The sequence below is a fragment of the Nelumbo lutea genome, chromosome 2, assembly GCF_056320005.1.
Source record: "Nelumbo lutea isolate HS-2025 chromosome 2, American lotus-T2T, whole genome shotgun sequence".
Lineage (NCBI taxonomy): Eukaryota > Viridiplantae > Streptophyta > Magnoliopsida > Proteales > Nelumbonaceae > Nelumbo > Nelumbo lutea.
The window spans coordinates 39,311,162-39,433,999 of NC_142685.1; the positions used below are offsets into that span (position 1 = coordinate 39,311,162).

General features: G+C 38.3%; 2 protein-coding genes across 6 annotated transcripts; both read left to right on the forward strand.

Moving 5' to 3' along the window:
- The first annotated feature begins 1,217 nt into the window (after positions 1-1,217).
- Positions 1,218-86,262, forward strand: LOC148870003 (SET domain-containing protein). 4 transcript variants are annotated; one of them, XR_016107284.1, is made up of 13 exons: positions 1,257-1,470; positions 2,858-2,950; positions 6,193-6,321; positions 6,496-6,787; positions 6,977-7,095; positions 22,016-22,211; positions 34,479-34,555; positions 34,806-35,003; positions 35,176-35,253; positions 35,892-36,001; positions 84,795-84,961; positions 85,656-85,750; positions 85,834-86,262. XR_016107284.1 is itself a non-coding variant. In XM_088970139.1 (12 exons), the coding sequence occupies exons 2-12, from the start codon at positions 2,879-2,881 to the stop codon at positions 85,991-85,993; spliced, it is 1,632 nt and encodes a 543-aa protein (XP_088826265.1). In that variant the 5' UTR covers positions 1,218-1,470; positions 2,858-2,878; the 3' UTR covers positions 85,994-86,262. The 4 variants fall into 4 exon arrangements, 2 of the variants coding, with proteins under 2 accessions (XP_088826265.1, XP_088826264.1); XR_016107285.1 differs by having other exon boundaries at positions 22,079-22,211; XM_088970139.1 differs by lacking the exon at positions 35,176-35,253 and having other exon boundaries at positions 1,218-1,470; positions 22,079-22,211; positions 35,812-36,001.
- A 17,742-nt stretch (positions 86,263-104,004) lies between these two features.
- Positions 104,005-110,571, forward strand: LOC148870004 (Syntaxin/t-SNARE family protein). 2 transcript variants are annotated; one of them, XR_016107286.1, is made up of 7 exons: positions 104,019-104,463; positions 104,668-104,782; positions 104,959-105,654; positions 105,805-105,910; positions 109,808-109,871; positions 109,961-110,004; positions 110,187-110,571. XR_016107286.1 is itself a non-coding variant. In XM_088970140.1 (6 exons), exons 1-5 carry the CDS (start codon positions 104,381-104,383, stop codon positions 109,831-109,833), a joined length of 1,026 nt encoding a protein of 341 aa, XP_088826266.1. In that variant the 5' UTR covers positions 104,005-104,380; the 3' UTR covers positions 109,834-109,871; positions 110,187-110,571. The 2 variants fall into 2 exon arrangements, 1 of the variants encoding a protein (XP_088826266.1); XM_088970140.1 differs by lacking the exon at positions 109,961-110,004 and having other exon boundaries at positions 104,005-104,463.
- The last annotated feature ends 12,267 nt before the right edge of the window (positions 110,572-122,838 follow it).

Here is a 122,838-nt window from a genome sequence, read left to right on the forward strand (position 1 = left end):
ATTCCCCCGCATAACTAGTGAGGTATTCAACTTAGAGTCCAAAAAACTGGATCCACATGTCCACCTTATCGAAACAATAAAGTTTCAGAGCCTTATTTTCTTGGGAAAATGACTATTCGACCCACCTCAGTTAGCCCTATCATACAAGTGAGATGAATCTTGATTGTGGATTGATGCTAAATCCACAAGTAGGGTTTGATTTATATGGGGGCGGGGGCTATTAATAGACTATGGGGGTTGTAATTTCAAAATTCTGTAATGGGATGCAGTGTAATTCTAAGAAGCTCGTACTAGAAAGCACGATAGGGAAATCCTATAGATGATGTATACTTTATACTTACAAGATCCTGAAGTTTTTCCTTGAATTTTCACTTTGCGACAAATACCCCTTGGCTATTAAGTCAAATGATAGAAAGCGTTAAATTACAAAAATACCAATATGAAATTTTCTTATTTTCTTTTCTTCACCCATTTTCTCTTAACCCTAATTAACACAAAAAATACCTCCATTTTTATGCCTCGATCGTTTCTCGCCAAAAAACACTTTTGTTGCCACGTCGACAAAAAACTCTGTTGCACTATTGTAGGAGAAGGAAAATTTTTTGGTAAGAGTTAGTTAATCATGAATTGATTATCTATATTGCCAAATGTTTTTTGAAATCTATGGAGCACAATCATCACTCTTTCTTTAGATAAACTAATTGTACTAAATGGTCGAGCATGTACTTGGTATGTATAACTTAATATTATATTTAAAAAATTAATTGAATCATAAACCATTCAAATAAATAAGAAAGGTAGTTTGGGGATTTGGAAAACTTAAAACATCCGAATGAAAATTTTCGAAATTAACCAATGGAGTCCAAACAAAAGGGGTATCCATGGCAAAGTGAAATTCCAAGAGATCTTTTATCCCAAATGAAAAGTTTTTTTTTGGTAGAAAACCCAAAGCCCCATTTACTTTTTGGGAAGTTACTTAAGTGTTTCCTAAGAAATACATACTTATTCATGCATAAATCCATATTCTTTTATTTTTAATATAAATAAGAAAATGACCATTTTATCCATAAAAACCTATTGTTTAAAAAGACAATTTTATTCCATTTAATTTTCACTAGTGAGAGTTGCTCATATAGGAAATGGGTGCCCTCGATAAAATTAATCTAAAAAAAGAGGAGAGTCAATGAAATAAAAAATCCCGGACAAGCTTTTCCGCTCTCAAAATAATAAAAAAAGAGAACGGCCCAAGTGACAGCGTCAACTCTGGGAACTGACTGCTATCAGCAAAAAGTGGATTCCTCTACTTCTGCTTTCGCTTCCCACTCACACCAGCACTCGCAGTCCCACTTTGTCATTTTTGTTGTGCAGTGCTAAATGTCATTTGGTTTAACTTAAGGCTTTACTTCTGGTTTTCTTTCATCCTTCACGCTTTAGCTCTGGTTTGAGTTCGATCTCCAATGCCCTACTGAGGTAAAACCTTCTTTCTTCTGCATGTTAATCTTTGCAAATTCGTCTAACTCGAAGCAATTCTGTTATTCTCCATTTGTTAACTCTTTAGGAGATTGGTTCGTGAAGCTGCATATCAATTTTCAATGCCAAACATGTCTAATTCTCAAATCAGAAAATGAAAACCAATCAAAGATAGAAAGAACATTTTGATCAACTTGTATATTGTACTCTTTGTCTGGTCTTTTTTTCTTCCTTTGGTTTGTTATTAGCAGTTATTTTTTCAGTATTAGTGCATAAAAACTTTGTCATTCTCAATCTATTTTGCAATATCTTTGTCCCTTTTCCCTGTTGCGTTGTATTTTGACTCTGTTTTTGTTTACTGGGTCCATTATGACGTGGTTTGTTCCTGGAAACACGCATACAAACACACAAGTGTGGATTTTCTGTTTATGCAATTGCCAAATATCTCAGATTCAGACTTGCTTTTTGACCAGTGTTTCTTACTCCTAAATAGATGAAGTATGGACTCTCCTAAATGGATGAAGTCTCAGTGTCGAACATGCATAATTCCGAAATTCCAAGGATTCTTGAGGGGCAATACTATGTACCATTTTGTTTTTTATCCATCTTTATTTGACATAAATGAGCAACAAACGTGCATGGAAAAATAAAACTTTCTTTTTATAGAAGAAACTTAGACTTCTATAAGCATTTTAGAATTCCAGCGTTAAGAGCTACTTTAATGCTCTTCACTTTTATCTAGATGTGTACTCCATGCTTCTTTTGTCTTGTAGAGTCGGCTCAATTTAAGAAACTTATAAGATATTGTAGTCTCAAATCAAGGAGGAGGGAAATGAAATAAAGAAAGAAGAAGATAGTCTCCTTTAGTTTGTACCTCATACTATTCTCTTCTCCTTTTCTTTTATTGCTTCCTTTTAGGCTGTTAATACCTATGATATAATTTTAACAATCTGATCTTTCGGGGCTCTAGTACATGAGCTTATTCTTGTATTATCAGCTTTATTTTTCTATCAACTTTTTTAACTGTTGTCTCAACAAAAGTAAGTTTTTCATGGAAAATGAGACACAATTTGTTCAAATGTCTCACTGAGGTGAAATATGTGTATCAATCCCTAATTGTGTTGTATTTTGTTTTTCTTTAACTTTTCCCTTTCAGGTAGGGACCATTGTTTTTTAGGCTTGTTTTCTTGGTATCCTTCTGTTTTGATCTTTAATGAATTCTTCATTTTTAAAATGAAATGGAACAATTGATTTCATCATATTACATCATTTCAAGCTGTTTGGGTGGGGTTTATGTACCAATTATGTTGATTTTATTTATTAATTTATTAGTTTTCATACATATGACTTTTAGAATCTGTAGTACTGATTGAACTTCATTTTGCAGCTACTCTTAAATTGCTGGAATATGGAGATTAATGATAGACATTCCTTAGTCCTCAAAATCTCTAAGGATGATCCATTACTTGAAAAAAAGAAGGTGAGCATTTCCTAATGTCAAAAGTTATCTTATTTGTTTTTTTGCATCCAAATTTACTTCACCAAATTGATACATTCTTATGGATATGGCAGTTGAAATCAGACTCATTAGACACTTGGAGTCTAAAGATCACATATTTTGAAGATAATGAAGGAGTCTACATTTTTTCCTTTTTTTTGTCTTTTTCATTCACTTTTACAAGGTCAACTGAGTCATGCTGCAAGTAGTTATTTAGTATAACTTACCATGATCTTTCAACCAGGAAATAATTGGATGTATGATGTGGGACTATGTAGCTTGGTAATTGACAAACTTTCTATCAGTAGTGTAATGACTTAGTGCATGGAAAAAGACTGTTTACATTCACATTCAAAATGTACTCAACAAAAATGAAATTGGCATCACAACAATGTTTAAATGAAGAAAATGAGCATCAAGAAGCTTGCAGGAAATATTGTTTTCTTTTCACTTTTTGATACTTGTTGTTCGGCATATTGAAATGTAACATATCTGGGTCAAGTGCAAGAGGTCAATCAAAAGTTTTCCATGCAGGTGGAGGACATGACAAAAGAAAACGAAACAGTAAAACTAGTTAAGTTAGGCTTGGTTTGGAGATAGATTAATGGTTGGATTTACAAAATACTCATTAAAATCAATTCCAAACTCAGTTATAAGGCCTTTAGCTTTCTATAAAAGAGGATTCACAATTATTAAGGTTGAGTGCAACTCATCATTGGCAGATTTAGTGAAAAACTCAAACTTTAGTATTCCTTACTAGACTCAAGCACGACTTTTTCCGGCTTTATTGCTTAAGATCATATTTAGACATTTATTCAGGAGAGCTGATGAGACTGCTACTTGGATAGACTTACAGCCATTATAGATGGAGATGTAGTATGACCCGAGTTTCTTAGTATGAATTTCAGAAGTACTGCTTTAGATGGGAGCTATATCTAGTTTATATTCAATAAAAACCTTATATTTGGTCGATGAGAATTCTTTTGAAGGTCACTTTTACTATTTGTGTCATGTGGAGAAATGACATTATTCAATCCTTGAGCCCCATTTATTGGAATTTTCACCAAGTGAGAAGTGAGATTGGATCCAAACTTCAGTTTTGTTCATGAAAAGGGGCTTATTTTGGTGCCCCACGAATAGAGGGTAGGGGGGGGGGGGACATGTGGGGACTACTATTCTCTCTCTTTCTCATGTTCTGGATTACTGAGTTGTTTAAGATTTATTTTCTAGATGCATGGTTGATAAAATTCTAAGCAGTAATCTGCAGAGTGCGGCAGATTCGATGGAGCCCATGTCCTATGAGAAATAAAGCCTCATACTTTGGTTTCTTTGGAAAAATAGAAAAAAAAATTTAACAATGGTGTCTTCCCCCGTCAAGTATTATTGTGAGAGCTTTGAACTCTTATAAGGAATCGTTTTTGTGCGTAGCAAATATTAGCAATCCAAATAATTTAAAATCGTAAAGGTCCATTGTCTGGAAGACGCCAAGAGATGGTACTGTCAAAATAAACTTTGATGCATCAAGAAAGGATGATGGGGCTTGTTTGATTGCTTGCATTGCTAGGAACCTTGGTGATGAGCTAGATGCTAAAGCTTATTCAATTGGCATGGCCACTATTAATGTTGCTGAAGCTTGGGCGTCTTGGGAAGCCCATAATGTTGCTTTGAATTTCAGGGACTACCCCATTTGTATTGAAGGTGATTCTCTCCTTGTTATTTCCTGCCTTAAGAAGCTGATTGATGTTCCTTGGAGGCTGAAGACTGTCATTGGTGAATGTTTGAAGCTGGCCGATAGTCTGGAGTGCGGTATCTCCTATGTCCACTAGTTTAGGGAAGTGAACCAAGCTGTGGATTGGATGATGCATCAAGCTATCTCTTCCTCCACCAATCCTCTAAACTTTTGTATTTTTGCTCTTTCCTAGTGCCTTAATGTATATTTATAGAGGTGATGCTTGGGGCAGTGCTATCCCTCATCTTGTGTAGCTCCTAATCTTACCAAAAAAAGAAAAGTTATAAGGTGTCACCTAGGCAACTAGGTGATCTTCAATGCCAAGAAAAGATAGTTTTAGGTGACTAGGCAGGTGCCTAGAAATAAATATATAATATATAATACTTATTAAATAAAAACAAATATAAATATATAATATTTTATTGGTTGGTTTTAGTATTTTATAATAGAGCCTGTTGCATGTTATCATGTTTTTGTTGTGAGGAAAGTAAAAACAAAATTTATCTTTGAGGGTTTCACTTTGACAAAAGAATTGAACAGAGGAAGAGGAGAGGACAAGGGCCCTCCATCGTTCCCCACACAAACTTTATCTTCTTCTTCATTTTGTGCTTTGTTTCCTTCCCTTTTGTTGGTTTAAACAGTGGTTATGCCCCATTTTTTCCCTCTTTCTTTTTGTATCTTTTCCCCAAGCTTTTTGAATCATTTTATTGGACTGAAACAGGGGCTTTGCCCCCTTCTTTTGTTCTTAAATTTCTTGCATTCTTTCAGTCTTTTTTTTTTCTCATCATTGGTGTTTGAAACAGGGGCTCCACCTCTTCTTTTCTTCTTCATATTCTTCTTCTATTTTAGTATATGTTCACCAGCTTTTCTTGGTCTAGAACAGGGGCTCCGTGGCCTCCGCCCCCTACCTTTCTTATTCGTTTTCTTCTTTTATTTTAGTATTTGTTCCCTAGGTTTTCTTGATCTAAAATAGGGGCTCCGCCCCTTCTTCTTATGTTCTTTTCTTTTGTTGGTCTAAAACAGGGGCTACACCCCCTTCAGTTCTTCTTTTAAGTTCTAACTTGTAAGTTGTAACTCTAATATTCTGTTTTGCCTACTTGAAGCAAGACTGCAAGAAACACTAGCACAGAAGTGAGTTCAGAGGTTTGTAGGTTGATACATAAACCGAAAAAAAACCTAGTTCAGAAGGGGAAGAAATCCATCAGCTTCTTATTTTTAAATTCCATCGCCTAGGTGAGGGCTAGACACCTAGGCACCTAGGCGCCCTGTGGTTGCCTAGCCTTGCCTTGGTGCCATGAAAACTATGACTACACTTTGGTGTCTCATGTTGGCATATTATTTTTGTCTTTCTCTTTTTCTGATTCTTGTGAATGTCCAAATATGTAGCTCATTTCTACTTTCCTTTTGTTCATCTTTTAATCCCATAAATCTTTGTGATAGGATGCCATTTAGTTAAATACAGTTAAGTGTTTAATGATGCCTCTTCTTTCAACAGATTTTGATGCATATTAATGGTTCAGAATCTGAAGTTCGGATATACTTCTCAAGTGCCACATGTCCTGGATGGACAAAGATTACACTGCAAGCAGCTCTCCGTTACGCAAGAGTAATACACCTGAATGAGGTAAACTGTGGCTGCTCTGCTCTCTATAGTAGGTCTAGAGGCACAACTAGGTTTCCGTCTTGAGCACTGTTTTTCATGCCAAAGACCAAAATTTGGGTAAATATGCCATCTGATGACTATATAAATGCATTGTATTGTCATCATAATAATGAATGGTGTTCATTGCTGTTTCAGGCAGAACTTTACTTTGGTAGAGGCGATGTACCATTGGACTTCTACAGCACCAGGAATGAGCTGGAGTCTCTTAATTCAATTCTCTCAGTCATTGATACTTTACTCTCAGGTGCTACAAGTAAGAGCAAGGAAGATCTGCAAGACCTAAAGGATGCAACTATAGATCTGATCAGTTCCTTAGGGGACAAGAATGACGAGGAAATAAGAATTGAAAAGTGTAGCTGCAGCACCGTGGAGCTTCTATTACAGTGGGGGAAAAACAATGGAGTTAAAACAAAACTGCAGATTACTTGTATGTTTTCATTTTGTGTTACTTTTTTTTTTTTTTTTTTTCTTGTGACTGAATTCAAGAATCACAGTTTAAATTGGATTTTCAGTTAAGAATAGGCACAATATCCAGTAAAACGAAAGAACAAAGAAGTCTTAGTTGTATGTATGTATTTATTTATTTTATTTATTTCCATGCTCTATTGATATATAGATATTGAAGGAACTGGAAGAGGAGCTGTGGCAATGGAAGATCTGAATATTGGAGACACTGCTTTGGAAATACCCGAATCAATCATCATTTGTGAAGAACTAGTTTATGAAACGGAGATGGTACATTTCAATCTCCAAGCAATGGAATTGCCTACATTTTCTAGATTACCTTTATCTGATCATACTTTAGACCCTTCAATTATGGTTCTTTTATCATAAATTATCCAACTCTGATCCAAGTGTAAGTAATGTAGTCATGAAATGAAAAAGAAAGGTATATGGAATCATAGAAGAAAGCAAATTCAAGCCCTTCATCCAAAGAATAGACCACATGGATGAGAAAGTTTCTATTCGAACCATTAAGAATTGTTATTAAAAGTCTTACAAAGGATTAACATTTGACAATATTTCAATACCAAGATAATTATATGTGTTGGATTGAAGTCTCTTTATGTATGAGTGTTAGGCTGATAAGAGTTCTTATTAGCCTATACTTAAGTTTAAGTTATCCTGTACTGGGCCTGTGTTAATGGGCCTAAGCCTGTTTAGTGTTTTAAGTTGTCTGGGTGTCCTATCACTAATCAGGGGTATTCTAGTAATTCCTTGTATCATTGTACTGCATTCTAATATAAATAACAGTATTGTCGATTGAGCTATTCAGTTCGACATTCACAGTATTTCAAAGGTCTTATTCTCTTCTCTACTACTTCGAATACAGCTCCTAAGCTCACATGGTATCAGAGCATTAACTTCTCCCTGGTTTCAGCCGGCACACTCTCTCTTCTCTTGCTGTCTTTTCATCTTCTTTCTTCTTTTTTGGGTTGCTGCAGTGAAAACTTAGGGTTGTAAGAGAACAAAGCAAGTCCGAACCTAGGGTTTTCCTTGGTTGTAGGGCTCAAGGGAAGTAAGACCCAGAAACAGATGCCCTACTAGGTTATTTCCAGCAAATAGTAGCTATTTGGCTACTAAGAGAGGTCTGTATAGGACAAACCTAGTTGAGGACTGATTTCAACAGTCCTAGCACTAGCCGAAAGGGGGAGAGCTTCTTCTACAGTTGTAGCTTCGAAGCACTAGCAAGACTTGCACAGCACAGTGGTAAAGAGCCCTAATTTCAGGTCGGTTATCAGCCCAGAACCTCTCACTTCATATTGTACCCGAACTGCTTCAGCTCAAGTGAAGTCTACCTAGCGAGCTACCAACACCTGATTGTCCAGCATTGTGAATACTTCGGCCAGCTCTAAACAGAGCCATCTACTCTAATACTGAAGTCAGGATGTCCTCATTATCCGGAGAAGTTTCCTCTAGAGATAACAGACCTGCCGCAAGGTTCTCAAACCTGGAAAACCCTAATCGGCACAACTTGCAGATTACAAGTGTGCTGCTGGATGAGTATAACTTCAGAGAGTGGTCTGTCTCAACAAGACTTTTCATTACATCTCGTGATCTCACAGGCTATTTAGATGGGGACAAGAAGGAACCTGAAGTCGGTAGTCCTGAGCATGCCGTGTGGCGCAAGGAAAATGCCACAATCATGTCTTGGTTGCTGGCCTCCATGACTCCTTGGGTTGCTTGAACTATTCATCATTTCCCTACAACTGCTAAGATTTGGGAAAGGGTATCTAAGACCTACGGCCAGAAGAAGAACAATGCTAGAATCTACAGATTGAACCAAGACATTGCAGCTCTAAGGCAAGGAGATATGACAGTTGCAACATACTTTGCAACTCTGGAAGGCCTTTGGGAAGAGCTTGATCATCACTTGATATTGGATTGGGAAAATGCCAGGGACAAGGAGAGACATGATAAGCAAATTGAAGAGAGCAGAGCCTTCAAGTTTCTAGCTGGCCTAGACCCAGTGTATGAGGGTATAAGGTCACAAATTCTAGGGAGAGATGAATTACTGGAGCTACACCATGTCTATTACTTGGTGAGAAATGAAGAAGTCAGGAGAAAGGAGATGCAAGTTGATTCTCAGACACAGTCAACTGAACTATCTGGAGAACATTCAGCCCTAGTCTCCACTAAGGGAAACAGATATCCAGACAAGAAGTCCCTCAAGTGCACCCACTGTGGTGGCGAGAAACATACAAAAGAAAAATGTTGGGTCCTGTATCCTCATCTGAAGCCAGCTGCATTGAGAAAGGACAAGAGACAACATAAGGGTCATACGACAAGTAGGAATCTTGCCACCAACAACAACAGTGGTGACAACTCACAAAGTACTCCAACAATGTCTTCTTCCTCCATAGGGTAGGTTGCTGACTCCTTTGGAGCTGGTACTTTGGGCTTCACGGCTAGTGAGGTAGGGGTTCTCAGCCGGGCATTAGCCCGTCTAAAAAACAATTCTTTTGCTTCCACCTCTCTCTCTAGATCAGGTATAGTCTCTACCTTTAGTGCAACTAGCTCCATTGATTCCACTTCTTGGGTGATTGATTCCGGAGCAACTGACCATATGACACATATGTCCTCCTTATTCTCTTCATATCATTTGTTGTTTGGTTAGGATAAGATGAGAGTGGCTGATGGGTCTTTCTCCACCATCTCTAGAAAGGGGGTGGTTAACCTAAGCAAGAACCTCTCTCTTAAATCAGTCCTACATGTTCCTAGTCTTACCTTTAATCTTTTGCCTGTTTCAAAGCTTACAAAAAATTTGAACTGCAGTATAACTTTTTTCCCTATTCATTGTGTCTTTCAGGACAGAGTGGTCATGAGTATGGAGGCCTCTACTATTTTGATGCAGACATCGGCTCAGCCCTACAAGCTTCTGCTGCTACTACTCCAGAAAGTGTGGAGTCAATAGCTAAGCTGCACCTGTGGCATGCTCGGCTAGGTCATGTGTCTTTCTCTTCATTAGTAATGTTGTTTCTCAAATTGTTTAAGAGCATTCCAAGTCAGAGTTTAATTTGTGATGTGTGTCAAATGTCAAAACAATGTAGAACAGTGTATCCAACTTCCAGTAATGAAATTCGAGCTCCTTTTGATTTGGTTCATTTTGATGTTTGGGGACCTTCACCCATTGTTTCCATTGATGGCTTCCGTTACTTTATCAGTTTTATTGACCATTATTCTCGGTGCACATGGATTTATCTGTTAAAAGGACGAGATGAAGTACCACAGATAACTATGGCTTTTTGCAAGATGATTGAAACACAATTTGATAAGAAGATTAAGCAACTTCGGTCAGACAATGCTGCTGAATACTTTGAAAAATCCCTGAACTCATTCATGGAAGATGCTGGCATGTTACACCGATCATCCTGTGCTAATACCCCTTAGCAAAATGGAGTTGTTGAGCGCAAGAACAGACATCTATAGGAGACAGCTCGAGCCATACTATTCTAGCACAAAGTGCCCAAGCAATACTGGTCTCAAGCTGTACTCACTGCATCATACCTGATAAATCGGATGCCATCTAAGGTATTGGGTATGAAGACCCCTTTCTCTGTTTTGTGTCCCACTCTTCCAGAATTTCCTCTTCCTCCACGGGTTTTTGGTTGTATATGTTTCATACATGTGAAGGATCCAAAGAAAACCAAGCTGGATCCCAAGGCTACAAAGGGAATATTTTTGGGGTACTCTCCTACACAAAAGGGGTACAAGTGTTATGATTCTGTCTCCAAGAAAAAGTATGTCACCAGAGATGTAGTCTTTTTTGAGTCTCAACCCTATTTTCAGTCTTCTCAGAATCCTTTTCAGGGGGAGACTTGTGGATTGGAAGAGGATTCTCATTCTCCCTCCTTTTTTGTTCCCCTATCTGACTCAGGTCTTCCATCATCTTCCACTACTCCTGGCTGTGACATTCCGGGTCAACCTAGTAAGGCTCCAAATGTGTTAGTAACTCCTCCTGATGCAGCAACTGCTCCTGAAGATTCCAATAGGCAACAAAAGGAGATGCTTACCTACAATAGAAGGAAAAAGGGCTCTCAACCTCATGATTGCAACCAGTTGGACTCAGATCAATCTGTTTCTGCAATTCAAGGTAATTCTGACTCACATACTTCAGATTTGGATCTTCCTATTGCTCTTTGTAAGCCTGTCCATTCTCGTACCACCCGACATCCAATAGCTGATTTTGTTTCTTACTCACAATTATCTCCTGCCTATCACTCCTTTGTGTTTACTCTTTCCTTTGTACGTGTTCCTTCTAGGTACTCAGAGGCAGCATCTGATCCAAGGTGGAAAGAAGCTATGAATGAAGAGATGAAAGCCCTAATGAAAGCAAGAACTTGGGAATTAGTGGACCTGCCAGAGGGGAAGGGCACTGTTAGGTGCAAGTGGGTATTTACAGTAAAGCACAAGGAGGATGGGTCAATCGAGAGGTACAAGGCCAGACTTGTGGCAAAGGGATTTATTCAAAAGGAAGGAATTGACTATAAAGAGTTTACAATAAAACACATGGAGGATGGGTCAATCGAGAGGTACAAGGCCAGACTTGTGGCAAAGGGATTTACTCAAAATGAAGGAATTGACTATAAAGAAACCTTTGCCCCAGTAGCAAAGCTCAACACAATCCGGGTTCTATTGTCACTAGCAGCAAATTTCTCATGGGAACTTCATCAGCTGGATGTGAAGAATGCCTTCCTAAATGGTGATTTTCATGAAGAGGTATTCATGGAACCTCCACTAGGCTATGATGTTGGTAAGTGTAAACTAAGGAAAGCATTATATGGTTTGAAGCAGTCTCCCCGGGCATGGTTCGAGAGACTTTGTATGGCCATGAGGAAAGTGGGGTACACTCAGAGTGGTGCAGATCATACCTTGTTTACAAGGAGATAGGATAGCAAGCTTACGACACTCATTGTTTCTGTGGATGATATGGTGATTACTGGGAATGACTTGGAAGAGATAAAGAGACTGAAGGAGTTCCTAGCTTCAGAATTTGAGATCAAAGACTTGGGAAACCTGAGATATTTTCTTGGGATTGAAGTTGCTAGATCAAGAGAAGGAATCTACATATGTCAGCGGAAATATGTGCTAGATCTCCTAGAGGAAACAAGCATGATGGGATGCAGGCTAGTAGACACTCCAATAGAACAAAACCATGGCCTACAAGAATCAATGGGTGAGGACTACTGTGATAGAGAGAGATACCAAAAATTGGTAGGAAAGCTGATATACTTATCCCTTACTCAGCCAAATATTGCCTATGCAGTGCATGTTGTCAGTCAATTCATGCACTCACCAAAGATCCCTCACATGAGAGCAGCTGAAAGAATTCTCAGGTACTTGAAAACTTGCCCAAGGAAGGGAATTCTATTCAGGAAAAACTGTAAACTTGAAATTAAAGCCTACACTGATGCAAATTGGGCTGGGTTTGTTGGAGACAAAAAATCAACCTCAGGTTACTGTACATTTGTGGGAGGAAACCTGGTCACATGGCACAATAAGAAGCAGAATGTGGTGGCTAGATCAAGTGCAGAAGCAGAATATCGAGCTATGGTCCATGGGATTGCTGAACTCTTATGGCTCAGAACTCTTTTAATGAGCTTGGCATTAAGGCTGAGGGTCCTCTCAGGCTGTATTGTGACAATAAAGCTGCCATCAACATTGCCAACAATCCCGTGCTGCATGACAGGACAAAACATATTGAGATTGATCGACACTTTGTTAGAGAGAGAATTGTCTCTGGAGAACTCTGTGTGCCTTATACTCCATCTGAGATGCAAATTGCGGATGTATTGACTAAAGGGCTGGTAGTAGCAAAGTTTAGGGACATACTTGGCAAGCTAAACATGATTGATATCCATGCTTAGCTTGAGGGGGAGTGTTGGATTGAAGTCTCTTTATGTATGAGTGTTCGGATGATAAGAGTTCTTATTAGCCTATACTTAAGTTTAAGTTATCCTGTACTGGGCCTGTGTTAATGGGCCTAAGCCTGTTTAATGTTTTAAGTTGTCTGGGTATCCCATCACTAATAAGGGGTATTCTAGTAATTCCTTGTATCATTGTACTACATTCTAATATAAATAACAGTATTGTCGACTGAGCTATTCAGTTCGACATTCATAGTATTTTAGAGGTCTTCTTCTCTTCTCTACTACTTCGAATACAACTCCTAAGCTCACAATATGCATGAGTTTACTAATGCTTATTATAAGCATAAAGATTATGGAAAAAAGCTAGGAATTGGGATCTGCTCCTCCTACTGACCTCCCAGCCACATCCCACCGTGTATTGGGAACATCTTCCGTGAACAGTAGGGAATTACGGCTCTACTAGGTATTGGGAATTTTTTTTGATGAATATTGGGAATTTGACCAAGTGAATTACGGCTCTACTAGGGAAGTGGCTTTGGAGATTCCCCTTAGAAGGAGATAGGCTGTGGCACAAGGTCATTTAAAGCATGCATGGCTTAGAGGAGAACGGTTGGGTTGCAAAGCTGGACTCTCACACCTCTTCAAGATCTCCTTGGAAAGCAATAATTGCAGTACTCCCTTCTTTTCTTAGTTCCATCCAATTTGACGTGGGTTGTGGGAATAATTCTTTTTTGGGAGGATCTTTGGGTTGGTGATATGCCCCTTTGCCAACAATTTTCAATTCCTTACTCCCTTTCAAACTATAAGTTCAAACCTATTTCCAATTTTGGTGCAACCTCCCAAAATGAGATTAACTGGGATTTTGGGTCCAGGAAAGGCTTAAGGGACTCTGAATGTGATTCATTCATCTCTTTGTTTGCTTGTATGGAGACTGTGTTCTTGGACCAAAATTCACCTGATGTCAGGGTCTGGGCCCCGTCCCCTGACGGCTTGTTCTCTTGTGTTTCCTTCTTTAACCTATTAATTAACTCCACCTCCGGGGAGATGACCGTCCCAGTGAAAGAAATTTGGTGTAAACCCATCCCACCTAAAGTTCAAGCTCTGCGTTGGGAAGTATTCCTTGGTAAGGTTAACACTCGTGACATGCTACAGAAAAGGAGCCCAATTCTTGCCTATCTCCTCATATGTGTGTTCTTTGTAAGGGTTGTGGAGAATCCATTTCTTATTAATCTCCTGTCCTCTTGTGTTTTATATTTGGGGATATTTTTGTTCTCTATTTGGTTGCAGATGGGTCCCTCCACAAGAATGGTAAGCTTATTCAACTGCAACCTCTTAAGGCTCAAGGAAAAGAGTGGGAAGATCATCTGGAGGACAGTAAGAGCTGCCGTGGTGTGGACAATATGGGAAAAAAGAAATAATAGAATCTTCAATGAAAAGAGTAGATCAAAGGAGGAATTGTTGGAAGCTATCCTAGTCGGATCTGCACACTGGGTAAAAACTTTGGAGACTTTCAGAATCTTTTCTGTCAACAATATTTTCAGATCTTGGCCTGTAGTTACACAAACTGGAAGCCACCCTGAAGAGGTAAGACAGGATTGGAAGGCACCGGCTGAAATTAAATAAAAACGGAACTTTGACGGTAGATCCATGTGTAACCCAGGAAGAGCTGGTATTGGGGGAGTGATTGGAAACTGTCAAGGTTTGGTGGTTGTGATGTATTTGGGCACAGCAGGTTTAGGGGATTCAGTCAAGGCCGAAAACTTGGCACTTCTACAAGGATTGAGATTAGCACAACAGCATGGTCTCAGAAATTTGGAAGTTGAAGGTGATTCACAGTTAGTAATTCATTGGGCAAAGCACCTCAATGAAGCACCATGGAAATACAGACATACACTTGGGGAGATTGATGTGATTGCAAAGAAATTAAATACAAGCTTCAGCTGGGTGAGAACTGCAAATGGGTAGCAGATGCATTCGCTAAACAGGGTGTAAATAGGCAAAGTATTTTCTGGGCATACTAATATGGAATATGATTCAGCAATACCTTGTTGACCTAGTAAGCTTAGAAGCTAGGGATGAAGGGCCAAGTGGTAGGTGAAGATACATGATAGGCTATAGGATTGCCTGACTTATCAAAGGCTGTAGATGGGCCATTGGGTCCGGGAGAACTCGTATTGCAGCTGCTCTCTGAATGAGACAGAAGACAATTAAGCTTGTCTATATCAGCCCCGATAATGCTAAGGCCTTCCCATGACTAGAATTCATGCAAGTAGAAGTAATAGATGAAGCTATCTCTAAACCAGCATCAACAATAGTATTAATCCTCTTCGTTCCTCTAAATTTAGTTGGCATAAAGTATGTATATTATTTCCAGAACTTTTCTTTAGAGTGTTTTTTCTTTTTGTAATAAGTCACATACAATCTCTTCTCCATCAGTCATTTGACCTCCTCTTGATGCACCACTCTACATAGGTTTAGTTGACACCAAAGCAGAGTGATCAGACCCAAAAGTAGGCACCATTGCTGCCTTACCACTCAATCTTCAACAAGAAAGTAAACTATGAAAAAGAGCAAAATCTAAGTATTCAATATGTACTTTTTTTGAAGAATAAAGATAAAATTTATTCTCAATAAAAGAGATACATCAGAGAGGTGATAAGGTATCATCGAGAGAAGAAAAGCAATCTCAAAGACCCTATGAGAGCCCACTACTGACACAACTTACTTACAAAAATGGACACTCAATCAATTCCAAGCTAAGTTCAAGGAAAAACCCCACACAAATCCCCATTAATACATAGACCATCAGCCCAGTAAGAGTAAACAGAGCTACTGATTTTCCCTGGAAACAAGTTGTTATCAGTTAAGAACACTTTCATTCTTTGTCATGTAAAAATTTTCCAATTAGGAGGAAAAAGAAGAATATATATGACCAGTGAGAAGATGGAGGAAGGAGGTTTCTCACCAGCGAGAAGACGGAGGATGACGTTAAGATTGAAGCGAAGAGTTTTGTTTTGGATGAAGTCTGAAAGTAGTGGAGGAAGGTGTCTTTGATTCTTTTATTTTTTTTGAAGAGAAAATAAAAATTTCATTAAACAAAGAGAACTACTACAATATGAGAGGTGACAATATGACGCCTCATAAAAGAAACATATCAGAAATCTAATCTACTACAAACTGATCAACACTACAAGCTTGAATTTCAAGTGCAATCCAATGGCTGTGGAGATTACCTGTGGAGAGAGACAAACTTTGGGCTAAAATGGTGAAAAACATTAATGGGCTTGAGGATAATGGTTGGGATGCTGGTGTACCAACTAGGGCTACTAGAGCTTTCCTTTTTTTTCTTTTTTTCTTTTTTCAGTTTGTCAGAAGGGATCTTTGTTCTGGGAACCATATAAAATTCTAGGAACAATTATGGATGGGGGATCTGTGATGTTTCGGATTTGATCCTTGCCTTTGATGTAATTTTTCTAGACCCTTCCAAATCTGACAGCGGCATCTGGACCTTCTCCCCTTCTGGTGTTTTTTCCTCTGCTTCCTTCTTCAAGGCCTTGATTCAACCTGTTGATAGTTTGGGCTCTCCTTTTCCTATTAAGAGGGTTTGGTGGAAACCTATCCCTCCATATATTTGGATGCTTTTGTTGGAAGGTCATCCTAATTGGTGCTTATCCCCTCATTGGTGTGTTATATGTAAGGGTAATGGAGAAACTTGCTTTCACTTATTAATCTCTGCCCATTTGCTACTTTTATTTGGGAATTGTTTTTTCTCGTTGTTTGGTGTAGGTGGATTCCCCCCTAAGAAAAGGGGAAATGTGTGAGGGCTGTGGTAAGCTGGACCATCTGGGAGAAAAAGGAACTCTAGAGTCTTTTCAGATAATGAAAGAAGCAAAGAGGCAATTATTGAGATCATTATGGTTAGAGTGGTTCATTGGGTGAAGTCTTTGGAGCTTTTTTCTGAATTTTCTTGTAACAACTTGTTGAAAAAATGAAAGGAAGTGGCTAGCTCAGAGTGTCACAAAGGCTATTGCAAGTTCACTTTGGTTTCCTCCAGCCAATGACTATATTCACCTAAATTTTGATGGGAGTAGTGCAGGAAATTTGTCCCTTCTAGTATTGGAGATGTGTTTAGAAATGGTGAAGGAAAGGCAATTGGCCTGTACTTGTGTCCAATTGGGGTGGGCGGCTCACTAAGGGCTGAGATTTTGGCTGTTATGGAGGGAGTGCAGAAGGCAAAAGAATTAAATTTGATAAACTGGTGATAGAAGGTGATTCAAAGTTGGTAGTGGATTGGTTGCAAAAGGAGGTGTAGAGAGAATGGGCCGAATGGCCCATATGATGCTTTTATTTGTTTATGTTTCTGTTTCTTTTGTTAATGGGCCTTTAATGCTTCTTTATGTTATGCTTAATTATGTTAATCGCCCAATTAAGGGCTTCTCTGTAAATACCAAAATTTTGTAAATTATGTTTTAATGAAAAGGATTAGGGGACAGAGAAACATTCAATTGACAATTCTCCCAAAACCCTATGCCGCCAACTTCTTCTCTCCTCTTCTGTTCTCTTTGTTACTGATATTTAATACTTTTTCACAACTTTTAAATCAGTCCTCTCGTTCCTTTGGATTGTTTTTCTTCTTGTTATCAGAGTGGGCTCTCTTTCTCCTTTTTTTTTTTTTTCTTCTTTTTTCTCATACACAGTGTGTATGGAGAGTTGAATCAAATGAGTCATTTTAGAAACTTTTCAATCCAGTTGTTAGTGGATTTTTGGAGAAAAGGATGCTGTCTTGGTCATCATTCTGACAGTCCCTAGAGTTTTTTGCCCAAAACCCTAATCAACTGGAGAGTTCTGTTTGTGGGCCCCACATTGAGCTTCACCTTGGCACTCAGTGATTGAGGGGGTTCTTTCTCTTTTTCTTCAAGATCGATCCAAGTCTTGTGGTGCTTTGTGAAGCCTACAGGGAGCGGCTGCTGTTTTCTGATTTCTCCCGGGTTCCGGGTGAGACGTAGTCGGCAGATTCGACTTCATAGAGGTTGGTACTTGGTGTCTGCTTTTTTTTTCCTGTCTTTCTTGCTTATCATTTGAAGCTGTTTGAAGTTCTTTTGGAGTTGTTTGAGGAAGATGGATACCTCGGGAGTTGAAAATAAGTGTGGGGCTGAATCCGGACAAGTTCCGGGAGCTCCTGTAGACTCACTGTTGGCTGTGACCACAATCAAGCTCGATTGAACCAACTATCTAGCATGGTCACATTCAGTAAAAATTCATATTTGTAGTAGAGGCAAGTGGGGGTATTTCTCCGGGAGCAAGAAAGCACCTCCGAAAGATGACCCATCTTATGAAAAATGGATGCAAGAGAATTATACCGTCATTGGATGGTTAGTGAACTCAACGCAACCACAAATCAGTCAACATTATTTATGGATGAATTCAGCCAAGGAAATATGGGATAGTGTGGCTGAAACTTACTCACAAAAACTGAATGTGGCCAGGGCATATAAGTTAAAGAGTGACGTAAATAATTTAAGATAGGGGTGAGACCTTTAGTCGTTTACTTCTCAATGCTGAAATCTCTGTGGCAAGAGATAGACCTAATGGAAATTGTTGTCTGGGAAAGCACTAATGATGCTGAGACATACAAGAAATTAGTTGAGAGAAATAGGGTATTTGAATTCTTGACAGGGCTGAATCCCGAGTTCGACATTACCAGACAAAATATCTTAGCCAAGGATAATGTATTTTTGTCTCAGGCCTATGCCATGGTGAGTAGTAAAGAGAGAAGGAGGCTGGTCCAGGTTCAAGGGACCATCCTGAGTGACCATTTTGCTAATATGGGGCTGAAATCGAAGGTGACTACAGGTAGTTCTGGTGGTTTAGGAAAAAGGGAAGTTGTATGTGAGCACTACAAGAAACCCATATATACAAAAGATAAATGTTGGAAACTGCATTCGGAACTCCTTCCACCTCGTTTTCAAAAGAAGGCTGATAATGGGAAGTCAGGAAGTGTCAACACAACCACAGTTTCAGATAATGACAGGTGCTTAACAGAAGGATTTCTAATGAGCAGTTAGCAGTTACGAAAGTAGAATACGAGAAGTATGGGAGGATGATCAGTCACCTTGAGAGTGCAACCTCCTCCTCCAACCCTCTGCGCAATCCAACTACTTCTGCATTTGCACATTCAGGTATGCGTGTTACTACCAATCATGCAACTATCTCAGGTAATCGTAGGATCCCTTGGATTATTGATTCTGGTGCTTCTAATCATATGACCAGCCTTTCCACTTCGTTTATTTCTTATTGTTGAGTTGGTCCGAGTTGTTTTTTATTTAGTTAGGAAGTTGTTGGGCTTTAGGCCCATTAGTTTATGTTTTTTTAAGTTGTGACTGTTCAGCTATATTAGTAGCCGCCCTACTAAGGGCATCCTTGTAATATCTCATCCTTTAAGCTAAGTATAAATATAATGAGAGGTAGGCGGCTAGGGTTAATTTTACAATCTTGGTTGACTTCCTATTCTTTTCTTCTTCTCCTTTCTTCTCTACTACTGAAATCTTCATCTTCCCCCTCTTTCCTTTCACAAGAAACTCGACTAAATCTGCAATTAGTGATTTCTACTTGGTATCAAAGCGAATCGAAGGTTCCTTGAAGTTGTTCTCTCATGCAGCCCTAGATCAGCCGATTGCATGGTGATTTAAGAGGCTGATCCAAGCTCTCAGGTAAGCCCTGTTTTTGGAATTTTTTGGTGGATCTGTGTGCCCTATAGCTGGTCTAGGGTTTCTCATCAAAATCAGGAAAAACTGGAGAAAGGGGAAGAGTCCTGTTTCTGTTGGACTCTTTAATTTTGACGTAGGAAGTGGCGCCCTAATTTTTTAAGGTTCCTTGGAGTTTTTTGTAAGGGGCGATTCAAGTCCTGCCTGATTTGGAGGCTTCTAGAGAGAGTGGTTGCCTCCTCTCTCTTCTCCCGTCCCACTTAAAAGGAATCTTTTGTGGGAAGAAAGTCTAGGACACCGGAAAAGTGTTGGTTCTAAAAAGTGTTTTGTTTGATCTTGTTGCAAATTTCAGTTATTTTCTTTACATTTTTTGAGAAGCATGGAGGGCCACGGAGTTGAAAATAAGCTCGAGAGTGAAATAGGACCAGTGGGAGGAGGTGCTGGAGACCCTTTCGGGGTTGGGACCATTACTACAGTTAGGTTGGATGGTGCAAATTACTTAGTATGGTCATAATCTGCAAAGATTGCCATTGGTGCTCGTGGGAAATTAGGGTATATCACTGGTGAAGAGGTGAAACCCGAAACTAGCAACTCTCGGTGGGTACAGGAGAATTATATGGTGATGACTTGGTTGTGTAATTCCATGTTGCCCCATTAAGTAAAAATTTTTTTTATGGGCAAATACAACTAAGGAAATATGGGATGGGGTTGCGAAAACCTATTCATAGAGGGAGAATGTTGCTAGGGCTTATCAGTTGAGAAATCAGATTATTTCTACAAGGCAGGGAGATAGACTTGTTGCAGCCTATTTTTCAGCCCTTAAAACCCTATAGCAGGAGATTGACCATTTAGAGACATTTGCTTGGGAAACCACTAAGGATGCAGCTACCTATCAGAAACATCTAGAGAAGTATAGGGTGTTTGAATTTCTTGCTGGCCTTAATCCTGATTATGATATTGCACGACAACACCTTCTTTCCAGGGATAGTGTTACTCTCTCTCAGGCATATGCCTTTGTGTCAGGGGAGGGGTGCAGGAGAGATGTGATGATGAAAAACCTTATTCCTGATCAGTTTGCCATGGTAAGTGCTGTGAAACCTAAACAAAGTGGAGATCGGGGTGGTAGTGAAATCAAGAAGATAAAAGAGATTTGATCTGTGACTACTGTAAGAAGCCTAAACACACAAGAGATACTTGTTGGAAGTTTCACCCACATCTTGAGAGGTAAGGGCCGAACTTGAGAGGTATGGGCTACTTCTGTACCAGCGGGATACAGCCAATTCCAGTTCAGTCGCAAGCGGACAGCTAGGTACAGGTGGCACTGGTGGAGTCCACTGTACTTCCTTTGCTCACACAGGTAGTTCACACATCACTACAAATTATGTTTCTACTTCAGGTAAGGAGGGACCTCCTTGGATTATAGATTCTGGAGCCTTAGAGCACATGACCCAGAGCTCTACTATTTTTTCAACTTACCAACTCTGTTATGGCAGAAATAGGGTCTCCACAGCTGATGGATCCCATGTTCCTATTGCTGCGAAGGGATCTGTCAAGATTAGTGATTCTATTTCTCTACCCTTTGTGTTTCATGTTCCCAGATTGAGCACTAATTTGTTATCTGTTAGTACTTTGACTAAGAACCTGAACTGCTTAGTAATTTTTTTTCCTGGTCATTGTATTTTGCAGGATCTGGATGCAAAGAGGACGATTGGGAGTGGTTGTGAAGTGAATGGAATCTACCTCCTAGATGTACTTCCTCCTCATCAGAGTCATCATGTCAGCAGTGATACCACCATCCCAGTGATGAGGATGGTGCCTCTTTGCTATTGCTTGGTGCCTGTGGTAACATGGTTCTCGTTTTGGTGACTCCCAAGAGGAAGATATTGAGGCTTCTTCATACTCCTCCATGTCAAGTCAACAAGGTGAGTGAGAAAGGGATGGAAGGAGAGACAGATGAGCACTTCTGGAAGCTCTCTTGCCTCACTGAAAGCACCCAATTTGTAAGTTCTTGGACTTGAGTAGAAATCTGGCCAATTTGTCTATCTGTGTTGGATATGCCTTCCTCCAAGTCTTGCATCGAGGGAGCTTTCCTTTGCAAGCTTTGAATGGAGCTTCCTTTGGTAGTGTGCCCTCCACATCTAGAAGCCATTATAGCTCTAATACCAGATGGTGCGGCCATAGTCCCTAAACGAAGGAAGACTCACAAAAGACAACCAACGGCAATGTAAACACTGCAACAACTGTAGGGTTCATTACTGGTATGTCCAGATCATGCAATCTTGGTTGGATAGATAACTGAACTATGATAGCTGGATACCCATACAAAGGTATCTATATTGTGTTGGACACTTTGGTTTTTAGTGAAAATTCTATATCAAACACATGGTGTAGCTATGTCCTTAATATATCTGGGTAAATAACTAAATAACCTAATTCAATGGTTCCAAAATCAAGTAAAATGGGCAGGTTTTGATCCTTTAAATTTAGGCCACAAATAGTGTAATGGATCTAATATTTCTCTCTGATTTTAAGTTGGGGCCAACATTACTTTGAAATCATCTCATTTGTATCCTACTTCAGGAGATTCACTCTGGATGCCAAAGATCTAGTAACATGGTGAACCACCATATCTTCTCTTTGCAGTTTCATGTATTAAAAGAAATTGATGGCATATCTGCTGAGACTATGTTGCTGTTGTGGAGCATGAATGAGAGGTACAACCCTGATTCAAAATTCAAGATCTACTTTGAGACATTGCCAGAATCATTTAATACAGGTATTCCATATCTATGTTGTATGCTCTCTTTGCAACATTTGGTTGCCTCTCAGAATGCTTTTGTAACTAATAAGTGTACATGAACTAATTCACTCCTTTTCTTCTTGGCAAGGATTTAACATTTGTTACTTTCATAAAATCAGTGTAATATTTTTTTTCTTTGCAAATTCTCCATGGCTTACAAATGGCATGTTTTCTCAATAAGCTGGAAATCCTCATCCTCATCCTCATCATCAAACCATTAGTTGTCTTGGCAAATCGTAACAAAAAAAATCCTCTTGTTGCCATTCCACTCTACATAGGAAACAAAACTCTGTTAAAGGGAGTTTCCTGTTATTTTTGAACTATTTCAACAGATGTCCTTTTGGCCTAATGCTTGTCCTTTAGAAGCCTTCAATTTACACTAAAGTTATCATTCTCATGCAATTATTTGTCTTATTTTAGCCCTCTTAATATTTTCTAGTGCATATCTTTTTGACTTTTATCCAAGATCAATATTTCAAATCAAACTTTTTTCCCCCTCCCTGCTTTTACTAGACATCCTTGACAAGGATTTAGGACAGATTTGTAGTGGATCTCTAGTATTAAAGTTGAACAGATCCCACAGAGGTCATGGTTTTAGGGTTTGTAAGGTTCAGTACTTCAACAGTAGCACATTAGGACCATGTTTCACATTTTAGCTATATTTGATGACATTCACTGAAGTCTTGCCATTTTGTTAGATGGCATGAAGCATACATAATTGCTTTTTTCCTTGTATAATCTATATACAATGGATATATAGACATCCTTGACAAGGATTTAGAACACATTTGTAGTGGATCTCTAGTATTAAAGTTGAACAAATCCCAAGGTTTTGTAAGGTTCAGTACTTCAACTGGAGCACGTTAGGACCATGTTTCACATTTCAGCAATATTTGATGACATTCACTGAAATCTTGCCATTTTGCCAGATGTCATGAAACATACATAATTGCTTTTTTCCTTGTATAATCTATACATAATGGATATTTCAAATGGCAATGATCAACTAAATTCTAAATATTCATGGTTTAAGTTTTCAAACATTGCCAATATATCACAGATATTTAGCTAAAATAAGTTGAAGTTCTTGGAAATTATTTTTTAAAAGAAAATGGATTACTATTGTCAATTTGATTTATTATTCACTATAACTCATAAAAGAAAAGGACGTTTAATTAGAAAAGGGGTTCTTATTCTAGTAAACACATGTAATAGCAAAAAAGGCAGAAACCAAAATATTGCAACTTGGCAAGTGAATGAAATATGTTGAGAAGAGAAAATGACATTATCAAAATAAAAAAAAAAAAAGACAAAAGAGACAGATAAACAGATAGGCAGACAGACAGAGAGATTGGTGACTTATTGAATTTTATTAGAAACTGACATGGTTGGGCAAAATATTTTAATTGTGTTGATGTGCAATACCATGGCCATAATACTCATGATAGATATGATTTTGAGTTACTTAAGAACTTTGTGGTATTGAAATCTACTATCAAGGAAGAAGATCAAAATAGAAGAGCTGTACTTGATTATTCATGTTTTATATGCATATTTTGTATAATTTCCAATTCTGAAGACATGTTTTTTCCCTGATGGTAATGAATAAATGCATCAATTGATTGGTATATCTATTTAAGTCACCTAATCTTCTCTTATTTAATATACAAAGTTGTTTCTCATGGTTTTGTTGAGTATTAAATATACAATTATACTTCTTTTAACAATCCCTAAACTTTCATTAACAAACTCCATGTTTATAGTAATCTTTTGTAAGTTTTCTACATTTTCCATTGTAAGATGTCCATCAATATTGAAACTGTGAACCATGGTTGGGATAAGATTTGATTATTTGGAATGGAACTTATGACTTTAGTTGCTAGCATTGTTTACACAGAGGATAAAGTAAGAAAACTATCTGGCAATATGAGAAACTTTAGAAAGGAAATGCAAAATCAGTGAAACCAAGGAACTGAAGGGAATTAGAGTGAATGGCCCAAAAGGATTTTTAGGGGAAAGGTTTTTAAAGTGGGTGTCTAGCTGAATTTTGATTTATCTCAAGAGAATTAATGTTGTGTTTGGATTAGGGTTAATATGGAATTTGTGGCAGAACTAGAATTGCCAATTCCTATCTCCCACACAGTATGGTTTCATTTGGCTAAGGGGGATTTTAAGTGTTTGGATTCCACATCCTTTTTTCAGAGCTCAGCATAGAGGGGGCGGTAGTCATTTTAACACTTGGTGGTCTGATGCCATCAAACCCTTTTTTTTTTATTAGAAATTGATTGTTTTATTAATTTAGAAAAGAATGGTATATAAACATGAGTATACTGTGCATCCCATAGAAGCACTACCAAAGCTACCCCTAAGCACTTTCCTATATGCTGTTACAAGTTACTCTCTTGGGAGCTCATGCAACAACATAGAGCCTTTGTTGCTCCTTATCTTGCCAATTTGTTTGCCAAATGCCAACCTGGTCATTGACCTATATGTCAATGTGAAAGATATATTAGTCTCCTTTGCCAGCCTTATACCTTCCTTGCTGCTTTCCTATATATGCAGTGCAAGAACCTACGTTGCTCTCCTTACACTATCCCGCTACTATTTGGGAGTCCCCTTCTGCCAATACATTAGTATATGTAAAGACTTTGCCAACCTTAGATCTTGCATGATAGCCATTGAGTCTATCTTTATGGAGTTACTCACTTTAATAGGACATAAAAATAGTGCTAAAATATTGCTTTTGAAGCCCTTGAACAGGCCACCTATGCTACATATCCCTAGATTGCCCAAACTGTAGCCATCAAAGTTCATCTTGATTGAGTTTGCAGTTGGAGGGGTCTAAGTTTAAAGTGATCCTTCTAACAAATGAAATTTTAGCCACGGATAGAAAGTATCAGTAGAGTCATCACCATAGTTTTGAGTAATCCCTTTTTCTACAAATCTAGCCTTAAGTGTCTCAATAGAACCATTTGGTTGTACTTTGTAGTGTATGCCTATCTACAACCAACGAGTTTCTTACTAGGGGGAAGAGGAACTGACTCCCAACTATCATTCAAATGCAGGGCTGGAATTTCCTCTTCCATAGATGCCTTCCACCTAGAGTCAGTCATGGCCTCCTATAAGGAATAGAAATGTCTGATAAGTCTGAAATAAAGGAACTAAAAGAGATAAAGAGGTGTATGAAACAGAATTATTGATAGGATGAGCAGTGCAAGAACACTTACCCTTTTGATGAGCGATGGAATATGAAGATTAGAGGAAACAGATCCATCAGATGCTTCAGCAGATGATGTTGGAGCTTGAGTAGGACAGTGCTGTGTGTAAACCTGTACAGATGGCTTTGGAGGTAACTTAGGGGAGGAAGGAGGCTCAACAAAAATAGGAATAAGAAGAGGTGAATTAGAGGTAGGTCCAATGGTGCACAAGTAGAAGGTAAAAAATAGGTACTTGTGGAGATTTTGTGACCTCATGTACTTTCTTTTTGCATTCTGGTAATTGTACATATGAAAATAAAAGAGGTTCTCTGAGGTGGGGGCCCATTCATTCTTGACACTCCTAATTTCTATTTTTAGCTTTTTCATTGTTACAGCTAGGAAAGTTTTCTTTTTGATAGGTAAAGAAACTTATTAACAGCAAGGATCAACATTACAAGCACCCAGGGAGAGGTGTGAGATTCCCCTCATCCTACAGCAATAAAGAAAAAACAGAAAATCAAATTACAATTGAGCCCAGAATAAGTGATCCCGAATAACCTCTAGCTTGGCTAACAAGTCTGCCATTCCATTGGCTGATCTCCTTTGCCATTGATACACCACTGAACAACCAGTGACAAGCCATTTAACCTTCTTAAGCTCATTCCTAAATTTCCAAGTGACAATCTCTGGATTTTGTAGCCAGCCCATTACTATCTTGGAGTCTCCTTCCACAATTAATCTGTTGAAATTCAACTCCCTTGCTAACTGTAAACCTTGGACAACTGCTAACAAAATTAAGCTTTAAAAACTCATTCACAGGAGGCGTCCAAGACACTACAGTCATCCTCCTTCTAGACGAGCTAGCAGCCACTTCACCCCAATTCCTCCACAAGTCATCAAAAGAAAATTGACAAAAAGAGTCCAAGCCTCCAAGATTTTCACTCAATGTATCACAATTGCCAAAATGCACTCCTTCACAACTTCTACACTCCTCTCCTTCACAAGGAAAATCCTTGCATTCTGTTCTTCCTACATAGTCCACAACACTGCTGCCCTTGTGACCTCCAAAGGATTCTTCACCTCTTCTTAGGCCACTGAAAAATGTGTGGCTCAAACAAACCTCTGACTTCTGTTGGTATAGTCCACCTGCTTCCAAAGAAAGAAAAGAAACAATCCCAAATTTCCCTAGCAAAGGGACAAGACACAAAAAGATGGTAATAATTCTCTCTGTTATCCTTGCACAAGATGCACCAATTAGGGGACAAACAAAGATATCGTCTCCTTTTCTTCAAAATATCCATAGTATTAATTTTCCCATGGAAGACTTCCCAACAAAAGGCGCAAATGTTAGGGGGGATGAGATTGCACCAAAACTCCTTGAAGGGAATAGGAAGAGCCTGGGCTGGAATACAAAGAGAGTTGAAAAGCGGGGCACAAGTGAAGAAACCTCTTGGGTGTGGAATCCAAACGCGTTTATCAGGCACAAAGCATAGTTTTCAAGGTGCCAAGGCAAGGCTAGGCGACAGGGGGCACCTTGTCGCCTAGTCGCCTAGGTGATGGATTTTTTTAAGTAAAAACATGTATCCTAGGGTAGTTTCCTAGGTTCCATAATCATATTTCCTTAATAAATATCCATAATTTTCATAAGAAAGTATAAACTTCATGTTAAAGTATAGAAAATCAACATATTCCAACATATTCATGAGAAGAAAAAGAAGAAATAAAAGAAAATTAAAAAAATATAGGGACTGAACCCCTATTTCTGTTATAGGAAAGAAAAAGAAGAAGAAAAATCAGTATATACACACACACAATTAGTAAAGAAAAAGGAGAAAATGTGTTGATTGGACAACATTTTATGTTCTTCCTTGTTGGTTTAGGTTTTGAAGTCTTTTGAGGGTTCAATACAGCATTTAGCAATGTTTGTGTTGATTAAACCCTAACAAATAAGAAAATAATAAAAAGAAATTAGTATATAAACACACAAAATGAATATTTTAGTTTAAAAATGTCTTTTATAATTATAACCTAAAAAATTAAGAATATAAAGGTTTTTTATAACACACTATAGAAAACTTCTTCGCGATTAGACGAGGGGAGCATCCAAGGGCGCCTTGCTGCCTAGTCGTTGCCTTGACGACTATGGCACAGAGAAGTCAAAAGAAACTTTCCCCAGGATCTCAAGCAGCTGAACCAACTCCCCAACCTCACTCTCTCTGAAACCCCTTCTGAAGCCGAAATCCCAATTAGGAGACACGGGAATCAAAGGCTAAGAAAGGAATCTAGAGATAGGTTCCTTTTAAACAAAGAAACAAAGTATAACAAAGGAAATAAATCTTTCAGTGCGGAGTTACCAATCCAAACATTTTCCCAAATAAGATAGAGCTCCCAGAGCAGACATCATACCTGACATGATTTAATTACAGCTAGGAAAGTTAACATGGTATTAGAGCTGGTTGCTCTCTTATCTATTTTCTCATCTCTTGATCCACACTGAAAGTAGTAATCCTATCATCCTATTAAGATTTGCTGCCCTAACTGTTCGGTAAAAGGGATTAGGTTAGTTTTGATCGACCCTAATTGCTGTCCTGTCTGTTTTGCACAACCAGCAGGAGAGATTTTATTAGATCTATCTTGGGAGACCTTGGATCTAGGCCAAACTTCAGATCTACTGTTTCCTAGACCTGATCTATTCACCCTACAAACAACATCTAGTTGGGTGAAGTTTTTGAAGGAGTTCAGATCTTCTTTCTGGGGCGGCAACAGTGTACAGTTTCCTTTTTTTGGACTACAACATCTTTGGACTTCAGGGCTTCTATATAAACCTTAATCTACGCCTTTCTCTCCATATTGAAGGGTTATCTCAAGGACTTTAAGATCTGTGTTTGAATATTCTTTTGGAGTTCTTTTGAAGGCTATTTTAATCAGAACAAAACATTTTGACAATATGAGTGCGATCAAGATAGCATCCAATCCATTTTTTCATGAATGTAGCAAGCATATAGAAGTGGATTGTCATTTCGTCCGAGATCTCCTTTACGACCATATTTTTCTTTTCCACATTTCTTTCATATTGCAACTTGCCAATCTATTCATCAAAGCAATGACTCGGGCCAAACACATGTTTCTTATAGACAAACTGATGTTTTTTCTCCAGTATCAGTTTTAGGGGGAGTATATGCAGAGAAGAGATGTAGTTCTGTCTTCTTGTATTCGATTGTATGTGTTAGAGCTAGCCGAATAAGGGTAGATTAGTCATTTTATTTCTATTAAGTTATGTGCTTATGTGGCAGTCTTAATAGAGACTTCCTGTCCCATACTTAAGTGGGGGCAGTTTAGTCTTTGTACTAATAATTAGAGGCTAATCCATATTAAGGGTCGACTGATAGGGTTTAATCTATCAAGTTCGACTGTTCTCTTCATCTTCTTCTTCTTCTCTTCTCCTGGTTCGAACTACTGTAGCTATAGAACAAACATGGTATCAGAGCAGGACGTTGCTCTCTAAATCTCCATGGCCCTCCTTCTACATGGGCCAATCATGCAGTAGCTGGTGGGGTTGATGTCAGTGATAACCAATAGACAAATCTAACTCCTTCCACATCTATATCTGTTTTCGGGAAGGAGATGGTGAGTATACCGCGTGATGAGTATGAGCGGTTCCTCCAGACTACTTCACAGCATACTACTGCCACCCTTGCCCACTCAGGTATATAGCTTGTCTGTCATCCAAACCCTCTCCCTGGATTATTGACTCTGGAGCCTCTGATCACATGACCGGGACTCCAGGTGTGTTCTCTTCCCTTTCTGAAACTTCCACATCTCAAACTGTTACCCTTGCCAACGGTTCCCCTTCTCCCATCTGTGGTGTTGGTAATGTTGACACGACTTCTCTTTCTTTATCATTTGTTCTATATGTCCCTAAGTTTCCGTTCAATCTTATGTTTGTTAGTAAATTAACCAAGACTCTTAATTGCTCTATTACATTTTTCCCTTCCTTTTGTGTTTTTCAAGATTTCAAGACGGCGAAGAAGATTGGTGGGGGGCATGAGGCTGGTGGATTGTATTACCTTGATGGTGGTGGATCGTCAGTTGCACTTCAGACTTCACTCACTCCTCTATAGTGGCATTGTCGATTAGGACATCCATCTCTCAAGGCACTCAAGATACTGGTTCCGTCTTTGAGTCATTTGTTGTCTTTACAGTGTGAGTCGTGTCAGTATGGGAAACATCGTCGTGTTCCCTTCAGTCATAGAGTTGAAAGTCGTATGTTGAGTCCTTTTGCTTTGGTTCATTCAGATGTTTGGGGCCCGATTAAAATAGAGTCTTATAATGGTTACAAGTATTTTGTCACTTTTATTGATGAGTGTTCAAGGATGACATAGATTTATTTAATGAAAGAAAGGAGTGAATTATTTTCCATTTTTCAAAAATTTCATACTGAAATACGTACACAATTTGGTGTTCCAATCAAAGTTCTTCGTTTAGATAACGATCGTGAATACTTTCTTACTTCCTTTCAACAGTATTTAGAACAGTATGGCATCATTCATCAAACTTCATGTGCATCCACTCCTCAACAAAATGGGGTGGTTGAACGAAAGAACCGTCATCTCCTTGAAATTGCTCGGTCTATTCTTCATCATATGAGTGTTCCTAAATGATTTTGGAGTGATGTTGTACTTATTGCGTGTTTCCTTATTAATCGGATGCCCTCCTTCATTTTTCATGGTCGGTTTCCCTTCTCTATCTTGTTCCCCACCTTGTCTCCCTTTTCTTTAACACCTCGTATCTTTGGCTGTGTGTGCTTTGTTCACAATCTAAGTCTTGGAATAGACAAGCTGGATGCACGCTCTATTAAGTGTGTCTTTCTTGGCTACTCTCGGACTCAAAAAGGGTACAAGTGTTACAATTCCATTACTCGGAAGTGCTATGTCTGTCCTGATGTCACCTTTTTTGAGTCTCTCCCGTTCTTCTCGGGACCTGAAGTATCCGTGTCTCCACCTTTGCTTCCTCTTCCTCTTCCAGTCAGTGATCTCGTTCCGTGTGTTCCAGTTGGGGTTGACCCTTCACCTCCTCCAGTGCAGATCCCTACTGAACGACCACCGATCCGGCACATGTATGCTCATCGACAGACACCAGCTCCTCCTCCAGCTTCTACCTTGTCTGTGGATCCCGTTGTTGCTCTTGTCCCTGAACCTTCAGGACTTGATCTTCCCATTGCTTTACGAAATGGTAAACCTAGTTGTACCCTCCATCCCATTTCCAATTTTGTTTCAGTATTTCGCCTTTCCGCTTCACATCGCCATTCTGTTTCACTATTGTCATCTATTTCTATACCTAAGAATGTTCGAGAGGCTCTTAACTCACTTGGGTGGCAGTAGGCAATGGAGGAGGAACTCTCTACCCTTCAGCATACTCACACTTGGGAGCTCACTACTCTTCCACCTGGTAAGCATGTTGTGGGTTGTAAATGGGTGTATACTGTTAAATACTTGCCAGATGGTAGTGTGGAGCGTCTGAAGGCCAGACTTGTTGCTAATGGTTATTCACAGTTGTATGGAGTGGACTATATGGAGACCTTCCCTCCAGTGGCTAAGATTGGCTCTATTCGTGTCTTAATTTCCCTGGCAGTTATGTATGATTGGCCCTTGTTTCAACTTGACATTAAAAATTCTTTCCTTCATGGTGACCTTATGGAGGAGGTATATATGGAGCAACCACTTGGGTTTGTTGCTCAGGGGGAGGATGGTAAGGTGTGCAGACTGAAAAAAGGCAATTTATGGGTTGAAACAATCGCCTCGTGCTTGGTTTGGGAAGTTTAGTGAAGTGGTGAAGAATTATGGAATGAAACAATGCCAGGTTGACCACTCGGTGTTCAACTATAATTCAAAAGTCGGAAAGATTTTATTAGTGATCTATGTGGATGATATTGTCATAACTGGTAGTGGCAAATTGGGGATCGATAAACTAAAGGTCTTTCTACAAAATCATTTTCAAACAAAAGACCTTGGGACATTGAAGTATTTATTGGGTATAGAAGTTGGTAGATCAAGACAAGGTGTAAACCTGTGCCAAAGAAAATATGTTATTTTTCTGCTGGATGAAACAAGACTGTTAGGTGCAAAACCGGATGAAACTCCCATGGAACCAAATGCTAAGTTGAGCAGTGATACAGGGGAAATATTTGATGATCTTGGAAGGTATAGACGACTAGTGGGGAAGTTGAACTATTTGACTATCACGAGACCAGACATCTCCCTTGCAGTTAGTGTGGTGAGCCAATTTATGTAGAACCCTCGGATATCTCACAGGGATGCAGTTCTTAGAATTGTAAGGTACCTGAAGGGAGCTCCAGGTCGTGGGTTATTGTACAAACCAGGAGGAAAACTTGAAGTAATTGGGTATACAGATGCAGATTGGGCAGGCTCTGTGTTTGATAGAAAATCTACTAAAGGTAACTGCACATTTCTTGGAGGAAATCTTGTGACATGGAAGAGTAAGAAGCAGACGGTTGTGGCAAGGAGCAGTGCTGAAGCCGAATATAGAGCCATGGCACACACTACATGTGAACTAGTATGGCTGAGGAATCTCCTATATGAAATTGGGTTCTCCATGGATAGACCTATGAAATTGTACTGTGACAATCAAGCTGCACTCCACATCTCATCCAACCCTGTTTTTCATGAGAGAACAAAGCACATAGAGATTGATTGCCACTTTGTAAGGGAGAAGGTCTTTACTGGAGAGATAAGCACAGAACATGTGGGCTCAGGTGATCAGTGGGCAGATTTGTTTACAAAAGGCTTAAGCTTAGGGAGAGTGAACTATATATGTAACAAGCTGGGATTATACGACATATATTCTCCAGCTATCGGGGGATGTTAGAGCTAGCCGAATAAGGGTAGATTAGTCATTTTATTTTTGTTAAGTTATGTGCTTATGTGGCAGTCTTAATAGAGACTTCCTGTCCCATACTTAAGTGGGGGCTGTTTAGTCTTTGTACTACTAATTAGATGCTAATCCATATTACGGGTCGACTGGTAGAGTTTAATCTATCAAGTTTGACTGCTCTTCATCTTCTTCTTCTTCTTCACTTCTCCTGGTTCGAACTACTGTAGCTACAGAACAAACAATATGCTATTTCTGTAGTGTGTACACTATACAACATTGTATCTCATTGTATTTTTTCTTCTCTTGTAAGGATTTTGTCCTTTTATTCTTTTAATATAAAATACAGTTTCTGGGTTGGATTGACTGATTGAGACCAACCGAGCAGTCTTTGGCTCTTCCTGGTTTCTCTCTTGTCTCTCATTCTTTCTAGGTTAACAAAAGAAACATTACAGCAGGGATTTTTTGAGAAAAACAGATTTGGCAAGTGGGAGTTGGTGGTAACAAAGTTTGTTTCCAGTTTTTGTGAGCTAGAGATATCTGAATTGATGTCAGATAAAGGAGATGAGGCTATTAAAAGTCAGAAAAATAGAAAAAGATGTTGGGGAAAAAGAATTAAGCATGGAAACAGATAAGACACTTGTTACTATAGATTCATGAGGAGCTGCAGAAGTTGAAGAAGGGAATAGCATAAGAACAGTAAGTAATTGGAGGCAGTTTTTCAAAACTGATGATGTAGGTGAGAAGGAGTTTTGTGGAAATTGTGAGGAGGTAAATGACCTCTGGAAGTAGAGGATGAGGGAATGGTGAGAGGTAATAGAACTGAAATCAGAATCCCACTAAATCCCCCCCCCAAAAAAAAAAAAAAAATGAAGGTATCTAATAATGGTCAGTTGATTCATGTAACAAAGGTCTTTTCCAAATTGAAAGATGGCCTCATTGGCGGAGGCCCAAGTAGTAAATTCAAGAGGATGTTCAAAAGAAAGAGAATGGAAGTCATGACCAGCTTGAACAGAAAGGAGGTTGGAAGAGCTCCTTCAAACCAAGTTCCAGATTGTTTGAAGAAGGGTTCAACTTCAGTTCCTCGTGAAGAAGATGTCTCGTTAAGAGAGGAGGGTCTGCCAGGGGCATTGGATGAAATAGAGAAAGAGAATGCAGAATGGGAAAGAGGAAGAAGAGGAGGTGATTGTTGATCAAGTGAGAAAAATAGAGAAGTGTGGATTTGGAAAAGATTGTGGAAATTGAAGTCCAAGTAAGCAAACTCTTGTTGGAGGTATTTACCTTAGAAGCAGTAAGAAACAATCATTTCTAGCCAGATCTAGTACTCAGGCCAAGTATAGAGCCATGACACATGGTGCATTGGAGCTTTTATAGGTTGGATCTTTGCTTGGAGAACTGGGGATATGGACAGAGCAATCACTGATGCTGTATTGTGATAATCAGGCTGCCATAAATATTATAATACTTTCTAACATGAAAGAGCCAAACTTATTGAGATCGATTGACATTTTATTAGAGAGAGTTACTCTACCAGGTGGTTGAACTTTCTTACCATCCTACAATGTCTCATCTGAACACATTCTGACATGACCTCTTGATGTAGCAGAATGTACTTAGTTAGATATAAACTCTCTCTATCTCGACGCCACGAAAGGATTACTTTTAATCTTTTATTACATGGCAGAGTGCAGTAAAAGTTATATTGCAGTCTAATTGTTGGCATAGAGTGGTTCCAGGAGGTCATAACGGCTACAGCTGATCTTTCATAGATCCATCTTCAATTGTTGTTTATTTAGAACTATTATTTTGTTAAATGCACTTCTTGTTAGTTTTTCAAGACATATATTCTATTATAGAGTGATGCTGTTACAGTGTATATCCACATTTTGAGTTCGTTTTAAGCACTTGTTAGTTATTTGAACATCACAATTCTTCTTTTCTCGTAGTATCTCACCATGTTATCAGCATTTTACTTTACTGGATGACATTTTATGGCCATTTTCTATTGCTCCGGCTGTGTTTTTACATTTATTTATTTATTTACTTGAATGGACTATTTCTAGGCTAACTAGTTGTACTGCACCAAAATTATTAATTATTTTCACTAATGTAGTTACATATTGAAAGTTTTCTTTTTTAATGGTCTGTTTTTTAACAGGGCTGAGCTTTGGACTTGATGCACTTGCTGCTTTAGAAGGAACCTTGTTGTTTGAGGAGATAATGCAAGCCAAAGAGGTTATGAAGTTTTCTTTTATACTACTAGCATTCAGCTTCTCATCCTTCCTAGAAAATTTTATGGTTTAAGATTATGTTTCAAATTATTGTTGTCCAATTTATTGCTTTATCCTTATCATTTCAAGATATTGTTGAGTAAGGTGGAATTTGGGTTTTGCCTCATTATATAATTAAAAAAAGAGATGAAAAAGTTGGGTGGGAGTGTTATTGACCAACATGTGAATGTAATATCTTTTCCATTTTGTTACAGCACTTACGCACACAATATGATGAATTGTTTCCCATGCTTTGCTGTAATCATCCTGATATATTTAAACCTGAGCTGTACACATGGGACAAATTTTTGTGGGCATGTGAGCTCTGGTACTCTAATAGCATGAAGGTTGTTTTTGCTGATGGAAAGCTGAGGACATGCTTGGTACCTATTGCAGGGTTTCTTAATCATTCTGTAAGATATACTTCTCTCCTTGTTCTCAATTTCCTTTTTTTATCATTTCTATTTCTGCACCAGTGCACCTTATGGATGGTTGAAATGGGATTGAAAGAAGAAATCTTCTTAGTGAGAACAGCATTGAGTTTGACATAAATGCCCTTTTTTTATTATATAACACACATTACAGGGGGATCATGGGGTGGAGACAGAGCAGGATGCATGTGAAGTTCACTGGCCTTACCACAGAGAGCCTGCCAGTGCGCAGGTTCGATCCTGCATCTCCTCTCTTATTGGGATGTTGACTGACCATCCAAACTACTGGGTCATCATCATCATCAACCAAGACTTATCCCAACTATATGGGCTCGGCTACATGAATCCTGTTCTGCCATTCTATTCTCTTTAATGCCATATCCATATCCAAACTACTGGGTGATCGGTAAATATCCTATATTTATTCCTATAAAGGTCAAGGTTTTGTTTGTTTGCAGTAAAATTTCATTTACACTAGTACAAATGCATGACAATGCAAATGTGAAGAAGGAAAATTATTTTCCACTTTTTCTTTACTGTATATCTGTGATTAAGGTTTTGTTTCACTTCATCTGCACTACAAACGAACACTATAAGGTAAAAGTCGAAACAGAAACTTACACTAGTGCAAATGAAATTGCACTACAAACAAACCAGGCCTAATGTACAAACAAGAAGTAAAATAATGATTTTTCCTTTCCAAATATGAAGAAAAGATTGCACTTAATATAGTAAAGTCTTCACTGGTATTCTGAACCCTGGCCTCAAAGCTTTCCTCTCTTCTTTGCAGCTATGCCCACACATAATGCACTATGGAAAAGTGGATTCAGTAACAAATTCCCTGAAATTTCCTTTATTGCTACCATGCAGAGAAGGAGAACAATGCTATCTTAGCTATGGAAACTTTTCAAGTTCTCATCTAATTACCTTTTATGGCTTCCTACCAAAAGGAGATAATTCCTGTGATGTAATTCCATTAGGTAATGTTCTCACAATGATGTGTTTCATCAATCACATTTTTTACTACTTACATCTGTTTTGTTGATAACTAGGGTTATTTAGAAACCTCCCAAATGAAGTTTTCACTTGATCCTATTCAGATCGAATAAAATGGAATAATAAGAGGAAAAAGAAGAAATCAGTCTTAGAAATCTCAGCCTTGAAGTTGAAGAGAAGGAATTGGGAGAGAGAGAGGAGAACTAGGATGAAACAGTAGAGATTGAAGAGTCAATTTGATCTCTAACTGCTGCCCACTTTTATTCAATCATTAATAATAAGCAAATTACAACTTTGCAATAGAGAAAGAAAATAATATAATGTAAAATGCCAACACTAGAAATTAAAAGAAACAATAAGAGTTAAAAAATAAAAGAAAAGAGGAAGGTCTCTTGAAAGGAGAACAAGAAGTAGAGTTTGAGAGAAGAGGGAAGAGAGCCAATAATGAACCGGCCGCCTCTCCCATTTTCCTTTATACTTAAAGGGTAAAAAATATACAATGTCAAATATGCCCTCAATAGTGCGATTACTATTGACACGCTTAAACATAACCTTAACAAACGTTAAAATCATGGGCCTTGGGCCCAATAACATTAACTAAATAACAAAAACATATAATTAGGGTGGCAATTTTTCACCCAACCCACCCATTTAAATGGGTTGGGTTGGGTTGTGGATAACCATTGGGTTAACCATTACAAACATAAGTATTAATTCCTTAGCCTTTTTTTTAATTATTTTCATTTGAACTAAATAATTTATAATTAATGCATTAATTTTCTATTAATTATTGACTAAATTTAGTTTTGTCTTGAATCAACACACTTCGCCCAACATAAATCCAAATCAATTTGACCCGAGTTCGGACCAGTTCAACGCAGTCTGATCCAATCCAACATATGCTGATCTGGGTTGACCTGAATCCAGAATAGAGCCCGGGTGGGATGGTTGGGTACCGCTTGCTTTGCTCGGTTTGGGTCGTCCGGTCCAACCAGTATTCACGTAGACCGACCGACCAACCCAATACAAGCCGATTTGGGTTGACTCAAATCCAAAGCAGTTTCGGGAGGGATTGTTCAGTTTCCACATGCTTTGATTGGCCTGGACCGTCCGGCCGGCCAATACCCACACAACCCGACCCGAATATGGACCGACCTGATTTACTTATGTTGATCCTTTTCGGGTCAGTCGGTTCAGTCCCAAACCCGTGCACAAGCCTGATATGGTTCGGTCCAAGTCAATCCACCATCGACTAAACCTGTCTAGTCCGACCAGACTGATCCAGATCTAAACGGCCCAATCACCCTTGATGTGATTAGCTCGAAGATAATCCAATTAGATAATTCAAGTTGGTTTGACCGGTTTGAACCTAAGTGGTTCGGTCAAACCCAAAATCCGGACATAGTTAAATGGCTTCGCCGCTTGTGTAAAAATAACATGCATGTAATGTGATTTGAACCTTCACCACTTGTGTAAATAGTAACTCCAATTAGCACCAAGCTATGACCAACTTATTTGTTAAGAGAGAGTTTGTTTGTTTTTTAAGTCCATAAATATAAGATTAATAGGTTTGGGCGGGTTGGATTGGTTTAAAGCGGGTTTGGGTTGAACCCAACCCATTTAATTTTATATAACTGGGTCATTAATGGGTTGGCGGGTTAGATGGGTTGGGTTGAAGCTCAATGCAAACCCAACCCGCCCAATTGCCACCGCTACATATAATAGTAAATCCTCAACACTCCTCAATTTGGGAATAAATGTCACACATTTCCAACTTGTGTAGATCAAGTTCAAGCTTGTTTTTTGCAACTCCCTTGGTAAATACATAAGCTAGTTGTAAGTCAAATGAAACATATGGAAGGCATACTCTTGATTGCTGCTTGATTATCATAGTACAGCATCATAGGTTCCTCTATGCCATTCCAAGCTCACCCAATAAGGACTGCTTCCAAAGAAGTTTTGAGACACCATGAGCCATAGATCTGTATTACCTCCAACAAAGGTGCAAAATCCTGATGTAGACCTCCTTTCATCCAATAATCCTACCAAGTCTGCATCTATGTAGGCCTCTAGCTTCATATTCCCCTGATTAACGAACTATATTCCTCAACCCGGATGATTCTTTAAGTAGGTAAGAATCCTATCAATGGCTGCCCAATGTTGAACTTTAGGAGCACGCATGTACTTGCTCGCAATCGATAAACTAACCTATGACACCTCCCTACATCCTTTATTAGCTCACCATCTGAGGCATTAATCTTGTGGTTTTGATCAATAGGTGCATCAGTTGGTTTAACTCCAAGTTTTCTAATCTCTTGTAATAAGTCTAGCACATACTTTCTCTAGGCAACGAAGATCCCATGCTTGGACCTTGCCACCTCAATACCGAGAAAATATTTCAATTCTCCAATGTCCTTGATCTCAAACTCCTATTGTAGGGACTTTCTCAAGGCATCAATCTCGTTCAGATCTTTCCCTGCAACTACAATGTCAGCAACATATACTATTAGCACCGACACAAGGTATCCCCTTCTCTTCACAAAGAGCATATTGTCTAATTGAGTTTGTGTGTATCTAAAGCGAGTCAATGCTCCCCTTAACCTGTCAAATCATGTTCTGAATGACTGCTTGACTGCTTCAATCCATATAAGGACTTCTTTAATCCACATACCTTTCCTCTACCTACACCATCATAAAACCCAGTTGGAAGGTCCATGTACACCTCCTACAATTCTTCATTGAGGAATCCATTCTTTACATCAAACTAAAAAAATGGCCAGGAAATTTTAAGCATATATGAAGATCTAGAAAGAAATAGGAGAAGGATGGAGCGTGCTGGAGGAGACTTCTCACTGGTAGGGAAAAGGAGGAGATTCATCAAGGTGGAATCCAAAGAACTGTTGTTGGAGCAGACATTTCATCATAAGGAAATTGCATTAAAGATTAGGGAAAGTAGAAAAGGGACAGTATTCCTGGTATGGGAGACGATATTCTGGTTCCAAAGCTTCCTCAATGGGGCAGCGAATGTACGCTGGCACTTGGAGTGGAGAGAAAACATCAAATCCTCTAGCAAAGAATACCTAGCCAGTAGAAGAAGGAACTCGAGAGGCTGGTTCGTGACCCTGGAAGAGAGATTTGAAAAGGGGAGAAAACAGATGATTGTAATACCAGAAGGTTGAAATCTAGGAGGGTGGATGGGGGTAGTTAATGAGTTGCATCAACTTATAACAGGGATTCTAATGTCAGAGTATCAGGGGTAGTTGGAGAAGCAGAAGCAAGTAGAAGATAGAACGATAGAGAAAAAGTTGGTGCCGAAGGAGGAGATGGAGAGAAGGAAAAGACTAGAGAAGATGGGATTAGAAAATGACACAGAGGAAAATGAAATTATAGTGGTATCCCTATCCACCCCAGTTCCTAAGGTAATGATAGAAGGAGAAAGCAAAGACTGGAGGAGAAGAAGTTGGGGCTGAAATAAACGACTATCCTCTTGTCATTTGAAGAGAACAAGGTGGTGCGGCCTGCTGGATGTGGGATTGGAAGAGGTAGACTTCACCACAGTTGAAACCTAGGAGGGCATTATAGCGGTGGAGAATTGGTGCACCTCATGTAACTCAAAGACCTTCAGCAATGGAGACTTTCAGTTGAAGTTGGTAGTTCTGCCGTTCAATCTATGACGTAAATCCTTGCTGGAGAAAATCGCCATCGCATTGGCTGGAGTTCTCACCTCCTACAAGAAAACAGACCTAAAGGCTGTTGGGTTGAGAATAGCAGGAGTGAAGCCAGATGCCGTCCCATAATCGTTCGAACTGTTAGCTGAAGGCATGTGGAGCAAGGTATGGGTTGCATTGGTATTGGAAGCGACACTATGGAGTGGGAGATCGTAGGTTGAAGAAGATGGTGACATGGCAGGCTAGGTGACACATGGTGGTGATAGAGAAACCACAAGGCCCTCGTTTAAAAAACAGGTGGAGATGAGTATTGCTAGGGAAGACAAAGAGTCAAAGCTATGGAAGTTTTGGATTCCAGAATGGGAAACATGTTCAGATTGGCCGAGCGCTGTAACCCAAGATTTTCCAGACGGAGAAATGAGATACAATAAGAAAGCGGTTCAGATTGGTGTGACTCAGAGGAAGAATCTGAGGTTTCTAGCTCGGACGAAAACTCCATAGTTGGAAGTGATCAAGTTCAGGAGAGATGCGAGCTCTAGGAGTTGGACCTAAACCTGGAAGTCCTCTTCAACATTAATCTAGAAGTTCAAGCCTCTCAGTTTCAGTCCAGCCTAAAGCCGACTATAGACAAAAGGACATCAGGCATTGTAGAAGACCTTCCGTCAAAGGAAAAGCCGACTATAGACAGCTTTAGGGCACATCTACAGGGATGAGTGAGTCAAGCTAGGACATAAACACAGACTCACCAAACAAGGCCAAGATGCCAGGTCCAGGCCAAGTCCACATGATTCAGAAAGACATTGACCAACCAGCAACACCCTCTGAGTTGGGAATGACGGATGCTATCCTTGAGCCCTCTCTGAGTCCTCCTACTAACACCCCAGTTACTAATGTTGTTCGTGCTATCCCTACAGACACTACAGCTGAGAACCAATGTCAAAGAGAGCCCCAGAATGCTGAAGGTGCCCAAACTAAAGGGATAGCAAGTGATGTTGTAGGGGAGGTAGCAAAAACTGGTGATGTAGGGGAAAATAAAGAAGATCCTAGAGGGCAAATAGGGGTAGAAGAAGGTAGAGGGAAAGAAGTTGAGGATCATGGAGGGGGGGGTGGAATCTAATGAGGAAATAACACCAAGGAAATGGGCTAAGAAGATGGGGTTGAAAGTTTCTTAGCTAGGTCCAGACAAGACTTAGAAGGAGTCTGGAGGGGGAAAACAAGTAAGAGGAAGGTAAGGGAGCTGGAAAAACAAAGAGGTGGGTGGGGCAAGAGGGTGAGGGAAGGTGGGAAAGGTGGAAGGAAAGGCTGAAAATAAAAGGTAAGGCAGGGCTAAGTGATGTGATGGTGAAATGAAGATTGTAAGCTGGAATGTTAGAGGACTGGGGAGAGCATCAAGGAGAAGGCTTATAAAGGAAGTGTGAAGGAGAGAAAAAGTTAGGTGTGGTGATGCTCCAAGAGTTAAAGGCACAAGAGATTGATAGAAGGTGGGTAAGGAGTGTCTAGGGAGGTAGAGGCATTGGATGGACCATGGCCCCGTCGTGTAGTCATTCTGTGGAATGAGGATACGGTGGAATGTGTGGAGGAATTAATAGGAAGATTCTCAGTGTTAGTAAAATTGCAGAATTTAAATGATAATTTTACTTGGGTGTTAACAAATGTTTATGGGCCTAATTCGTATAGGGAAAGAAACGAGAGGCAGGAAGAACTGGCAGATGTGAGAAGTTTATGGAAAGGTCCGTGGTGCTTGGGGGATGGTTTTAATGTGACCAAACATAATGCTGAATCGAATAATCCGAGACAAAGTGTGATCACGAGTATGCAGAGATTTAATAGTTTTATAGACACATTTGAACTGAAGGAAATTGGGACTGGATAAAACAGATACACTTGGACTAATTGTCAGGAGAACCCAATGTTCTCAAAGCTGGATAGGTTTCTTGTTCCTTGGGATTGGGAGGAACATTGGATTAACATGGTAGGCAGGACATTACCCAGGATCACCTCAGATCATTGGCCAATATGTATCGGACAAGGGCTAAATGGAGAAGGTCCAAGGCCTTTTAGATTTGAGAACATATGGTTAACGGTCCCGGAGTTTGTGCAAAAGATCGAGGAGTGGTGGGAGGAAGATGACCCCCAAGCTGAGTGGGAAGGGATTAGATTCCACAGGAAGCTTTGGAACCTAAAAAGAAAAAAAAATCAAGGAATGGAATCTTAATAAATTTGGGAGGATAAAAGAGAGGAAGGTAAATCTGATAAACATAATTGAAGAGATAAATAAGGAGGAACCAGGTTCGTTGGAAGTAGGGGAAAGAGATGAGATGTTTAATTTAAGAAAAGAGTTGGAATCCACACTCCTTAGAAAAGAAATGACTTGGAGGCAGAAATCAAGAGTGTATTGAATCAAAGAAGGGGATGGGAACACAAAATACTTTCACATGATTGCGAATGGAAGGAAAAGGAAGAATTTGATTTCTATGTTAGAATTGGAGGATCACACGATAACTAATCATGATGAGATTGCAAAGGCCTTGGTGAATCATTTTAATTCAATCTTTGAAAAGCCTCTTTTAGGAAGATGGAACATGGAAGGTTTAGATTGGCTAGTCCTAGAAGTTGCCGTGTAGGAGCTTGGAGAGAAAATTTTACTTGGATGAGGTGAAGAAAGCAATTTTTTCTATGTATCGCTCTAAAGAACCCTGACCCGATGGCTTTACTATGGTTTTCTACCAAGACTGTTGGGAGTGGTTAAAGGACGATCTAATGCGAGTCTTTAAGGAGTTTTGTTACAGGGGGATTGTCAATAGAGGAGTAAATGCTACTTTTATTGCGTCGGTCCCTAAGAAGTCAGGTGCTTGCTATCCCAAAGACTTCAAGCCAATCAATTTGGTGGCAAGTTAGTACAAAATCCTTGCAAAAGTACTCTCCCTTCAATTAAAAAAGGTCGTCCCATCAATCATACCTCAATTCCAAGGAGCTTTCATCCGAGATAGGCAAATATCAGATCAAATACTCATTGTCAATGAATGTGTGGAGGATTTCAAGAAAGCTGGAAGGAAGGGCATTGTGTGTAAGTTGGATCTAGAGAAAGCCTATGACTTTGTGGATTGGGAGTTCTTAATTGAGACATTAAGGAAGTGTGGTTTTGGAGCAAGATGGTGTAAATGGATTGTAGGATGCCTACAATCATCTCACTTCTTAGTGTTGGTAAATGAGTCAAGGACTTTTTTGGTGCCCTAAGAGGAGTAAGACAAGAGGACCCTTTATCCCCCTTCCTTTTCACCATATTAGCTGAGGTTTTTAGTAGATTGATCTCGAAGGCAGATGAGGTAGGTTTATTAAAGGGTTGGAAAGTAGGGAAGGAGAGGGTGGTGGTAACTCATCTACAATTCGTGGATGACATCATTATTTTTTGTGATAATTTAGACGAGTTAGAAGCAAGAAACCTAAGGATGTTGGTGAACCTTTTTGAAAAAGTGTCTAATCTGAGGGTGAACCTTAAGAAAAGTCTGGTGGCAGGGATCAATTTAGCACAAGAAGATGTTAATCTGTGGGTTGAGGAGCTAGGATGTTTAAGAAGTGATTGGCCACTGAAGTATTTAGGCCTCCCCCTTGGTTCGAATCCTAGAAATTTAGATTTTTGGAATCCAGTTGTGGAAAAAGGTTTGAAAAGAAACTCGCTACATGGAAGAGGAATTATATTTCTTTGGAGAGCTGGATTACTCTCATTAAATCTACCCTAGCAAACCTTCCAGTTTACTATCTCTCGGTGTTCAGCGTGCCTCAAGCTATTGAAAAGAAATTAGAGAGAATAATGAGGGATTGTTTTTGGGAACCAGGAGAGAAGAAGATAGATCACTTAGTAAGATGGGATCTAGTAACTAGGAGGAAAGAGTTTGGAGGTGTTGGGCTAGGGAGATTGAAGGAAAGGAATGAGGCTCTACTAGGAAAGTGGCTATGGAGGTTCCCACACAAAACAAACAGGTTGTGGCACAAGATTGTGACTAGTATATGTATACATGGGCTCTCAAAGAATGGTTGGGATGCTGGAGTGTCTAGTAGGGTTTCCATCGCTTCACCTTGGAAAGCAATTCACAAACTCCTTCCATTGCTCCTCAATCATGTCAGGTTTGATATTAATTCAGGTAACAAAGTTAAATTTTGGGAAGATGTGTGGGTGGGTGACTCTTCTTTAAAGACCTTATCCCCCTCAATTTATACCTCGTCCTATCTTAAGGGCAAACCAGTTGCTAATTTCCTTTCCCCTTCTTCATAGTTTGGTTTTGCTTGGAATCTGGGTCTCCGCAAAAATGTGAGAGATTCGGAGTTGGATTTGGTGTTTTCTATTATTCAGCTGCTTGACGGGGTATTTATTGATCTTGCTAAGCAAGATACTAGACTCTGGATTCCTATCCCTCTAGAGCTTTCAGTTGTGCGTCCTTTTTCAAAACCTTGACCTTTTCTCAACCTGGGGTACAATTCCCAGTCTGAGAAGTTTGGTGTCACCATTTTCCCCCCAAAGTAGGCATGTAAATGGATCGAATTCAAATCGAATCAGGCTAGATTCTGGGGGTGCACTGTCCATAACAGTGTATTCAGCCAGGCCTTGTAACAAAAGCTGGGCCGAACCCATGTGGCTGATGTGTAGATCAATGCTTGGGTCCCACGCCATACAAGGAAGCCCAATTGGGCAGCAGTTAGGAAGGTTAAGTGAGCACATAAGCTTAATGGGCCTAAAGCCCATTTTGAATTGGGCTATTTAATTAGTTAATTATGGGGCGAATTCTGAAATGGATTAGCAGATAGGACCCTATCCACTCAGAGAGTCCAGAGCTGAATGTGATTCAGATCTAGAAACCTCCTAATGAGATTAGGAGAAAGCTAATCTAATCTAATTTGCAGAAAAGATAAGGGTTTCTCCTTATCACCTAAAGAGAGGGCTGATCCAAATATGATTTGGATAAGCAACTCCTAATTGGATTAGGAGTTGATCTTTTAGGTTAACAAAAGAAGGAGGGGGCGGCAGCCTTTAGTAGACACATAATCAGATTCTCTTAAGAGCTGAAATCATAGAAGAAAGAATTAAGCAATCCTGTAGAATTCTTTCTTGCCGCCTCCTTGTTCTTGCCACCCTGTTTGCCAGTTCGATCTCCAGTTGTGGGAGAAGTCAAGATTTGATATTGACATCTATTCTTTGGGAAAGAATTGATAGGAAGTTGTGCTCACGTGCCATCCTGGTGTTTCTTGCGAAGGATAGAGTTCTTGGAGAAGAATACCGCTGATTTTGTTCCATCCTGCACTGCGCCATCTTCAGTGGAAGCAGTCATTGGATCCTTCCTTGAGCGTGAACACCTTCGTTGGGGGATACTATTTCTCCGTATCAGGTATAATCCTCTCTCACACCTTTTGGTTCAGATCTGGTTCAGTTTATGGTTCAAGAATGATCATTGAAAATATGATTTTTTAAATAGGGAATGCGATTCCCAGTTGAAGGGAGAAAAATTTTTTGAAATTCACCCCCTTTATTCCGCAAGATTTGGGCGTCCATACGATGGATCTCTCATCCCTTTACTTCTTACCATAGTCTTAAAGCAATCCCAGTCATCTACCAGAGGCTGCCCTGCAGGCCGAACAGTCTTCAGCACTTCAGGACCTTTCTCATATCCAAACAAAAGCTTCCCAATGAATATCATGTTGTGGTCTATGTGCATCTTGTGGGACATCATATCCAGGAACTGCTTTTGATCTTTGAATTTCTTAGGTGAGCCTTTGGGAGCTTTCCGGAACTGGCAGAACAATATAGACATATTGTGTTTATGCTTGTGCAAAACCAGCATGACAAAGCTAGCCCATAGGAAGGTTGATAAGTAAATATAATTACTAATTTGGTTTTCATAGCATCATGTGTCAGAAGTTCATCAAGAGAAAGGGTCATTATACAAGCTACATGGGGGAGGAGGGATTCAAACCTTGGCCCAGAAATGGAGGAGATTTGCATCATGTTGATGATTAACAGTCTGGATAGATGATGGCAACTTATTCTCATCAATGAAAGTATAGTTATCATTTGCAGGATTGGTTCCCATATACAAGAATAGCTCTTCACTGCTAAGTCTTAAATCCCCATATTGCATCACATGTGATCCAAAAGCAGAATTACCATTTAAAGTCCTCCTTTTAACCTGAAATTACTTACATAATGAAAACATCCTACTAACAGAAGACAAGCTAACACGGAATATAATTGTTAAAGTGTAGAGACAAAGGTTTTTTCAGGGTTTGACCTAGTTTTTGTGCATTTTCAGTACATAAAGAGCTATAGCCCATCATCTGGTCAATCTCTATTAAGGAATCTTATATGCTGTAATGCCTCCAAAAATAATGTCCACTCAAGTTTCAGAAGTTTCAAATCAACTCCCAGTCTACCTCAGAGAAAAAACCAGTAACAGGACAGCATTTTGCTTTTGAAGTAGGATTGTTTGGTGAGGATTGTTAGATGGCACATCCCATTCCCTCACTTGCCTATCACCCAAGACTGCATTTGGATTGGATTCTCACTTGTTTTCCCTCAACTTCAAACCAAAAGCCTCCAAAAATTATAACCTAATTAGTAAAACTCCTTTGAAACTATACTTTGAAAAAATAAACATAAAGATGTCAAAACTCAAGTATTACCTGTTTATTGCTTCCCTTATTAATCAAAGCATGAACTATTCAATACTTCAACAACCATAATCAATTTAAGAGGAGAAACATAAGTTACTTGATTACGTAAGATTATAGTCCAAACCATATTCATCGAAGTACCAAAACTAAAGACTCACATAGCCACACTAAGTGTCAACTCAACCAAACCAAAAAGAAGAAAAAAAAGCTAACTAGCATATATCAAAATCAGTCCCAAATAGTTTAAAATAACCAAATTATCCATACAACCATCATAAAAAAACTGTAAAAGATAGTTGAAGTCTCCAATTAACTTCAATGCTAATGAGCTATCCTTCATGCAAATGACCAAAGTTTAAGCCTACCAAAAAAAAAAAAAAGAGCAAGAAAAGTATAAAACCACATGTTAGTCCAAATCTTGGAAAACATCAATCACAATTCATAAATATTTAAAAGAATGAAAATTATTTTCAATCTTACATATGCTAATTGGATGCACCACTTGCATGATCACCATTTCCATCAAAATTTGTGCTTGCACTTTCACTTCCACTTGGATTTAAGGATGGAGTCGTTGGAGTTTCAATAGATTTATCAATAGGAGACATAGAAAAAGCAGGTGCTCCATTAAAAGAAACTAAAACATGCAAAGAGAAACATAGAATACGATTAATATACTCATTTTAAAAAGATGATGAGCTTAATACCAAAAAAATATATGAATATAGTTACTTACATGGAGTTTTTGGTTTAGGAGGTGCTTCAATCCAATCTTGTGCACAAACCAAAGCCACCACTGTTTCTAGAAGCAATGAACACCGATAAGGATCTACCACCTATATTGAATGCTGACTCTGATGCTACAGTGTTTGCTTGAATTGCTAGGACACCACGAGCCATTTCTGAAGAGTTTTGATCTTAGAAGAATTAATTAACCACCAATTTAGCACATTAAAATTTGGCATTTCTGGAATCAAGGACTCCTCCAAGTATTGGTCCAATTCTGATTTTTTGTAATAGAACACGAATGTTGTTGTTTCATCACTTGTGCACCATTTTTGAAAGCCTTTGAGATACTTCTTACTTTCTTGCATCACACCCGAAGCTGAATTTGTTATGGATGATTCAAGGGGATTACTTTCTTCATTAGGAGTGAATGAAGTATCATAATTTGCATTGTGAGAGTAAAGGTTATAAAGGCATTCACACACTTTTGCCACTTCATCTTTTCCCACATAACCATAAACCCTATGCAAATTATACCTCACAAATTCCCATTTGTATCTTGGATTAAGAACCACTGCTACTACCAAAGGTAAATTAACCTCATCCTAATATTTCTTGAACTTTCCCAACATTTTCCTAGCCATTGCTTGAATATAATCATACTTGATCAATAGCCATTCATCAATCTACACACGAATATCACAAATATCGGGAAAAAACAAGTTGGATATTGGATATGTAGTCCCTAAAAATGCATTAGTTGCCTTATAAAAATATTCCAAACATTCACAAACAACTTGACCATTATCCCACTCCTCAGAAGTTCTTTATCTATTTGTTCCAATCGAGCAAATGCAACCATATACTCAAATGCAGTTTTGAGCATATCATAAGTTGTATTCCATCTTGTGAGGCAGTCTAAAACCAACTCCTTTTTACTACGAATCTTCAATTGACTTTTTGCCATTTCAAATTTCAGATTTCTTTGGCTTGAAGCTTGTAGATATTTGATTGATTCTCTAATTTTCCCATCAAATGCCTAACAACATCCAATCCATCTTGCACAATGAGGTTCAAAACATGTGTTGTGCAACGCACATGAAACAATTCCCTTGACAAAAGAAGTTTACCTTGCCCAGAAAGCTACTCCTTCATGTTTCTAATTACAACATCATTGACAGAAGCATTATCAACAGTGAAAGGCATCACTTTACTATCAAGGTTCTAATGAAAAGAAGATCTTTGATGACTCTAGTAAGGTTTACAACATCATGCTTCTCTCTGACAACTTAAAGACCTATAATCTTCTTTCTCAATTGCCACTTATCATCAATGTAATGTACGGTTAAACAAAAATATCCAATATTTTGCCATGATGTCCACATATCAGTAGTGAGACTAACCCGAGAATCAAACCTATCAAGAATGCCATAAAGCTTCTCTTTCTCATCCTCATAGATTTTAATGCAATCATTCCTAATTGTGTTGCGTGAAACTATTTTAAACATGGGATTAAGACCAGTAGCCACAAATCTCAAGAAACTCATGCTTTGCCATGCTAAATGGTCGGTTATGTTTGATTAGGTATCTTGCAAAGTGATATCTATTTTTTATGGGATCATATCTCCATCCCTCTAGTCTGTGGGTTGACTCACTTACATTTGTAGAAATTGTCAACAGTTGTTGTCCAATTTCTCTTTGTCCTTTTGGTAATCTTCGTGGACACCTTGAGACATGATTAGCTAGATGAGTAGTCTCACTAGTGCTTGTTGCATTAAAATCTTGTTTGCAATAATTGCAAACAACTTTTTTCTCATTTTTTGCATTAAGGATTATGTCAAAATGCTTCCACACTTCTGATGTTCTTTTTCTTTTTCTAGGGACCAACGGAGGCAATGCAACACTAAGAATATTCACATTTTCACCATTTTCACTATTGGCATTAGGTTCAGTGCTAGATTGAGAAGCATTAACTTGATCCAGACATTTAATATTTTCTTCAAAAGTAAAAATGGAACCTAAATAAAGATTACACAAAACAAAGTTTAAAAAATATTAGAAGTTTAAAACTAGTAAGGTAAATGGATAATCATAAAATAAAATTACTAAAAATGAGAAGCAATAAATATTCACAATATCATTTAGGAATTAGGACAAAAGAATTTGCAACATAACCACTATCTACATGAATAAACCAATTCCTAAATCTGTGATCTATTCTATCTATTTATCTCATTTAAGTTGAAAAATCTAGCTCATAAGTCATAAGCAAAAACCAATAAACCAACAAACCATTATCTAAAACACTGTCAGAATTCAAAAATTTGTAATCTATTCTATCTCATTAGAATAGGAAAATGAATAAATCATTATCTAAATCACTATCAGAAATTTGTAATCTATTCTATCTCATTAGAAATTTAGCATAGGAAAAGAGTTGAAACATCTAGCTCATAAACCAATAAACCAATATGTAATCTATGAAATCTATGAAAATCAAATTACCTTAAGAAAAGAGGCAGGGGACGGCGGTAGACCTGGGTTCCTGGCGGTGCGAATGTGATGGGTTCCCAGCGGTAGTCGTTGGTTGCAGCGCAAGGCTGGTGGTGCACTGATGCTGGATGGTTGAGGCCTAAGGGTTGCTTGAGCTTGAGCAGTGGCGAACAGGCGAAGGAGACGGCGTTGAGGTTGAGCTTTGAGATTGAGCTATGGCCAGTGACTGGTGCTCAACCGCTATCACTGACGATGCTGTCAGTGATGGTGATTGCTTGGGTGGCGAGTCACTGTCTCATTGAAACTCTGAGAGAAGAGCGATGGAGGTAAGAGCAAAGATGAGATGAGTGACAATGGCGTCCGACGAAGGGCTGGTGGTTGTTTGGACGATGAGGGGCAGTGATCGGTGATAGACTGATGGTGGTTGCTCAGGCAGCGTTTGGCGACGGTGAAGGGAGTGACGGAGGGTTAGGGTTTTGAGAGGTAACTGGTAAAGTGTAAGGTTCGAACTCAATAGACTGAAAGAGTTTGATTCTGAGATTTTCAAACTCATTAGTCATTTTTCATTTTCTTTTTTTTTTTCTTTTTTAACCTTTATAAATATATATATACATATGTATGTATGTATATAATTGGTTCGGATATTTATCGGATCGGATCAATGTTTATTCGAATTCGATCCGATAATTTATTCGGTAAAGAAATAATAGCCGAATTCGATTCGATTATATCGAATCTCGGATTTGAATTCGGATTTTCGAATACCGTGTACAGGCCTACCCCAAAGTGGGTGCTTTCTGTTGGGAGGTTTACCATGGTGCAATTAACACCTGCGATCTGATGCAGAGGAAGAGGCCTGGGTGGTGCCTTTCACCCCATTGGTGCTGCTTGTGTGAATCAAATGGTGAAACTACTCATCATATTTTTGTTTCCTATCCCGTTTATGCTGCATTTGGGAATGTTTCTTTTCTCTCTTTGGATGCAAGTGGGATACCCAGTGAGCTTGGAAAGACTGTTTGACGCCTCCATTTTCAGATGGCCAAAAAGAAGAGGAAGAACTCTGTGGAGATGCACACGGGCAGCAATGCTTTGGATGTTATGGGAGGAAAGAAATCTGAGAATTTTTTAAGAAAAGGAAAGGTGTAAGGAATTACTGATGGAAGGGATTATGATAATAGTGATCTCATGGGTAAAATCTATGAGATTATTCTTAGACTTTACTGTGGATGATATAATTAGGAATTGGAGGACACTTTGATGGGAGCAGATTTGGCAACCCGGGTGTGGCTAGAATTGGTGGGGTCATAAGAGATGACATGGGGAAAGTAGTGGGGCTATATTCAGGCCCTATTGGATGGGGAGACTCCATTGCAGCTGAACTAAAAGCAGTGGTCTTTTGAATACAAAAAGCCATGGAAATAGGTGTGAGAAAACTGGTTGTAGAAGGCGATTCCAAAGTAATTATAAGCTGGCTAAAGCAGAATGAAAGAATCCATGGGTGTTCAGAAATGAGATCAAGAAACTTAATCACATTACCAAGGACATGCAATTATTATTTCAGTGGACTCGAAGAGCAGCAAATGGGTTTGCGGACTAGCTAGCGAAGCAAGGGGCTAATAGGGAACATTGTTTTTGGGCTCAATTGTAAGGCTATAAAGCAAATTCTTAGGTGGAAATTTTAAAGTTGTAAAGAGACTGGGCCGAATGGGCCCTAACAGCCTCTCTTGTAATATCTTTTATTTTATGTTGATGGGCCACACTTAATGGGCCTGTTATTTATTCTTGTTTTATTTTCTTTATGTAGCTGCCAAGCTGGCCGCTCACTTAAGGGCATTCTTGTCATCATCAAATTTTTAGATCTTAATAAAATAGGGTTAGAGGAGAATGGAGAATTATTCGACTCCTTCTCTTACCTCTTCTCTTCGCCATCTTCTCTTGTACAGTTATTCAGACCTGTTTTATTCTGCTAATCTTAATAAAATAGGGTTAGAGGAGAATGGAGAATTATTCGACTCCTTCTCTTACCTCTTCTCTTCGCCATGTTCTTCTCTTGTACAATTATTCAGACCTGTTTTATTCTGCTAATCACTAATCTTGATATTAAATGATTGATTTGCATCTTGGTATCAGAGCGGGTTTAGTTCCTCTTCCTTCTTTTTCTTCGTTCCTGTACACTCTAAAATCAAGAGAGTGTATGGAGATATAGCTTCTCTATAGTATAGAGAATCACTTGCCTAGTTGGTTGAAGGGTTTGGAGAGTTTAGTTTTTACTAGATTTTGCCAAGAATGTTGTTTTGCTGCTGCCCGAAACCCTAGCCGACTAGAGATTTTCGAGGTTACTAGGAAAGGTGAAGCTCGGGTGTGGCGCTCTGTGCTTGGAAGGTGTCTTGTGACTGCTAAAGGAGATGGTTCAGGTTTGGAAGAGTTTGGGTTAGTCTGGTAGGTGTGGCAGCATCTTCTCTCTTCCTCCCATCTGCTGGACGGAGCAAAACCCTAGTTTTTCAAGCACCCGAGTTCTGATTTGACTTCAAGTAAGTTTACATAGTCAGAATTTTTGTTCTTTGATTTCCGTTTGATTAATGGAGACATATGGAAGTAAGTTCAAGCAGGTGTCGGTTTTTGGACCTACCTTAGTAGATTCCGTTTTGACTGGTGTTACCACAATTAAGCTAGATGGGACGAACTATCTTGCTTGGGCACAGTCTATAAAAATCTATGTTTGTAGTAGAGGAAAACTCGGGTATCTCATAGGCAGTAAGGTGAAACCCGAAGAGACAAACCCTAAATTTGAAAAATGGATGCAAGAGAACTATAATGTTATAGGATGCTTAGTCAACTCTATGCAACCCCATATAAGCCAACACTATCTCTGGATGTCTTCGGCTAAGGAGATATGGGACTGTGTAACTGAGACCTATTCACAGAAACTGAATGTAGCTAGAGCGTACAAATTGAAAAGTGATGTGAAAAACCTAAGACAGGGGGAGAAGAGTGTAGCAATCTACTACTCTATACTAAAATCCCTATGGCAGGAAATCGATGTTATGGAGACAGTGGTATGGGAGAGTAAAAATGATGTTGAAATGTATAGAGAGCTGGTGAAGAGAAATAGGGTGTTTGAATTTCTCACTGGACTCAACCCTGAGTTTGATATTATCAGACAGAATATTTTGGCTAGGGATGAGGTTTCTCTTTCACAGGAATATGCTATGATAAGTAGTGAGGAGAGTAGGCAGCAGGTTCAATTGCAAAGTCCACCTACAGAACATTTTGCACATGCGGGAATGAAACCAAAGGGCCCTATTGAGAAAAGAGAGCAGGTGTGTGAATATTGCAAGAAACCACGACATACAAAGGACACCTGCTGGAAGCTTCATCCTAGACTTCTCCCTAATAGATTTAAGAACAATAATAACCCTAAGAAGGGCAGTCAGGTGGGAAAACCCAAGACTGCTAATGCTGCTATAGTACCTGAAGGGGGAAGTAAGGAGAGTGAAGAGAAATCAACCATTGAGCAGTTGGCTGCAATGAAGTTGGATTTTGAGAAGTATGGGAGGCTCCTAAATCACCTGAAAGCTACAGTTTCTTCAGCTCACCCTTCCAACAGTACATCATCTTCATCGGATTTTGCTCACTCAGGTACTCGTGCTTCTGCAAATCATGCTTCAATTTCAGGTAATCATAAAATCCCTTGGATTGTCGATTCCGGTGCATCAGACCATATGACCAGTCTATCTAACCTTTTTTGCTCATATCACCTTCTCTCTGGGAAAGAGAAAATATCCCTTGTCGATGGGTCCCTTGCCCCCATCTCTAGTAAAGGTGATATAAAGACCTCTAACACCCTGTTCTTATCTTCTGTTCTTCATGTCCCTAAGCTTAACACAAACTTCTTATCTGCTAATAGCTTAACAAAGTCCATGAATTGCAGTATAACCTTCTTTCCCACTCATTGTGTTTTTCAGGACTTGCAGTTTAAGAGGATGATTGGGAGTGGCCATGAGGTGAACGGAATATACTTGTTGGACACTCCGGATCAAGCTTTGGGACCACCTCATGGAGTTGCCTTAGAGTCAGTCGTGTCAGAGTCTGTTAACAAAATTTTGTTATGTCATTTTCAGTTTGGTCACTTGTCTTTTTCTGCTTTGAGTCATCTGTTCCCAGATATGTTTAAAGGAGTGTCTATCGATTCTTCATTGTGAATCATGTGAGATGGCAAAGCATTGTAGACATTCCTATTCAATTAGCAATAAAATATCACTTTCCCCTTTCCATATTGTTCACTCTAATGTGTGGGGGCCATATCATATGCCAACAATGGGGGGTTACACTTGGATTTATCTCATGAAATCTAGGGATGAAGTACCAGCTATTGTGAAAAATTTTCATGAACTCTGAAAGTTGAAATGTTGTAGCCGAAGCAGTAGAAGAGAGGAGAAGACCAAGAGATGTTGAGAATGTTGAACTGAATGACCCAGTCGACAGTATTATTATTTATATTAGAGTACAGTACAATGTTACAAGAAAGGACTGGAATGCCCCTGGTTAGTGATGGGACACCCAGACAACTTAAAACACTAAACAGACTTAGGCCCATTAACACAGGCCCAGTACATAACAACTTAAACTCAAATACAGGCTAATAAGAACTCTTATCAGCCGAACCATCAATACATAAAAAACCTTCAACCTACCTAACACTCCCCCTCAAGCTAAGCATGGATGCCAATCATGTTTAGCTTGCCAAGAAGATTCATGAACTTTGTTGCAGCCAACCCTTTAGTCAATACAGCTGCAATTTGCATCTCAGATGGATTATAAGGAATGCAGTGTTCTCCCGAGACTATTCTGTTTCTAACAAAATGTCAATCAATCTCAATATGTTTTGTCCTGCCATGTTGCACAGGGTTATTTGCAATGTTGATGGCAGCCTTGTTGTCACAATACAGTCTGAGAGGACCCTCAGTTTTAATGCTAAGCTCATTAAGAAGGGTCTTGAGCCATAGGAGTTCAGAAACCCCCGCCATAGCTCGATATTCTGCTTCTGCACTTGATCTAGCAACTACATTCTGCTTCTTACTGCGCCATGTGACCAGGTTCCCTCCCACAAATGTACAATATCCTAAAGTTGATTTTTTGTCTCCAACAGAACCAGCCCAATCTACATCAGTATAAGCTTCAATGAGGGATCTTTGGAGAGTGCATGAATTGACTGACAATATGCACAATATAAGCAATATTTGGCCGAGTGAGAGATAAGTATATCAACTTCCCTAGCAATTTTTGGTATCTCTCTCTATCACAATAGTCCTCCCCTACTGATTCCTGTAGGCCATGATTCTGTTCTATTGGAGTATCTGCTGGCCTAGACCCTATCATGCTTGTTTCCTCTAGGAGATCAAGGACATACTTCCGCCGACATACGTAGATTCCTTCTATTGACCTAGCAACTTCAATCCCAAGAAAATATATCAAATGGCCCAAGTCTTTGATCTCAAATTCCAAAGCTAAAAACTCCTTCAATCTTTTTATCTCTTCCAAGTCATTCCCGGTAATCACCATATCATCAACATAAACAATGAGTGTTGTAAGTTTACTATCCTGTCTCCTTATGAACAAGGTATGGTCTGCACCGCTCTGAGTGTACCCCACTTTCTTCATGGCCCCATAAAACCTCTCAAACCATGCACGAGGAGACTGCTTCAAACCATATAATGCTTTCCTCAGTTTATACACCTTTCTACCAAAGTCATAGCCTGGTGGAGGTTCCATAAATACCTCTTCATGAAAATCACCATTTAGGAAGGCATTCTTCACATCCAGCTGATGAAGTTCCCATGAAAAATTTGCTGCTAGTGACAATAGAACCCGAATTGTGTTGAGCTTTGCTACTGGGCAAAGGTTTCTTTGTAGTCAATTCCTTTTTTATTAAACCCCTTTGCCACAAGTCTAGCCTTGTACCTTTCAATGGACCCCTCCTCCCTGTGCTTTACAGTAAACACCCACTTGCACCCAACAGTGCTCTTACCCTCTGGCAGATCCACTAATTCCCAAGTTCTCGCTTTCATTAGGGTTTTCATCTCTTCATTCATAGCTTCTTTCCACCTTGGATCAGACACGGCCTCTGAGTACCTAGAAGGAACACGTACAGAGGAAAGATCAAACACAAAGGAGTGATAGGCAAGAGATAAATGTGAGTAAGACCCCTCCTCCCTGTGCTTTACAGTAAACACCCACTTGCACCCAACAGTGCTCTTACCCTCTGGCAGATCCACTAATTCCCAAGTTCTCGCTTTCATTAGGGTTTTCATCTCTTCATTCATAGCTTCTTTCCACCTTGGATCAGACACGGCCTCTGAGTACCTAGAAGGAACACGTACAGAGGAAAGATCAGACACAAAGGAGTGATAGGCAAGAGATAAATGTGAGTAAGAAACAAAATCAGCAATGGGGTGCAGGGTGGTACAAGAACGGATAGGCTTACGGAGAGCAATAGGAAGATCCAAATCAGAAGTATGTGAGTTGGAATTACCTTGGATTGCAATGACAGATTGATCCGAGTCCAACTGGTTGTTATCATGAGGTTGAGGGCCCTTTTTCCTTCAGTTGTATGTGAGTATCTCTTTTTGTTACCTACTAGAGCCTTCAGGGACATCTGTAGCATTAGGAGAGGTAACCGGCACAGTGGGAGCCTCACTAGGTTAACCCCGGGATGCCACAACTAGGAGTAGAAGAAGAGGATGGAAGGCTCGAGGCAGATAGGGGAACAAAAAAGGAGGGAGAATGAGAATCCTCTTCCATCCCACTAGTCTCCCCCTTAAGAGGATTCTGAGAAGACTGAAAATAGGGTTGAGACTCAAAAAAGACCACATCTCCGGTGACATACTTTCTCTTGGAGACAGGATCATAACACTTGTACCCTTTTTGTGTAGGAGAGCACCCCAAAAATATTCCCTTCGTAGCCTTAGGATCTAGCTTGGTCTTCTTTGGATCCTTCACATGTATGAAACATATACAGCCAAAGACCCTTGGAGGAAGAAGAAAGTCTGGAAGAGTGGGACACAAAGTAGAGAAAGGGGTTTTCATACCCAACACCTTAGATGGCATCCGATTTATCAGATATGATGCAGTAAGTACAGTTTGAGACTAGTATTGCTTGGGAACTTTGTGCTAGAATAGTAAGGCTTGAGCCGTCTCCAATAGATGTCTATTCTTGCGCTCAACAACCCCATTCTGCTGAGGGGTATTAGCATAGGACAATTGATGTAACATGCCATCTTGCAAAATGCCATAGTTATCCGTGGTACTTCATCCCGTCCTTTTAACAGGTAGATCAATGTGCATCGAGAATAGTGGTCAATAAAACTAATAAAGTAACGGAAGCCATCAATTGAAACAATGGGTGAAAGGCCCCAAACATCATAATGAACCAAACCAAAAGGAGCTCGAATTTCATTACTGGAAAGTGGATAAACAATTCTACATTGTTTTGACATTTGACATACTTCACAGATTAAACTCTGACTTCAAATGCCCTTAAACAATTCGGGAAACAACATTTCTAATGAAGAGAAAGACAAATGACCTAGCCTAGCATGCCACAGATGCAACCTAGCTATTGACTCCATACTCTCCGGACTACTAGCAGCAGATGCTTGTAAGGCTGAACCGATGTCTGCATCAAAATAGTAGAGGCCTCCATACTCATGACCGCTCCCAATCATTCTCTTCGCCAATCTGTCATGGAAGACACAATGAGTAGGAAAAAATGTTATATTACAGTTCAAATTTTTGGTAAGTTTTGAAACAGACAAAGGATTTGAGGTAAGACTGGGAACATGTAGAACTGATTTAAGATTGAGGTCCTTGCTTAGGTCAACCACCCTCTTTTCATAGATGGTGGAGAAAGACCCGTCAGCAACTCTCATCTTATCCTGACCAGACAACAAATGATATGAAGAGAATAAGGAGGGCATATGTGTCATGTGGTCAATTGCACTGGAATCAATAATCCAAGAAGTAGAGTCAATAGAGCTAGTTGCACCAAAGGCAGAGACTGTACCTGATTTGGCAGGAGAGGTGGAAGCAAAAGAATTATTCCTTAGATGGGCTAATGCCCGGCTAAGGACCTCTACCTCACTAGCAGTGAAGCCCAAAGCACCAGCTCCAAAGGAATCAGCCACCTGCCCCATAGGAGAAGAAGACACTGTTGGTATATTCTGTGAGTTGTCACCATTGTTGCTGGTGACAAGATTCCCACTTGCCACATGACCCTTCTGTTGCTTCTTGTCCTTTCTCAATGCAGCTGGCTTTAGGTGAGGATACAGGACCCAACACTTTTCTTTTACATGTCTCTCACCACCACAATGAGTGCACTTAAGGTGCTTCTTGTTTGGATGTTTGTTTCCCTTAGTAAAGACCAGGGCTGAATGTTCTCCAAATTGTTCAGTTGGTTGAGTCTGAGAGTCAACTTGCATCTCCTTTCTCCCGACTTCTTCATTCCTCACCAGATAATAAACATGGTGTAACCCGGTCAATTCATCTCTCCTTAGAATTTGTGACCTTATACCCTCATACACCGGGTCCAGGCCAGCCAAGAACTTAAAGGCTCTGCTCTCTTCAATCTACTTATCATGTCTCTCCTTGTCCTTGGCATTTTCCCAATCCAATATCAAGTGATGGTCAAGTTCTTCCCAAAGACCTTCCAGAGTTGCAAAGTATGTTGCAACTGTCATATCCCCTTGCCTTAAGGCAGCAATGTCTTGATTCAATCTGTAAATTCTAGCATTGTTTTTCTTTTGTCCATAGGTCTTAGATACCTTTTTCCCAAATCTTGGCTGTTGTAGGAAAGTGATGAACGGTCCTGGCAACCCGAGGAGTCATATAGGCAAGCAACCAGGACATAACTGTGGCATTTTCCTTGCGCCACACAGCATACTCTGCACTGCCAACCTCAGGTTCCTTCTTGTTCCCATCTAAGTAGCCTGTGAGATCACAGGAAGTAATAAAAAGCATTGCAGAAACGGACCACTCCCTGAAGTTGTATTCATCCAGCAGCAACTTGTAATCTGCAAGCTGTGCAGATTAGGGTTTTCCAGATTTGAAGACCTTGCAACAGGTCTGTTATCCCCAGAAGAAACCTCTCCGGATATTGAAGACATCTTGACTGCAGCCTCTGTGTAGATGACACCGTTTAAGACTAGCCAAAGTGATCACAGTGCTGAAAAAGAGACTAGTTGCAGAATTGAAGAAGGTTCTAACAGCTCGCAACACTGTTTCAGACTTGCCGAGACTGTCACAATTCTGAAGCAGTTTAGTTACAGCAGCAAATGAGGTGTTCTGGGCTAGTAACCGACCTGAAACTAAGGGCTCTCCACCACTTGCTATGCAGAGTTCACTTGAGCTTCGAGTACTGCAACTGTAAAGAGAGTTCTCCCCCTTATGGCCAATACTAGGACTGCTGAAATCAGTCCTCAACTAGGTCTGTCCTATACAGACCTCTCTTAGTAGCCGACTAGCTACTAACTACTAGAAACAGTCTAGTAGGACATCAGCTTTTGGGTCTTACTTCCCTTGCGCCCTACAACCAAGGGAAACCCTAGGTTCGAACCTTGCGTTGTTCTCCTACAACCCTAGGGCTTCACGGCAGCAACCCAGATAAAAAAAAAGAAAAGAAAGATAGCAAGAGAGAAGAGATGGCGTTTTGATCCAGTTCGTGGCACCCGCTTTGTATCTCGGGATGTCACCTTTGCCGAGTTGACTCCCTTCTTTAGTAATCCTCCTGAGGAGGAGAAATTTTGTGAGCCCTTTATTATGTCTCCAGTTGTTCCTCTTCCCATCCCTTGTGCGTCCGATCATGGGGTGTCCACCTCTTCCACTGGACCTACCTCTGATATCCCTGCTCCTCCTCCTGCTCCTGCTCTCCAAAGGTGTTACCAAAGGCAGAGATTCAGACATGTGCAGGTTGTTTCCACTCCTTCAGAAGAGCATTTTGCCACTCCCATCATTCCTGAGGAAATAGGTCAGCCCTCTACTGACTCATCTCTGACTGTCCCTGACCTTGACCTTCCTATTGCTCTTCGCAAGGGCAAGTGGAAGTGTACAGCCCACTGTATCTCCAAACACTTATCTTACAGCCTTCTCTCCCCTTCCTACTACTCCTTTCTTACATTTGTTTCTTCCCAAGTGATACCCAAGTCTGTACCGGAAGCATTATCTCAAGCTGAATAGAGGGATGCTATGATGACTGAACTTGATGCATTGCATAAGAACCATACCTGGGATATTGTGGACTTGCCGGAAGGGAAGGAGCCAATGGGTTGTAAATGGGTGTTTACCATTAAGTATTACTCTGATGGCTCTGTTGAGAGGTTCAAGGCTCGGTTGGGTTCTAAGGGTTACACCCAAATATATGGCATTGACTATCTTGAGACATTTGCTCCTGTGGCTAAGATGACTTCAATCAGGGTTTTACTTTCTCTAGCAACTACTTTTGACTAGCCCCTATGCTAGTTTGACGTTAAAAATGCCTTCTTGAATGGAGACCTGCATGAAGAGGTCTATATGTCTCTACCTCCAGGAGTGTATGGGAAAGAAATGAAAGGCAAGGTGTGTAAACTACACAAATCTATTTATAGTCTCAAACATCTCCTCGGGCTTGGTTTGAGAGATTTCGGGCTGCTCGTCTCCTTTGGCTACATTCAAACACAATTTAATCATACATTGTTCTTGTAGAGAAATGACTCTCTGGTGACCTTCTTGATTGTTCATGTTGATGACATTGTGGTCACGGGTAATGACATTGAAGAGGCCAGTAAACTAAAAGGATTTCTCAACTCTGAATTTGAAAACAAAGACTTGGGTGATCTTCGGTATTTCTTGGTTATTGAAATTGCTCGGTCTAAGGATGGTATCTTCATATCTCAGTGCAAATATGTCCTTTATCTTCTTGCTGAAACTGGTAAACTTGGAGCTAAACCTATCTCCACTCCCATTGATCCTAATCATAAGCTTTCTGCCATAGATGGTGAACCTTTGTCTAATAAGGGAGTGTTTCAGAGACTGCTTGGGAAGTTGTTATACCTTTGCATGACTTGGCCAGATATTTCCTATGCAGTAAGTGTTATTAGTCAGTTTATGCATTCTCCCAAAGATACTCATCTTGCTGCTACAGAAAGGGTTTTGTGCTACTTGAAAGGTACTCTAGGGAAAGGTATTCTATTTGCTAAGCATGGTCACATGAAGCTGGAAGCCTTTACTAATGCAGATTGGGGAGGATGTATTGATGACAGAAGGTCCACCTCTGGCTATTGTGCTCTGGTTGCTGGGAATATTGTGTCTTGGAGGAGTAAGAAACAATCAGTAGTTGCTAGATCCTCAGCTGAAGCAGAATACAAGGCAATGGCTTATGGTGTGTCAGAATTACTATGGCTACGATCCCTTTTAGAGGAATTGGGGGTGGACTACGAGAAACCAATGATGCTCTATTGTGACAACCAAGCCGCTATCAACATTGCACATAATCCTGTTCAATATGACAAAACTAAGCACATTGAGGTTGATAGGCATTTCATAAGGGAAAGAGTCTCTTTAGGAGAAGTTTGTTTACTATTCATCACATCAGAAGAGCAACTGGCTTATATCTTGACCAAGGGAGTTCCAAGGGGGAAATTGACACACTATATAAGTAAGTTGGGCATGATTGACATCTATGCTCAGTTTGAGGGGGAGTGTAAAGAGACTGGGCCGAATGGGCCCTAACAGCCTCTCTCGTAATATCTTTTATTTTATGTTGATGGGCCACACTTAATGGGCCTGTTATTTATTCTTGTTTTATTTTCTTTATGTAACTGCCAAGTTGGTCGCCCACTTAAGGGCATTCTTGTCATCATCAAATTTTTAGATCTTAATAAAATAGGGTTAGAGGAGAATGGAGAATTATTCGACTCCTTCTCTTACCTCTTCTCTTCACCATCTTCTCTTGTACAGTTATTCAGACCTGTTTTATTTTGTTAATCACTAAGTTTAATCTTGATATTAAATGACTGATTTACATCTAAAGTCTAATGGGGTAGCCGAGGCTACTCAATTTCTGTACTAATTTTTAAAGCAAAATCTTAGGTTGTCTCCTTATCAATAGGCAAATCAACTATTTCCCATGTTTAATTTTTAATAAGGATCTCCATTTCCTCTTGCATAGTTGCCCTCCACTCAGGTTTAGAGAGAGCTTCACTAATGTTCTTGAGTATAGACATAGAATCAAGGGAAGAAAGGAAGGCACGATAGGAAGGAGATAGGCTACTTTAAGAGAGATAGTGCGAGATATAATGGGTTGTACACTTACATTTCCCCTTGTGAAGAGCAATGGAAAGGTCTAGGTCATCTGCATCAACAGTGTTAGGCATACGTGTATCAGCAACAAAAATAGAAACATTAGTAGGCACAAGAGGAATACTTGTATATGTGTAGAATCAACCTCTTGTGTTGGCATGTAAAGAATTGTGAGGTAGGACGTAATGGAGCAGGTAAAGAAGATGGAGAAACTGAAGCAAGTAAAGGAGCAAGAACAAGTGGAATGAGACACTCACTCTCCACCCTAAAACACTCCCCTTGAGAACGACTAGAAAAGAAGAGTATGGACTCAAAGAAAGTGACATCTCTTAATGACATACCGACTCTCCAACACTGGATCATAGCAACATTATCCCTTTGGTTTTGGATGTACCCAAAGAAAAACACACTTTTTGACTTTGGGATCCAATTTGGAACTATGAGAACCAAGAATATAAACAAAACAAACATACCCAAAGACCCTCAAAAGGAATATGAAAAATCTCTAACTTGGAAAAAAGAAGATTGTAAAAATATAAAAATTATGGAAATATAAAAAGAAACAAACAATTGAAATTTTATATAATTATTTGTGACTTATTTAATGTATCAATGATCCAATAATCCTTGGTTGTGTTCAAAAAATTTTAAAGATTACTTTTATTAAGTTTAAGCAATGAAGAAATAATATTGTAATAAAAATAACTGGTAACTACTATTATATAGATTTTGTTACTACGATACAAACTCTAAAGTCTAAACTATAGAAGAAAGTTGAATAAAAGAAAGACGGGATCAAATGAGTGTACCTTAGCTACTTAGAGAACACATGTGATGCTATCCAATAATCAAATCACAAAATATGAATCTTTGATGTTCAAAATTGCAAATTCTTATAAAAAAGAACAAACTAAGACTTTAGAAGAGTATTATTTATTTATTTATTTGGTTGTTTATTTGATAAAACCGGAAGGTGTTACACAGGCTTAGGGGTAGCACGTTCCTGAAGGTCACAAAAACAAATATACCTTAAATCCCAAGGCAAGCTATTTAAATGAATAAACCCTCCCACCATAGCCTTATGCGCTAACCAATCAGCTGCTTGATTGGCCTCATGAAACGAGTGAAGGAAGGAAACGCCATAAGCAAATTGGGTACTCAAATGCACACAATCAACAATGATTTTTTTAATCTCTATGGCGGATCAACAGTTTTCATCAGGCAATTGATGACGAGCTTCGAATCTCCTGCAATGATAATGGAGGAATCTTTGAAGTAATAAGAACTTTCAATCATGCAAAAAGTAAAGAAACTAAGAATATATATGACTCCTGAAGAAAACTGAAGAGAAGAGAGTTGAGGGTTCGGCAATGAGGGTCTGAGGAGGGTTTCGAACTCTTGCTCTCTCAGCCCCTAACACTGTTTTTTTAGATATATTTGAATAATTACAAGGAGGCCCTTAGTTGGGCAAGAATTTACAAAGAACTTAGTATTGACAAGATGGGCCCAGAATAAGGCCCATTACAAAAAAGAAACATAAATAACAAGAAAGAATAAACAACCTACAACCTATGGGCCATTCGGCCCATCTTCTCTACACTCCCCCTCAAGCTGAGCATAGATGTCAATCATGCCAAGCTTGTTGGTATCATGTTGAAGTTTTGCCTTGGGAATGCCTTTGGTGAGAAAATCCGCCAATTGTCCTTCAGATGTGATGAAAGGAAGACACACTTCACCCGAAGAGACCCTTTCCCTAATGAAGTGTCGATCAACTTCAATATACTTGGTTCTATCATGTTCCACTGGGTTGTGAGCAATATTGATAGCAGCCTGATTATCACAGTACAACATCATTGGCTTGTCATATTCAACTCCAAGTTCTTCCATCAAAGATTTTAGCCATAATAATTCAGAAACCCCATGTGCCATGGCCCTGTATTCTGCTTCAGCAGAAGACCGAGCAACAACCAATTGTTTCTTGCTTCTCTAAGAAACAACATTACCAGCTACCAAGCTGCAATACCTAGAGATAGATCTTCTGTCATCAATGTTCCCAGCCCAGTCAACATCGGTGTAGGCTTCAAGTTTCATATGACCATGCTTGGCAAACAGAATACCTTTTCCTGGGGAGCCCTTCAAATAACATAGGATTCTCTCTACAGCTGCCATATGAGTGTCTCGGGGAGCATGCATGAATTGGCTAATGCAACTGACTACATATGCAATATCTGGCCGAGTCATGCATAGGTACAAAAGTTTCCCAATAAGTCTCTGAAAGATTCCTTTGTCTTCTAACAATGTCCCTTCTGAGGCTGAGAGTTTATGACTCATATCAATAGGAGTAGCAACTAGTCTAGCACTCATCTTTCCAATTTCAGAGAGCAAGTCAAGAACATACTTCCTTTGGGAGATAAGAATCCCATCCTTGGATCGAGCCACTTCTATGCCAAGAAATATCTCACTTCCCCCAAATCTTTAATCTCAAATTTTGTATGGAGAAAAAATTTTAGATCATGAATTCCTGAAGCATCATTACCAGTCATTACAATATCATCTACATACACAATGAGGTATACTGCCAGAGGTCCACTCCTCTTCACAAAAAGAGTATGATCGGACTGTGTCTGCACATAACCAAAGTTAACAAGTGTTGTTCTAAATCTCTCAAACCATGCTCTAGGGGACTGTTTTAGTCCATAAAGAGATTTCTTCAGCCTGCATACCTTCCCTTTCATATCAGTTACATACATCCCTAGAGGAAGAGACATGTAAACCTCCTCATGTAATTCACCATTCAGAAATGCATTCTTCACATCCAATTGATAGAGGGGACAATCAAAGTGAGCAACTAAAGATAGAAGAACCTTTACAGATCTTATCTTGGCAACAGGTGCAAAAGTCTCTAAATAATCAATCCCATATGTCTGTGTATAGCCTTTTGCAATCAGTCTGGCCTTGTACCTTTCAATGGTGCCATCAGCTCTGTACTTGATAGTAAAGACCCACTTGCAACCAATAGGATCCTTCCCTTCAGGCAAATCCACCACTTCCCATGTGTCATTCTTGTGTAAGGCATCAATTTCAAATCTCATAGCATCCCTCCATTCTGGAATCTTAAGAGCTTCTGACACAGACCTGGGAATAGGATGAGAAGCAACAGAGGAGAGATAGGCAAAGTATGAAGGTGAAAGCAAACTGTAAGAAAGGTGCTTGGAAATGCAGTGTGCAGTGCACTTCCGTTTTCCTTTTCTAACAGCAATGGGAATATCAAGGTCAAGGAAGGATGAATCCAAAGGTGCTGAAACAGTACCTGTTGTCTCTTCTGTGACTTGAAGTGTATGAGGCTCATGTGTTATAGGAGAAACAACCTGCACATTTCTGGATCTTTGCTTTTGATACACCTTGGGATTGAGGATAGGACGAGGAGGTAGAGTACTGGGGCAAGGAGAATGGAACAACTGATCCACCCTTGATACATTTGAAGGAGAGGCAGACACATCAAGAGACTCAACAGGGACAAGAAGAGGAAGAGCAAACACCTGTGTCAAATCCTCCCTCTGTGGACAATGTCCTTCTGGAGAGGAACCATAAAAGGGGGAAAGCTCATCAAAGGTGACATCTATTGAGACATACCAATTTCCAGACTTTGGATCAAAACAACAATAAACCTTCTGTGTGGGAGAATAACCAAGGAAGATACACTTTTGATCTTTGGGTTCAAATTTATGCCTTTGGACACTGGGAACATGTACGTAACAAATGCAGCCAAAGACACGAATAGGAACAGAAAAAAGGTCCTTGTCCGGATGAATAAGAGTGAAGGGAGACCTAAACCCCAAAACCCTGGATGGCATGCGGTTTATAAGGTAAGTAGCAGTGGAACAGCATCACCCCAAAACCTGGTAGGAACATGTGAGGCAAATAAGATACTTCTTGCAACCTCAACAATATGCCTGTTTTTCCTCTCAGCAATCCCATTCTGTTCTGGGGTCCTAGCACATGAACTTTGATGAATAACCCCCATGTCAGAAAGATAGCAGGATAGGTTTTTCTCAAAGTATTCTTTTGCATTGTCCGATCTGAAGATTTTAATCCTGTTATCAAATTGGGTTAGAACAAATTCATGGAATTGTTTTACAAGTCTTGGAACTTCATCACGGGATTTCATTAGGAATATCCAAGTGAACCGTGAAAAGTCATTAATAAACAGGATAAAATATTTGTAGCCACCCATGGAGGTTAAGTGGTAAGGTCCCCACACATCAGAATGCACAATATTAAAAGGAACAAAAGATCTTTTATTGCTCAAAGGATAATTATTTATACAATGCTTTGACAATTCACAAGACTCACAATGAAGACTGGACAAACTAATTCCCTTAAACAGTTCAGGGAATAGATGACTCAAGGCAAAAAAAAGACAGATGACCAAAATGACAATGACACAACATACTCTGACTAACAGACTTTGAAGAGACAGATCCGAGAGCAACATTCCCAAGATGATCAGTGCATTGTCCCTAAGTATCAAGTAGGTATAGTCCGTTCGCCTCATGGCCACTCCCAATCACCTTCTGAGACTCCAGATCCTGAAAAACACAATAGGAAGGAAAAAAAATTATACAACAGTTTAGTGACTTAGTTAAACTACTCACAGACAACAGATTTGTATTTAGTTTAGGTACATGAAGGGCAGAAGGCAGGTACAAGGAATCCGTAGCCTTGATAGTTCCCTTACCAGAAATAGGGGCAAGTGAACCATCAGCTAAAGTGATTTTATCACGTCCAAGAAGTAAGTCATATGAAACAAACAAGGTAGACAGATTGGTCATATGGTCAGAAGCACCTGAGTCAATAATCAAAGGGATCTTGAGATTACCTGAAGAGGTAGCATGATTGGTAGAAGCCGTTATACCTGAATGAGCAAATGCTAAAGCAGTAGAATTTCTTGAAGGGTTGGAAGGAGAGGTCACATCACTCAGCTGACTGATCATCTTCCCAAACTTTTCATATTCTGCTCTCATGGCTGCCAACTATGCAGAAGCAGACATCTCTTCACTACCTGGCCCGGCAGCTATATTTGCACTTCCTGATCTTTTACTATCATGTTTTTTCTAAAACCGAATGGGAACAAGATTAGGATGTAACTTCCAGCACTTGTCTTTGGTGTGCTTCGGCTTCTTGTAGTACTCACATATAACTTCTTTCTTTCCTGTGCCACTAGAAGTTCCAACATTCCCTTTAGGTTTAATCCCCATATTGGCAAAGTGATCATTAATATCAGCCCCTTATGCTCTCTTCACTACTCACCAATGCATAAGCTTGTGACAAAGAAACACTCCTTGGAAAGAATATTCTGTTTTGTGATATCATATTCTGGGTTTAGTCCAGTTAAGAACTCAAAAACCCTGTTCCTTTCAACCAATTTTCTGTAGGTCTCTGCATCATTGGTGGTGTCCCAAGTTACAGCTTATTAGGTCAATCTCTTGCCATAGGGACTTCAGGGTTGAGAAATATACAACAAGAGGTTTCTCTCCTTGCCTTAAATTATTTACATCACTTCTCAATTTATATGCCCGGGCCACATTGAGTTTTTGGGAATAGGTTTCTGCAACACTGTCCCAAATTTCTTTTGCTGAATTCATCCATAGGTAGTATTGACTGATTTGTGGCTGCATTGAGTTCACAAGCCACCCAATGACAGTGTAATTTTCTTGCATCCACTTCTTGTAGGATGGATCATCTTCTGGGGGAGCCTTCTTACTCCCGGAAATGAACCCCTACTTTTCTCTACTACATACATGAATCTTTACTGATTGTGACCATGCCAGATAATTAGTTCCATCTAGTTTAACTGTGATCACAGTCAATAAGGAATCACTTGGAGTCCCCTGAACCAATCCATATTCAACACCACTTTTGTTTTCAAACTCTAAGGAGTACATCATGTAAACACTCCAAATATGATTTCAGATGACTTCTACAAGTATACTGAATAAGGACAAGCAATAACAGAGTTCAGCCGACCACAAGAAGGCAATACACTAAGTTCAGCCTTCAAGAAGTAAACAGAAACTTCTAGGCACTCAGTCGAAGTACCCTTTTCACAAACACAATGTGGGCAATAGATACAACCCCACTGTCAAAAGAGAAAAGGCCTCAAGAACAGTTCGTACAACCCCTAAAAAACAGCCAAGTATAAGCAACAATCCACAACCTTGTTACAGGGATGTTTCGGCAGTTCGACAGTCCAATAAGGAGTGAAAAACAGCCCAGAAATTTCTGAGTTAAACCAGATTCAATGGCAGCCAAAGGTAGTGCAGAACAACCAAAGTTTTTCGGACAGTTCAACAGTCCAAACACATTCGAAAGCAATACAGAACAACCAGAAGAAAACTGAACCCAGAAATCTGAGTGCAACTTACAGTTTCGAACCAGAAGAAAACTGAACCCAGAAATCTAAGTACAACTTATAGTTTCGAGCTTCAACAGAACCGAATTGTTCCTCTTCCCCTTTTTCTTTTCTTTGATTCTTCCTGGCCACCGAACCACTTCTCCAAGAGATTCGAGTCTTGGGCACTTCCAATGACCTCCAAGAATCAGGCAACACAAGTCAAGCTTCCAGCCCTAGGATATTGAATTTCAGGTATGCTCTGATACCATGAAGAAAACTGAAGAGAAGAGAGTTGAGGGTTCGGCAATGAGGGTTTGAGAAGAGGGTTTCGAACTCTTGCTCTCTCAGCCCCCTAACACTGTTTTATTAGATATATTTGAATAATTACAAGGAGGCCCTTAGTTGGGCAAGAATTTATAAAGAACTTAGTATTGACAGGATGGGCCCAGAATAAGGCCCATTACAGAAAAGAAACGTAAATAACAAGAAAGAATAAACAACCTACAACCTATGGGCCATTCGGCCCATCTTCTCTACAACTCCATATTTCAAATTTTAGACAAAAAATCTTTCTACATTTCACATTTCACATTTTAATAGATCATTCGAAAATACAAATAACAAAACATAGTTCCAAAATCCAAATAACACACTTTAAGAGGTAGCACTTTAAGACAAAGAACCATTCAATTATTATATATCTCTTCTCATGCTAATAAAATTTGAAATCACAACAAACCATTTAGTCCTTAAAAGCATCTTCATCAATATCATTTGAAGATTCATCCATGAAATTGATTGCTCTTCATCATCTTCATCTTCATTTTCATCTAATAATTTCTCATTTATAAAGCTTAGAATATTTTAAATAAATCTTAATTTTAAAGTTTAGGTTTTAGAAAAGAAAAGAAGACTCACCTTTTGATATATATTTTTTTGAAATCTTTTTCCCTTTTTGTTGAGATGGTCCTTCTTGACTATTTCCCATTAACATCATCTCATTCTAGGATTGAATCATTTGAACATTCCTCTGCAATCCATTTATCATCTAATCCTATATTATCAGGTTCTGTACTAATGGGATCCTTTGCAATTTTGTTCCTCACTTGTTTCTATGACAACTTCAAATTATACATGACAAACACCAATCAATTTAATTGTTTTTGTGCAAAATGTTTCCTCCTCTTGGTATGAATCTAAAAATCATCACAAATGTTCAAAGTTGGAAATCTATTATTATATTAAACTTTGAAGTTTGAACATTAAATTGTTTGAAGAATTTTACTAATTGAGTGAACTCCAATTTCGTTCACAATCAGGAGCACTACAAGTAAAACTTAATATTCTTACTACAAATTTCAATAAGCGTGGAGTATCTTCACTATACACTAGCCATATTCAACTATTACAAAGACCAAATATAAAACAACATAAAAAAATTAATACATGAAATCATATAACCTTGAATCATTTTAAAATTATAAAATTTAAAAATTTAACTTACCATGACTCATTTTAAATACTGTATATTGTGCCAATGATCTTCTAAAATATCCCTTTTTAAATAAAAACTCATTAAGTTGCACCTCTATCTCCTCTTGTTCTTGCCTATCAGGAAACATCCTGTCTAGGATGTTATAGTAACCTCTTTTTATTCTTGGATGTTGGGAGAAACTTGAACCATAACATATTTGTAGGTTTAGATAATAAGCACACACATGTAAGTCTTGTTGAAGTTGAAATTCCCACCTCCTATCTATAATATCCCAAAGCGGTTTGTCTTTTGCCTCATCTCAATTCACATTTTTTGGCAATTTCACTAGTTCACTCTTAGCTTTATCCATTGCATCATATAGGAAACCCATTGTTGGCTCTTTATCAGAATCCACCTTTCTTAACACGACCACCAACGGCTTAGTGGTTTTAATAGCATAAGCTATAGATACCCAAAAATGTTTGTCAAAACAATTGCCTTAACTGCTTGTCTTTTAGTTTTCTTCTTTTTTTTTTTTTTTTGCATAAAAACTTTGTGCCCACTTATTTGATGTAAACATACTTTGTAAAGCTCCCATTGAACCCATCAAACTTTATAGTGTAAGAAAAGCAGTAGCAAAACGGGTCACAGTTAGACACATAAGGTCTCTCTTTAGATTACTTCTCATCAATGCCAAAACCCATCCATGATTGTACAAAAAATTTAACACTTTGAATTTTTGAAAGTAAACTCATGAACTAGAAATTTAAAAATATCCTCCAACATCAAGTCTATACAATGGGTAGCATATGGAGTCCAATATAACTTCTTTCCTTTTCCATCATCATCTCACCAACTTTTACATAATTAGATGCATTATCTATTACCACTTGCACAATATTCTTCTCACCAATATCCTCTACAACTTCATCTAAAAGCTTAAACAGAAATTTGCCATTCTTCACAGCATCTTATGCATCTACAGACTTCAAGAACCATATAGCCTTAGGATAATTAATCAAAAAGTTTATTAAACTTCATCTTGATGTATCTTTCCACCCATCAAATAATATGGAGCATCCATCTTCTTCCCATGACTACTTAAAATCAGCCATCTTCTCATATGCACATGCAGCTTCAAATGCACTCTTGAATGAAGGAGAATTATATAGATTAAATGGCAAACCATTTTCAGATATCATTCTCCCAATTTCTCGACAAACTCTATTTTTTCTAGTGTGCATTCAATGTGGCTTGTTTCTGAAATTGGCATCTTGCATTTTGATTGAAAACCATAAATTGGTCCATAGGACCCTGTACTCCTCTAGATGTAACACCACTACTACATGTATTTCTTGATGCCCTTGCATTATTAAATTTTGTAGGTATCTCTCACCAATAAATTCAGATGTAAACCAGTCCTCAAAAATAGGTGTAAACTTGAAAAATTAGAGAGAAAAATGAGGAAGAAAAGTAAGAGCAGTAGTAAAAGAGAAGAAGATGGAGAAAAGAGGAGGAAGAAGAAGAAAGTTTCAAATAATCCTTCCCTCTCTTCTCTAATCCTTTTTACTAAAAATTAATGTTAAAATAATTATAAGTATGGCCTTAAGTGGGCAGCCAGCTAGGCAATAACATAAAGAGATCAAACAAAAAGAAATAACAGGTCCATTAAGAGAGGCCCATTAGCTAACAAGAAAATAGAAAAAAATGTTACAAGAGAAGATACTAGGACCCATTCGGCCCAGTCTCTTTACACTCCCCCTCAAGCTGAGCATAGATGTCAATCATGCCCAGCTTGCTTATATAATGTGTCATTTTCTCTCTCGGGACTCCCTTGATCAAGATATCAGCCAATTGTTCTTCTAGTGTGATGAATGGCAAACAAACTTCTCCTGAGGAAACTCTTTCCCTTATAAAATGTCTATCAACCTCAATGTGCTTAGTTCTGTCATGTTGAACAGGATTATGAGCAATATTGATAGTTGTTTGGCTGTCACAGTAGAGCATCATTGGCTTCTCATAGTCAACCCCCAATTCTTCTAAAAGGGATCGTAGCCACAGTAATTCTGACACACCATGTGCCATTGCCCTGCATTTTGCTTCAGTTGAGGATCTAGCAACTACAAATAGTTTCTTACTCCTCCATGACACAATGTTCCCAGCGACCAGAGCACAATAACCTGAGGTGGATCTCCTAATATCAATACATCTTGCCCAATCAGCATCAGTGAAAGCTTCTAACTTCATGTGTCAATGTTTGGCAAATAGAATACCTTTCCCTGGAGTACCTTTCAAGTATCACAGAACCCTTTCTACAGCAGCTAAATGAGTATCTCTGGGAGAATGCATAAATTGACTAATAACACTTACTGCATAGGAAATGTCTGGCCGAGTCATGCAAAGATATAACAACTTTCCAAGCAGTCTCTAAAACACCCCCTTATCAGATAAAAGGTCACCATCTGTTGCAAAAAGTTTATGATTGGGGACCAATAAGAGTGGAGATTGGTTTAGCTCCAAGTTTACCAGTCTCAGCAAGGAGGTCAAGGACATATTTACGCTGAGAAATGAAGATATCATCCTTAGATCTAGCAACTTCAATTCCCAAAAAATACTGAATATCTCCCAAATCCTTGATCTCAATTTTAGAGTTAAGAAATCTTTTGAGTTTACTAACCTCTTGAGTGTCATTACCCGTGACCACAATGTCATCAACATAAACTATAAAAAGGTAACAAGAGAGCCATTTCTCTTCAAGAGCAGGGTATGATCAGATTGAGTTTGAGACCATAAATAGATTTCTACAGTTTACACACCTTGCCTTGCATTTCCTTCCCATACACCCCTGAAGGCAAAGACATATAGACCTCTTCATGTAGGTCTCCATTCAAAAAGGCGTTTTTAACATCAAATTGGTGTAGGGGCCAATCAAAAGTAGCAGCTAGAGATAACAAAACCCGGACTGAGGTCATCTTAGCTATAGGAGCAAATGTCTCAAGATAGTCAATACCATACATCTAAGTGTAGCCTTTAGCAACCAGCCTAGCCTTAAACCTATCAATAGATCCATCAGAGTTATATTTAATGGTAAACACCCATTTACAACCCACTAGTTTCTTCCCTTCGGGCAAGTCAACAATATCCCAGGTATGGCTCTTATGCAAAGCATCCAGTTCAGCCATCATAGCATCCCTCCATTCAGGTTTAGATAAGGCTTCAAGTATGAACCTGGGTATCACATGGGAAGAAACAAAAGCAAGAAAAGAGTAGTAAGAAGGAGAGAAAATGCTATAAGACAGGTGTTTGGAGATACAGTGCGTTGTACACTTTCACTTGCCCTTACGAAGAGCAATAGGAAGGTCAAGGTCTGGGAAAGATGTAGATGGGTCAAAGAAAGGCTGACCTGTTACCTCAGTAATGATGGAAGGAGCAAGAGGCTCTTTTGAAGGAGTGGAAACAACTTGCCCATGTCTGAATTTGTGCCTTTGGAGAACAGGATGAGGAGGAATTACAGGAGAATGAGGTGGAGGAGGAGGAGGAATAGGAATATTGGAGGTAGGTCCAATGGGAGAAATGGACACCTCATGAGAGGACTCAAGAGGAACAGCTGGAGACATAGCCAAGGGTTCTTCAGATTTCTCCCCCTCAAGAGAAATACTAAAGCAAGGAGTCAACTCAGCAAATGTGACATCCCAAGATACAAAGCGGGTGCCACTAACTGGATCAAAACAGCAATATCCCTTCTGTGTGGAGGCATATCCCAGAAAAACACATTTACGAGCCTTAGGTTCAAGTTTGTGCCTTTGATGGCTGTGAACATGCACATAGCAAGTGCACCCAAAAACACAGAGAGGAAGAGAAAAAAGATCATCTGAGAAGAGAAGGCTAAAGGGAGTTTTGAAGTTAAGAACCCGGGAGGGCATACGGTTGATCAAAAAGGTAGCAGTAAGAATAGCATCTCCCCAAAATTTTATAGGAACATGGGATGCAAACAGGAGGGATCTGGCAACTTCAACCGCATGTTGGTTCTTCCTTTCCGCCACTCCGTTTTGTTGTGGAGTGTAGGAACAAGAACTTTGATGAATAACTCCAAAAGTTTCAAGATAGGTGGAGAGGGTTTTCTCAAAATACTCCTTAGCATTATCATAACAGAATATTTTGATTCGAGTGTTAAACTGGGTGATGATGAGTTCATGAAATTTTTGCACAATAGCTTATACTTCATCCCTAGATTTCATGAGATAAATCCAAGTGTAATGAGAGTAGTCATCAATAAAAATGATAAAGTACCTGTAACCCCCCATAGTTGGCAAATGATATGGCCCTCACACATCAAAGTGAACAATATGAAAAGGAGAAAGAGATCTTTTATTCCTTACTGAATAAGAATGTCTACAATGCTTTGCTAGTTCACACGACCCACAATGAAGACTCGATAAAGACACTCCCTTAAACATATCTGGAAACAAATGACTCAAAGCAGAAAAAGGCAAATGACCAAACCGAAAATGACATAACAAGACTTTGTCAATAGACTCTGACAAGACTGACTCTAAGGCAACTCCATGAGGTGGTCCAAAAGCTCTATCTAGTGTGTCCAGTAAGTATATATCATTCGCCTCATGGCCACTCCCAATCATTCTTTGAGATTGCAGGTCTTGAAAAACACAATGAGTGGGAAAAAAGGTTATGCTACAATTCATGGATTTAGTTAAGCTACTAACATATAAAAGGTTTGTATTAAGGGACATGAAGGACGGAAAATAAATAAAGGGTGTTAGAGGTCTTTATATCCCCTTTACCAGAAATGGGAGCAAGAGACCCATCAGCAAGGGATATTTTCTCTTTACCAGAGAGAAGGTGGTATGAGCAGAAGAGATTAGACAGGCTAGTCATATGGTCTGATGCACCGGAATCAATAACCCAAAGGATTTTATGATTACCTGAAATTGAAGCATGATTTGCAGAAGCACGAATACCTGAGTAAGCAAATGCAGATGATGATGATGTGTTGTTGGAAGAGTGAGATGAAGAAACAGTAGCTTCCAAGTGATTTAGCAGCCTCCCATACTTTTCAAAACCCGCCTTCATTGCTGCCAACTGCTCAATGGTTGATTTTTCTTCACTCTCCTTATTTCCTCCTTCAGGTATTGCAGCAACATTAGTTGTCTTAGGCTTTCCTACCTGACTGCCCTTCTTAGAACTATTGTTATTCTTAAACCTGTTAGGAAGTAGATCAGGATGAAGCTTCCAGCAAGTGTCCTTTGTATGCCTCGATTTCTTGCAATATTCACATATCTGCTCCTTTTTCTCAGTAGGACCCTTTGGCTTTATTCCAGCATGTGCAAACTGTTCTATAGGTGGACTCTGTAACTGAACCTGCCGCCTACTCTCCTCACTGCTTATCATAGCGTATGCCTGAGAAAGAGTAACCTCATCTTTGGCTAGGATATTTTGCCTAATGATGTCAAACTCAGGGTTGAGTCCAGTAAGAAATTCAAACACCCTATTTCTCTCCACCAACTTCCTATACATTTTAGCATCATTCTTACTCTTCCATACAACTGTCTCCATAACATCAATTTCTTGCCATAGGAATTTTAGTATAGAACAGTAGATTGCTACACTCTTCTCCCCCTGTCTTAGGTTCTTCACGTCACTTTTCAACTTTTAGACTCTGGCTACATTCAACTTCTGTGAATATGTCTCAGTAACACTGTCCCATATCTCCTTAGCTGAAGACATCTAGAGATAATGTTGACTTATATGAGGTTGCATACAGTTGACCAACCATCCAATGACTGTATAGTTCTCCTGCATCCATTTCTCAAATTCAAGGTCTGTCTCTTCGGGTTTCACTTTACTACCTGTGAGATACTCGAGTTTTCCTCTACTACAGACAAATTCTTATAGACTATGACCAAGCAAGATAATTTGTCCCATCTAGCTTGATTGTGCTCACACCAATCAAAACGGAATCTACCGAACCGAGGCCGGAAACCGGCACTTGCTTGAACTCACTTCCGTATGGCTCCACTAATCAAACGAAAATCAAAGAACCAGAAATTTGGTCTATATAAACTTACTTGAAGTCAAACCAGGACCCAGATGATTGAAAACTAGGGTTTTACTCCGTCCAGCTGTTGGGGAGGAAGAGAGAAGATGCAGCCGCTCCTAACAGAGCTTCCAATCTCTTCCAAACCTGAACCGCCCTCCTTTAGGACTCAAAAGACACCTCCCAAGCATAGAGCGCCACACCCAAAGCTTCACTTTTACCTGTACCTTCGAAAATCTCTAGCCGGCTAAGGTTTTGGGCAGCAATAAAACAGCACCACTTCTTGGCAATATCCAGCCAGATTTAAACTCTCCAAACCCTCTACCAATTAGGCCAAAGATCCTATGAGCTATAGAGAACATATCTCTCCATACACTCTCTTAATCGAAGGGTGTATGGGAAAAGAGGAAGAAGAAAAGAAGGAAGAAAGAAACCCGCTCTAATACCAAGATGTAAACCAGTCCTCAAAAATAGGTGTAAACTTGAAAAATTAGAGAGAAAAAGGAGGAAGAAAAGTAAGAGCGGCAGTACAAGAGAAGAAGATGGAGAAAAGAGGAAGAAGAAGAAGAAAGGTTCGAATAATCCTTCCCTCTCTTCTCTAATCCTTTTTACTGAAAATTAATGTTAAAAGAATTACAAGTATGGCCTTAAGTGGGCATCCAGCTAGGCAGTAACATAAAGAGATCAAACAAAAGGAAATAGCAGGCCCATTAAGAGAGGCCCTTTAGCTAACAGGAAAATAGAAAAAATATTACAAGAGAAGATACTAGGACCCATTCGGTCCAGTCTCTTTACAAATTCTCAGGAAATAGCACATACTCAACGAACCTCTTCTATCTCCTCAACAGTTTTTTCTTGATGTTCTTTGCATTTCATTAAAAATTCTTTAATTTCTTCAACAACTTCAGGAGGAGCTCTTTTACATGGGACTATATTTTCATGAGTTCCTGCAAGCCAGCCACTACTTATCCTTCCTGTCTTGAAGTCCTGAAACACATAATGAGAAGGGAGAAAGTAAACATAATAGTTCATTTCCTTGGTTAACTTACTAATGGACATGAGACTAAAAGCAAGCTTAAGAACATAAAGAACAAAAGGTAATGACAAATCTAGACTAAGAGTCACATTACCAGTACCCTAAACCAAGGAAGTAGTACCATCACCATTGTAATGTGGAAGAGAGGGAAAGGGAAGGGAACACATCTAAAGACCTAGCCATATGATTTGACGCTCTAGAACCAATAATCCATGTAGATGGATTGGACTAAGAAACTAGACAAGTAATACGTGATCTAGCAAGGGTTACAATACCATTGGAAGAATATGATCGACAAAGCTTTTCATACTCCTCTTATGTTATAGAAACTAATTCCTTGTCTTTCTCTATTCTAAAAGCAAATGTATCACCTCACCGGTAGACTCCTTGCCAAAAGATGCATTATTGGCCCATGTGGAGGGAGGACCATGCAAATCATGACACTATTACAATTAGACAATTTTTTTTCCTATATTAGTTTTACTTGTCTGGGGGCCTTGTTGTAAATTTCTTTCCTATATTATTATTTCCTTTCATATGCATGATTGGCCCATATGGGGGTATTGTTGTAGTTTTACTTGTCTGGGGGCATAGTTTTATTGTCTTTCAATTGTTGTAGTTTGACTTTTGCTTACTGTTCTCCCTTTTCTTCTCTCCTTATCTTCTACCTCTCCTCTATTTTTTCCCTTTACTTCTTTTCTTGTTCTTTCACATTTCTTATACTTTTTAAAATAAGCACATTGTATTAGAATTGTAAAGCCAACTGTCACTGTTCACGTCTCTCTCTCCTTTGTGCCCTAGGAATAGAAAACACTCTATATTCATTGTACGAAGGTTAAAGGACAGAAAAGAAACAGTCGCCCCTTTTGAAAAGAGGCTTTAATGTCTTAGGTTGCAGTATCTTGTGAGTTGGTGGTGCTTTTCTAAGGTCCCTTTACTTGGTAGTTTGAACAGGGCAGCTTTGTGATGTCTTGATATGTGTGGTGATTGATCCCCAATGTGTGGTAATTTCATGGTGGTCTATGGTGTGGTGATATCTTGTGGTAAGTATGTGGTGCTTCCCTAGTGTTTCAAGTAGAAGTGTGGTGATTTTTTGGTGTTTTTTCTAAGTGAAAAGAATGCTATAGTAGGTGTACAACACAGCTGTTTGACAGTTTGCCTAAGTGACAAATCATTAATTTCTTTCTCTCATCAGAGCTTCATCAAGTGGTCAAACTAAACCTATAATAGTTGTGCAATCAGACCTCATGAATTTATAGTTAACCATTGTGAAATTCAATGGTACTAATTATATACCATGTATCAAGTTGGTTGAGGTGCCTCTTATTGCATGAGGTAAGTTGAAGTACGTCAAGGAGGGCCTATTGAAAAGTGGATCAATAGGTACAATAAATGGGTATAAGAGTATGCTCCAATTATGACTTCTCTTTGGAATAATATGGAGAACCACATCAGTGTCAACCTCATGTTTCTAGACACAGCAAGGAAGATTTGGGACCATGCCAAGCAATTTTATTCCCGACAAGATGGTCTCAGTAGCTTCCAAAGGAGGTTTTACAGGTAGGAGGCATGCATGGTAGAGGTGGAGGTAGTGTGAGAAGCTTTGGTTGTGGGCCCTAAAGTGGCTATGGTGGTGGTAGAGAGGTAGGATGTGCAAGAGGTGGTGGTGGTTGCATCTCAGATCATGAGTGCTCACACTGTGGCTGAGTAGGTCACATTGTCAACTTTTGTTAGGATTTTTATGGTCCTCCATCCTCTTGGGCCAGCCATGCAGTGGTGGAAGATGATTTTGGGAGCCATGATATGACTGAGGATACTCTTGCTTCAAGTGTTGGTAAGGATAAAGATACAATCTATATCTCACGTAAAGAGTGTGAAAGGCTTTGTCAGTCTACTTCTTCCAGTACTACCACTGCTACACTTGTGAAGTCAGATACAACCTGCCTTTTTTCTAGTTCTACACCTTCACCCTAGGTAATTGATCATGGAGCCTCGGACCATATAACTATCTCACCAAATATGTTTGTCCTTCTTATTGTTCACTTACCTTTTGTCCTTCTTATTGGTGTTTTTTAAGATCTCAAGACCGGGAAGATGATTAGTGGAGGTTGTGAAGTTAGAGAATTGTACTACTTGGATGACCATGGTCCATAGAAGTCTATTCATTCTTCTCTTTCACCATACCAATGGCATTGTTGTCTTGGTCACCCTTCCCTATGATTTTGAAGAAGTTAGTCCTTGCCTTAGAGTCTATAACTCAATTGGATTATGAGTCATGTCAATTATGCAAACATCATGGAATATCTTTCTTTCCAAAGAAGATAAGAGTCTTGAGTCCTTTTGCTTTAGTTCACTTAGATGTTTGGGGTCCAAGTCATGTGTCATCTTATAATAGATTTACTTAATGAAGGACCATTTGGAATTGTTCTCTATTTTTCCATCTTTTCATGTTGAGATAAGGAATCAGTTTGGTATATGCATTAAACTACATCATCTTTCTCGGTATGTCTCTTTTGCTCACTTATCTTCTTCACATCAGTGATTTATTTGCCTTTTATCCTTTGTTTCTCTATCGTGTTCTATACAAGGAGCCCTGTCATCTCCTAACTAGAAGAAGGCAATGAATGAAGAATTTCATTCTCTTCAATCCAACAATACTTGGGATCTTACTTCCTTACCCCTTGGGAAACAACCAGTTGGTTGCCAATGGGTCTATATAGTTTAACACCATAAAGATGGAAGTATTGAATGGTTCAAAACCTGACTTGTTGCTAAGGGATATATACAAACTTATGGTGTGGATTATTTAGAGACCTTCTCACCAATGGCCAAGATAGGCTTTGTACGGGTACACATCTCCTTAGATGCCCGTTTTGCTTGGCCCTTGTTTCAGCTCGTTGTCCAAAAAAGGCTTTCCTCCTTTCCTCCATGATGATTTTCAGGAAGAGGTGTATATGGAGCATCTCCTAAGTATATTGTTTAGGGAGAGTTAGGAAAGGTATGTCGGTTGAAGAAGGCTATCTATGGGCTAAAGTAGTTACCATAAGCATGGTTTGGTCACTTCGTGTGGTGCAAGATTTTGGTTTGAAACAATGCAATGTTGATCACTTCATGTTTAGTAGGGATTCTTCATCTACAAAAATCATCCTGGTAGTTTATGTTGATGATATTATTCTTATTGGCAATGACGCACATGGAACTAGCGAGTTAAAATAGTTCCTACAGCAGCATTTTCAAACTAAAGATTTGGGAACCTTGAAGTACTTTTTGGGAATTGAGGTAGCCCAATCGAAGTTGGGAATCTCTTTGTCTCAACGAAAGTATGTTTTGGACATGTTAGATGAAACTAGGTTGTTGGAATCCAAGCCAGTGATATCTACTTTGGGTCCCAATGTGAAGATAACTAATAGTCAAGGGGAACCATTAGAAGACCCTAGAAGATATAGGAGACCAGTAGGCAAGCTGATATATCTCATTATCACTAGGCCTAACATTTCCCTTGGTGTTAAAAGGGTGTTTATGTATTTAAAGGGTGCTCTTGGTTGTGGGTTGTTGTATAAGAAAGGGAGAGATTTGTCCTTAGAAGGGTATTCAGATGCTAGATTGAGCAGGGTCTCCAATGGACAAGAAGTCTATTGCAAATTATTGTATTAGAGCAGTTCGACATAGAGTTGAATCAGGTGTCTAAGTTCACTCGCCCAAAAAAAGAATAAATTATATTAGCTCTAAATAGCATGAAAGGATGGTTATGTCCTTTACAGGCAAGGGAAATACAAATACAAGCAATAAAGAAAAAACATAATAAGATAAGATACAAGCAATGTAGAATATAAATATGGTCCCAGCATCCCATATCTCTACACCCCCTTCAAACTGATACTAGGAAATAAGAATTAGTTTGTCACTAAGAAATTGATGGCGAGCACATGTAAGAGCTTTGGTAAAGAGATTTGCTAGTTGAAGATTAGAAGGCACATGAGGAAGCGTAATATGGCCTACAAGGTGTAGATCCCTAATGATGTGGCAACCAACCTCAATATGTTTTTCTTTCATGGAATACCAGGTTTAAGGCAATCTCGATTGCATTGATATTATCTGCATAGAGAGGGATAGAAGAAGAATAAGAAAGAATAATGTCATTCGAGAGAGCACGAAGCCACACCAATTTACTAAAGGTCAAGGACATTGCGTGGTATTCTGCCTCATTGGATGATTTAGAGACTATTTGTTGTTTCTTACACCTATGATCTGAAGGAGTCCCTAAGAAAAACATACCACCCTGTAGTAGAGCATCTAGTGTCTGGGCACCTATCCCAATCTGCATCAGAATAGGCCTTAAGAGTGAATGGGGAGGATGAAGAAAATAAGAGGCCATGAGATAGGATCCCTTGAACATAACGAATAATTCGATGAACTATGGACAATCTGACCTACATATGAAATGTCCAGTTGAGACAAACTGACCTACATATGAAATGTCCAATTGAGTCACTGTAAGGTATGTAAGACTATCAACCAAATGCCGATAAGAGATAGCATCAACAAGGAGTTCACCATCTACCTTAGAAAGCTTATGATTAAAGCTCAAGAGGTGTATCAACCTGTTTATCATCCGTCAGAAATTCTAATTTCACCAAATCAAGGGTGTAGTTTTGTTTGATTGACAAAGTACCCACGATTAGAATGGGACACTTCTAAGCCTAATAAGTAAGATAGAAGACCAAGATCTTTCATCTTGAACAAGTGATTGGGAGTTTGTTTCAAGGAAGAAATACCATCAACTTCATCTCCAGTAATTAGAATATCATCTATACATAACAACAAAAAAGTGATGCCATAGGGACTCCTAAGGGAGAAAAAAGAATACTCTACAAAACTTGAGTAATCCAGCATCAGTAATGGTGGACCTAAATTTCTCAAACCAGGCCCTAGGCACTTGTTTGAGGTCATACAAAGACGACTTCAATCAACAAACCAACTCAGGTGCAGCATTATACCTAGGAGGTGGCTTCATATAAATTGCTTTCTACAAGTCTCCATGTAGGAAGGCATTTTTCACATCTATCTAAGGAATAACCCACTTCTTAATAGTAGAGATAGCAAGAATCATGCACACTGTGGTCGTTTTTGCTACAAGAGCAAAAATCTCTTCATAGTTGATGCCATATTCTTGCTTTTAACCTTCTACAACTAGGTGGGCTTTATATCTATCAAGGCTCCCATATGACTTCAATTTTATTGATTACACCCAACGACTGCCAATAACAGAAGCATCTAGTGGAGGATGAACTAGGTCCCATGTATCATTTTCTAGTATTGCCTGAACTTCAGCATCCAATACAAAAAAGGAACTATGGCTAGATGGGAAGCCATAGCAGTCAAGTGGGTGTGAAACATGAGTAGAACGATGTAAAGGTGTACCTAAGATGAATCAAAAGTAGAAGAGAGTGGAGTACTTATTGGATCAACAAGAGATAGAGATCCAACAACTAGAAGTGGAGGGGGCAAAGGTGCATGGGCTGGAGCAATTTGATGCCTCTTCATGTAGACTTGGAAGCAGTGTTTTCGAACCATCGTTGACTTGGATGGTCAGACCATTCAGCTTGGGAACCATACAGGCAACTGGTTCCGTTTTACCTAAACCTGGTCCTTGGCCAAAAACCATTGAATTGGTTAGCGACCCATTAACCCAAGCGATTAAACCATTAACCTGTTCAATGGTTTTTGGCCATTTTTTATTTTAACTATTTTTTATTTTTTAAGTTGGAATGGGCCGTTTGTTCAAACTGTCGACCTAGAAACCTGTGGCTAGAATGGTTCTAGTTCCAGATCAGTTTTTAAAACCTTGCCTACAAGGGTCATGAAGAAGGAAAAGATGATAAAGAAGAATCTATTGACCCTATAGAATCAAAAGGGATACAAAAACAAATAAGAAGTAGATGATTTTACCATGTGAGAAAAGAAAGAGATATTTTCCAAAGAGACTACATTTTGAGAGATACACACATGACAAAGTTGGGGATCATAGCAAAGAAAATCCTTGTTCTATATCCCACAAAAGCACACATAGCTGCCTAAGAAGTAAGCTTTGCGTGCTCATGAGGAAGAGACCAATGCAATGGGGAAGTGAAGGGGAAGGGGCATAGATTTGGGAGGCAATTTTCTCGAGTTTGATAAGAGACCTTCATCTACAACTTCTTGTCTTCTTTGTACTACTAGTGATGTTTTGCATTCCCATTGTAATGATTTGTGGCGTAAACATTTAGGCCACACACATGCTAAGAACTTGGGTCATTTGTTTTCTTTTGGTTACTTGCCTACTGTTACTTTTGTTTTTAAGGATATTGATAAATCTTACATAACTCGTGATCTTAGCAAAAGTCATATTTTACCTTTTCCATCTTCTTCTAAGCATGTTATTGTTCCTTTTCAAGTAATACATAGTGATGTTTGTTCATCTCCTGTTTTATCTAGACTTGGCTATAGATATTGTCTTATTTATTGATGATTGCACTAGATACACTTGGGTTTGCTTTCTCCAGAAGAAATCAGAAGTACTTTCCACTTTTCAGAACTTTTACACTATGGTAATGACCTAGCATAATGCCATCGTAGACATCCTGTGTTTAGATTCAGGGGGACAATATTTGGATAGAAAAAATGGAGAGTTCCAAACTTACCTAAAGAAGCTTGGAATTCTGTCCCAAAGATCTTGCCCGGGAACTCCTCAACAAAATGGAGTTGTTGAATGCAAAACCCAACACATCTTGAGCATGGTGAGATTCTTTCTACTTGACTCCCATGTCCCTGTTATCTTTTTGGGTGGAGGCGACCAAAACTGTTGTGTATCTCATTAACATCATTCCATCATCACTTCTCAATAACCAATCACCATTCTTTTGTCTCTTACATTGTTCACCAAACTATTCTATATTTATCTCTTTAATTGTATTTGTTTTGCGCATCTCCCTCCCCGTGAGCGCACTAAACTTATTGCTCAATTGGCTATGTATGCCTTTATAGGGTACAGTTTAGAACACAAGGGCTTTCTCTTTTATGATCTTATGATCCTAAAGTTCGTCTTCTTCACATATCTTAAAAATGTGTCCTTTGAACACATTATTAAATTACACGCACCATCCTCCTCCATTTTGTGTAACTTTGCTCCTGAAGGTGACTTTGAATCTTCAATTACCTCTTCTAGTCTACCTTAGGAAGTATCCAACTGCACTAGTGCCTATGCTTCCTTCTCCATCATCAACTCCAGTTGTCTGCTCCTCATTTGCTTCTCATGCAAGACCTAGAGTTTCTCATCCTCCTTTACCCAAGGAACTGAGAAAGGTGTTCCTCAGCCTAAGGTGGAAAACAACTTTTACAACCTTGGCGTGTATAATATCTAGCCTAGCTTGAGGAAGAGCCTTCTAAGGTGCCTATTCAGGGGTATTTTTGTTCTTTCTTAGTTTTATTAATGAGGGATTATATTGTAATTATGTACATATTAGTGACAAGTGTAAATCCTAATGAGAATGCTACAGCCAGAACCTTTTGCCTAAATTATTTCTGCTCTCTTTTATCTTTTTCCTCGTTCACCTTGTTCAAAGTGTACAATTATTAACACCTCTTGGACTCATGTTACACTATAAAACATGATATCATTTGTAATCCTGCCTTGAGATACTAATCAATCAAAAGTCCGATTACACTTAAGAAATCAGATGGTTAGGAAATTTTAAGTGGGGCTTTCTACCTGATGGTAAATCACAATACGTGCATTGTCAATTGATAAAATTTTATGTGCACTTGCAATGAGGTTTGCTTCTTCCAAACTGCCTGTTATCAATTAGGTGTTTATATTAAATTCCTAAAATCTCTTTTTATATGCATTTCTTAAATTCTGTCAAGGTTTGACTGAACTTTCTTCTCCATGTTTCCCTGCAGATATAAATACCCCCGAGGCCAATGATTCTGGGGATCGCCTGGAATCTGATCCCATGCACATGGTGCGGGGAACATGGCTTTCAAGCAATCATGATATCTTTTATTATGGCCTGCCACCTCAGTTATTAGATCATTTTCGAGATGATAAGCTACACAAGAAAACCTATGTACTTCCCTTTCTCTGGTTAATGATATGCAGTTTTTTTTTCTTTTCTTGAGTGATGATTTACATAGATTTTGCATCATTAAATGATGATTTACATAGTTTTTGCATCAATTGCATGATATAGATCCCATAGGTGGATAATTAATTGTTCATTTTTAGATCATATTGCTAACTGTACATTCCGGGAGAAGTAGAAAGATGTATCAGTGATTGATTATTTGCTAGCAGATTATATTTGCATGTATCATTCAATTGGGTGCATTGGAGATGATCAAATCTCTCATGGCATTTTGCCCAATGTACATTTATACTTGTCAAGCGTCTGTCAGTACACCCTCAACAGCTCAACTTATCTCAGCTAAACATTCTCCTAATTACATGGGGTTTGATTACATGAATCCTATTCTATGTTCCCTATGTGCCCTTAAGTTATTTTACTACTTCAACCCACGTCCCTTTTAGTCTGCCCCTGATGGTCTTCTCTACTCATGATAATACCATCTTAGTCTACTTTCCCATATTTTGCCTCCGGTAGGTGGCAAAATGCCATGAGAGATTTGGCATGCCTAATGAATGCTATTACTTTTCTAATTTTCTAACTACAATCCATTGATCATGCAATTATATTCATGTTCAATACTAGTTCAAAATTACTGATTTATTATATTTTCTCAAATAAATTTGTGCATGCATAGGACTACTTGGTAAAGGAGGTAGAAATCCTGGAACTACTCCAGTCAGTCTTCAATGAGATGATGGATGGACTTGGTGAATATGATTATACAGAAAGGTATGAATTTTAAACCTAAAATAAGTTTCGTCGTTGGTTGATAAGCTACTGTATTTTCTAAAATGAGGTACTCATCTTCACAGTGATAATCTAAATTGGGACGTAAAGCTAGCATTAGAATTTAAAGATTTGCAAAGGAGAATCATCTCTTCGGTTTTGGCATCATGTTCCTTTGGTCTCAAAATGTTGGAAACTGAACTTAATCAAATTTATTCGAAATCTGACAAGGATGGACTTGCCTAGATAGATTGGACCCATTTGGGGTTGGGGCTCCGTTACAAGAATGGGCAAAATGGTCTTTCCAACAAAGAAGACCATACTTCGCATCCTGTCCAACTTGTAATACCTTCCTTCTCTCGAATGTATGGATGTCACGCCACACTGTCAGTGAAATGTCATTTTCTAACCTAATGGTTGAGTCTTGTTTCCCTCAGCTGATGCTGTAAGAAACTTGAAGCTTGGAATATTAATTGATTATTTATGATGACATGACAGATTCGATTCTTGAAGCATATATGGGTACTGCTTTATTTTTTTCTTTTATTCTTTTGTTTTTTTAATAGAATAGCTCAACCAAAACCCTTATTTTAGTTAGTAAAAGGACAAGAAAAGGCATGGGTTCTACCCAGGAAAGCATGCGCCGTGCTTTTATGTGGTCAAAATGCTTATACAGGCTTCTATAAAAAAACGAAGGAAATGCTTATACAGGCATTAAAAAAAGGGAGAATGACCAATCAGCCCAGAGCAGAATTTTATAGCCCCAAAGTACATGGGAATGCATCTGACCGTGATGTCAAATTCACGGACAGGGCTGGAATTCAGAATTATGCATCGTGTGTATCCGTATTTATCCGTTAGAAAAATGAAGCCTGCAAAAATGTAAATTTGACTTTGTCTAATGCCCCGGTGAGAATGACCACCCCATAATAAGTACGGGCCACTGTTAATTAATTTTGTTTGACACCCATTATTTATGTTTCAAACTTAGTTTATTTTTTTATATATAAATTTGCTATTTAATTTAATAGATTAAATCAAAGTTTACTTAATAATAATCCACTTTATGAATCCTATGTCATTTCAAATAAGCTTTCTTTTTTTTAAGTGGAGGTAAATACGTCCATTATTTGAAACTCATACCCCTTTTTACCGTGGGTACCATAATGCCTTAAAAGAAGGGAGAATGATGGTTCAGCCCAGGGTCAGAATTTGTAGGCTCAAAGTATATTTGGGATAGGTGTCAGTTCGGAATTGATGCTAGTTTACAGGCAGGTATTGGTGCATAAAATGTGGGCTTTTGACATTTTGAATGTTTATAACTCTGCAGTGGAAATCAGAAATCTGTATTGGGTCTATCTGTACTTCTCCTATGTAGTATTTAAAACTCTTGAAAATTGCTGGTTTAGTATTCGTTGTTAGCGGTCCATTATTTGACATGTGATGCATCCACAATCAATACATACATAGATACAAGCTCGATTGGTACTATTTATGCTATTTCGAAAATAAACTGAATTAAAAGTTCTAGGTACGGATGACTATTTGGGCATGGGACAAAAAGGATTTTGAATATTTGCAGAGAATGCCATTAGAGAGAGACTAGTGGGGCCTCGTGCGATGCACGGGATGGGGCACTTCTTCCTATCTCTTGCCCTTGTAGTCAAGACACTCTACTCCATTCGGCCATCCCCACCTTGTCCTTAGTGGTGAGGCGAGATTGAGGTGAGGTACTCATTCCTTGTCAAAGATGGGGAATCTCTAAATTTTCCCCATCCCGAGGCAACCACCTAAAATTAATCTAGTTTGTAGATATTTTATAAATAAGATAAGATTATGGATATTTTGGGGTATTTTAGGAATTGGATTATGATAAGTTGGTGGTATCTAATAAATGGAATTGTGGGATCCTAGGATTATAAGAATATGAGGAAAACTTAAAGATATTTTAAAAATTAATATTAAATTTACTGATATTTTACAAATTTACCATCGAGTTTGGGGAACAAGGTTCAAAGTATCGATACGATACGCCCCATATTGGGTGTCTCATATATCTTTTGGTCTCAATACACCTATTTACAAGTGTTTTGGGACCCCTATTTATTTCAATAAAAAAATACTTAAAAAACATTTCCAGAATTCAAGTTTTGAAAATAAAAACTAAAAAAAAAAAACATTAAGTGGTTAGTTTTTAGTACCAATATGCCCTTGTCAATTCACAAGGGTGTATCGACGATACTTTGAACCTTGTTGGGGTGAGGTAGGGTAGGGCCCTAGTTTTATGGGGAAATTTGTCATCCCTACAATTCTAATAATTTTCTATAACTAATTAACTAATAGTAAAATAAAGTAAATTATTTTATGATAATTTCCAAAAATATTGAAATTGTTGTTGATTAGCAAAAATGTATAGTAAATTAGTTATTTACAATAACAATAAATTAATGTGAATTAATGTAAATTATTTACTATTAATCAAAGTGGCGTAATTATAGTAAATTAATGTAATTATGGTAAATTACATTATCTGTAATTAAAAGTAAATCATTTGTTGTTAATTAATGTAAAACCAACTATGGTTGAAGTCCTAAGTGGTCTAACCGATGTCAATAGATTTAATAAATTTTCTTAATTATTTATTAAAATAATAGTAATGGATTGTTATTTAAATAAATATGAAACAATTTCTGATAGATTAGTTTCCTAATTTAATTTTCCTAAAATTTTTAATAATTATTTAGTTGAATAATAATAATGGAGTAATGGACTATTATTTAAATAGTTTTAAAGAATATTTTTTCGTAGATTAATTTCCTAATTTTTAATTATTATTTATTTAAAAAAATTATGGATTATTAGTTAAAGAGTTTCCCTGATTTATTTGATAATTGTTAACTATAATTATTGATTTTATAGAAATTAGTAAATTATGCCAATTAGTAATATCTTTTATGAATAAATAATTGTTGTAAGAAATTAATGAAAATTTATTAAATTACAATGATGAATGTAAATTATGCTAAACATTAAAAATTTAAACATTTATTAATTAACCAATGGTTAGTTTTCACTAATGGTTGGTTAGAGTGACTAATTCCCTAACCCGACCAAATCAGTTTGGCTAGCCAAACAATCTCTAACCAAATTGAATTGCCAAGCGAACACTCCTAACTTCAGCTAAATTAATAGTCTAATCTATAACAAATAACAATAATTTAATCTTCAATAATTATTGAAAATTTATAGCAAAAATACACAATTGCTAAAAAATATATTTATAACGAAAATACAATAAAATAACTAATAAAAAGCTTTAATACCTCTAAGTTATTTAATCTACTTCCACTATTTCAATAATACTTTTTTTCATTTATTTATATTTTATATTCTTATTAAAGTTACTACAAAATTTTGTTATTTAATTTATTGTTTGTTTTTTAAATAATATTTAAAATATGATTTAATATTCAATTTTTTATATTGAAAACATTTAAAATTTATTTAAAAATAGTATATAAAACATAAATAATACCTTGCCTCACCCCGAACGAGGCAAGTTTTCTTGAATCTTAAATAGGGAGGGAAGAGATAGGGTGGGGATGGGGAAAATATTTGTGCTCCAAAATTAGGGACGGGGTTTGTATATAATTCCCCAAACTCGATGGTAATACCTTGACTTTTATAAATATCTCTAAGTTTTTCCTCACATTCTAATCATAGGATCCCACAATTCCATTTATAAAATACCCCCAAATTGTCAATAATCCAATTCCATTTATAAATAATATAATTATTTAAATATTATTAATCCTTTCTTTAGATATACATGGATGAAAAGTGTGGGAAAGGATAAATAGGAACTAAAAATAATTTCGGAGATAAAAAGGAATTAGGGAGAAATAGAAATAATTTATGAGAAAACAGGGGATAATTAATTTCCTAATAAAAAGGAGAAGAAAAAAGAGATAAGCCATATTAGGTGGCAACTCCTACTACTTATAAAGGGAATCTTGCACCCCCACTAGATTTGCTTGGTATGGGTAAAGGAGCAAGGAGAGAAGTGCCTACATGGCAAGCTCTACTTTAGTATATATATAGAGAGAGAGATTGCAATAGAAATGGAGTGAAGATCAGATCGTTCTAAGTTGTAATCTCCAACGGAAAATCAAGCCCTAAAACTCCTATTACTTCTAAAGGGAATCTTGCACCCCCTCTAGATTTGCTTGGTATGGGTAAAGGAGCAAAGAGAGAAGTGCCTACATGGCAAGCTCTACTTTAGTATAGAGAGAGAGAGAGAGAGAGATTGGAATAGAAATGGAGTGAAGATTAGACCGTTCTAAGTTGTAATCTCCAACGGAAAATCGGGCCCTAAAACTCCATACTGAATCATTTCTAACAGTGTGATTCCTTCTGTAAATCAGGGCCTAAAACTCTTGCAAGTAGTTGCCAATTCCAATATTTGAAATTGATAAGAAAACAGCAACATTATGGCTATGTTCCATACAAATTTCTCAATTTTATTTTTGTAAGTGTTCTCTTATGTTACACCAATTAGTGATGTACAGACTGCAGGTACATTACCACCTTCTGTCATCAAAGAAATTACTTTTTCTCTTCTATTTCATCATATTTCTTTTCTAAACTTTCTCAGTAGGGATTACTTGAACATTTTTAATGTCTTCCTTGGCTCGATGGCAATCCTACAAACTTGAACCAAGGAGCTCAAAAATTCATAGCCATTGATTTTCATGGAGAAACAAGCTTATAATTTTATTTTGCTATTGTATAACTCATTATATTTATGGAGTTCAACAAAGTGGAAGCGGATTAACGTAAAATCGAATAAATCCCAGGAAACAATATCCTAACTTGAAACTCGAATGACTGTAGGATCAGGACAGCGTTTAAGAACATATGCATAGTCTGCATTGTTGATCAAAGATCTAACATCTTTGAATCGTTGAACAAATCAACTAAAAAAGAAAGGAAAGGGTTTAGGAACCTTAGAATAATCTGGTCTTTTCTCTTATTCTATATTTTCCCCATTGGAGATCATAACTCACAGTTTTGAATATTCTTCATTGTTGTTCTCTATCAACTACTTCCAATGACGATAGCTATGAGATTGTAAAGAAATGAGTCATAGCAACAAGAGAGACTTTGTATTGGGAGAAGAGTTAGCATAAGGTGAACCCAATATGGTTGGTTTATAAAGAAAATTAGATGACACACTAAGCTTATTTTTGTCCTTTTACACGTTTCGAAATTCTCGTTTGCGATGGCTTTAGCAATTTGACCAGGCTAATGATGATGTTTTTAAGGCAGCGAATAATTTTGATATTTAATTGGATCATTTGAAGAGAGAATCTGTAAGGATGGATTTCCATCTTGTTAGTCTAGAAACCTGTATTAACTTGGTGCTTTCTAAGTTGGCTCCTAAGGATTCTTATGTCGGGCAACTAGATTATTATGGTTTGGGTAAGCATCCTAGGAGGGAACCAGGTATCAGGATTATGGAAATAGATTTGGGTTGGGGTCAATCTAAGGGGTCAGATTCGGATACTGGTGTGTTTTATTTATTAACTTTTGATAGTGGTCCCAGGTTTAATAGAAGTTTCTATACTTTGTTCTTATTATTTCATGGTGTAATATATGTAGTTCTTTATCACCTCAATTATATTGTAGATATCAAAATAAGGTCACAAGCATAAATAATTGGGGTGATAAACTTGTGATGAGCTTAATAACCATTGCAGATTTGCGATGACCTTAACAACTATCACAAACTTGTGATGAGTTTAATATCCATCGCAGAAATTGCAATGAGCTTAAAAGCTATCAGGATTTGTGATAATCACGGAAGGCCATCCAAGACTTGCGATGAGCATAAAACACATTTTGTGACCCACAGTGAACAATGGGCTTCGCTTGAGACTTGCTTTAACATCACTAGTCATATCTTGTCCTTTAACACGTAAAAGGATGTAACCTACATGTGTCATGTGAGAATCCTTAAGAGAAAGGAAATTGTCTTTGAATGATCTCGCTAGACACATGGCAAAATCTCAATAGTACTCCCTTAATAGACGACATAAAGATCCCCTTTCTTAATAAGAAATGTCTCATTTTAGATCTTTCTTCTTATAACCTTGGGGTCTTCTCTATAAAAAAGGGAATAACTCTCTCCCACGTCAGACACTACCATATAGCCCTGACCCTAGGGTTTTCCAAATGAGGTTTCTCTCTCTCTCTCTCTCTCTCTCTCTCTACAACTAGTATTCTCCCTCGCATTCTCTCTTTCTAGCCACCTTCTCTAGACCTTTAGAGGCTTGACCAAGCCATGGTGAACATGGAGTCTATGGCACTTATACATGGTTGTTTAATATTTAGTTTATGTTACTATAATTTTCTGGTTTGCTATTTATTGTTTTTTGTTCTGTTTCATTGTAAGTTGCTCTTGGGGGAACTATAGAAGTACTCTTTGGGAAAGGAAGCGTGGATAATCTTTCTTGACACCAATGAGTTTCTTTTCTTTTTGTTCTTTATAGGTGGTGGTCGCTAGCCCTAAACATCCGCACGAGGGCTCATGAAGGTTTGTAGCTAGAACTGCCAAGGGTGTGGCCATCCTTTGGCAATTAAAAGGTTGAGGAATTTCATTTTGCAGCATCATCCTAACTTTATTTTTCTTTGTGAAATGAAAATTCCCTATGATAAGTCCACTCATCTAGCTGTTGGCTACTGTTTTACGCTTCCTAATTATGAACTGGTGGTATTGACGTTTTCTGGAAGGTGGTTTTCAAGTTTCTAACCAGAATTTTATTATTTTGAAAATCCACAATGCTCCTAATTTTTTGTCTTGGTTTTTTTTTTTTTTTTTTGTATGGAGAACCAATTCGTAGTAAGAGAAATCATTTCTGGCTCAATATTTATAATTGGCTAAGTGATATATCTAACCATATGTTTATTATGGGTGATTTCAATGAAGTGGCCTTGATTGATCAAGGCGGCTTATTTTCCTTTCCTTTTGCTAAACATTGTAGTCAATGCCATGTGTCTAGGAATTTTGTTAATTTGATTCCGGATTTTGAACTTCAAGATCTTGAAGTTCAATGAGGAGTTAAGCCAAAACCTTTCATTTTTTTAATATGTGGCTGAGGGCTAAAGGTTGTGAAAATGTAATCAGAAGTGCTTGGAATTTTTCTATTAATGGATATGCTATTCACCAAATAGGGATTAAATTAGATCACATCAAGAGGGACATTATTAAACACTGGAATTGGAATAATTTTGGTAATACTAATGATCAATTAAAGGAATTAGAGGAGGAAATTTTAGAATTAAAAGGGTTAGCTAATGATGCAGGTATGAGAGAACATTTGTTGAACTTAGGAAATAGAAGAAATACCCTTCTGGGGAGTCCTATCAGAGACAAAATTCAAGACAGCTTTGGTTGGAAGAAGGTGATCATAATACCCAATTTTTTCATAGAGTTGCTACAATAAGACAACATAGGAATACTATTGGTTGGATTAAGTTGGATGGTGGTACTTGGACCAGTGATCAAGATGTAAACTCAAGCTATCATTGACTATTTTAGAGATTTATATTCTCCTCTTGAGTGTCAAAATTTGCTTGTTATTTCAGATCTTATCTCTCTAATTGTATCTGAAGAAAAGAATAATAATTTGATTAGAATTCCACATGATTAGAAAATTAGAAATGCATTATTCAGTATTGATAATCTTAAAGCACCAGGACCTAGTGGTATACCTGTTGTGGTGTATAAATATTTTTGGGATAACATGAAAGAGTATATTATTGATTATATTAAGGATTTTTTGTAAATAAGAAATTGGTTAAGCATTTTAATCATACTTTTATTACTTTAGTCCAGAAGAAAGATAGTTCTACCTAAGTTAAAGACTTTAGGCTCATTAGTCTTGGTAATGTTATTTATAAAGCCATGGCTAAATTGATTTCAAACAGACTTAGGTCTTTGCTTGAGAAGTGTATTTCTCCTTATTAGAATGCTTTTGTTCCTGTGTGTCATTTGATTAATAATGTTATTATTGCTTAGGAAGTTTTGCATTTCATCAAAAAATGTAAAGAAGGCCCTAGATCTGTAGCGGTCAAGCTTAACATGATAAAGGCCTATGATCAAATTAGTTGGGATTTTATTATTAAAGTTTTGGAGGCTATGAATTTTTCAGAGGATTTTTGCCAAATGATTTATTTCTATATGTCAATTATTTCCTATTCTATTCTTGTTAATGGCTCGACGGAGGATCATATTACTCCTCCTAGAGGATTGAGGCAAGGTGACCCTCTCTCTCCTTATTTATCTTCGGAATGGAGATTTTAACTAGACTTTTAGAAAAAGAGGAACGAACAGGTAGATATCTCCCATCTTTGTTGATGATGCCTTTCTCTTTGTTAAAACTTCTAGGGAAGAGATGGCTAATCTTTTGAATATTATAGATCAATTTCAAGCTCAGTCTAGCCAAGCTATTAATTGCCTTAAGTTAGGGGTCTTCTTTAATCGTAATGTCCATCATTGTGTTGAACGCTGTTTTGCCAAAAATAGATAATGGGGAATTAGATTTCCAGGCAAAGTATTTGGGGATCCCTTTCTTCTAGAATAAAAGCATGCATGCCTTTCTTTCTTATCTCTTAGATAAGTTCTAGGCTAAATTGAATGGTTAGAAATCAGTTAATATGTCCTAGGCTGGTAAATTAGTTCTTTTAGGCATGTTTGGTTTGAAGGAAAAGGAAAGGAAAGGTAAGAAAATCTATACAAGGTTTGTAAAAGTTTTCCTCCCTTTCTTTTCTTTTCCCTACTTTTTCCTTCAAAACAAACATAAGTCTACTCTTCAATCTATACCTAATCATGTCATGTCAATGATCCAGCTTCCTAATGGACTAAATGATAAGTTTGATAAGATTCAAAGGAAGTTTTGGTGGAATTTTGGGAAGAATAATAATAATGGTTTTGCTTGGACTAATTGGGATTTAATTTGTTCTCCTAAATCCTATGGTGGTCTTGGTCTAAGAAAAGCTTCATTTCAAATGAAGTTGGCCTAGTTTTTTTTTTTCTGAAATCAATATCAGAGATCATGGGTTAGACTTTTGAGAAGCAAGTATCTAAATGCTCATGTCTTGTTTCCAGATTAAAATATAAAAGTTCTCGAATTTGGAAATCTATTTTCAAGTCACTTTCATCTTTAAAATCTCATTTGATTTGTAAAGTCATTGATGGGGTTCATATTAACATATGGAATGTCCCGTGGGTTCAAGTTGAGTTTGTTTATATGGCTCCTATGGAAAATTGATTTAGAAATGTTGGTTTTAATGATCTGATTATTCAATCTGGAGGGTGGAATTCTGGTAGAATCTCCCAAATATTGGGAGAGGGATGGGTTCATTACGTGAGGGAGACTCACATTTTCAGAAACCTCAAGCTAGGCATTTTATTTGGACCCAATCTATAAATGGTGATCTTTCAGTTAAGATTGTGTACCTCTCGATTTGGAAGAGACAAGTTTGTAGGCTGAACCTGAATGTTAGGGCTGTTCACAAGTCGGGTTGGGTCGGTTTACTAAGATTTTTTCAACCGACCCAACTTGGTCGGGTTATCTGAAATTGAAATCGAAATCGACCATGTGTTAAGCAAAACTAACCTAGTCGGTTTGGGTCAGTTGGGGTCGGTTTGGGTCGGTTTCAACTCTAAGTTCAACCTTGGCAATAAATTGGTAGATTGGAGAAAGAATACTGAAATTTGATGTAAAAATGACACCTAATTCTATTAGAGAAAGAAGACTAGAACTGGTAGGGGGCGGACCAAGTTAGAATAGAAGTTATCAAGAAAATAGAAAGTCAAACTATATTAGAGAAAGAATACTGAAATTTGTATATTTCAGTAAACCTTCTAATCCAAGTAAAAAATGACACTTAATTATAATTGTAATTGGTTGCCTATTTAGTGTAAAAGGCCATAAAAACTAGGATCATATGATTCTTTTCCAAAAAGATTCTTTGTCTATTTGTCTTACAATACTTGCCATTAATGTCATTCCTAACTAGAAGACTAGAAATTAAGTTAGGTTGTAATTAGGATAGGGACAACTTAGTTAAATAGGAACTAAGTAGGTTGTAAATACTAACTAGGAACTAACTACTAACTACTAAGTCAGTTCGGGTCGGGTCAATTTAGGTTTTCACATATGAAAACCGAAACCAACCCGAACCATCGATTTATGATTTTTTACAATCCGAAACTGACCGGTGCTGAAGAAAACCCAACCGATTCGGGTTGAGTCAGTCCGGGTTGGTCAGTTTGGTCGGGTTGGGTCTTCTTATGAACAACCCTACTGGATGTGGAAAGATTGTTGAGGAAATTTTGGAGGTTAAAAGTTGGTCCCAGATATAAGCTCTTCTTATGGAGAATGGTGAGATATTTTGTGTTTGTGACCTCTATGCTCCATAATCGTGATTTTACTAATAATTTTATGTGTGTCATGTGTTCTAATCATAGTGAAACTTCTTCTCATTTATTCTTTAAGTGCCCCATTGCAAAAGCATTTTGGTTTTCTTGCCCATGGGGTATTAGAACTGAAGTTTTATCCAGTCAAGGTTCAAAGTAAATTGATCGGCCTGTATTGGTATTTTTTTTTGTTTTATTTAATTTTTTTCAAAACTAGTTCAGAGCAGGAATCGGTTTAAGTCCTGGTTACCCTCTAAACCATAGTCTAACCCGATACAATCTCTATAAGGGTGTATCGGGAAGCCATCAACACAATACATATCAATCAAGACAATCCGATACATATCGATACTTTGAACCTTGTATCCAGTGATGTTCCTTCCGAGTTGATATTAGAAATTTTGACTATGTTCAATTCTATGCTTGATAGAATGAAGTGTTTAGAATGTTTGACCATCACAATTAAATTTGTTTATATGGATTTCTTGGTTTCTGCCTCTCTTGCAGGATTAAATAGTCTGACTCATCTGCAAGCATATCATAATCTAGAAATTATTCGAGTCTACCCTCTGTTTTATTTTTTGTGATGGGGGTATAAATGCTTCATCTAAGGAATCTTTTGGATTTGTCTGTTATGATACTAATGGTGAATTTTTTGCTTCATCAAGAGAAAAATGATTGATTTAGGTCAGTCCAGTTGAGGCACAGCTATGGGCTATTTAGAAGGCTTTGGAATTTGTGAAGTGTTGGAATAATGTTAGAATAACTTAGTTGCAGTTGTTAGGGTCTGTTTGTCCAATTAAAGTGTTTTTTATTTCATTTTTTATTTCTGTTATGTCTGTTATTGTACTCAGGGGCACAAGGGTCTTTTCCCTTGTTATTTATGTCACCCTATATATATTAAATAAACACTGGCACCGCCAGCACTATTGCATTGCAAACCCTCTCTTTTCTCCTCTCTTCTCTTCTCTTCTCTTCTCTTCTCTTCTCTCCTCTTTCACCTATCTCTGGCCGGCTACACTGTCAAGATGGTATCAGAGCAGGAATACTGATTAAAAGAGAGCAGACCGATCAACCCTACTGTCAAGAGAAAATCGATCAACCCAAAGAATAGGTCGAACAGACTAGCAGAAAGGAAATCTGATTCTGGACTACAGAATAGCTATGACTGGTATAGTTCTCCCTCTATTTTTCTCCTCTTTACTCTCCTTGATCATGGGCCGAGTGAAAACCCTATGAATCTGGGGCGGCTAAATGCTATCGAACCTGTGTAACCCTAGTTGTCTTGGATTCTGTGATCCTGTTGGTGTGTTAAGACAACTGTAGGTCAATGCTGATCTGTCTTCTCAATGGTTTGAGTTGACTATAAGCAAGAAGGATCTCTCCTGCTGATTAGTGGCTGTTAGCCATTCTAGAATTCTGATAGGCATGTCTGAAACTGTCGAATATTACCTCAATTTTGTCCAGAATTTGGTACGGTTTGTGCACAATCTAGTTGGTAAACCCTAGTGTGTGGGTGTGAACTGAGTGGAGCATTGCTTTGTGGAGTAAGGAGGGGTCCTAAATCCGGTGTGTGGGACTGAGTAACTGCTTGACCATGTCGCCTGAGAATTCTGCTGCTTCAGAAATCTCAGGAAACCACAATGGAGTGAGTGGGGTAATGGATATGAGCTTACCCATGGTTGTCATTCCCTTTAATGGTCTGAATTACCTTGAGTGGTCTAGGGGGATAAAACTCTACATCACTGCTAGGGGGCAAATAGGATACATCAATGGGAGAGTAAAGGAACCGAAATATGGAAGTGCTGAGCATGATAGGTGGGACCAAGAGAACAGTATGGTGATGTCTTGGCTCTTGGTTTCAATGCTGCCACAAGTAAGGAAGACCTTTATGTGGGCTGAAACTGCTTGTGAGATATGAGAACAAGCAAAGTCCACTTATTCAAAACAGAGACACTATGCCAAGATATATCAACTACAAGCTGAATCTTCTACTTGCAAGCAGGGGGAGAGGAGTCTCTCGATGTACTATTCTGATTTGACATCAATATGGAAAGAACTTGATCACTATCAGAATGTGAATTGGAAGTGTGATGAAGATGCAAAAGCCTATAAGTCACTTGTATCACAGCAACGCGTGTTTGCCTTTCTCCTAGGGCTGAATCAGTCATATGAGTCCATCAGGTACAGATCTTGGGTAGTAAAGACTTGTCATCAGTTCAGGAGGTGTATGCCTTGGTGCAGTCAGAAGAAAGCAGAAGAAGTGTGATGAATGGTGTAGAAGGGGAGTCAGTTGCCCTAGCGGTCCGAGGAAATTCAGATACAAATGTCAGAGATGGTTTTAAAAGGGGTGACACTCAGAAAAAACAGAAGATAAAAGCAAGCTTTGGTGCACTCACTGCCAGAAGACACGACAAACTAAAGATACATGCTGGGATCTCCATGGAAAACCTAAATGGGCACAGGATTTGGGTAAGAAGTCAGCACTGGATCAGGGCAAGAAACCAGGCCAGCAGAATCAAAGAAGGTATAACTCAGCTAATCTGGCATCAACAGAGACATTACCTATTAATTTGTTGTCCATTAGTAGTATTACTCACTCTTTGAACTGCTCAGTCACCTTTTTTCCGTCTTCATGTGTGTTTCAGGATTTGACCTCGGGGAAGACGATTGGTAGAGGAAGCATGGTGGATGGTCTCTACGTGTTGGAGAATAATGCTGGTCTAGTGGCGACTGAGTCCACAAGTTCGTCGAGTGAGAGTCAGGCCTATTTATGGCATAGTCGTTTAGGTCATCTTTCTTTTGAGTCATTAAAAATTATGTTGCCAAAGTTGTTTGAGTCCTTGTCAGTGAATCAGTTACAGTGTCAAACTTGTCAGTTGAGTAAGCATTGTAGAAGCTCTTTACCTTTAAGAAATAAAAGATCTGAAGTTCCCTTTCATATTGTTTATTCTGATGTTTGGGGTCCTGTTACTCTACCTACTGTGGTTGGCTATAAGTATTTTGTTACGCTGATTGATGATTATTCTTGATACACTTGGGTTTATCCTATGCGATCTCAAGATGAAGTGCCACAAATTGTGAAAGATTTCCAACGCATGGTGTTCACTCATTTCCAAACGGAAATTCATATTTCCAGTCGGACAATGCAAAGGAATATTTCCATAGTGATCTCATGAAGTTCTTTAATTCGAGTGGGTCACTTTAGTGAAGCTCTTGTGCCAGGACACCCCAACAAAATGGAGTGGCTGAACAAAAAAATCGTCATCTACTCGAAGTTGCTCATGGCTTGCTGATTCATATGAATGTGCCAAAACAGTTCTGAATGGATGCAGTATTGTGTGCGACATATATCATCAATCACATGCCCTCTCGGCTACTAGAGTATAAGGCCCCACATCAGCTCCTGTTCCCTATAGCCCCGTTGTCCACCATTTCGATGCGTGTTTTTGGGTGTTGTTGTTTTGTCCACAACCTATCACCTACTCGTGGTAAACTTGATCCTCGGGCTATTCCTTGTGTTTTTCTTGGTTACCCCTCATCTCAAAAGGGGTATCGTTGCTATGTTCTCATTGCCCGCAAGTACTATGTTTCCATTGATGTCTCATTCTTTGAGAGTCAACCGCTCTTCTCGGTTTCGCCTCAGGGGGAGAGTAGGGTTGAGGAGAAACAGGCAATGACTCAGATTCAACTACATCCTTTACCCGATCCTCCTCCGTTTCGGGTTTTCCATCATCATCATAAGAGCCAGCAGAGTTTAAGAGCCGTGGATCCGAACACTATGCAACCAACATCATCGGATTCACCCGAGGCAGATCCGTCTCATCAGCCAGGTACACTTGCTCCCATTGCTCCTTTAAATGTTGATTCACATGTCCCCAATGATCTTAATATTCTTATTGTTAAGAGAAAGGGTGTTAGATCTTGTACCACTAATCATCCTATCTCTAACTTTGTGTCCTATGAGCATGTTTTACCCTCGTATCGTGCCTTCCTCTCCTCTGTGGATAGTGTTCCCATCCCTAAGACCATGGCAGAAGATTTGTCAAAACTTGAATGGACAAATGCAATGCAGGAAGAAATTGATGCCTTACATAAAAATGGTACATGGGAGTTGGTAGATCTTCCTGAAGGGAAAGAACCAGTGGGGTGCAAGTTGGTGTTCACAGTGAAACACAAAGCTGATGGAACTGTTGAAAGGTACAAGGCTAGACTAGTAGCAAGAGGCTTCACACAGGTATATGGAGTGGACTATGCAGAGACTTTTGCCCCTGTAGCGAAGATGAACTCCATCCGGATTCTCCTTTCCTTGGCAGAAAATCTTGACTGGGATCTTCACCAATTGGACATCAAGAATGCATTCCTGAATGGTGACTTGGAAGAGGAGGTGTACATGACCCAACCCCCAGGGTTCTGTGCCAAAGGCAGTGAACAAAAGGTGTGCAGGTTGAAAAAGTCCCTATATGGATTGAAGCAATCACCTCGAGCTTGGTTTAGTAAGTTCCATGTAGCAGTCCAACAAATGGGATTCAAACAATGCCAGTCAGACTATACCTTGTTTGTAAAAAGAGGTGAAGGTAAAATTGCAGCTCTTATTGTGTATGTGGATGATATAGTGATCACAGGAGATTGGGAGGCTGAAATCCAGAGACTAAAAAAATTCTTAGTCACTAAATTTGATGTGAAGGATCTAGGCCCCTTATGATACTTCCTTGGAATTGAAGTTGCTCGCACTCACAAGGGCATCTTTATTTCCCAACGGAAGTATGTACTAGATCTACTAGAAGATACAGGCAAGTTGGGGGTAAAATTATCTGATTCACCTATTGAACTTAATCACCATCTAGGAGACAGTCAGGGAGAGTTTTTGAAAGATGTAAAGATGTTTCAGATACTCATGGGGAGACTTCTGTATTTGTCTATGACCAGGCCTGATATTGCCTATGCAGTGGGTGTCCTTAGTCAATTCATGCACAACCCGATGACAACTCACTTTGAGGCTGCAAAGAGGATCTTTAGATATCTCAAAAAGTTTCCTGGAACTGGTTTGTTGTTCCAGAAACACAGTCACTTAAAAGTGGAAGTATATACTGATGCAGATTGGGCAGGAGCAGTCAATGACCGAAAGTCCACCAGTGGTTATTGTGCCTTTGTAGGAGGAAACCTTGTCTCATGGTGAAGCAAAAAACAAAGTGTGGTTGCTAGATCCAATGCTGAAGCAGAGTATAGAGCGATGGCTCATGGGGTTGCGAAAATCATGTGGATAAGAAATCTATTAGGTGAACTGGGTTTTGCAGTAAACAATCCTACTTCACTCTACTGTGACAATAAAGCAGCCATCAATATTGCTGCTAATCCAGTTCTGCATGATAGGACGAAACACATTGAAGTGGACAAGCATTTTATCAGAGAGAAACTTGAAAGTGGAGAAGTGTGCACACCATATGTCAACTCGGAAGAGCAACTTGCAAATATCTTCACCAAAGGTCTTCATCATGTGCGGCACAAAGATTTGTGTGACAAGTTGGGCATGATTGACATCTATGCTCCAACTTGAGGGGGAGTGTTGGAATAATGTTAGAATAACTTAGTTGCAGTTGTTAGGGCCTGTTTGTCCAATTAAAGTATTTTTTATTTCATTTTTTATTTCTGTTATGTTTGTTATTGTACTCAGGGGCACAAGGGTCTTTTCCCTTGTTATTTCTGTCGCCCTATATATATTAAATAAACACTGGCGCCGCCAACACTGTTGCATTGCAAACCCTCTCTTTTCTCCTCTCTTCTCTTCTCTTCTCTTCTCTCCTCTTTCACCTATCTCTAGCCGGCTACACTGTCAAGATGAAGGAGCGAGGTTTAATGTCTGTGGTTATTTTGATGGATAGTTTAGTTTCGGTGGTGGCTTTTCTGCAGGAAATCTAAATCTTGGCAATGTTTCTTTTTGTTGGACAAAATTTATCTCTCTTTTGAAAACCTTAAATTCTCTAAAGTCAAATATGTAAATAGATCTTTTAATATGCATGTCCATACTATGGCCAGGGAGGCTAAGTCTTTTGATCATGAACTATTTTAGGAGGGTAATCTCTTAACTTTTTGGAACAATATTATATAGTTGTTATTTTCTTATAATGACAATGTTTATTTAGTGATAAAAAAGCAAACCACTAAGGAAATTAGTAATAAAGATGAAATAGCTCCTTGTATGAAAGTGCTATATGGTTTAGGAAGAGAAAACTCCATGCCACTTAGTAGGTGTTTGATTCTAGGGCGTTTTATAGATGTGGTGTTTATTGTTTTAAACATTTATTTGAAAAATTTTACTTTAAACATTTCTTGCTTTTTGTTGTTTGGTTGGGCCTAACTTTAAATGTTTCTTACTTTCCACCTCAAATTAGCACCCCATAAAGTATGCATATAAGCATTTCATTTCAAGAAACATTAAGTTTGTGTTTGAAACAATGCAAATAGAGTGTAAATCCCGGTTCAGGGTAAATTTGCACTATGTTTCACTTTTGCCTATGGTTGGCAACAATATTACATTTATGCATTGACAAATGGCAAACCAGTGCATATTTACATTGATAAATAATATGTAAAAATATATCAATAAAAAAGAAGTAAATTTGCATTCAAGTGGACTTTTGATAAAAAAAGCATATGCTTTATTGAAATTCATGTTTGCATTCATTACAACTAAAAGCATGTTTGGTAAGAATACAAATTTGTTAGTGCAAAACTAACTCAATTTGCAATTTTTATGAACCGTTTTATACTCTACATATTTGCATTCACACTTATTTGCATCGTTTCCAAACAAAGTCTTAGGCGTTGTAAAAACAAAAATTTAACATTTTTCCTAATGCCTCATGCACATAAATCCAAGTATTTATATTTTTTAGTGTTTATTTAATAAACATTAAAATCAAACAATGATTTTATATACAATAAACACCAACTATGATGCCACTTGCTTGGAGAAACACCCTTTGAATTATATATATATATATGAATGATGTATTATCTAATCCTATTATTCAGTTTATTCAGTTGTTAGTTGGGCGTATAGGAGCAAGATTTGCTGTTTATTTTTATTATAAAGTAATGATTGTCAGTCATACTCCTTCAAAGTTGTGGCCCACCGACCACATCTGAGAGTGGAAATCAATTCTTCAATGCACCTATTTTGGGTTTAGGACTGCTAATTTAAGTTTTGCTAAAGTGAATTAAACAAACTTATGTAAACCTGTATATTGAAAAGAATTACAATACAAGTATAATCAGCAATATATTTTTGTTTTTGAGTTTATTCATTTTTCAAAACGGTGCGAGAATTACCATTTTGCCACATTGTCAGAATTTGTCACATGGGCCTGTCTCGTACTGATATAAGAAATGCATTCACGGATGCCACATGTCAATATCTGCACGTCGGCCAGATGTTCCTACATCATTAGCCTTGCATTTCCTCCGCCACATAAGATTTCCACCGAGAACGAAAATGTTTCCTTTACTTATTATCTATTATTGTTTATTTATTTGGTCTTGTTTGAGGTGAAGATGGTGGATATTACGTGGCATCACTCACTTTCACCATTCTGCCATTATTTTAAGAAAACCCTAAAATCCTTTCTTGTATATCACCCTAGACCTAATCTTGACACGATTAAAATTAGCAATAATTTAATCTCATTAGTAATATTGTAATTGTGGAATTTATCAGTGAAATGCAATCTGGGTCCCACCCAAAGTAGTTGGCGGCTCAAGGACAAAATTCGCAATCGACAACAGCTGTGGTGAATGGGCAACCCACCCTTCATTTTTTGTCCTCTCTCTCTCTCTCCTCCCTCTCTTTCTCTCTCTCTCTGCAACCGCCGACGCTTTCCTTGGTGGGAGGCTTTTATTCGATTTTCCCAGCCCAGAAGCAAGAAAGAAGGGAAAAAAAGGAAGAAGAGAGAGAGAGGGTTAGAGTGAATTCCTTCTGTTGTGCCTCTCTCTTTCTCCTTGTTTTCTGTTGTTTGTTTCCCTTCTTTTGTAAGGAAGCACAGAGAAGATATTCCGTCCAAGCTTCGTAATTTTGAATATTAACACGTTTTGTTGCGCTCGGTCGGACTTGGGTTGTTTCTGGGTTTTGAGGTGTTGGTTTCCCGGTGAAGATGATGGTCGCTAATAGTTTTGATCTTTGGCAGAAGGATGCGTTCTTCTCTGCGGCCGAGGAGGTTCAGGAATCCGCAGACACGTATGTTTGACTATTTTTCTTTTTAATATTTCGCTTTACAGGTTTTTTTTTATTTATTTGGGTGGTAAGAATTTTTAGTTGGATTTTTGGGTTTTGGTTTCTTCTAATTGTTTCGTTTAGGTCTCTTGTGTTCTAGATCTTTTAGTCATTTTTATTCAGGTTGTACTACTGAGCTTTTCTCGTATTTTGAAATCGGTATTTCAGAATGGAATCGGTATACAGGAAGTGGTTACGAGAGAGAAGGGAAGGGGTAGGAAGTGAGGACTTGAACGAGCTACGCAGGGAGCTTCAAACCGCTTTAGGCACCGCAAAATGGCAGGTTGGTTTCTGGGTTTATTTCTCATCTTTGTTACTTTTTGATTGTTATTTGCAAACGAGGTAGATGATCAATTAGAAAAACCCAGTTTGTTTTTTGCTTTGATCTTGATTCCTTTAAGCTGGTGAATTTATTTTTCATAATAATTCTACACTATTGAATTGTGATTCCTAAATCAGTTGGAAGAGTTTGAGAGGGCTGTCAGATTGAGCGATGGGAACCATTCCGAAGACAATACAACAACAAGGCATAGACAATTTGTTGAAGCAATGGAGGACCAAATATCGCGTGTAGAAAATGCTTTGAGGGAATCACTTGATGAGGAAGGAAAGCAACCCCTTCGATGGGTAAACTTGGATGAAGAAGAACGGGACGATTTGGCAGCATTCCTTGTTGGAACTCCAGGAACATCCCAGAGCACGAAGGAGCTGCATATCGACCTCAAACCTTCAACAACCAATAGCTCTATTCAGGGGAACAAACTAATAAGAAAATCTTCAAACTTTGATATTGAGGCTGGGTCCAAAATAGATATGCCCAATGATGTAAAGGGTTTTAAGGAAGAGACGGATGCTAAGCATGTAGTAGAATTAGAAGATAAAGAATTTCCCAGAGAAAGGGATGACTTGCACCGACAAGCGGAGAGATTTAATAATCATAGGAGAATATGGAGTTCACCAAACTTTGGGTATTGGAAGATTGCAATTGCTGATGACGATGAGCAAAGGAAGACACCAAGGGAGAATGTTGAATCTCCTGCTAAAGGAAAGGAGTTCAAATATGTTATTCGCAAGCAAAGGGGTAGCGAGCAACTCGAGGCAAAAGGAAGGGTGTTGAGTTATACAGACTTGAGAGGTATAAATTGGGTTAATCAGGTCAGTCTGAATTCTCATACTCAAGGCATTACCTTGTTTCTTTTGAATTCACAAATAAAACAAACTTCCCATGTTTGATTTATGTCAATTTAATTATTCCCCTGTTAAAACAGAAATGCTTTTTATGACCGATTCCTTTTGTATTACCAGGGCGGATGGATTGGTGAGTTTCAAAGACGATTACAAGGAACACAACAGCAACTTAGTTGTTCCCTCCAATTTACACTTGTGCTAATGCTAACTATTTTCTTAATTGGTATGGCCATAGTCTTTATTAATTAAATCTTGACATGCATAATTATGGAAAGTTAATACATATTCATATAGAACCTTCTATCTTTTCTGAATTAGTTTTGTTTTTCCTCCACCCCCTTAAAAAATCAAAATAAAAAACTAGGTGGGCTTTCCCTCTTTGGCAAGTAAAAAATAGAAAGTTATAGAAACAAATTACAAGAGGAAGTATACTATGTATCCAAACTCTTGAATCTTCAATGGAAGCCTCCTGATTTAGAGATTCCTATCTCATCAACTTTATTAGGGGCGCAACTTGGGTGGGTTGGGTCAGGTTGAGGGTCAATTAAGGCCCAACCTGAGCTTAACCCAACATAACTCTGGCTGAGCTCCAGCTTGTGTGGGTTTGTAAGGTTTGAAACGATTTTATACATATATGATTGCATAAGTATAATCTAGAGATTCCCATCTCATCAACTTTATTAGGGGCGCAACTTGGGTGGGCTGGGTCAGGTTGAGGGTCAACTAAGGCCCAACCTGAGCTTAACCCAACATAACTCTGGCTGAGATCCAGCTTGTGTGGGTTTGTAAGATTTGAAACAATTTTATACATATATGATTGCATAAGTATAATCTAGAGATTCCCATCTCATCAACGTTATTAGGGGCGCAACTTGGGTGGGCTGGGTCAGGTTGAGGGTCAACTAAGGCCCAACCTGAGCTTAACCCAACATAACTCTGGCTGAGATCCAGCTTGTGTGGGTTTTAAGGTTTGAAATGATTTTATACATATATGATTGCATAAGTATAATTAGAAAAAGATCTTTTTTATATAAAATAAAATGCATAATATGTGTTTACAACTTTATTTATAAATGTTTGTGCATGGGTGTGAGTTTAGACTAATCATATGCATATCATAAATAACTAAATATACTGAACGGTGTAGCATAAATATGTATGTACCATAAATACATAATGTACACATCTACATAGGTGTGTATGTCATACAAGATCAGTGGGCTCAGGTTGGGTTAGGCCAGTCTTGGATTGCTCTTAGACTCAGGCTACCCTAGGCCTTAACCCCAGCCCAACCTGATTTTAGGTTAGGCTCAAGTTTTCTGGCTCAGGCCCAGCCTGGGTCCTGAAAACTCAAGCCCAGTCCATGCAAAATCTCAGATTAGGCCACACCAAAGTTGCAGCCTTAACTTTAATTGGTGGGTCATGGACAATCTACCATTGCAATGAATTATTTAGACCCCCTAAATTAGTGTGCATTGCATATAGGAAAGTTAGCTCTGTATTGGATGTTATCACCCTAAATTTATCTTTTTTTTTTCTGAAGTGTAAAGAAGAAAAAAATATTATTAAAAATAAAAGCTGTTCAGTTGTCAAGATAACACCCCATAATCAATGCAAATATACATCAAGACTTCAGTTGAGATTGAACTGATTCACATTACAAGTTTGAATCTCGAGGATATCCCAGAAATTCTCAGCAAAGTCTGTAGGACTGATTTGCTCAAATTCTTGAAGAGAGATGAGCCAGCTTGTGATGAGCTTGCCAGTAATGCAGCTCCAGGCAATTTTATCTCTCAAACGTCCTCTGAACTTTGGCCAGGTAGAAAAGATTTCTACTGATGTTGATGGCTGGAAGATGGGCATCCCTAAGAGGGAGGAATAGAATTTGCTAAGTGGTAGGAGAAGAACAAATGGAACATAGTTTCCTCATCTGACTTGCACATATAGCAATAGTTGGCCATACAGATCCCTCTACTTTTTAGATGATCTGTTGTGAGAACACTATCCATTGCAGCCAGCCAAGCAAAAGCTTCAATTCATGGGGGTACTGGATTTCCCCATATTCCACTTATTTGGTTATTGATTACATTGTCCTTGATGAGAGCCATGTAAAATGATTTCACTGTGAATTTTCCATTTCTGCATTCCTTCCCCCACAGGCCATCTTCACTAGTTGTAGAGATTCTGGTTTGCTCCAATTTGTCTACCAAGAGAATACATTCCTCCAACTCTTGGTCACGCAGAGGTCTTCTAGACTTAGGACTCCAAACCACCTGATCACCATTGACTTCATAACACCGGGCCACAGAGACCTGATGATCAGTCAGCCTATACAATCTTGGGACAATTCACACAACTTCCCAACCCCACTCCAATCATCCTCCCAGAACCTCACTCTGGATCCATATCCTACATTAGAACTAACCAGGCCTCTGAATCTTCGTTAAAGCTCATTATACTCTTCCAAACACTCACCCCATTAGGAGTTGGAGATCTCCCTTGGTTCCACCCAAATCTCACCACCCCATACTTCCCTACCACCCTAAGTTTATCACCAAGCATAGGCTGGGTTTTTTATTCGATTTGGGAGACTATTAGGTTTGATCTATTATTAGACAACACACTTAATCTAGAATGTAACATCTCAGATGCCTTTGTTCTGGGTTTTTTATTTTCTTTTTGTTTAGCCCCTTTTTTCCTGAGTTGAGGACTAGCCTTGATGGCCCTCCTGTCTGAGGGCTTTGTTTTTATATTAGATATCTACCTGGATGTCTTGTTGAAATATGTTTGTTTACCACTGGCACTATTTTCTGGAAATTGGCAGTGTTGGACACGGTTTCATATTTACATTTTGTGATGAACTTCTATGTTGTTATGCCAAGTTCAGGTTTTGAAGATGCCAAGTTGAACATCTTGTACTAGTTTCCAAGAAGTGTTCATGATGTGATAACATGTTGGCAGTTTATTGTTCATCTTTTCATCTGGAATTTGCATTACCTTATCAGACCTTTAGGGTGGAATTATTTTGTTGATTGTTTTTTAATTGCAATCTCAATATAATCTCATAATTTAAAATGGATTACAGGACCCTTGATGGAAGTGGAATAATATCTTTCAAGAAGTTTAAGATTGAGCTCATTTCATTTCTTATATTCTCTGTTAACTTCTAGTTATCACTATTCAATTACTATGGGAATGAAATGATTCTTCCCACCTGGATTTCAATCACTCCTTTTATGATGAAATTGCCGATATATTTACATTAGTTGTTTCTAATAGCAAGTTTTCAATTATTAAATAAAATCTGGCTCTTTTGTTTATCTTGCCAATATTTGACATATACAGCCTCTACTTGTAATAGATGACATCTTTACTGGTGTAGTAGATGTTATACTTGGGCTACTTAATCTGAAACGGAGAAAAACACTAAATTAGGCTCCTTAATTTCTTTCAAAGATGCAAGATGGAATATGCAGCATACGTGAACCTGAAAAAGAGATTCTGTTGACGTAATAAATGTAATCCATGATCAGGGGGTTGATCATACCTACTGTCCCAATGGGTATGGGTAGCAACTGAGGAATTCCTCCTTTTCCTACTCCAGAGTTGGCCTGTAATGATGACTATAGCAATAGAGACTTGAATGGAAATAAGTTCCAAGGATAATCATCTAGCAGGTTTAGTTCATCTACAATAGACCTACATGTAGACTATCAATTAGTTTTCCCTGTTTCTTTGCACAGGCAGCCTTTATATGGCTTTTTCACTGATATCCTGTTTTCAAAGTCTACTTAAAAGCGAGTTCTTTATTCTGCTTTTACCATTTCAGCTTAAGCCAGGTTGTTTTTAAGGACTAATTTAATTTTCCCACTCATATATATGGCTTTTGCACTGATATCCTGTTTTCATAGTCTACTTAAAAGTGAGTTCTTTTATTCTGCTTTTACCATCTTAGCTTATGCCAGGTTGTTTTTTAAGGACTAATTTAATTTTCCCACTCTTATGGAGGATATATGCTTGAGGTAGATAACATAAGATGAGAAGAATTTGACTATGCACATGTTTATGATGAGATTTTATTTACTTAACAACCATTTGAAGTGTCGTATTCTTCTTGCAGTGCCATTTTTACACTATGCAACTTAGTGCGTCTAAAATTGATTATTCAGAATTCAGCTTTAGAGGTATTGTGTCTATAACCTTGTAAACTCACTACTTAGGATTTCAAGGACTTACTTTCTTTTTGTTATTTTGTTCCCAAATATGTATCAAGATGGTCTCTGAGCACAAAGTTCATCCAACTGATACAAGCTCAAGGCACGGTTTTATCATTATATGCAATAACCTAAAACTGTATAAGCTTTGTGAAATCATGGAATAATACCTAAGCATCTATGGAGCTAAACCTGTTTGTTTTTCCAAATGATCCAAGTTAGCTATCCTTATTTCTCCACCTTTATGTTAATTTTTACCTTCAAAAGATGTTTGATCATGTGCAGGTTCTTAAATCCATTAACCATGGAAGAAATTTTTCCAAAAGGTGGGTTCTTCCTTTCTGGATATTGGAACTATGTTACTCCCCCGCTGACTCTCAAGAAATACTTTTAAGCAGGATAAGAGTTCCCCATCCTTTTGAAAGCAGTTCAATGATGCATGAAACCTGAAGTCCAGAAGTGCTGGTAGTAAATACGAAATACTTCACATCATTAGATTGAAGAAAGGTTGTTCAGATTAATTATATGGAGCCAGAGCAACGGCTCTAAGTTTCTTTGTAACCTCTGATTAATTATATGGTTAAAATTGTAAACAAAGGGAGTCTTAGCTGTTGAATGTTGTTTTTTTTTAATTTTTTCTGTATTCAATACCTTGATCTTTTTCTGCAAATGTTAGATCTTTTGTGTGCGTGTGTACGCGTGCGTATAGGGCTGTCAATGTACCGGATATGACTCCAACCCGATCTGGATTCAATTCGATTAAAATGGATTTGGACATCCATCAAGTTAATCGGATTGGATTTGGACGTAAATTTTAATCCCATTATTGGATTTACTTTGAACGTCCACCACGAATATGATGCAAAGACATATTTTGGCAGTTAGAGGAGAAAAAATGACGAGAGAATTTATCCAAATCATATTAATTTATAACTAATTAATTGTGGGAGAAAGCTACACTACAAGGTGTTACCGTGTTACAACTTACAATAGTTACGATTGACCACGACCATTATAGAGACTACCAAGTACCAGTTATATTGCATTGTCCATTACTACAATTATGAAAATTACTGTTTTTATTTTTTATTTGAGTCTTACAAGCGTCTCACTTCATGGGAGATGAGGTTAGCTAAGGGATGGATGTTAATTAAGGCTATGCTTGGTTTGAAGGAAAAGGCAAGGAAATCAATACAAGGATTGTAAAGGTTTCTCTACTTTTTCCTTCATTTCTTTATATTTTCCTCCAAACCAAACATAGCCTAGGGGTGTGTTGTGATCATATCATATAATGTGAACAGTTTTACACGCTAGTTTTTGTCTTGTTTAACATGTTTGCTGTTTTAGCCTTGAAGTTATCACGCTATCTTAGAGTTGACCCAAAGGCCGATCCGCTTTTGCCTTCAAATCACCGGTCATCAGTTTAACTTGGGGTCCTAGCATTATATATGTAAAAGTATATATTTTATCAATAAATAGTGTATAATTATGTTTTACATATAATTGTTAGACAGTATATGCCCCTAGTTCCAATCAGATTGATGTATATTATGACATTTATTGTAAATAAATAAAGTACATATTTGATTCATATTATAGTGGTGTGTTTTTGTGTAATACCCTTAAATTGGACATATATGAGACTCGTGTTAGTTTAGAATGTTCACAACCGTTGGATAAGTCTGGGGGGATTTATCCTGCTAAGGCTGACACAGGTGTGCCGCCAAGTGTTGGGGTGGTTTATCTCAGCTGTTAGGGTGAGACCCGAGGTACATGCAGTGTAGGTTTACTTGAAATCCTGAATCGGACCAAATTTCTAGTATTGCCCTGGACCTTGGTGGTTAGTGGGCAAAACTGAAAAGTTACACCTGACCCCTACACTCGATTATGATACTGCACTACGTGCCGGATTTGGTTGTCTTTGATATGCCAATCAGTGAGATCATTAGCGGGGGTCAAAACCTGGGTATGTTGGGACAGCCCGAGAATTCATCTAAGTGGGTGATCATAGTGACAGGATCAGCCCCTTTGTCAGACAAAGGTAATGATCGGTGATGCACTTTCTTTGATGGAAACCAAAACTGTCGGCAACCGATTTCAATCGTTGAAATTTGTTTTGCAAAATATATTTATATATGAATATATATATAATATTATGATTTCAAAATATTTGCAAAAGGTTTTAGTTCCCGGGATCCATGTGAGTAGAGAGTGCAACATTGTTCTTTGCAGCCGAGGGAAAAGTCCTCTCTTGTCGAACAGTGTTTGATCATTATGGGCTGAGAGGTCAAGTGTAAGACCATTAAAGGTAATACCTTATGGGTGAATCTTGCATCTGCCCACAGTCCCTGTGTTTTTATAAGGTGGCTTGGCCCAGGGACCACTTAGTGTAAGTGTTGGGCCCATTAGGAGCCCATGTGATGGGCTTCAAGGGGTTCATTGTCTTTTCAATGAATTCGGCCAGGCCTTGTAATAGAGGCTGGACTGAACCCATGTGTCTAATGTGTAGATCAATGTTTGGGTCCTACGCCATACAAAGAAACCCAACTGGGCAACAATTTGGAAGGTTAAAAAGCACATAGACTTCTTGGGCCTAAAGCCCATTTTGAACCGGTTTAGTTAGATTAATTAAAGAGAGGGGCGGATCTGGGATTGGATCAGTAGATAGGATAGGGAGTTATCCCTATCCACTCAGAGAGTCCAGATCTGAATTTGGATCTGGAAACCTCCTGATGATATTAGGAGAGAGTTGATCTAATATGTAGATAAGATAAGGATTTATCCTTATCACTTTATGAGAGTCTAGATTCAAATAAGGATTTGAATCAGGAAACTTTTAATGGGGTTAGGAGCTGATCTCTTGAAGTCTATAAAAGGAGGAGGGGTGAACCATTCAATTCATCACATCACATCCCAACATCCCAGAGATTAGATCTCAGATCACACACAGAGAAGACAGCAACAGTGTGACTGCGCCATTTTCTCCCTGCGTTCTCCTCCAGTTGCCACCTACTGCCAGTTCAATCTCCAGTTTTGTAGGAGCAATCTAGAATTGTTCTTGATATCAATCTTTAGAAAAAGGCTGATCTGAAGTCGTACTCACAACCTCCATTGAATTCTTGTTGAAGGATTCGGTTTTTGGGAAGAACACTGCTGATTCTGCTCCACCCTACACTGTGTCATCTTCAGTATGAGCAATCTTTGGAGACTTCTTTGAGCGTAAATACCTTCATTGGAGGATATTGTTTCTTCATATCAGGTATATCCCTCTCCTACTGTTTTGATTCAGATATGGTTCGATTCTTGGTTCAATATTGATCCTTAAAAAATGCAGTTTTTCTAAAACAGGGAATGTGATTCCCAGATGGGAGAGATAAATTTTTGAAATTTCGCCCAACCTACCTGCAGGGTTCGGCCATCCATATGATGAATCTATGATCCCTTCAATAATATATGTATTATTTTATATTTAATTTAGTTTTTAATTTTTTTATTCATAAAAATATAAAAAAAAATTGCAATTTGAGGTCAAAAAGGGATTTTTTTCCACAAAAATAGTGGGGCAAGATGCTTGTGGCACCTTGGGATGCATAGATCTCAAAAACTTATCCAAATCAGAAAAAAAAAACATCACCCTAATCAGACATCAAAGTACAAAGTTATGGCCTTCCAAGGGAAATTTCGCCATTAAATCGGCTTACAAAGAAGCTTGCTGCATAGCAAGAGGTATAGGAGGAATAAATCAGGTTCTAAGTAAGATTTGGGGTCCTAAGTTACCCATAAGATTAAAGCCATTTCTGTATTTGTTTTTAAATAATCGCCTCCCCACAAATCAATGCTTATTTCTAGAGGGCTTCCCATTGATGGCTCTTGTAGTTTTTTGTAGTGTGGAAGAGGATAGTGAGCATATTTTTCTAAGGTGCACTATTGCGGTTCAAGCTTAGCAAATTTTTAATCCTTCAATCATGGGGCAAGGATCTTGTGGCTCTTCTATTGGGGATTGGTGGTCTAATTTGCATAATGGTGCAATAGCAGGGGAACAAGTGCCCTATGAGAAATATAGCTTTACTCTTTGGATTTTATGGACAAATAGAAATGAGAAAGTGTTTAACAATAGATCATTTTCCCCTTTGGTATTGAAAAGTCCCAAGCCTTATATAGGGAAGTAAATTTGGTCTAGTTATGGATAATAACATGAATAAATCAAGAAGTTGGAAAATCGTATTTTGGAGAGTTCCAAAAGAAATAACGATTAAGATTAATTTTGATGCCAAGAGAAGAAATGACGGTGCCTACTTGATTGCTTGTATTGCTATAAACTTTAGTGGGGAAGTTTTAGAGTCCTCTTGTGACAAAAGCTCTATGCACACTAATCCCTACATCCAAGAAGCTTCAACTTCGAATGTCAATAAAGCTCTTTGGACCTAGAAACCCCAAACTCAAAGGTCTACAAGGGATTGCTATATATTAATGAAGCTCTACATGTCATGTCCTTGGTGAAGAAACTTTTTGTAGGTAAATCCCTAAATCCAAGAGACCTTGGGCTCAAAAGTTTATGAAGCTCTAGACCTAGAGACTCCAAACCTAAAGGTCTATGAGGGCTTACTGCTAATGAAGCTCTATAAGCGATATCCTTTGGTGAAGAAGTTATATGTAGGCTAATCCCTAAATCTAAGATACTTTGGACCCAAAGGTGCTAAACAGTGTATGCCCTTAGCTCTAATCGCATTAATATATATAGACATTTCAATATGAGTAATATAAGTACATTATTGTTTTATGTTCAATTGATGCGTTTTTTATGAATTACTCCTTAAATCAAACACTTAAGAAACTTGTATTAGTATAAAATTTCTCAACCAATGGATAGACTTGGGGAGTTTTACCCTAACAAGGCTAACACTAACGTGTTGTTGAATTGGTGAAGCAGCTTGTTTCAACTGTTAGGGTTAGACCCCAAGCATAGTTAGCGGGTGTTTGGAAGAAACACTGAACCTATACCATTTTTATTATGTCATGAGCCTTATAGATATATGGGCAAAATTGGAAAGTTGCATGTAACCCTAAACTTGATTATGATACTGCACTAGGTCTTGGACTGAGCTGCTTTTGATATGCCAACTAATGAGATTCACTGCACTAGGTCTTGGACTGAGCTGCTTTTGATATGCCAACTAATGAGATTCATCAAGGATCAAATATTTTGGTGTGTTGGAGCAGTTTGGGAAATTACTAAGTGAGTGATCATAATCAACCCCTTTGTCAAACAAAATGAATGTCGATGTCAACACTCTCTCTAATGAAAACCTAAACTATTGGTAGGAGATTTTAACTATATTTAAAATCTGATTTACAAATTGTATTTATCATATTATTATTTTTTGGAAAGGGTTTTCAAAAGGTTTTAATCTTGTGATTTATCTAAGCATCGAGGTGACATTTCATTTTGCAGTTAGGGAAGGGGTTCTTCCCTATAAATAATGTTATGGTAACTATGGGCTAAGAGATAAAAGGGCAAAAGATCATCACAAGACTAATAACTTAATGGGCTTCATCTTACATAAATCCACCATTCTTGGATCTTCATAGGGTGGTTGGATCCAATGATCATTTATATTTAAATGTTGGGCCCAAATTGAGTCCAAGTTGATTGGGTCAAAGATTCAATACCCTTAGGTAGTGAATTTAGCCTACCATTTTTCAAAGGTAGGGCTGAACCCTTGTAGACTTATATGAGACCTTTATGGGTCCCTACACCATACAATATTCAGGCCTAAATGGCCATGCAATGCCTAGGGAGGTGAATCATTAGAAAATAGATATGAATATGGGTATGGAGCACTCATTTCTCTTAAGAAGAAAATGCATATCTAAATATAGATAATGCACCCTAAAACCCTAGTTTGATCTAGCCATGGTATGGACTAATTCTCTTCAGTCCTTAGCTTGAGTTTTTGGAGAAAAACATTAGATTTATCAAAATTTACACGATTGCACCGATTCCAAGAAGGTTGGAGCCCAAAGGTCTACGAGAGCCTGCTACTATTGAAGCCATACAAATGTGCCAAGTAGAAAAACTCTAACTAATGGAGTTTCATAAAAGTTGATGCAATTCACATATAGTACCTTGACAGTCGATGACACTATGCATAGCACGAATTTCATAGTCCTACATAAAAAAGATTACAACCGTGAGATTTCATCTCAAAGAAAAAAGTGATATATTGAGGTGATGCAAACATCAATTTTTAAAGTGTCCCACATATAAACACCAATCAAATTACTCTCATTATCACGAGGGCCGCATTCATGTTAACTACAAGGCAAGGTTGTCAAATGTAGCTATTGCATGAAATGCGATTATGAGGCTTGACAAATTTCTTGCAAGAGAAGTTTAAAGATTGAAGCGAAGGGAATATATGATAAGTAATTGGACAATTTGGTCGACACAAATGTACAAGAAAGAGCAGTTAAGCAGGGCAGGCAAAAAAATTATACGTAGTATGGGTACACTGATGATATCTGCATTTCTATAGAGGTATTAAGAATGCGGTTGTGGATGTTGACAGAAAACTTATCTTTGTGTTGATGATAAGGGCGAATATCTTATAGTTTGGACAAAAATAAAGCATCTACGAAAAAACCCCATCAAATTATTGAAGTAAGCAAGAGCACATGCCTTTGCTTGACAACGCTAAACAATTATTACCTCTGCGTTCAAAAGGAAAAGACAAGAAAAGAAAAAGATGAGAAAATGCAGCCTTGAAGCATCATTACTAGTTTAGGAATATAAGAAAGAGCAAGAAGATTGTACTTGTTTGGAGTGCAAAGTTATGCTATGCTTTCACAAGGATGACGAAAGAGTATAAATACAAATATGTAAAGCGCAAAACCATATATTTTGTATTATTTTGTATGGATTCATACTATACATATTTGTATTTTGTATTCCTTCCAAACTAAGCCTTTGGGTTGTGGTTCATTGGATTTCTTTGATGGTCCACTAATGATTGTTATGATCAAGAATTGTACCATCACTTACACCTCTCAAGGTGTTGATGGTCTAGGCTTCTAGCCTAATCTCACTTCAAGCACTCATTTTTCCAAAGGCCCAAGGCCTCCAAGAACAAGAAAAGAAGAATGTAGAGGAACCCAGATTTCCTTATTCACTTTCTCTACCCACAGTACACTGTAGCCACACATCTTACAATATAAGATGGCGATGTGTGGCTGCAATTCAAAGCGGGTAGAGCATGGGTAGAGAATAGTAGTGGGCAGGAAATCTAGTTTGAACATAGAGATCCTAACCAATGGGCCGGGCCTATGTTTTCATCCAATGGCAATGCATACAAGTAGTCAATGGGTGCAAACACACATGTAGAGTGCATTTTGGTCCATACAAATGCAAAGCTAATTTTGTTTTGCATTGATAAATTCATTTTGTTGCCAAACAATTTTTAGTTGTAATGGATGCAAACACAAATTCCAAGACTAGAATATACCTTTTTCACCAACTTTGAGTGCAAAGTTTGCATCTATTTTTTTGATGCCAACAACCTTGAAAACTGAACCAGAGTGCATGTTGGGGAAAACAACTGTAACTTTGGAGGAGAAACTCTTAGGTGCGTCTGAAGACATTGTCTTTATAACGTTATTTGCCCCCACTCAGTTTCACTGAGTTTGTTGTTGGGTTACAGGCAAATTCATTCTTAGGATACAACAGAGCCTTGGGCGAGAATCTGCAACCAACAAAGATGAAGAGTCTCCAAAGAAACCTTCTGTGAGACTGTAGCAATCAGGACTGAGAGAGATAGTGAGTGAGTAAGTGAATTTCGAAATTGTGTGTTTTAGAGTCTGATTCATGCTCCTTAAAAAATTTGTGAAGAGGTATGAAGAAGAGGTAGGTGTTGGTTTAGAGAAGGCACATCGAACAGTCACAATTTCAAACATTGTGACTGTTTAAAAAGTAGTTAACAGTTGGTGGCTGTTAACTTTGAATTGTGCCTCTTGATTACACCCGATCGAATCGTGACCGTTGATGAGATCAACGGTCATCAACGCACCAAAACCAAAGCCGCCCATCGCGAGCCACGCGGGTGTGCGCAAAGTGTGAGCAAAGTGCGCCTCTAAAGTGTCTCATTGTGCTGCACACGCATGCATGCGTGTTGCGTGGTATTGAATCCCCATACTCTCCTCTACTAATTCTAAGGAGTGTAAATCAACTCCTATTGAAATACTGAAAACAAAACTTATAATTTTCCAATGTGAGACAAGTTCAAAACTAGGTTTTGTAAGAGAAAAAACTGATTTTTTCAATCAAGTGTGCAGGTGCAGTTTCTCATGTAATTGACCAATCAAACCCATTGGATTTAATCTCTTATGAGATTAAAATCCAATAGTGCATATATGCACTGAACCAACATTTGTATTTTCCCCAAATGGAGCTTAAAAAAGAAGATAAAAGGAAAGTGAAGCAGTCATTATGTGTCTTGTGATAGCTAATAAGAAGAGGACATGCGGTCCCTTAAATTGAATGCCAAAATGACATATATCCAAAAACTTGGTATCAAGGTTTTGTTTGTTCAAATTTTTCTAATGATCCATGTACGTTGCACAGACTAGCAAGGGATGTCTGATGTGCTCAAGTTCTACAAAAATATCCAAAATTAGTGTGAAGGTTACACGAAAGAGAACAAGTCGCAAAGCACATGATCAAAGTGTTGGTTGTGAATTAACACATACATAAATGGGAGAATTTAAACAGAAAACCTTTGATTAATGAAGATCTGGATAGGCTTGGAAGGCTATGTTTGTTTTGAAGAAAAAGGTTGGGAAAGGTAGAAATACCTATACAAGGTTTGTAAAGATTTTCCTACTTTTCCTTTTCTTTCCTTTTTCTACTTTTTTTCCTTCAAACAAATACAGCCTTAATGAACTGAACAAATAGATTTCCGCAAGGTGAGCTTCAGGGAAGCACACAATGAGAAGGTTGTAATTGGTTGGTCCATTATGATCACTATACATGCAACAGAAAAAAGAGGAAATTAATTAAAAGCACTAGAATAACCACATATACCATAAATTGTAGTCTCCCCCATGTCTCCATAGCTTCCACTCGCCAAGGTTAGTTTGCATGGCTAAAACAATTAAGGGGACATGACTTCACACATAGATGGGATAGGTGCAGACAATATAGACGCGGTTCTATTGAAAGATTTGGATCATGGACTTAAGTTGCTACTAGTGTTCTCACATAGCAAGGTCAAGCCATTAAGGCTGTGTTTGGTTGCAGTACAATTTTATTTGCACTAGTATAAAGGCATGGGAGTGCAAATGAAAAAAAAATGCAAATTCTTGTTTAATTTTATTTTGGGTTTTACTTTATTCTATTTCATGTCTTGATTTGTTTCACTTGTACTGCAATCAAACAAATTAAGTTAAAATTTAAAACAAAAATAGGTCGGAATTTACATTCAAATCATTTGCACTATCATAGTTTTACATCAGCACAAATTTATTTGCATTGCAACCAAACACAGCCTAAAAGTGTATGAGAAGATGCTACATGAATTCACTCATGGAAATAAATGTAGTAGGTGTTTGGCATCAATGTTGTTCTTGCAAAAAACGGTGCCATGCACATTTGGGCAAGAAAACATATGCTGTTTGGTTAGCTGTTTTTCCAAAAAAAGAACATTTTCTCAGACTATGCCTTGGAAATCGGGAAAGGTGTGGTCTGAGAAAATACCCTTTTGGTATTTTAAGTTTTTTCTATTGTTACTAACAGCATGCTGACATGGCACTGAAAAACGCCAATGTGGCGGCAACAGCAATAGTACCAAATAGAAAATCCACAAAAATAAAATAAAAAAATAAAAAAACGCTCTCTGAAAAAATATAGCATGCTTATGCAGCACTTTTCTGAGAAAACGCCTCTTGGAAAATTGCATTGGTTCTAAACACTGCTGTAGTCGATCAAATGTTTTGCAAAAACAACTAAAATCAGCATTTATTATCTCTACCTTTGCAATTTAATTATAACTGGAAAGGATTGGGCTGCAGACTTGCAATAATGGGACACTACAACATGGAAGATATACAAACCAAAGGGGAATATCTCCAACTGTAGTCTCAGATTTCAGTTCGGATCTCCTATACACGTCGTATGCACATTGGGAACATTTTCCGTATTTGCATGTTACCGTTCATGAGGAGATGTTCTCAATGTACAACTGTAGTATCATGTGGGTATGAGATTTGAATTGCTCACATTTCCTGTAATTGCATGTTACCTTGTGGTCCAATTAAGTTGTAAACAATGGAGATAGTAAGAAAATGAGATTTTGATGTGAATTTATAGAAATAGAGGTATCAATGGACTGGTTTTGGATTGAATCTATCTAAACCCAAATCAATTTGGATAAGATTGGACGGACCAACAAAACATATCCAATTGGACCAGTGCAGACTTTATTGGATTGGATTGGACCTGGTCCATCTGTAATGAATTTATATTGAAATGGTTGGATTGAGCCAATATCTGGTCATTTGATAGAAGATAAGAATATAAGTGTCAATGGACGAGGTTTGGGTTAGAATTAATCTAAATTAAAACAACTTTGAACAGATTGGACAGCCTAGACATTGAATTAGACTAGTCCAAAATGGTCATTGGTTTGGACCAAATCCGGTCCAATTGACACCCCTACATAGAAACATAGTGTCCATATACCATTAGGAATCTAGGCTTCTTTGAAGTCTCCTTTTCGAGCGACATAGACCTCAACATGAACTCTAAGGCTGTGTTTGGTTTGAAGGAAAAAGTAGGGAAATGATGGGAAAGGGAGGGAAACTTATACAAAGTTTGTAAATGTTTCCCTACATTTCCCTACCTTTTCCTTCAAACCAAATATAACCTAAAAATCAAGCTTACTTGGTTATTAATCCCCACCCAAGTGGGAACAGATAAAATGCTTAACCATTGCAGAAATATGCATGGTTCGTCAAACTATCCATCATGATCAAACTAGAATGTCTACAAGAAGAAGAGAGTGTTCCAACAAATTACCAAAAGCTCAATATCTGCAAATGCGGAGCTCTGTAGTAAAAGCACCTACGTGCACTACAATTCAGAATTTTCAGCCCATTACTTTGGATTAAAGGTTAACATGCATAATCTCCTCATAGGTTGCTAGTTATGCAAAGGTCTTCTCAAATGGTTAAGGTTACATTTGACATTACTTATTTTAAGGACTTATCTCTTGTTTGCAGTTAACAATTAGCATCTCAAAGGATTGCTAATTGTTAAGCTTATAAAAGTATAGTGTAAACAAAACCACTTGCTCTAAATAAATTCAGAGATTTAAAGCTAAAGGAACTCTCTTCCTATTTATTAGATTATACTCATACTTAGAACCATGTGGCATTAGCTAATGAAAGACTTGTTCCAAAACTATGCTAGCATACCACAATATTGAAGTTGGAACTAAAATTAAACAACCTAATTGCAAGAAAAAAGTAAGAGGACCAACCTGTAACACAACATTCCCAAAAGTGATGAATTTCTTGTACAATCCTCCTCAAGCTAACAACCTAGACATCTTGACTGTAACTCCCTCCAAAGATTCCATGACTGCTCCCACACAAACCAGAAACTTGACTCAAGGTATTCTCTCAAGTAGGAGAGGATACCCTTGACCCACAACTCACACTCAAGGAGAATTTACTTCTTTAAAAGAAAGAATACTCAAGTGTCACAATGGGAGAGCTTCAACTCCTTTGCTCTTCTTGAAGTAGTTGTCTGCTTGTCTTGTTACACTTTTCAACAGGATTTGAACCTACACATGGGTATGCCAAAAATTCAAGCTAGAATCCTAGTTTTTTGCCTCTTGAATTTGAATTAAATTAAGTTTGATTCAATTTGGAAAGATTCTAAAGGCACTTGTTGACATTGGAGGGTTAGTTTCAACACTCAAAACAAGTTTTATGCCAATAAAAACGCTCTAGAATGGGATTTAGATCGAAAACATAGACTCAGATTGGAAGGAGTACAAATGCAAATATGTATACAAATACAAGGTGTTACACTCTACATATTTGTATTTGTATTCCTTCCAAACTGAGCCATAATGTTTGTGCCAATTTAACACGATTTTGGGTTGATATTGTCAACCGTGTGGCACTTTGATCATCCGTATGGTTGGCACCCATGTCCAATTGTGTAGTTTACTTCGAGTCAATTGTTTGACATATTATATGTCGAAAGCCAATACTCAAACCAGAACTCAATTTCAGTCAGTGCAAGGTCTGTTCAAACAATCTTTATCGCCTTGCAATGGGAATATCTCCCCATGAAATAAAGTACATATTCCCAGTGTAAGGCTGTAAATACTATTCGAACGGTGTTCAAATGGGCGTTGCACTGGCTGAAGCTGATCTCCCCAAATCAAAAGTTTTGGCATGGATTACTATTTTGAAGTTCGAAAGGTTTCAAAATATGGTTTATCACTACAAAGTCTGAATTGGTCCCAATTATGCAATGTCATGCAAACTATATGCAAAATGTCAAAGTTACAAAAGTTTTGTGCATGATGCAAGTAAAATGTACAAACACATAAAATTTTGCAAATTTTTACAAAATTACATGAATTGTGTCAAATGCAAATATTACATGTAAAGTACGAAATTATGCATCATACATGCATATTTTGTGTGAATTGTGTTCTAATTATGCAAAACTATGAACAAGGAGGGCCAAAATACAAGAATGAGCAATTTTGTTTCTGATTTTGATGACTTTAACCATGAACCAAATGGATCCTAATTTTACAATTGCAAAATCTAAATTGATTCGAGTTTGGATTTCCTACCTACACCTACCTATATAATATTGCAGTCACACATGGAGAACATCTCATCTTCTTACATGTTATCATGC

Coding starts and splice junctions, on each gene's coding strand:
- LOC148870003 (XM_088970138.1), top strand. CDS start 2,879: ATGGAGATTAATGATAGACATTCCTTAGTCCTCAAAATCTCTAAGGAT. Junction 6,788..6,976: donor AACAAAACTGCAGATTACTT/GTATGTTTTCAT, acceptor ATTGATATATAG/ATATTGAAGGAACTGGAAGA. Junction 22,212..34,478: donor GCCAGAATCATTTAATACAG/GTATTCCATATC, acceptor GTTTTTTAACAG/GGCTGAGCTTTGGACTTGAT.
- LOC148870004 (XM_088970140.1), top strand. CDS start 104,381: ATGATGGTCGCTAATAGTTTTGATCTTTGGCAGAAGGATGCGTTCTTC. Junction 104,783..104,958: donor TAGGCACCGCAAAATGGCAG/GTTGGTTTCTGG, acceptor TTCCTAAATCAG/TTGGAAGAGTTTGAGAGGGC. Junction 105,911..109,807: donor GCTAACTATTTTCTTAATTG/GTATGGCCATAG, acceptor TTCTTCTTGCAG/TGCCATTTTTACACTATGCA.